General features: G+C 31.7%; 16 protein-coding genes and 7 non-coding genes across 34 annotated transcripts; 17 read left to right on the top strand and 6 right to left on the bottom strand.

The window, feature by feature from the left end:
* Nucleotides 1–899: 899 nt before the first annotated feature.
* On the top strand, nucleotides 900–6,452 carry LOC101253550 (Monodehydroascorbate reductase (NADH)-like protein). The gene is made up of 7 exons (NM_001308356.1): nucleotides 900–1,077; nucleotides 1,865–1,916; nucleotides 2,174–2,254; nucleotides 3,179–3,297; nucleotides 4,271–4,490; nucleotides 5,079–5,197; nucleotides 5,554–6,452. Exons 1-7 carry the CDS (start codon nucleotides 958–960, stop codon nucleotides 6,286–6,288), a joined length of 1,446 nt encoding a protein of 481 aa, NP_001295285.1. The 5' UTR covers nucleotides 900–957; the 3' UTR covers nucleotides 6,289–6,452.
* Nucleotides 6,453–7,290: 838 nt separating this feature from the next.
* On the top strand, nucleotides 7,291–7,362 carry TRNAP-UGG (transfer RNA proline (anticodon UGG)). The gene has a single exon. It is a non-coding gene; the product is annotated as a tRNA-Pro (tRNA).
* Nucleotides 7,363–7,902: 540 nt separating this feature from the next.
* LOC101253247 (large ribosomal subunit protein bL12c) lies at nucleotides 7,903–8,690 on the top strand. The gene has a single exon (XM_010317986.4). It carries the CDS (start codon nucleotides 8,002–8,004, stop codon nucleotides 8,572–8,574), a length of 573 nt encoding a protein of 190 aa, XP_010316288.1. The 5' UTR covers nucleotides 7,903–8,001; the 3' UTR covers nucleotides 8,575–8,690.
* Nucleotides 8,691–10,000: 1,310 nt separating this feature from the next.
* Nucleotides 10,001–10,072, top strand: TRNAP-UGG (transfer RNA proline (anticodon UGG)). Its single transcript has one exon. It is a non-coding gene; the product is annotated as a tRNA-Pro (tRNA).
* Nucleotides 10,073–12,008: 1,936 nt separating this feature from the next.
* Nucleotides 12,009–12,828, top strand: LOC101252943 (large ribosomal subunit protein bL12c). Its single transcript, XM_004232255.5, has one exon. It carries the CDS (start codon nucleotides 12,111–12,113, stop codon nucleotides 12,669–12,671), a length of 561 nt encoding a protein of 186 aa, XP_004232303.1. The 5' UTR covers nucleotides 12,009–12,110; the 3' UTR covers nucleotides 12,672–12,828.
* A 2,102-nt stretch (nucleotides 12,829–14,930) lies between these two features.
* On the top strand, nucleotides 14,931–18,044 carry LOC101252451 (PWWP domain-containing protein 6). 2 transcript variants are annotated; one of them, XM_004232253.5, is made up of 2 exons: nucleotides 14,931–15,080; nucleotides 15,291–18,044. In XM_004232253.5, the coding sequence occupies exon 2, from the start codon at nucleotides 15,345–15,347 to the stop codon at nucleotides 17,850–17,852; it is 2,508 nt and encodes an 835-aa protein (XP_004232301.1). In that variant the 5' UTR covers nucleotides 14,931–15,080; nucleotides 15,291–15,344; the 3' UTR covers nucleotides 17,853–18,044. The 2 variants fall into 2 exon arrangements, with proteins under 2 accessions (XP_004232301.1, XP_019067986.1); XM_019212441.3 differs by having other exon boundaries at nucleotides 14,939–15,080; nucleotides 15,358–18,044.
* Nucleotides 18,045–20,220: 2,176 nt separating this feature from the next.
* Nucleotides 20,221–20,889, bottom strand: LOC104645718 (uncharacterized). Its single transcript, XM_010317984.3, has one exon. The coding sequence runs from the start codon at nucleotides 20,887–20,889 to the stop codon at nucleotides 20,221–20,223; it is 669 nt and encodes a 222-aa protein (XP_010316286.2).
* Nucleotides 20,890–28,670: 7,781 nt separating this feature from the next.
* On the top strand, nucleotides 28,671–28,768 carry LOC112941031 (small nucleolar RNA snoR1). Its single transcript, XR_003245863.1, has one exon. It is a non-coding gene; the product is annotated as a small nucleolar RNA snoR1 (small nucleolar RNA).
* Nucleotides 28,769–28,833: 65 nt separating this feature from the next.
* Nucleotides 28,834–28,973, top strand: LOC112941035 (small nucleolar RNA snoR77). Its single transcript, XR_003245865.1, has one exon. It is a non-coding gene; the product is annotated as a small nucleolar RNA snoR77 (small nucleolar RNA).
* Nucleotides 28,974–29,840: 867 nt separating this feature from the next.
* Nucleotides 29,841–29,938, top strand: LOC112941030 (small nucleolar RNA snoR1). The gene has a single exon (XR_003245862.1). It is a non-coding gene; the product is annotated as a small nucleolar RNA snoR1 (small nucleolar RNA).
* Nucleotides 29,939–30,004: 66 nt separating this feature from the next.
* LOC112941034 (small nucleolar RNA snoR77) lies at nucleotides 30,005–30,144 on the top strand. Its single transcript, XR_003245864.1, has one exon. It is a non-coding gene; the product is annotated as a small nucleolar RNA snoR77 (small nucleolar RNA).
* Nucleotides 30,145–31,602: 1,458 nt separating this feature from the next.
* LOC101252135 (cinnamoyl-CoA reductase-like SNL6) lies at nucleotides 31,603–34,859 on the bottom strand. The gene is made up of 5 exons (XM_004232252.5): nucleotides 34,425–34,859; nucleotides 33,938–34,119; nucleotides 32,876–33,061; nucleotides 32,022–32,175; nucleotides 31,603–31,930 (listed from the first exon to the last, which is right to left on the bottom strand). Exons 1-5 carry the CDS (start codon nucleotides 34,687–34,689, stop codon nucleotides 31,635–31,637), a joined length of 1,083 nt encoding a protein of 360 aa, XP_004232300.1. The 5' UTR covers nucleotides 34,690–34,859; the 3' UTR covers nucleotides 31,603–31,634.
* Nucleotides 34,860–44,595: 9,736 nt separating this feature from the next.
* LOC101251837 (uncharacterized) lies at nucleotides 44,596–47,034 on the top strand. Of its 2 annotated transcripts, XM_004232251.5 has the most exons (8): nucleotides 44,596–44,731; nucleotides 44,859–44,922; nucleotides 45,710–45,757; nucleotides 45,828–45,874; nucleotides 46,201–46,267; nucleotides 46,349–46,392; nucleotides 46,500–46,557; nucleotides 46,642–47,034. In XM_004232251.5, the coding sequence occupies exons 2-8, from the start codon at nucleotides 44,878–44,880 to the stop codon at nucleotides 46,690–46,692; spliced, it is 360 nt and encodes a 119-aa protein (XP_004232299.1). In that variant the 5' UTR covers nucleotides 44,596–44,731; nucleotides 44,859–44,877; the 3' UTR covers nucleotides 46,693–47,034. The 2 variants fall into 2 exon arrangements, with proteins under 2 accessions (XP_004232299.1, XP_069150003.1); XM_069293902.1 differs by lacking the exon at nucleotides 44,596–44,731 and having other exon boundaries at nucleotides 44,739–44,922.
* A 547-nt stretch (nucleotides 47,035–47,581) lies between these two features.
* TRNAD-GUC (transfer RNA aspartic acid (anticodon GUC)) lies at nucleotides 47,582–47,653 on the top strand. The gene has a single exon. It is a non-coding gene; the product is annotated as a tRNA-Asp (tRNA).
* A 209-nt stretch (nucleotides 47,654–47,862) lies between these two features.
* Nucleotides 47,863–58,240, bottom strand: LOC101251534 (serine/threonine-protein kinase BLUS1). Of its 6 annotated transcripts, none has more exons than XR_011214934.1 (21): nucleotides 57,965–58,239; nucleotides 56,826–57,489; nucleotides 55,874–56,128; nucleotides 55,390–55,514; nucleotides 55,227–55,271; nucleotides 55,062–55,143; nucleotides 54,893–54,961; nucleotides 54,656–54,826; nucleotides 54,486–54,551; nucleotides 53,287–53,355; nucleotides 53,063–53,188; nucleotides 52,788–52,861; nucleotides 51,751–52,017; nucleotides 51,074–51,150; nucleotides 50,637–50,713; nucleotides 49,241–49,366; nucleotides 49,128–49,170; nucleotides 48,958–49,004; nucleotides 48,551–48,766; nucleotides 48,429–48,480; nucleotides 47,863–48,241 (listed from the first exon to the last, which is right to left on the bottom strand). XR_011214934.1 is itself a non-coding variant. In XM_004232250.4 (21 exons), exons 2-21 carry the CDS (start codon nucleotides 56,994–56,996, stop codon nucleotides 48,218–48,220), a joined length of 2,028 nt encoding a protein of 675 aa, XP_004232298.1. In that variant the 5' UTR covers nucleotides 56,997–57,489; nucleotides 57,965–58,240; the 3' UTR covers nucleotides 47,863–48,217. The 6 variants fall into 6 exon arrangements, 3 of the variants coding, with proteins under 3 accessions (XP_004232298.1, XP_069150004.1, XP_010316285.1); XR_011214936.1 differs by having other exon boundaries at nucleotides 48,551–48,774; XR_011214935.1 differs by having other exon boundaries at nucleotides 56,826–57,492; nucleotides 57,965–58,204.
* A 4,621-nt stretch (nucleotides 58,241–62,861) lies between these two features.
* On the top strand, nucleotides 62,862–71,640 carry LOC101251242 (probable phospholipid-transporting ATPase 8). Of its 2 annotated transcripts, none has more exons than XR_011215079.1 (11): nucleotides 62,862–63,837; nucleotides 64,540–65,900; nucleotides 66,938–67,048; nucleotides 67,179–67,455; nucleotides 67,568–67,656; nucleotides 67,739–67,847; nucleotides 67,935–68,144; nucleotides 68,271–68,396; nucleotides 69,636–69,734; nucleotides 69,881–70,250; nucleotides 70,864–71,640. XR_011215079.1 is itself a non-coding variant. In XM_004232249.5 (11 exons), the coding sequence occupies exons 1-11, from the start codon at nucleotides 63,448–63,450 to the stop codon at nucleotides 71,425–71,427; spliced, it is 3,528 nt and encodes a 1,175-aa protein (XP_004232297.1). In that variant the 5' UTR covers nucleotides 62,862–63,447; the 3' UTR covers nucleotides 71,428–71,640. The 2 variants fall into 2 exon arrangements, 1 of the variants encoding a protein (XP_004232297.1); XM_004232249.5 differs by having other exon boundaries at nucleotides 70,059–70,250.
* Nucleotides 71,641–74,474: 2,834 nt separating this feature from the next.
* LOC101250946 (uncharacterized) lies at nucleotides 74,475–75,541 on the top strand. Its single transcript, XM_004232248.5, has one exon. The coding sequence runs from the start codon at nucleotides 74,651–74,653 to the stop codon at nucleotides 75,470–75,472; it is 822 nt and encodes a 273-aa protein (XP_004232296.1). The 5' UTR covers nucleotides 74,475–74,650; the 3' UTR covers nucleotides 75,473–75,541.
* Nucleotides 75,542–82,219: 6,678 nt separating this feature from the next.
* On the top strand, nucleotides 82,220–85,947 carry ca2 (carbonic anhydrase). 3 transcript variants are annotated; one of them, XM_069293140.1, is made up of 9 exons: nucleotides 82,220–82,776; nucleotides 83,974–84,035; nucleotides 84,408–84,551; nucleotides 84,650–84,698; nucleotides 84,783–84,899; nucleotides 84,985–85,124; nucleotides 85,202–85,307; nucleotides 85,388–85,521; nucleotides 85,770–85,947. In XM_069293140.1, exons 1-9 carry the CDS (start codon nucleotides 82,594–82,596, stop codon nucleotides 85,771–85,773), a joined length of 939 nt encoding a protein of 312 aa, XP_069149241.1. In that variant the 5' UTR covers nucleotides 82,220–82,593; the 3' UTR covers nucleotides 85,774–85,947. The 3 variants fall into 3 exon arrangements, with proteins under 3 accessions (XP_069149241.1, NP_001234048.1, NP_001299833.1); NM_001312904.1 differs by having other exon boundaries at nucleotides 82,385–82,776; nucleotides 85,388–85,546; nucleotides 85,770–85,921; NM_001247119.2 differs by lacking the exon at nucleotides 85,770–85,947 and having other exon boundaries at nucleotides 82,326–82,776; nucleotides 85,388–85,742.
* Nucleotides 85,948–87,932: 1,985 nt separating this feature from the next.
* Nucleotides 87,933–92,016, top strand: LOC101250650 (protease Do-like 1, chloroplastic). The gene is made up of 8 exons (XM_004232247.5): nucleotides 87,933–88,498; nucleotides 88,682–88,804; nucleotides 89,112–89,283; nucleotides 90,008–90,045; nucleotides 90,458–90,656; nucleotides 90,839–90,991; nucleotides 91,192–91,326; nucleotides 91,783–92,016. The coding sequence occupies exons 1-8, from the start codon at nucleotides 88,104–88,106 to the stop codon at nucleotides 91,858–91,860; spliced, it is 1,293 nt and encodes a 430-aa protein (XP_004232295.1). The 5' UTR covers nucleotides 87,933–88,103; the 3' UTR covers nucleotides 91,861–92,016.
* A 600-nt stretch (nucleotides 92,017–92,616) lies between these two features.
* LOC101250357 (protein KINESIN LIGHT CHAIN-RELATED 2-like) lies at nucleotides 92,617–96,000 on the bottom strand. The gene is made up of 3 exons (XM_004232246.5): nucleotides 95,463–96,000; nucleotides 93,177–95,120; nucleotides 92,617–93,077 (listed from the first exon to the last, which is right to left on the bottom strand). The coding sequence occupies exons 2-3, from the start codon at nucleotides 95,102–95,104 to the stop codon at nucleotides 92,855–92,857; spliced, it is 2,151 nt and encodes a 716-aa protein (XP_004232294.1). The 5' UTR covers nucleotides 95,105–95,120; nucleotides 95,463–96,000; the 3' UTR covers nucleotides 92,617–92,854.
* An 11,126-nt stretch (nucleotides 96,001–107,126) lies between these two features.
* LOC101251649 (RNA exonuclease 4) lies at nucleotides 107,127–109,243 on the top strand. The gene is made up of 6 exons (XM_004233654.5): nucleotides 107,127–107,269; nucleotides 107,375–107,505; nucleotides 107,614–107,825; nucleotides 108,136–108,342; nucleotides 108,649–108,729; nucleotides 108,857–109,243. The coding sequence occupies exons 1-6, from the start codon at nucleotides 107,176–107,178 to the stop codon at nucleotides 109,101–109,103; spliced, it is 972 nt and encodes a 323-aa protein (XP_004233702.2). The 5' UTR covers nucleotides 107,127–107,175; the 3' UTR covers nucleotides 109,104–109,243.
* Nucleotides 109,244–111,004: 1,761 nt separating this feature from the next.
* LOC101250071 (CASP-like protein 4A3) lies at nucleotides 111,005–114,651 on the bottom strand. The gene is made up of 3 exons (XM_004232245.5): nucleotides 113,654–114,651; nucleotides 113,382–113,517; nucleotides 111,005–111,411 (listed from the first exon to the last, which is right to left on the bottom strand). Exons 1-3 carry the CDS (start codon nucleotides 114,442–114,444, stop codon nucleotides 111,217–111,219), a joined length of 1,122 nt encoding a protein of 373 aa, XP_004232293.1. The 5' UTR covers nucleotides 114,445–114,651; the 3' UTR covers nucleotides 111,005–111,216.
* Nucleotides 114,652–115,114: 463 nt separating this feature from the next.
* On the bottom strand, nucleotides 115,115–127,235 carry FTB (farnesyl protein transferase subunit B). 2 transcript variants are annotated; one of them, NM_001247040.2, is made up of 14 exons: nucleotides 127,011–127,191; nucleotides 126,821–126,907; nucleotides 125,534–125,639; nucleotides 124,374–124,409; nucleotides 123,652–123,734; nucleotides 123,517–123,570; nucleotides 122,980–123,031; nucleotides 122,288–122,352; nucleotides 120,916–120,972; nucleotides 120,693–120,765; nucleotides 117,435–117,521; nucleotides 117,168–117,348; nucleotides 116,475–116,608; nucleotides 115,176–115,726 (listed from the first exon to the last, which is right to left on the bottom strand). In NM_001247040.2, exons 1-14 carry the CDS (start codon nucleotides 127,121–127,123, stop codon nucleotides 115,487–115,489), a joined length of 1,368 nt encoding a protein of 455 aa, NP_001233969.2. In that variant the 5' UTR covers nucleotides 127,124–127,191; the 3' UTR covers nucleotides 115,176–115,486. The 2 variants fall into 2 exon arrangements, with proteins under 2 accessions (XP_010315875.1, NP_001233969.2); XM_010317573.4 differs by having other exon boundaries at nucleotides 115,115–115,726; nucleotides 123,517–123,734; nucleotides 127,011–127,235.
* Between the last annotated feature and the right edge of the window lie 488 nt (nucleotides 127,236–127,723).

Raw genomic sequence — 127,723 nt, forward strand, 5'->3', positions numbered from 1 at the left:
TCTTTCCAGAAACAGCCACGTCAGTCAACTTGATCATCAACCGTCTATCACACATCCCTATGCAAAAGATCATATCCTACTCCACGTGTATCAATAATATTGCTTTCTCTCCTTTCAGTGGGTCCCTCTGCCTACTACTATTTTTCAATAAAGAAGTAATTTCCCTTCTAATCCTTCAACAAATTCTTATTAATTGAATTTCATTTTGGTCCTTTGTGAACTTTGGGAAACATAATTTAATCTTGAAATCATGAAAATGCATATTTTGATCTACATAAATAATGGCTGTATATTATTTTGTCTTTACAATTCAAATATTAAGTAATAGTACATCCAATAATTAATAATCCGTTAAGTTTTGAGAAAATTATTAAAAATAATGTATTACTAGTAATTTTGTTTTTCATGCTATTCACATTTTTTAAAATATATTTTTTTATTTGACTAACTAAATTTAGATATCGCCTGATCTGCTACATGATATAATTAGTTGTTTCAGTCTCTTAATAAAAAACTGAAAGAAGTATTGAAAACAGTCTTAAATTTGACGAGAATTTAGAAATGTATTTCACTCATGTTACAGAATTAAAAATATATTTAGATTCAATTAATCATATAAATAAACACTTTTTAAAGGTATCAATAATTTAAAAAATTAAACTAACAATTCACGTTAAATTTATAATTTTTTTTTTTTAAAAAAAGTTTTTGAATATGTAGAAGCAAAAATAATAAACATGCAAAAGCAGGACTAAAAGAAAATATTTTCTAAATATAAAGGTTCAAAGTTCAAACTAGAAATGGAAGGATTTAAGGGCAAAATGGTAAAAGAAGTGGTTGATATTGCTACAGCCGCACGTTAATTGTATGATCCGTAATCAAATTTAATTTGAAAAGGGTAAGAATAAGATATTAAATTTGGGATTTTTGGTCCTTAGAATTTTGGGGAAAGTGGAAATGGGTAGGGCCTTTGTGTATGTAATATTGGGAGGAGGAGTTGCTGCTGGTTATGCAGCTCATGAATTTGTTAAACGAGGTGTCTCTCATGGCGAACTATGCATCATCTCTGAAGAACCTGTAAATATTACTTCTCTTGTATTACTTGATTCCTTACTTTTTTTTTCCTTCTTCGAGCTCAGTTTCAGCATTCTTTTGATGTTTTTATCTTCTTCTTGTTCTTTCTTTATCTGTGTGTTGCTGCTTATTTATTATAAAACGTTGTAAATGTTCAATTTTGTGAATTCTTATGCGTGTAATCCAATTTGAGTAGGTTTTTTCTTATCTGAGCTGAATTTGGGGTTTTGTGATGACTTTTCGAGTCTAGAATAAAGTTTAATTTATAATCACATTGAAACTGTAGCTTCTACATAGTTTTAGGAGGAACGTAGTGATACTTGAATTGGTAGGATGAATCCCAAAAATCTGTTCTGATTCCAATAACACTGTCACATGATAGAAATGCTAATAATCTGTAGATCTGATATTGAGTTTTTAGTGCATACCGCCTACTTGTGAAGTGCTGCTGGAATGGTTATTTCTTTTTCCTGTTCCTCCCTCTCCTCATTCATTTTCTAGGAGGCAAAAAGATGCATAAACTTATCAATTTATTTATCTCTGATCCAATTTAATGTCATTAGAAATAATAAAGATCATAGCTTCGAGTAATCTGCCTCTTTTATCTATCTTGATCTTTTACCTTCCTTGAGTTAAAACTAATGTCATTAACAAAGGAAGACCAAAATTCATCAGATGCTTCCTTATGGAGACAATCATTCAATGGATGGGTAACACATGATGGCTCTCTCTTGTTTGAGCTTCCTGAAGTTTCCTACCTCATCTTCTAAACTTCTGCTGTTCTTTTCAGGTTGCTCCTTATGAACGACCTGCATTAAGCAAGGGTTATTTACTACCAGAAGGTATCTCCCAGTCACCTCACCCCTGTTCAGATTTTTGTCTTAGACATCTTCCAAGTGGATGTTAATGCTTTCTTTAGATTTAAAGATAAGTTTTATTGTGCACTGTAACTTTGGGGAAATATCCTACAAGCATTAATGGTGGAATAATCCCTGGCTCTAGTTACAGTCACTTAACAAGAGTTATCTGGATGAATTGTTTCTTCTTTTCTCTCCTTTGTTCATTATTTTTTAACCTTTTGAGATTTTATTCTATGCAGATCCTGCACGTCTGCCTGCTTTTCATTGTTGTGTTGGTTCAAATGAGGAAAGGTTGACACCGAAGTGGTACAAGGAAAACGGTAAATTTTAAATATCTTTTGCTTCCATTGGCTTTAAATATTTTAGCAGGCGTCATTGTAATTGATCAATTTTTATTTATGGTTGTCATAGATATATTTAGAATTGTCCAAAGTGAGCATTGCAGTTACTGACTGCCTTGAACGTATAAATGTTATTGAATTACTTGCATAGAGGTTTCACACTATGTGTTATTCTATTGTAGTTGATGTTGCAGCATCATTTTGTTGTTGGCATTTGCTTAAGGAATTAAAAAATCCAGAAGTAATCACATATACTTGACGACATGCCCATACACCTCATTTAAAAAATGTCTGAAGGATTACAAATTAAGAGCTTAACTGGACTGTTCCAATTAGTTTAATTCATCACATATGGATGTCTTCAGGGTCAAGTTTGATGTTTGTCTCACCTTTTGTATGACTACCTATTGAGAGGATAGTTGTTTCATAAAAGAAGAAAAAGGATTAACCTTTTCATTCAGAAGGTCATCTTTGCTTGATGTACTAGAAACCTTGTTATATAGGAAGACCATGAACTATTTCCTGATATTTAATATCTTCTTACGTTTCATGTTTAGCCAACATTTTGAAAGATTAGAATCAGGGGAAAAGATTTTGAGACTGAGATCCATGCTTTTCTTGGGCTGTAATTAGCTGCAGCAATACTGGTTTTTAAATCACGTAAAATGAAGCTTCAATAGCCATAGTCATCATAAGGTTTTGGAATTGATCTCTTTTCATGGAATGCACTAGCTGGGAACGGCAACGAAAAAATGCTGCTGGTATATGGCATCAGTGATCAGAATATGTTATTATGTTGAGCTATTTCTTTTTTTTTTTGGTTACTTTTTAGTGCAAAAGAATGAGGTATTTAATATCTTTCCAAGGATATTGATTAGTCATTGATTGTTCTATTGCCTTTAGGCATTGAGCTGGTCCTTGGAACTCGTGTAAAATCAGCTGATGTGAGAAGGAAGACATTGTTGACCGCAACCGGTGAAACCATAACCTACAAGATTCTCATAGTGGCAACTGGTGCTCGGGTATCTAATTTATCTTCGGGCTCTTCTGCTGTAGCACCATATTTTGTTGCATTTTTTATGCATCAAGACATTAGAGTAGTGTCCTCTTCTGATGGAATGAATAAGCAGGGGCAAATGCAACTTCAAGTTACTGGGTTCGGATCCAGTACTTTTGATGTAGAACATAAAGTTATTTGCAACAAATTGTAGATGTGAACCCGTAACTTCAAAAATATAATGAGTTCAATGCTAAGAACCCTTGTGCGTTCTACCCTAAAGGTTCTTAGCAATGTAATTTTATAAGTGGGGTCTTGAGAGGGTAGAGTGTATGCAAATCTTACCCCTGCCTCTTTATCTTTACGAGGTAGGGGTAAAGTATGCGTATAACCTACCCTCCCCAGACCCCACTTGTGGGATTACAGTGGGTATGTTGCTTGGTTCTTGAGAACCTTATAGGTGCAGCCCTCCTGGATCTGTCTCCGTTAATAAGGTCTAGATACTTCCTTTAAGTGATTTCCCAGAGAAGTCAGTGGATACTGAAATACAATTCTGCTGTACCAGCTAGGAAAGAAAATGAAAATTCTGTTGTTTCACAATACCTTAGCTTCTTCACACTATTGTGCAGGTGATTTTTATAGTTTGTTTATATCTGTTTTATTTCTTGGTTCCTCTCCATAGGGACCGTGAAAATAATGTTAAGAATTAGTAGCATAAAAATTGCCCATACAATCATTTTGATATGTATCCTGCAGAAACTAGGTGTCAAGCTTGTTAGCATAGATGTTAGGATTCATGGACATTCAGATGAGTAGAGTTCATTTAGTTCAGTACTAGAATTTTGAAACAGAGTTAAATTAATTAGTGCGCTCTGAGGGTTCATGCCAAAAGCTTTATTTGGTGTGGACTAAGTTCAATCTCAAAGACCAAGCTCCCTAGTGAACAATGAAATTGAATTTTATGAAGTCTCTGACTTTTGGTTGGCATGTTTTGTTAGGCTTTGAAGCTTGAAGAGTTTGGAGTGAGTGGCTCAGATGCTGAGAGTGTATGTTATTTACGGGATTTGGCTGATGCAAACAGGCTGGTTAATGTGATGCAATCTAGCGGTGGTGGCAATGCTGTTGTAATTGGTGGTGGCTACATAGGAATGGAATGTGCTGCTTCTTTGGTGATCGGCAAAATAAATGTCACCATGGTCTTTCCAGAAGCACACTGTAGTAAGTATTCTTTTGTGAAGATGGAAAGCTTTCGTTTCTTTTTTTAACTCGAGTTTCTTTAGGTTGCTTGTAAATTATATTCTTTTGTGAAGTTGGAGAACTTTCTTTTCTGTTTCTTACTCGAGTTTCTTTAGATTGCTTGTAATATATCAGAAGTAAGAACTGTGTTTTCTCCTCTCTAGAGAATTATGTATTAGTATAACTTTAGTAGTTGCGTTTTATCCAGAAAATACAAACCACAATCTGAAATCTAGTACATGCCTTACTCTCCAAACCATGCTATTAGTACAGAAAACAGTGATCTCAGTAATCAACAAATGCTATAAAGATATGAAAATTGATCAGAATGTGGGACTTCTGCCCTCATATTTCCTCAAAATATGAAATCATCGATTGAAAGCTTATGTATGAGAAAAACTGATTTGTTTCTTAATTCTCAAAACCCAAAGTCCAAGAGTTACTTACAGATATAAACCATAAATGTGCAACCATTGCTGTTCTATCTTAAGTTCATCAGTAAACAAACTGTTGTTTTTTCTAATGATTTTATAAAGCATTTAATTTTCTTCCCTTTTCTTTTGTTGTTAGTGGCCCGCCTATTTACTCCTAAAATTGCAAGTTTCTACGAAGAATTTTACCGGTCAAAAGGAGTTAAGTTTGTGAAAGGCACGGTCTTGACATCATTTGATTTCGACTCCAATGATAAGGTAAAGCCTGTTGCTTGCTTCACTTTGGTGGTGTTTTCTTTGAAAGCTGTTCGCAGACGTGTTTGTTTGAACTGCTTTTTCATTTACCTCTTCTTGAACATTTCCAACCTCAATTTCACTAGGTACTTTGTTAATGCAAACTCAGTTTATTAGTTTCTGAAAACAGCTTCTATTTGTTATCCTTTTTTATTTGAATAAGAAAAGGTTAACTTTTACTGAAAGAGTGAATATTCTTGAACTCCGTTTAACAAGTCACTTTGTTAAGCTGGAACTAACATTAATCATCATTTCACAATTTTATATATCACTGAAGTTATAATGGACATGATGCTTGAATGCGGGGACCTTTTATGTAGATGACTGCGGTGAATTTGAGAGATGGAACCAAGCTACCTGCTGACATGGTCATCGTAGGCATTGGAATTCGACCAAATACCAGCCTCTTTGAAGGGCAACTTACTCTTGAGAAAGGAGGGATAAAAGTCAATGGCCAAATGCAGTCAAGCAACAGCTCAGTCTATGCTGTTGGGGATGTTGCAACTTTTCCTGTCAAAATTTTCGGTGAGACGCGGAGACTTGAACACGTTGATTCTGCAAGGAAGTCAGCAAGGCATGCAGTTGCTGCAATCATGGAACCAGAGAAAACAACAGAGTTTGACTACTTGCCATTCTTCTACTCCAGAGTCTTCACACTCTCTTGGCAGTTCTATGGTGACAGTACTGGTGATGTAGTCCATTTTGGGGATTTCTTGGGGAATAGCTTTGGTGCATATTGGGTGAACAAAGGTCACGTCGTTGGGTCTTTTCTAGAGGGTGGAACCAAAGAGGAGTATGAGGCTATTGCAAAGATCACAAGGCTCAAACCAGCAATTGAGGACTTGTCTGATCTCGAAACGCAGGGTTTAGGATTTGCATTGACATTGAGTGATAAACCAGAGCCATCGGAGGCTGTTGTTGTCAGCAGTAGTTCGGGTTCCACTTTTGTAACAGAGAAACCTTTACATGTTTGGCATGCAACAGCTGGAGTCATTTTGGCTGCTTCAATTGCTGCCTTTGCATACTGGTATGGTAGGAGGCGTAGAAGGTGGTAAATGTCTTGTTCCCCACGGAAGATTTTTACACGTCGATTCCTGCTGTGTTGTATGATTTTAGCTTAGAGAATTTGAAATACTTGGCCTGTAAATGGCTTCAATTTTACAAACATGTATTCTGTCTTTACAGTATATATCAATACACATTATCCTCAATCCCTCAGCATGCTCTCTTTATGTTCAAATTGCTTATGTTTTGACAGTAGATATTAATTGGAGGAACCTTAAAATGACAAGGAAGAAAATCAATGCTATTGGTGGATACTCTTGAAAAATTGGAGCTTAATATCTCAGATTATTAGTCTCAACCTATCAATTAAACGACTCCAAAATGGTACATTCAAGTTAGAAGAGAAACAGACGTGTCACCATTTTAATTTAGACATAATACATAAATGTGTCAATTAACTTGATTTTAACAGATATGTATGATTTTCAACTTTGGTTGCAATTTAGAGTTGTATCAGTTGAACAACTATACATATATGTCTAATATGATGTTCTACGTGACAATTCATGTTTTGTGTGTATTATATACACAAAACACATGTGTCTATTTGTTTAAGTTGTGAAATGCAGCCACCATGAATCTATGCCATCGATTTAGGGCTGAGCTAAAGGTAGCATGAACTAAAATGGTGAAGAAAGCAATTTACAGAAGGAAGAAAAATAGGGAGAATCTTATTCCACAGAATCATACAAAATTACACAGAAATTGATACAAGGCTATATATATATATATACACTGCTAACTCTAACCGAAGGCTCAAACATTCTTTCCTCGCTCATTGCTGTTACTATCTATCGAAGTAATTCTACATAAGTTAGTTACACTTTAAATAACTGCCACGTCACTAGGCTCAATATAAATTTATATAAGTTTGAGTGTCAATATATGCATACCTAAAGTTGAAGTGCGTACATGTCTACTACAAGTAAATTAAATGATATATTTATTATTATCCTATAATTAACTCATGAGAGCACATGAATTTCAAAGCAGGGCATTTGGTCTAGTGGTATGATTCTCGCTTTGGGTGCGAGAGGTCCCGAGTTCGATTCTCGGAATGCCCCGCTCTTTTTTATAGTAATTGCAGTTTTAAAATCAGTATTAGTAAGGTTTATATAATCTAAAATAGTATTATTATTAGCGTATAATTCGCTATACATATACAAGTGTATAATTCGCTGGCCTATTTCGCTGCAATTGTATAATTTGCTTTGCATATAGTTGAATCGAATTAAAATTATATATATTTTTCTCGCTTTATACAAATTGTATTTCACTGCAATTGTATAATTCGTTGGTCTCAGCAATTTTTGAAGTAAAATGTTTGTAAATTGTATAATTAAGTGTATAACACGAAGATATACATTTTTGCATGTGTATATATACAATTTTCTCTCGCTTTATACAAAACAGAAACAGAATTATACACTTCTGTGTATAAAGCGAGAATGGAGAGTGGCGAGCGAGATTCCTAGGAGAGAGACGCTGGCAAATTTTAAATAATTTTGCTATGGAGCACAATTAAATCAAACCTTAACTATTATATTTAATTTAGGTTATTAATTTGCTATTTTATACGATTTTTCAAAAAAAAAAAACAGGGAACTACATATTGACCTTATCAACACAATTTTTCAATCCCCTTATCCTAATTTTTGTATCTCCCTCTTTCACTCTCCCAATTTCTCTTTAGCTCAGCTACAATGGCTTCCACATTATCCACAATTACCCTTCGTTCTCCCTCTCCTATTTCTCCAGCAACCGCAAGCTCCACGCACGCTTCAATTTCCTTCCCCACCAAAACCCTAGAACTTCCCATTCGCACTCCCAAACTGTACCACCGCCGGGCAACTCTCGTCCGCCCTCTCGCCGCCGTCGAAGCACCGGAGAAGGTAGTCCAGCTCGGAGATGAAATCTCCAACTTAACCCTCGCTGATGCCCAGAAACTCGTCGAGTACCTTCAGGATAAGCTTGGAGTTTCAGCCGCATCCTTCGCTCCCGCTGCCGTCGTCGCTTCCCCTGGTGGCGCAGCCGCAGATGCTCCAGCTGTGGTTGAGGAGAAGACGGAATTTGATGTAGTCATCGATGAAGTGCCGAGTAATGCTAGAATTGCGACCATTAAGGCTGTTAGGGCTTTAACAAGTTTGGCATTGAAAGAGGCTAAGGAATTGATTGAAGGATTGCCTAAGAAATTTAAGGAGGGTGTTTCCAAGGATGAGGCTGAAGATGCTAAGAAACAACTTGAAGAAGCTGGTGCTAAAGTTTCTATTGCTTAAACAAATTTGTGGTAAATGTTCGTTCTTAGTTGTGTTTTCGCAAGAGAATTCAGTTGTTAGATATACTTGTACTCAATTTTCTCAAATCAAGTTTTTTCAGTCGTCTTTGCTTATGATTTGTGATTGTTCCAGTTTTAATTGTTAGTGTGTTTGTTGTTTGATGACTTGGTCTCACAATCAGGCAGGCGAGCAGACATAATCTTAGCTTGAGCCTACTGTCGCACACCTCTGTTGAGTGTTAATAATGTGAGTGATATAACTAATTGGGATCACTCTATGCTTGAATTATGATCCAAAAATTATTGGTTCTTATGTTGATCAATCTCAACAATATGCAACTCCACTGTATAATATGAGTTAGGTTATCTCATTTTGGTCATGAAAAATAAGCTGATAACTGAAATGCAATCAACTGTTGAACCATGTGACCTCTCTGTACTCTGCTATAGTGCAAAGATCACAGGGCTTAAACCAGCAATTGAGGGCTATGGATTTCGCATTGACATTGAGTAGTTAAGCACAGCCATCAGAGGCTGTTGTTGTCAGATTCCAGTCTTGTACATGCTTGGCTGCATCAATTGATGCTTTTGCATACTATATTGTTGAAGAAGCATTTCCCCTACAACATTTTACACATCAATTCTAGTTGTGTCGTATTATTTTAGCTTTTACTTAATTCGGAATACTTAGCCTGAAATGGCTTACAAATATGTGTTGTCTTTTAGGGGATATATCAGTATCCCCAGAATGCTCTCTCATGTCCATAATGCTTATGACACTGGTAGCTGTAATAGGAGAAAAAGGCAGCTTCAAAATGTCTGTGAAGAAAGTAGTGAATTCATGCATTTTTTGTTTCAACGTCAGGCAGGCATTTTGAATGCTAAATCTCATACTTGAAAAGGAAAATTCTAGTTTGAAGTGAATAGCACTTAAACCTGTGACCAATTGACCATTTCAATTTGGAACTTGGTATAAATACAATACTATCTGCAAGATAGTTCTTTTTCTCTAGTAAAGATGATAGTTTAAGGATGGGAATATATCTCATTTGCTCCAAGAAGATTTTGCAGCCCCCTTTCATTAGGAAATCATTAAGGTTTTACGATAAATATAAATAGTACTCCCTCCGTCCGGTATTATTTGTCATGATTTTTATTTTTAGAGTCAAACCACAAAAATTTTGACTAACAATTTAAGATGTATTTTGCGATCATATTAATATGCAAAAAATTATAATTTGTAGTATTTTTTAATATAGTTTTAAAATATCTAATTTTTTGGTTCAAACTATCGAATTGTGATCTTATTTACCTTTAAAAATTAGTCAAATTAATTTTCGATAAATACAATATGACAAACAATTTCGAATAAATAATTCTGAACGGAGAAAGTAGTCTAGAACTATGAGTACACGAATATCGAAGCAGGGCATTTGGTCTAGTGGTATGATTCTCGCTTTGGGTGCGAGAGGTCCCGAGTTCGATTCTCGGAATGCCCCGCTATTTTTTTTTATATTTTGGAACACCACTAAAAATATATATATCTAATTTGGTACTTAGGATCGAAAGAAAAATATATATTTAAATCTTCTTAATTTCATAGATATGTAAATTAGTGAGGTTAACGTTCTTCCAGCATCTCATTACATAAAGATGAGCCCCACCCACCCAATTAGAGGCTCCGAGGAATTAATAAATCAACAGAAAAAGCTCAAAAATATCTTAAATTATTTTTGAAATAGTTTATACTTACTTTTAAATTATATTTCGATTTAAAATTATCCTTCCCATCATACTATTGATCAAAAATATCCTTCTTGTTAACTGAAAATATTAAATGTCACATGTCATGCCACGTACATACCACAATTTCATTCATTCCACATAGACTAATATTCTTAATCCCACTTTTTTCCCTCATTTCTCAATTTCCATTTGAAACCAATTTCACGCCCCCATTTCCCCTCATTTCTCCATTTCCCTTAGAAACGATTTCATTCATTTCCCAAAAATTTCACTCATTTCTCCATTTCCCTTAGATGGATTAAAACTTATTTGAAATCATTTATGTTGGAGAGTCCTAACTAGAAAGTAAACTCTGTAATGGAAAAAGAAGTTAGTTTTCAGTATTTTCACACTGTAAATGGATAGATGATAACAGAATTTCAACTGAAAATAGAAGTAAAACCTAGAGATTTAATGTCTTACTTGACTCTAGGAAACTTGATTATTACTTCTCAGGAAAATTTTAAAAATATGAGAAATTTTGTGAGGAATTTTCATGAATTGCACTCTACATAGTTAGTTATAACTATTCTAGACAGTTACATCAATGTAAATGAATTATCCAGTAACATTATTCACTATAGTTTGAAAAACAAACACTTGCCATTACTCAATCCACTAAGCCATGAAATTGAACATGTAAACAGAAATAAGCTAAAACTAAGACAATGTTACTGCAATGAGTGGAAAATTAGGGAGATGGATTAAATCATTTATAAGGGAATTAGAGAAATGAGGGGGAAAGGGGTGGGTGAAATGGCGGCTTCAAATGGAAATTGAGTAATGAGGGGAAAAATTTGGGATCAGGAGTATTCGTCTATATGGAAATGAATGAAATTATTGTGCTTACGTGCATGTCGGTATTTATCAGTTTCAGTTAATAAGAAGGGTATTTTTGATTCAATAGTATAATCAAAAGGATAGTTTTGAATCGAAATATAGTTTAAGAATATATATGAGCTATTTCAAATAGTTTAAAGGTATTGTTAAGCCTTTTTCGTAAATCAAATAATATTCAACGGAGAGCCTTAGTGATTACTTTCTCCGTTTAAAAAAGAATGTCCATATTTCTTTTTTAGTTTGTTTAAAAAAGAATTACCCCTTTCCTTCTTTGACAATAATTTAACTTTAACTTTTCACATGTCATGTTTAAGAACACAAGATTAAAGGACACTTTGATACATTTACATAACTTTAATTTAGACACAAAATTAATAAAATCTTTTTTTTTTCTTAAATTCTATTCCATATCAAACTATATCATATTTTTAAAATGGAGGATGTAATATATATACTATTAATTTTTTTTAAAACAGGTAAATAAGAGAGAGAAAATCTCTCAAATTCACATTCTTGTGGAGTTTCCCAAGGTTGGATTTTTTAAAGAAATTATTACTACAGCGAAATAGTAATATTAGTGTTTATTATAAATATTAAATTATTTTAGTTTAGCTTAGTTTATATCTCTAAAAAGTAAAAACCTACGAAGAGCCTGTTTGAATTGGTGTTTAGTTTGACTTATTTTTTTTTAATCATTTTAGTTTAATTTAGCTCGTTAAAAATAAGTGAATCAGGCCCTCACTAAATTTCTTTTTTCTCCAATAAAATTTCAATAATAATGGATTAAAATAAAAAATAAAAAAATGAGACCCTATATATAACCTTATCAACACAATATTCATTCCTCTTATCCTATTTTTTCTTGCTCCCTCTTTCATTTCCTCTCCTCAATTTCTCTTTTGCTCTGCTACAATGGCTTCCACATTATCCACTATTGCCCTTTGTTCACCTTCTCACATTTCCCCCTCCACACACGCTTCAATTTCTTTCCCCACCAAAACCCTACAACTCCCCATTCGCACTTCCAAACTCCACCACCGCCGAGCCACTTTTGTCCGCCCTCTCGCCGCCGTCGAAGCACCGGAGAAGGTAGTCCAGCTCGGGGATGAAATCTCCACTTTAACCCTAGCTGACGCCCAGAAACTGGTTGAGTACCTTCAGGATAAGCTTGGTGTTTCAGCCGCATCCTTCGCTCCTGCTGCCGTTGTCGCTGCCCCTGGTGGCGCAGCCGCAGATGCTCCAGCTGTGGTTGAAGAGAAGACGGAATTTGACGTAGTCATCGATGAAGTGCCGAGTAATGCTAGAATTGCTACCATTAAGGCTGTTAGGGCTTTAACAAGTTTGGCATTGAAAGAGGCTAAGGAATTGATTGAAGGATTGCCTAAGAAATTTAAGGAGGGTGTTTCCAAGGATGAGGCTGAAGATGCTAAGAAACAGCTCGAAGAAGCTGGTGCTAAAGTCTCTATTGCTTAAATCAATTTGTGGTAAATGTTCATTCTTATTCCTTTTTTTTTTTTTGAACTGGGAAAAATTACTGAGTTTTTTTTTGTTTTTGTAAGAGCATTCAGCTATTAGATAGTTGTACCCAATTTTCTAAAATCAATATTTATGATTCTGCATAATTTTGTAATTGTTATTGTGTGTTTCAATTTCTTCTCATCCTCGTAAATTGTACTCGATGAAATAGTCAATGTGCGCGCAAGTTTGCTCAAAGTAACACTAGGCTCGTAACTTATATCACCGGTGTCTATTTCCTCAAGTTTGTATGAGTTGTAATAATAGTTGAAAAATCTCTTGTCCCAAAATTGACCTAAGCCATGCCTGTGCCATCTTACATGAAAATCTAGAGTGAAGCCTAGCAGATGAAACTTATAACTGGTACAATTTTATTTTTTTGGTTTTCATAAGTTTGACCCAATTCATTCATTTGTTTGAGCTATGTACTCGATAGACGATAGCACAGATTTTTAGAACACCTTCAACAGAGGGCAAATAGTCAATGTTGAATGAATTTGTTGGAGAATGCATCAGCCTCCATAAATGCTACTTCTTTGGCTATATAATCACAGTGGGCTTAAAATGTTGTCTGGTTTCTCTCCATCCACAGAGCATGAATGCATTTAGCATATAATATTCTGTTTAGTTAAGCACTTTGAGACTTACCTTTGGAGTTGTTGATTGCTCAATCTAAGTGCTGCAAACATGTGTTAGCAATGAAACTTGGTCTATTGATCCAAGTCAAAATTACAGAAGATAAAGATGTTCTCTATTTTTCGAGTGTGTTTGACAGAATTTATACATTGTATTCACATAGAATGATTGTATGTGAATACAATCTCCATTTAGACAACCTATCTGTAGTAGGAAGCCTGTTTTCAGAACTAAGTTAGTAACATGTTTGGCAACACAATTAGGATGTACTTTCTTGTATTTATGAGATCATCGAAAAAAAGGGACGAATTTCAGAAATATTTGGTCGTAAAAATTGTGAGTATATGATAAAAAAGTAATTTTTATTTTCAAAGTGAAAAATAATATTTGAATAATGAGGTTTTTAAGATTTTTGTGAGTTATACTTTTCTTCGGATGATTTTTAAATTCTTGAAATTTTTGGAATTCTACTTCTCAATTTCTTGCAAAATATTTGTACGGAATTTTCATTGTGTATATAGGGTTTAGTTTTTAAATGACTTTGTAGCTATAACTTGGTTATATTACCAGACTAGTTTAGTGTATTCTTCTTCTACTGTATTTTAAAAAATTCTTGAAATTTATAAATGTTGTATATTAAATTGTTTCAAATATTTGGTTTTTAGGAGAAAAAGTAGTCATTGATACTACTCTTCGAATAGAGCTATACAAGAAGGTTCAGAATTCAGCAACGAGATAATGGAAAACCAAAAAATGTGCTAAAAGACCAAGGCATAGGGTTAATACAAGAATATATATCATGAAGTAAAACAGATAAATACAACTAAGGAGAAGGTCGAAAGCTTTTTTTTTCGTGAATATTCTAAGCTTAGAAGACTAAAAGACTCGTAGATTTCTCAAGTTCTTTGATGCCTTCTAAAATATTTTTTTTATGTACATCACCAAAAGTCAAACTTCTTTTAACGTTAAAAGACTATTGATTAACACAAAAAAACTAACTAGTAGCAAGTGCCTATGTTTCGACACTTCACTTGAAGCTGATTGGGATAGGTCAGCATAAGACTCAAGATTAATGGTTGATCTTCGCAAAAGATGTCATAAGCATGTACAATTTTAAGGTGGGCTCTCCCGAAAAAGGTCCCATTAGTTCTCCAATCACAAATAAACATTAAATCGCCTCAACGAATGATCCTTCCCAATTCCACAAAGGCACAAATTATAACAAGTATTTTCTCAATCTTAATTTTATCACGTATCACCATTCCAATTCCACAAAGACACATTATAACAAGTATTTTTTTTTATTTTAATTTTACCACGTGTCACAATATAATTCGTCGTAAACACAATCCATTTTCCTATAGAACCCAAAAAATAAGAGCGGTAAATGATGGATGATTCAAATTTCAAGGAAGATCCCCAAAATTTACCGCCTACATCGTTGGAAACCTTTCATTTCTTACATTACATCTCGACCGTCCAACTCTTTGTTTTATTTCATTTCAGAGCGTTTTCAAGGCATCTTTAATCTCAACCGTCCAAGCTCTGTTTTGACTGATAGAAACGCAAAATAAGCCAACTGTACGAAAATATATTTTTGTCCAAAACTCAAAAGCCAAAACTCCTTGCGGTTTCTACAAGCTCATTTACTCTTCTCTCTCTCTCTCTCTCTCAACTAACAGAAGAGGCAAGGCGATTCCTCCAGAAGTTTGCAAGCTCTGGTCGATTCTGGTTTGTTCCTTTCCTCTGTTTATGTTTATTCATTTTATTTATCTGTTATAGTTTTTGTATGTGTGATTTTTAATGTCTAGAAATGGAACCCCAAACCCTATGTTCATAGAAAGGTTGAGAATTTGTGGTCTGTGTTTCTGATTATGTTTTTTTTTGGGGGGGGGGGATTTTTCTGAGCTGGGGTGTTGTGTTTTTTTTTTCTTGTTGCAGATTTGAACCGGTATAGAACTGAAGTGATTGTGTTTTGTAACGTTTTATTTGGGTATGTCGAGTGAAGAAAAAACAGAGAAGAGCGAAAACCTAGATGGGTTGTCAGCTGAAGCATTGGACTCTGAAACCCTAATGGCTGATTCTGTAACTGGGTTGTCTGATGAGGTGCCTAGGGTTTCTGATGATAATGGAAATGTGGATACTGGTGCTATTAGCGAGCCAGTTGTTGCTACAGAGGAGACCCTGGAAGTGGGGAGTGACGCTGGTGGTGATGTGGTGGAAGTTCATGGTTCACTGGATAATGTGAGTGGGGGAGAGCTTGCGAGTGAAGGGGCTGAAGCAGATCAAGGGTCTGGACATTTGGTTGAGGAAATGAACGGAGAGGAGAATGTAGCTGGTGGTTCGGATGATGAGATGATTGATGCTGTTGACGGAGAAACTGCTGAGGATAACTCTGGGGATGATACAACTAGTGTAAAACATGTTTATGCAGTTGGTGACTTTGTGTGGGGCAAGATTAAGAGTCATCCGTGGTGGCCAGGGCGTGTTTACGATGCTTCCACTGCCTCTGACTTTGCTATGAAGTATAATCAAACAGGTCGATTGCTAGTGGCATACTTTGGAGATGGGTCATTTTCTTGGTGCCCCCCTTCGCAATTGGTGCCTTTTGTTGACAACTTTGAAAAAATGTCAAAGCAGAGCACTTCCAAGAGTTTCTTATATGCTGTTGAAAAAACCTTGGATGAAATTGGTGTGCTTGTGGAGTTTCAAATGACCTGCCAATGTGTCTCTGAAGAGAGTCTTACTGGACTTAGTTGGCCATTGGCAGTGAATGCTGGAATCAAAAAGGGTGTTCAAGTGCCTGTGTCAGAAACTGTCAGTCTTTTACTTTCTCAGTTTGAACCTGCGGAAAGACTTAAAGGTCTAAAACGTAATGCACTAACCAATTCTCATTCCAATATACTTGAGTTTGCTGTCTTGAATAGTTGGCTATCTGCTTTTTATCGTGCTAAGTATGGACACCCTTTGGCTTCATATTGTGAACCCCTTCTAGTTGAAGGCCTCGAGGACAAGAAGGAAGATCAAGTCATTGATGCAAATGACTTCAGCATACCCATTGAGGTTCCCATTCAGGGTCCATCAGAAGAAATTCCTAATTCTGGATCTTCAAAGTTTCCTATGACTGCCTGCGACAAGATTTATCAGAAGAGGAAGCAGAAAAGTGTGGCTGAACTTATGGGAGAGAACGCCAAGCCCAAAGGTAAGAAGACAACTGAAGACGATTCTACACCTTCGTCTGTAGAAACATCCGAGAAGAAAAGGAAGAAGTCTGGTGAGAAAGCTAAAGGTCAAACTGGCAGCTCGATGAGTGTTGATGAAAAAATTGGTAAGAGGGTCAACAAGAAGTCTGGTGACAGTGACTTGGTGAAAACAAAGAAACTTAGTGTTTCAATTCCTGAGAGTGATGAAGTTGGCAACCAGCAAGACAATGCGGGCCCTTTATCAAGGGAAAGAAAGAAGAGCAAGTATTTGTCACCTCCTTATACAAGCCCCAAGTGGAATGCAGGAAAATCAAGCTTTAAGAGAGAACTGGCAATAGAATCACAGAAATTTTCTGATAATTCCAAGATTGGTGAGAGGATGACAAAGGCTGCACGTCTTCTTTTGTCTTCTCCTGATTCGAATGGGAAAGAGGCCTTCAAGGATGACGTTGACAAGAGTTCTGGGATCAATAAGCGAAGCTCTAGGACTTTTGATACCGTGGCTATCAATTCATCTGTGGATGAAGTTTTGTCCGAGGTTCAGTCTACTGCTCTAAACCCTCTTCTGTTGAGGAATGGATCTCTTGAGAAGGCCAGAGGTTTCATTTCCACTTTCAGAAACTCGCTATATTATGATGGATCAAACTACAAGCAGTATCACCAAATGGAAACAGGAAAGAAGAGAAAATCCGCGGGATCAGGAAATCTAATTTCCCAGAGTGATACTGAATCACCAGACTCCATTCCTTCAAAGAAGAGGAAGACAAATTATGCAAAATCAGAAGTTACCAAACTCAAAAAAGACTATGGTCCTTCTAGTCAGGGAAAAGAAGATGAGGATGATGGTAGAGAAGCTTCATCTGTGATTCTGTTGGTGGCATTTTTGACTGGTTTTTCTTTGCCACCAGAAGATGAAATCATTCGAATATATAACAAGTTTGGAGAGCTGAATGAAGAGGAAACAGAAGTGCTTCGTGATTCGAACTCTGTTCGAATTGTCTACAGGCATGGTGCAGATGCTGCACAGGCCTTTAAAGAATCGGTAAGGCAAAGTCCTTTTGGTGCTGCTAATGTGAACTTTACGCTCAGCTATTCCTCTAAATCTGAGAGTCCACTATCCTCGCTAAAAGCTCGTAAGGGGAAGTCACAGGTACAACTAATCAAGCAGAAGCTGAAAGGGATGGCATCAATATTGGATAAGTGCAAGGGTAAGATTACAAGCGCTGAGAAATCAGAGTTGGAGAATGAGATAAAAGGCTTGGTGGAGAAGGTAAGTGCAGTGACTTCAACAAACCCATAGGAGATCTCCTGAAGCTGGTTGCTTCAACTTGATGTGTTCTCCTTTTGTTGATAGTGTTAGTATATTGTCCAGCTTATGTTGATTAGGATACTGAATGCACTTGTATTAGGTTCGTGTATGAAGTAGGAGCATAGGATGCTAGCTCTGTACAATTGATTTGCTCAAGTTACTATAAAGTTGCAATTACTTTGATTAGTTTTTGTTAAGAGTTAGCTGAATCTGCAGCCATCCCCTGACCAACCAAAACTAAAAGGGAAGTAAAAATGCGTTTGTGTTTTGCATTTATGAATATTCTTGTCAATGTATCGTTGTCAAAAGATCCTGAACTGCACTTGTAGAGATGGTAGCTTGAATTGCTTGTTGAATGCAGGGATACAGTCGGTTTTCTGAGTCTATTATTTGCACATTCAGAGTTAATATCATACTGATATGAGCTTGTTTATGGATACAATAGCCTTGTGAAGTTTGTATTTGTCACGTGACTGCAGAAGTTTAGTGTCTATATCAAAGGCATTCTATATATTTCTTTTAATGAATTATCAAGAATGTACCTTCCGGGTGCCAATGAATGTCTGTGATAAGCCCAAAACAGTCGTGAAGTTCTGCTAACCATAATATCAAAGCACAGATAGTGAAGAAAGGTATTGTCCAGCATCAAGCATTAAGCAGTTACGAATACATCAATTACAATTAGAGGGAGTCAAGAGTTCATTCTTTGGCATAATAATGGCTCATAATCTTTGCCAAACATTGATTGGAGCTATAAGGCTGTGAACTAGCTATGTAACTCTAGATTTGGATATCAACCCAGTTAAAATTCTGACATTTTAGAAAAGAATATTTCAGGATTTGCAGAAAATGAATTGTAGTAGGTTTCAAAACATGTTTGAAGAATATTTATCCCTACTATTATTTCCGTTATTGAAGTTCCAGAACTATAATTGTTGTTGTAATGTACCATTTCGAATTAACTATGTTTTTTGGATTATTTATTTTTTTACAATTGTTTACAAGGGATCAAGGAAAGTTGAGTAGAACCAAAATGATTAGAACGCTTACTTATTCAATTTCATGGCATTTACTATTTTGGATTAATTATTGGATTGTCCTTACAATGACATTATATATCAAGAACAAACATGAAAATGCAAAGAAAAGAAGAATGATCTGGAAAATAAAATAAAAATAAAAACAAACTTTATCCTGATAAAAACACAATTTGATATTAGGATTCTCTTGTCTCTCCGTGTTTAAATAAAAAAACAATTTTAGCACTAATAATGTAAGAGGGCCACACGTCTGCTATGTTACTATGAGTCAAGATTTGTTATTATATTAATTGATTGGGTTGGTAGCTAGGTGCAATCCATTGCCAATAGATTTACAATTTTTAATTATACTGATTGCAAATTCTGTAGAGATTAATGTTGCTATATGATATCTATTCCACATTTTAATGTTGTCAATTACGAGTTTGGGCCTCTTTTGTGGAATTAGGTGAAAAAAAGGAGGCCCTTTTGCCACATCTTAGTGTGGTTCTTTTTCGAAGTTTTTTGTTGTTTCTCATTCTAGTTTTAATTTACGTTTCTCATTCCAGTAATTTCTAGAGATTGTTATCTAAATTTTATGTTTATTTCATGACGTCTAATCCGAAAATTATTTTAGCTTTGAGTATTTTAATTTAAAACTTAGTTTTTTAACGAACCAACAACGTAGGTCGTATCGTAGAAAGATTTCCTATATCATAAACATAATCATGTTGTGCAACTGTTCCAGCCCCCACCCTTGGGCCCAATCAATACATATCTAATTTTTTACATTAAGTTGATGCTAATAAGCAAACTGGGGAATCATTAAGCAAATATGGAGAAGAAACTACCCTTCATTTTAAAAATAGAAGTACTAGAAACTAGTATTTAAAAAACAAAACAAAGATAGGTCATCTTTAAAAAGGTAAAATTTATGTATATGATTTAAATAGATAGCTTTATTATACCTCTTTTTTTTTTCTAATATAATCAAAAGAAAACTTTAGATATAAAGAACAAGGTAACAAAATAGCACTGTGATAAAAAAAAAAAAAAAAGAACATACAATAAACTGTACAATTCACAAATACAAGATACAAATTGGTGATTTTTTAAAGTTCAGAACCCCCCAAAATATTCTATTTCTAATAATACTGATCCTGCTATATTGCTCTTTTTCCCTTTCACTGTTCATGATTCTTCCATTTATGAACAATGCTGTAGACATCGGAGATACGACAGGAGTCACAGGTTCGAGCTTTGAAAATAAAGATGTACTGAGCTTTTTCAATCGCGCAAATTTCAAACACAGGATGTTTGAAGAAATGAAAAAAAAAAAGTTACCCAGTATTACCTTGAGAAGGGATTCCAGTGTAAGAAACTCTGCCAAATCCCAAATGACCAACTTGTTCATACAAATCTAACCAAAATTGTTCTACATCAAACTTAGCACTAGTATTGTTTTTGTCTTCTTCCCCAATTACAATTCCCAATGATTTCTTCAAATTTCCTGTAACGATTTCTTCATCCCTAACTGATCTTGTTGAAACTCTTCCATCTATACTGTCCAATTCATACGTAACGCAGTCACGGTAACTGTAACTCTTCTCCATTTCCTCCTCCTTCTTCTTATTCTGAATCATCTTCTTCTTATTATTATTGTTCTTTTTCTTCTTTTTTTCCGATTTTTTACTTTTCCCCAAATATTTTCTCCCCATCGTCCACGGGATCCTGAAAAACGCCAGTGTTAAAATATCAATCACGGCGCAGGGGCAGCAACATAATGCAACGCAATCGGCTACAACTCCAGCTGTACATGACTTGCACGATTTCCCCGTACATTCAATCGGGTCGCCGTCGCCGTCGTCGACGACGGCAGTCATGTGGCGGTGGTTTTTCGCGGCGGTTATTGAGCAGTTTTTTGAAGGAGTACTGGTACTACTCATCACGTTTCCAGTACTCTTGTTACGTGCAACTGCTACCGGAGATGCAGGGTAAATATCTTCCATATTTCTTTTAATCTCTTTCATGAAAATTACAATACTATCAAATGATGATTACCAGTTACTTTTAAAAAAGAAATTAAAAAGTATAGATACATAAAAGTTTTGTAAAAATGTAGATATAATATATACACATATATTTTTTTATATATATATGCATATAAAAATAGTATTTGTAAAGAAAATAAAAAGAGTGAGGGGAGAATCAGTTTAATAGGGAATTTGGTATGCTGTGAGTTTGAGAGCGTCTTTGACTCTTTTAAAGGTACCAATAAATAGTGCTCCCTCGTTTCTAACTATTTTTAAATTTCAAGACCAATGGGAGAGCCAATATTTTTTAATTAGGAAGTTTGAAAAATAAATAAATATAAATGATTTAAAAATAAATCACAACATTTATTATATTTACATAAAAATATTTTTGATATTGCATTTTAATCATGTATTATAATATTTTATCTAAAATAGTTCGAATGACCCTCGAGTTTTACCTGGCTTTTTCTATATATAGTTTGGACATGATTTTAACAACAACAATAATATATCAAGTGAAATCTCATAAAGCACTATGAAAACTTTATCACTATTTCTTTGAGATACAGAAATTGTTTTTGAAATTTAATGATTTACAATAATGCTTATTTGAAGTTGAAATTTTATTTGAACGTATAGTTTGAATTTCTTTATTTATATTTTTCTTGTAAACATAAACTTTTCAAACTTTTACAAAATCTTATCAAATAAATAAATCATAGTTTACAAACACGATATTTATATTCTCTTAATAAATAAATATTTATGACAATTTTATTATAAATTTTTGAATTAAAAATTACCAGTCAAACAATAATAATAATTTCATTATTTCTTTAATATAATCGTGTATGCTTGATCAATATAAATAACTTTTTTTATATAACCATGTTATCAAAAAAAAATTATTAGTAATGAATTACTATGATATTATCATTATAATAGTTAAAAGATGACCTGCCGATGATGTAAAAGAGTGAATCTGACATGTCTATTACCTAAAACTTAACCTTTAAATATTCATAATTTAGGTTTGACGCAATAATTCCTTTCTTTTCTAACTACTATTTTACTGACCCTTTCCGTCATCACTAATATCCTCATACAAGTCAAATTCATATTTTAATTATAATCTTTTCGATTGCTTCCAAATATCTTTAACTTTTATCTGATATTTGTGATCAAAATAATTTTTTAATCATTACATTGGCACTTTTTTACTATCACCAAAATATATTACTTTCTCCGTTAAATAAAAATAGCTTAAATTTAAATTAAAACAAAATTTAAGAAAAGAAAGAAAACTTTTTAATTCAAAATATCTTTTAATCTTGTGGTCTTAAACATGACATGTGAAAAATTAAAGTTAAAGTGTTGCAAAAAAAAGAAGAAGATAATTCTTTTTGGAACAGATTAAAAAGAAAATAAAGTTATTCTATTTTAAATAAAAGGAGTATAAAAAAAGAAAATAAGGTTATTCTTTTTTAAACAAAAAAAGTATAAATTTTATATCAGATTAATTATCGAATAGAAAATCAAAGTACCAAAAGCAAACTATACTAATAAATATTTTTAGCCATATCATTTATATATTCTTGTGAGGCAGAGAGATGTATCTAGAATCGACAAGGTGAAAAAAAAACCCAAAAAAAGAAATACAGGGAAAAAATTTACTGCTCAGTTTGACTGCCTGAGAACTCAACCAATTCTCTATGAAACATGGTGAAAAATCATTTCACTATTACAATTTAACCACTTTGGGCAACCCCACCCCCCACCCCCACAAAAAGACTTCTTTCTAGTTTCTAGTTTCTAGAGTGCAATGAGTAGAAAACAAATGGAATATCTTAAAAGTAGTTAAAGATTTGGCCTTCAAAAGGGGCTACTTAGTTAATTCTGGTGTTAAATTTTATATTTAAAAGTTATATATTTAAAATAGAATATTTTTTAAAAATGTTATGTCTTTAATACTTCAGTAATGATGTTCATTTGAATGAATAAGTTTTGAGTTTAAATTCTAAATAGCACAATATATTTTTATTTAAATTTTGATATTCACATATCATTATTTTTGGATATTCTTAATTAAAAAATTAACTCTACTATTGATTCATGTATTTTTAACAAATCTTTATAGATATAATATTAAAAAATTTTAACAAAGCATTATCGTAGACACCCCTTCATATGGGGTGCGACCTTTTCGCTACAACCATTCAAAGGGATATATTCGAATTCGAGACATAATATATCGAAATATATTTAAAATTAAAACGTTGAGTGATGTATTTGGAACAAAGATGCAATATTGATGTACTTGAAATCGAGACACAATATACCGGAGTATTAAATGATGTATTCAAAATTAAAACGCGATATATGTATCTTTATTCCACCAAATTTAAGAGTACATGTAGTATATCATTGGTTTAAACATGATGAAGTGACAAACAAACTTGTAAACACCAAACAGATGTAAGCAGCTGATTTGAATAAGTTCATTTTTACAGTGTTGTTGGTGGGGATAAAGAAAAGTAGTCACAATAATGAAAAACAAAAGATAGCTTAGAAAGGGAATGTAAGAGAAGTGACAATATAGACAGAGACCCTTCAAGTAGAATCTAAGTTAGTGAAACTTGTTCTTCTTCCACTGGCATTGTCGTAAATTACATTCCCCTTTTATTTCATGTCTTTAATTTTTATCCAACATATATAATTTTTTTCTCTTCTTCCCTGCATTGAATTGTCAGTAGACAATACCATACTACTATAGTACTATCACTACTCCCATCACCTGTCACTTCCCTTATAATTTCTCAAATGTTATTAGCAATGATCGATGTTCAGCTAACATGTAAACTCGACTATTACTAGATACTTGTTGTTATTTTTCACAAACATAAGTTTTGAGTAAGGATGTGAATACTTGCGCGATAATAACCTAAATTACATATGTTTTAGATAAAAAGTCATTATTTGATACCGTATTTATTTATGAAAAAGAAGTTGATATAGGTAGATGGGGTGGGCTACGATAGATACAGTGAAATCAATCCTTATTCCACACTTCCTCTCACCGGCCTGAAACGTATATAAATCATAAATTCTTCAGAGCGAGCCGGCTTTAAACGTCTTTTCCCCTCCTGTTCAAGGCACCTTTGTATATGATTATTATGTACAATCATATACATATCGAACTTTTAAAATTTTATATTCTTTATAAGAGATATCCGTTTTTTCTTATGAATAATGTTAAATTTTATCTTCTTTATAAGAGATCTTCGTTTTTTCTTATAAATGATCTTATGTGCAATCAAATTATAAAAGGGAAAAAGATTCAATTTCCTCCATAAAGTATATACTAAGTACTTAATAGAATATATTACTACCGCTAAAATTTAATCAATATAAATATAGACTAGACTAAGTAGTTACTATTAGCTAATTATTCAAAGTCCTTCCAGAAAGATACGTGGGAGAAGGTCATGATGATAACAAAGCGTGTTTGTCTTTACTCGGGGACGTTTCGAGGGTAAAAACGATAAAATTCAGTAGCTTTAATTTATGAATATTAAATTTATTTTTTTATATGTAAGTTATAGCTAAATTCTTAAATTGAAAATTAATAAATATAAAACTAAAATTTTAAATTTATAGACTTCAAATCGCGTCATCTCCCGTGTTAGTACTGATATCTCTATTGTACGACTCCATCTCTATGTCCTAACCACAGTAATTTTATAATTTTAGATTGAGGAGTAACATTTTTTTTCTTTATTTCTTTCTATATCGTACGTAGGTTGGCATCGAGTAAATATGTTTCTTGAAATTTTGAAACAAGTTCTCAAGTTTAATTTATATATTTGTATAATAGGTGCCTTAATTAATTGAGATTTTCTTTTGAAATAACAAATATAATAGACATAATTAATAAGGTTCCATAGCTATGTTTTTTAATTGAACTTTATAGATATAGTTTTGTTTGTTATGGAGGTTGCAGTTTGTATATTTCGATTGTGAATATAAAAATATGATAAATATATATTTAAAAAATTTTCAGAACTCTATTTATATATTTCGCTTGCTCATTTTTTGTATACAAATAGATAAGCATGTATAAAGTTTTAAATTTATACAATTACAAGTCGAATTATACAAAATTTAAATTTATACACATCAGATCAAATAGCAAAAATTGAAAGAATCATAGTCACTAATTACAACTTTGTTAAACTATAGCTATAATATCTAAATATTTACCGTATCCGTAGTTTTTCTTAGTAGTTTGTATGAGTGATTAATTAGGTCAAGATCCTCACCTAATATCACTAAATTAAATAGTATGGTCACGAGGTGAGATCAGTGAATAGACATAATTAAAATACAAGAATTCTACTCCCAATGTGTAGTGTAGAGATTCCACATGTGATGTTTCCCAGATCCGACTACTACTTTAAAAAATTATATTCTTAATATTCAACATGGATCCTAAAGTTCATAAATTTCTTACTCAAGTCATATATATGTATATACAACAATATTTTCAGTATATACAATATATTCTCATCCAATATTCTCATCAAGTCATATATATTTATAGATAATTTTAAAAAGCAAAAATATATCATCAATAAACCATAATTAAGTGCTAAAATCTACTTGTATTCCATCATTATATTGACGTGATACAAATTGTATATGAAAAAAAAATTACTATTTATTTTGATGCAAAGGCATAAATACTAATGATTTTTTTTCTATCTATTCGAATTCCAAGTGATAGTATATAAAGTTACTTAAACTCAACATCTATGTTGAGAAGATATCTAGTAAAATTAATTAAGGTTCAAATAAATTGATTTGCTCAGACACCACATTAATTATATATACTTTAAATAGATATAAGCAATTAATTTTGCAAGTCCAATTAAGTATTTGAGTGTCAGTACAAACATATAAAACGAATATCGAAGAAATCAAAATTATTAAAGTTACTACGAACTTTAGATTAACTTTCACGTGAAATTGCTATTATTGACTGTTAAAAAGCTGTACACTCAACAAATGTAGTATTAAAAACAAATTATAAGGGTCAACTTATATTTCATATTTTTCAAAAGCTATTCTACTAAAGATAGAATTTTTTGTCGAAGCATATGAAAGATATTAATTAAAGAAAGAATACAGTTGTTTTTCCTCTTTCAATTGGTTTATTTATGTAGTAAAAAAAAGCAAATGGGGTTTTATAAAGGGCCAGGTGCTTTTCAAAATCAGAATTTTTTTTAAAAAAAAAATACACAAAAAAGGCTACAAGTCAAGAAGATAATAAGTTGATGGATTGCACGATATATAGTTGTTAACAAATATTTAATAGTTGCAAAATAATAATCTTTTATAAAGCAAAATTGTATGGTCATTTGTGGATATGTGATGGCCAACTTATATATAAAAATAAGGAAATTAAAATAGCTATCACGCCTTAAATATCTTAATTCTTTAGTGATTTAAAATCTATAACCTTAAAAGGTTGGAAGTGAAAAATACTTCTTATTCAAATAATTTCTTCTCGTCAATTTTATTACAAATCAAATTTTACCTAGTTGAAAAAAAAATGAAAGAATAAAATATTACAATCACATATTTACTCACCACACAATATTTTTGCGTACCAAATTAAATAATTTAATCTTAACAAATAAGATATGTATCATTCACTTTATCTATATATTATGGGTAAATAATATAATTTATGTGACACAATTTTAATAGAATGTTGACAAAGTTTAAATTTGAATCATGTGTTTAAAATAAGTGTTAGACATTTTGCACGAATAAATATATACTTATTTCAAGTTAATTCTTACAACTGGAAACTTACATTGGAATCATTTTCCTTCCACCAGCATCATATAATATTTTTCCATTTTGATGAAGAATCCAAACACATGAATACATTGATAAAACCATGGTCCATGCATATGAAAAATGGGAAAGAAGACAAATAAACAGGAATTTGAATTTTAGAAAACATAAAATATTGAGTTTATAGGTTAATATAATTTTAAATATAAATAAAAAATCTAAGTTAAAATTACTGAAATCATAGGTAAAATTATTGGGAATGCTGCTACAAATATCTGCAATGGTAGTTTATGGAACTTGGTTACAAATAGTATAATATATAGTGTATATATATATATGTCTCTATAGCATTGAAGTTTGAACAAATATTAAAGTTCCAGTTTATTAAATGTGTAGAATACAGCTAAGCATCTTTCTGATAGTTATAATATAGCAATATAATATCTGCTTATGTGCAGAGTTTGTTATAATAATATATTAGACCATTCCTCACCCCCAAGAACTTGGCTTCTTTCTCTTTTAACCAAAATGAGAAAATGAGCGATAGACTTTAGTGATTGAGTTTTTTTTTTTTTATTTGATTAACTGTTTTAAGTTTGAATTCATAGGAAAATGATTGGTAGGGAGAGCCTCCATTCAAATAAGGCTCTTTGCAATATGAATTTAAATTAATCAGACTTTAATATGAATATTTAATACTAAATAAGAAATATCGGTTTAAAAATTGATGGCCACCCAAATCGCCAAAATCTTATGGATTTGACACAACATAATTTTGTATTTGAATAATTCTTAGGTTGCACAACATAACTTTTTCTTAGTTGGGCGTGTCATATCGAGCGAATTTTAGGCTAGTTAATTTAAGTCAACATATTTGAACTCAATTCAAATTTAGTGTAATTCATTCATTTAACTTTTATTATTGAAATTCAATTAATTACGATCACTGAGTTTAAATTTGGCCTACTATACATAACTCTGTATTCATGTGAAAATGTATTGTATTGAAATAACTTTAAACCTACAATCAAAGAAGTTAACTCAAGTTTGAAGTAATTCGAAGTGAGTAATCATGCAAAATAAAATTAAATAAGTGAGTACCAATTAAATAATGGTTTGTCATGAGAGTCTTATAAAATGATCTACAGTGGGATATTTTCGTAAGAATAACCCTAATTTGGCATGGTATTTAATTTTTTCCATTCAATATTTTATATAATAAAAAATAATTAAAAAAGTAGCTTATCATTCAAAAAACAACATACGATAGAAATTTGTAGTTTTGTATCACAATATAACATAACTTATGTCTTAGAGGACAAAAACAAGTTTTGTCGTTGATTTCTATTGAACTTAGCTCCTATAAAATTTATAAATAAAGATATAAGCTCAACTTTAGAACGTTACGCACTTAGAATTCATATTTACGAATCATGTCTTACACGATATAATATAATTCCTAACAAACTTATGTCGATAGAAGCATTAATTTGAGTTCAGAATCCACAAAGTTATCTTTCTGTTGGATAACACAAACGTTGTGTAAACTTATATCTTTTGAATTAAATAATACTATACAACTTATATCTAACAAAAATACTTTATCCCAGATCTTATCACTAAACGAGCCACAAAATTAAAAGTTTAAACCCACCAATTTAAAGGAGCAATAAGTTTGGGCCCATAAGGAAAGAGTGAAATGAATTGGGCTTTTAGTGGCCTATTGGGCTGCAGGGCCCATCAGGAAAGTGAAAACCCTAATGCTGTATTGGTTCTTGTATAAGTACCCTCTCCATCTTCTTCTTCTTCTTCATGGGCAAATATTGCTGCATTTAGTTAGTCACTGCAACAACTAAGTTTCTAGTTTTTTTTTTTTTCATTTATATTTCGTGGGCTTTGATGATGGTGCTTTTTTATTTCTGACACCTCTTGTATGAGAAGAGTCTTCAAAAAGCTCTTCGCTGAGCAAATTAAGCAAACTATCTGAGCCTTTTTTTGTATCCCCAATTCCCTTTTCCCTCTTTTCTATTTTGTGTATGTATTGAGTGGAAATTCAGGCAGCCCCCTTTTCTTCCTGTAAAAGGATATGGAATGGGAGGTGTTAATCTGCTCGTAAATTAAAATTGCTGTTGCTCTTCAGATTTGCTGAGATTTTAACAATTCTCTGAAGCTGGTCTAGTAAGCTTTAGTACATTTTTTTAATTATTTAAAATCAATTTGACATTTTTTTATTTGATCAAATGTTTGATGTTTGATTTCGTAGAAAAATGGTCGATTGAAAGAGCCTCCTTTCAAATAGAATTTTCTCTGATATGAATTTAAATTAATCAGTCTTTAGTATGAATATCTAACACTAAATAAAAAATGTCGATCCAAAAATTAATGGCCACCCAAATCATCAAAATCTTATTGATTTGATACAATATATATTTTGTATTTGAACAATTCTTAGGTTGCACAACATAACTTTTTCTTAGTTGGGCGTGTCATATTCAAGCTGAGCTAATTTTAGGCTAGTTAATTTAAGTCAACATATTTGAACTCAATTCAAATTTAGTCTTATTCGTTCAGTTAACTTCTTTTATTGAAATTCAATTAAGTACGATCATGAGTTTAAATTTGGCCTACTATACATAATTGTATTCATGTGAAAATGTATTGTCTTGAAATAAATTTAATTTTTTCGTAAGAATAACCCTAATTTGGCATGGCATTTAATTTTTTCCATTCAATATTTTATATAATTAAAAAAGTAGCATCATTCAAAAAACAACATACAATACAATAGAAATTCGTATTTTTGTATCACGATATAACATAACATGTATAAATAATTGGAAAGTGAAATGTATTGGGCTTATAGTGGCCTATTGGGCTGCAGGGCCAATAAGGAAAGTGAAAACCCTAATGCTTACTGGTTCTTGTATAAGTACCCTCTCCATCTTCCTCTTCATTGTGGGCAAATATTGCTGCATTTAGCTCTTCGGCCAAATATTGCTGCATTTAGTTCTTCATTGCGACTATTAAGTTTCTAGTTTGTTATCTTTCATTTATATTTTGTGGGCTTTGATGATGGTGCTTTTTTATTTCTGACACCTCTTGTATGAGAAGAGCCTTCAAAAAGCTCTTCGCTGAGCAAATTAAGCAAACTATCTGAGCCTTTTTTTTCGTATCCCCAATTCCCTTTTCCTCTTTTCTATTTTGGGTATGTATTGAGTGGAAATTCAGGCAGCCCCCTTTTCTTCCTGTAAAAGGATATGGAATGGGAGGTGTTAATCTGCTCAGAAATTAAAATTGCTGTTGCTCTTCAGATTTGCTGAGATTTTAACTAATCTCTGAAGCTGGTCTAGTAAGCTTTAGTACATATTTTATCATCATTTTAAATCAATTTGACATTTTTATAGATTTGTGGTATAATCCAATAGACCACTTCAAATATTCTGTATATCCCAACCTTTTTGTTTATTCAAACACTTGTTTGGCACTAAAAAAATTACTTCTTGTGCGAACAAGATTGCTGATAGCCCAGCAGATATTGTCATTGTTGAAGTCTAAAAAATGGACCTAACAGCAGTGCATTATTGAATTTCACTATAAAAATAAATTTGTTTATATCCATCATTTGAATAATTGGAATCCTTTTTAATGATTTTTTACCGTTGATAAAGCTCATGCTGCACATGATAATTACTAAAGTTGAAAGGTTGCCAGCTTGTTGTAAGGCGTAATCGTTAGTACGCCTCTAGGGCTAAACGTGTTTAGTGTTTTCCGTATTTGTTTGAAGTAAGAATCACTTGTAATTAAATTGGTATAATTATCAGTCTAGTAATTATTTTATCTAGTAATAATAATGATCTGTTTGATTGACATTTGCCACAACCTATTTACTTATTTAAATTTCATATACTAGATAAACAAGAAATTTTTTAAATGACTTTAAATTAAATATTTAAGATCTATATATTTTTAAAAATATATTAGTTATTTACATATTTTCTTTACCTTATATTATAAAAAAATATTATTTTATATTTTTTTGAATAAATAAATTTGAATTGAAGTATGGAATTTTTAAGAATATTATGAAATGCATGTTTGGTAAAAAGATTAATATATAAATAAGATGTCATAAATTATTAAATGTTTGACAAAAGTATAATCTATCAAGTCTAATTAAAAAGTGATAGATTATATTTACTAAAACAAATGAATGCATAAATATAATTTATTTTATTTTTAAAAAAAAGAGAGAAAACATAAGTCTATACCTTAATAATAAATTTTATTTAAATTTAAAAATTAAAATATTACTAAAACTATGCTAATGAGAAAATAAGCATAGTATAAAGAAATAGATAAAGCAAACTAAATTGTATATATTCACGTAAATAAAAATGAGAACAAAAAGAAAATGATATATAATAATATGAAATAAAAATAAAATTTAATTTTTATAAGTAATAAGCAACCAACAATCTTTTGCTTGTGAATTGTAGCGTTTAATTATCCCTGTCAATACATGAATTACTTGCTGATGAAGTGATTTCTTTGTTCAATCAAATAGAACAGATAATATAATTACACAAAATCTAATTATGAAGGTGTCTTTTGAAAGAGGTCCTTAGTGTTCTCACGAAATTCAATAATTCATTATTGTTAAAGAATTTGAATTAACTTCTTCCAAAATAAAAGAAAGTAAACTTAATATATAACAGCGGCACTTTTATTTTTATAGTTTTGACGAACATAAAGAGAATAAATCATACTTGGACTCTTAAGATGTTATACACAGAAGAAGAGGGGAAGAAGATTCGGTATTCACTATTCAGTATGTAAAATAAATTTATTGATGAGAACTAGATCTCGTTATGACATCTATGTATTGTAGACATTAAGCAGCAAAGCTTTGCATTTGACAATTTGACAATGTTTGAGGAATTAGTCCTCCAGTTTGATCTCATCGACCTAATATCTATTCCCGTCTCTCTTGCTAATTTTTCAAGTTCCTCTTCACTCCTAACAACTTGATCAAAGCTAATGTATCTGTTGTAAGATGTGTTCTTCATATCTTCAAACACCAATACATGTTCTACCGCTAATCTATTAACGTCTACTGTCGCCAATGCTCCGTTTCTAAACATTTCTTCAGCCCCTGAAAATCACATACTAAGGTGTATAAGCTGAAAGTACGGAAATGTTACTAATTAATTATATTACCTAATAAAAAAAAAATTGGTAATCACCTTTAAGATAGGCAATGGTAGGGGTTGGATTTCTGCTGATAAATTCAGGACCAGTTACTAGACCAGGACATATAGTAGCTAGTTTGAATCCACTCTCCCTAGCGATGTTACACGCTACTCTTTCTGCCTTTAGCTTACCCAGAGCATACCATAGCTGCAAATTTTTGTTCAAGTATAACATTATTTAATATCCAGAAAAGTTTTAAACGTGTTATTGTTTTCCTTTAGTTAGTAAGAAAATATAATTCATTGAAATAACAGCACTAAGTTAGTGCTAATTATGTACATTAAAATAAAGGGGGGAAATCCCTTTTTATTCTTGCAACTTGCAAGAAGCTGATAAGGTCTATTATAAGCTTTTAATGGGTTGTTAATTTTCAGTCTAGTGGGGAACTAGTGGTTGCTTCGTAGTTATCTTAACATTTTTAAGTTCAATGGACTACTAACCCATGTAGAAATGATAATAATATATTTACTTGAAAAAGTATTAGAGCTATCTTTACAATGATTACTGATTGGCAAAGTTATAACTTGTTTTAATCATGAACTATACTTTTTCAATGGGCTGCTACAATTTTTTCTTTTTCAAATTAGTATTTTGTATTTGTAATCCATTGCCGCTATCTATAAGAGCTCACGTTGGGTCGGCTCACTAAATGTATGATATTCTACTACCACTCCCTAATCTAAAGTTTTTCTACTACTAAAATTTGAAACATTTGATTAAGGACAGATGAATATCAATCATCTTATTAGGACCATACCCTACATTTGTCTTATTTACTATTTTAAGCATGTGTGACAAGTCTTTTTGTGGTGGTAGGTAGAGAATGCCAAATAAAATAACTCAATACCTTCTTGTCTATGCAGAGGGACTCGTCACTCCAGCAATCATGATCAATTATTGTTGAAGAGTTAATATCTTGCCATACACAGGCTACAAGAGAGGATGTGAGCACGCAATTTCTGACCGAAGGTGTTATTGCACATGCCTGACTCACATTCTTAGTTACCAACACTTCTACTTCAACCATTGATTTCTACATAAAAGAATAACAATCAAATCAAAAATAAACGCAGGGACGATATAACTAAGTAGCAGAAAGGCAAGTGCTTAACAAATGACTAAAATATCAGACAATGGTTCATTTTGTCTTGGTAGCATAGCTAATTAAAATCGCTACCAAAAGCGCCAATAAAGTCAATAATTAATGAGACTTCTACACTATACTTAATAGGAAATTAGGAATGTTGGCCATATTTGACCAGACTACTGGTGTTGGAATGGGCCACATATGAAATGGCTGACATTTTTTCTAGAAGAAGTAGTGTACATCGAAATTGACATGGACATGGTGCGAGTGTGGGACATAAAGCTTTCAATATAGCCTATAATGACGCACTCAAGCTCCGTCAATCATAATAATCAGAATAATATATTAAAAAAATAAGAATCGATTTAAAATGATGAAAAATAATACTTTCCTCGAAAATTAAGTATTACTTTAGAATTACTTATACATCTAAGGTCAACATCTCTCTATTTTGTTTTGAATGACGGATCTACTCGGTACTCACTCCTTATTACTAATACTATAACCTATACATCTCATTATGTTTATATTGCGTTAAAATATTATTTCAAACTAATAAATTCATGTCATGTGTATAAATAGTTTAGTGCGGGTAAGTATTTACCTTTGGAGGGAATAGTAATTTTTCCTTCATTAGAGTTAATGGAAGAAAAAGATTTGCAATGTGCGCTGAAATTTAGCAGTGTGATTGAAATTGTGATCTCTTCTCTAACAAACTGTACCGAACTCTTCTACTCAATTTTGATTGTTACAATTAAAATAAAATCATAAGAAATGCGTTTCCCTGTTTTCTGGTGTCATAAACTGTGTGGGAAGACTTACTGAATATCCAGATAGGCCAGCAGGGTCCACGAAGGCAGCAGTGTGGAAGACACCACGACAACCACTGAATGCCTGCGATAGGCTTTCGATATCATTCAGCCTGGCCATTACTGCCTCTACAGTGTTCATCGACTGTCTCATTTCTCCAGAAATTTCCATCTCTCTTAGCTTTTCCAGATCCTCTGCACTTATAGCATATTAGGAATTAGTAGGCGAAGTCACCAATGGATGAACTTATTATATAGCATTCCAAAACACGAAATCAAACCACCATACGAATTGTAAAAACCAAAACTAAATCAGATCAAATCAGTAAGAAAATGGAAATTAAAACCGGAAATCATCCGGTTCCATTAAAAACCATACGAATTGTGACAAGCGTTGATGGCTGAAGCACACCAGAAATCAATTGCCAAATACGCACCATCTTTGCTTTTCTCCGGTAATTTAGAAGGACTAAAAATACTTATAAGAGAAGAAATGTCACCTTGTTTTTCCACGATGACTCGTACAGAGTAGCCACGGAGTAAGAGTTGATTGACGATGGCGATACCAAGGAAGGATACGCCACTGGTGACGCACACCTTCTTCTCTTCAAGCTCACGGTTGTGTCGATTTGTAGCAGGCAATTGCCCTGGGTTTTGGATTTCATCGCCGGCCTTTGTCCGGTGCACCGCCGCGTTAGATAGCAGCATCCGGCGAAACTCCTCGATCTCAATCCTCTTGCTCTCATCGGGGCACACAATTCCCATGGTTGTAATTTGTATCTTTAGCTTAGCTTAAGATATTAACCTCTTATATATATTCTCCTAGTTTTGGATAGACTATTAGAATTTTAAATTTATAGACTATGAACATTAATTTTATTAGATTATTATTAGATTTGAAATTGAATCATAAATTAACTTCTGAGTTCTTATATATATATATATATATATATATATATATATATATATATTTGTAGTTTTCACTATTTTATAATTTGATAAAAGTTTAAAATTTAATAATTTTAAATTAAAAATATATTAAATATTCATTATGAGCGGGTCTATTTTATTTTCTTTTTCTGGCTTTAGGCTGTATTGTCATGCATAAAGCACCTTTAACAATGTTTGACACAAAGGTTTGCTTTTAAGTCAGCCAATTTTATTATTACTAATTCAGATTTTATTATTATTTATTATTATTATTATTATTTTATTGTTATTTTATTATTATTATTTTTATTATTATTAATATTATCATTATAATTATAATTATAAAAATTTGTAATGATAAAGAAATATGTGAATGATAGGAAATATTATTACTTACGGATGTAAAATATAAATTAGTTTTGTTTTAATATTTTTAATTATAAAAATCTTAAATTAATCAACTTTTTATCATGTTAACAGTTTTAAGAGTATTTTAGATATTTTGATTAAAAAAAAGTGTTTACTAACACTTATTTGTCAAACACATTAACAATTTTTTTCAACTTAAATACTTTTATCCAAACACATAATTACTTATTTTAAAAATAAATTTCAACCTTTTTAAAAATACTTTTTAAATTTTCTTTTTTAAACTCATTCAAACGGGCTCTTAGTATAAATATCATGTAAATAAAAACGGAGAGAATAGTAATTCGTTTCTTATCTTGTCTCCACGCATATATTTACGACGTATTGATCCAAAGAAGCACAAAAATAAATAAGCTCTATGTGTCTCTATCTACCCAATCAACGTTTCTCTATTCTATTTTCTATCCTTTTCTCTTTTTGTCATTTGAACGAGGAATTTGAGTTCTTTGCCCCCCTAAAATAAATAACAAATATCAACTACTTTCACTATTTCATATTAATTGAACTTATGATGCATTGCACATTTATTATATAATTTAAATGACACTTTTCATTATATTTTGTAGAATTATTAATATAAATAACTTTGTAAGTGATATAATTCTTGAAAATATTAAATTTTATTTAAAGAAATGATAGATATGAATATATTTTAGACATTTATATTGATCCTTGAAGGGGAAATTACGCGGTTAAGCAAATTTATAATGTCCAATCACTCATCATAGCTATAGCTGGCTATAACTATCACTCTCAATTAACATTATACATTAATTATGTGGGCTGACTTCAAGTTTGTATAATTAGTCATATTTATATATATATAATTCGCCTTAATATACAAATATATATGTATAATATACAATTATTTAATCAATATACATATACAATTCACCTCTCTCCTACTCTCCTCCGTATATCGCTCACCTCGCTCCTCCCTCTCTTAATCTCACTCGTCTCTCTCCTCTCTCTCCAAATCTAGCTTGCTTTTTATGCATATGCATATATATAGTATACATTATCTAACCAATATACATATATAATTCACCTCTCTCCCACTCTCTGCCCTCTCTCGCTCGTTCCTCTCCCAATATCGCTCGCCTCTCTCTTCCCTCTCCAAATATGCTCGCCTCTCTCCACTCTCTCCCAATCTCGCTTTTCATATATATAAATACATATGTATAATTTACAATTATCTAACCAATATACATGTACACTTCAGCTCTCTCCTAACTTTTTCCCCCTCTCACGTCTCTCTCCCAGTCTCGCTCGCCTCTCTCGTCCCTATAACATGCTCGCCTCTCTCGTCCCTATAACAGACTAGAAAAGTTGTTTAAGGCAATAAATAGTGAGGGCTTTACATTGCTAGAATGACGTAGAAGTAATGCTTATGGGTGTATCTAGGGTATATATATATATATATATATATATATATATATATATATATATAAAATATTGAAATATACGTTTTATGTTTTCTTTATTTTTTAGTGTAAAATTTGGTGCGATAAATTAAATTGACTGCAAAAACTATAATATTTACACCAAATTTGATATAATATTTGAATTGAAGTTATCATGTCTTAGCATTATATTTTTGTGAGAACTTTCATATAATGTGTGGCAAAATTTTCATTTGTAAGGCAATTTTCCATAATATGTCCAAATTATTTTTGAAAAACATTTTATAAGAAGAAACAATTAAGTTTTCTAATTTATATACGTTTAATGACACCTCAACAACCAGGTGGTTGATGAATGCATTCATTCACAAATAGAACGGTAGATGTTCGTTCGCTCGGAGATCGATACCGAACGGAACAATATGCATTTTTCTTACCTTCTCTCCTATGGAATTATTGTTTTTAATAAATATATATAAAAAATAATTAAATATTTTATTAATAAAATTAATAATAAAAAATGGGCAAAAAGTTAAAAAAGGAAAAAAAAAAGAAAAGCACCAATTTTACAAATATAAAGGACTATAAAAAGTTTACATGAAAATTCGAAGATAACTTTAAATTTTAATTAACTCAAAGATAATTGAATACTTTGAGCTTTTCTCCTCTGTCCAAAAAGTAATAAGATTGGTGAACTAAAGCACAATTAAAAAAATAATTTATATATTTATATCAAATTAACAAATAAATATATATATTTATTTTTTATTTATATGACATTTTTATCACATGATTAATTGACTTAGGATGATTACCGGATAAGATTTTTCGTGTATAAACTAATAATGGTTTGAATAGTGCTTTTTTAATTATTATTTTTTAAATAGTTGGACTATATATTATTTTATAAAAATTAATGTATAAATTATGATATTATTCGTATTATATCGTTAATAGGCCAGTTAATTATTTTTGAAATATATATTTTAATCAATTTTAAAAAAAATCATAAATAATTAGTGTTCATTAAAGTACTTTGTATATTGATTAATTACTCTCTTCATTCGCTATTCTATAAAATCTGATTTTAAAAATTTAAATAGTCATTCAAATGCATTTTTAATTCTTGAAATCTAGCATATTTATTAATTTATTAAAAAGTTGACTGAAAATCTAAAAAAGTGATATATAAAAAGAGAATCGAGGGAGAAAGGACAATTTATTTATCCACTTTTTTTTTATTCGTCTATTTTGAAAAATTAAGAATTTTTTTTTTTTTGCCTATTATATCTTCAATTAATTATTTTTTTAAAAAATAAAACTTTTTGAAAATGTTAAATTTTGAAAAGATCAACTTCATAGACAATATGGATAAAATGAGAAATTTACTACTCCCTCCGTTCAGTATTATTTGTTATGATTTATATTTTTAAAATCAAACTATAAAAATTTTAATTAACATTTTAAGATGCATTTTTTCATTATATCAATATGCAAAAAATTGTGATTTATAGTACTTTTCATATAATTTTAAAATATCTAATTATTTTTATTTAAAATATCAAATTAATATAATTTAATTTATTTTTAAAAATTAATCAAATTGAATTTTGATAAATGCACGTACTAAGAAGTCACATCAATTGAGGGATAATAAATTGATCTCTCCATATTTTAGACTTGGATATATCTTTCTTTAAGAACTTATTTTTAATGTTGAATGAAACTCGCGTGTCATATCACCATGTGATATGTTAAATTAATATTTATTTTATTTATTTAATATATAAATCAATTGATAATATTTTAAAAATAATAAGAAATTAAAAACGAAACAGTGTAAAAGGAAGCTTTTGAATTGCTCACAATGTTTGATTGTTTTGTCTGTTTATAATTACCACTTGAATGGTGGGCGAACGTGATTGTTAGCTGACGGCAATGGGGGATTTCTTGTTGCTTCGTTATGTGTCATTTTCATGTTTTCTGTAAACGTGGCCTCAAATGCTCCTCATTTTTACTTTATTCAAAATGTGTACATACAAGAAGAGCTTAGGTCTTTATCATTTACAAATTAATATTTTTTGTGACCAAAAAAAAAAATATCTAAAAGGAAATATAAAGAAGATGTGATATCTCTTTGTCATTTCAATAAATAATTTCTTTATTAATTTAAATATTTATTTATGTTTTCCATTTAAATAACGTGTCTTTTCAATTTTTTTTAATTATTGTTATAGTTCACCTAATTTATAAATAATAATGATCTATAGAGATATTCAATGTCTTGTTATTATTGAAAAATATAATTTCATTTATGAGACATTTTTCACAACTATTAAATATTATTGTCCCTTAAAAATATATGATTTGATCTATCTTATTAGAAATCAATCACAAAATAAATAAACTATCTTTTGATACTTTTAAATTTTTTAATTAACAAAAAAATTATTTAATAAAAATAATGAAGAAAAAATTCTCATTATGTGTACATGTATGTGAAAAGTTATTTCATAGTTATAATAAATGTGATTTTTTATTAATATATATTTAACTTGTAATTATTTAAAACAAAAAAACTATCTATCTTATTCTTCTTCGAAATAAAGAGAGAGTTATTTTTTAGTAATGACTAAATTAATAATTAGATTAATGTTATAAAAAATTTCCACTCATCTACACGTGTGTATTTGCTTATCAATTTTTAATTAATATTTTTAAATTTTATTATTGTTGAAAGGTATATATTACTTGCTGTTACATTTTTCATTACTATTACATATTGTTATTCCTAAAAATAAATTATATACTATCATATTAGCAATCAATCATAAAATAAATAAATTTTTCACTTTAAGAAATCTAATATTTTATCACTTTATGATAATTTTTATATAATCAAGTAGATAAATAACAAATCAAATTTACTAATGACATTATGACTTCTTATAAATATACATTTTATTTTGTATCATGTGTTTCAATTCTTTTATTTTCTATTAAAAAGTATAATCTTTGATGTGATGTAATGTTATATTATTAACTTATTTTTTTAAAGATAATTTATATCTTTTTCTTCTTTATATGGAAATGTTCAGCGAAAATTAATGTTTGAAAATATCTTTCTATCTACTTTTGAATAGATTACATCAAGATCTTGATTTGTTTTGTATTATTTTAATACAATTTTTATTAAAAAATGGTCAACAAACGACATCAATTTTATATTTATATATATATATATATATATATATATATATATATTTCACATGAAGAGCGGATGAATACATTAATATATCATAAGAGTGTTTGAATTTAATATTGACTGAAAAATAGTTGACAGTTTTTTTATATAAACTTAGATAATTTTCTCTTATAAGCTAGCTATTGAGTTTGGAAAATTATGCGTATAAGTAAATTTATACTATTTAATTACTAATCATAGCTATAATTTGTTATAATTACTACTCACCACTAATATTATACATTAATTAGGTGTGTGTTAGAGTGAGTTTATATCCTACTAGATATTAGGTGATTTGAAAAATATAATTTTATTTATGATACATTTTTCACAACTATTAAATATTGTTGTCCCTTAAAAATATATGATTTGATCTATCTTATTAGAAATCAATCACAAAATAAATAAACTATCTTTTGATACTTTTAAATCTTTTAATTAACAAAAAAATTATCTAATAAAATAATGAAGAAAAAATTCTCATTATGTGTACATGCATATGAAAAGTTATTTCATAGTTATAATAAATGTGCATTTTTGATTAATATATATTTAACTTGTAATTATTTAAAAGAAAAAAACTATCTATCTTATTCTTCGAAATAAAGAGAGAGTTATCATTTAGTAATGACTAAAATAATAATTAGATTAATGTTGTAAAAATTTTCCACTCATCTACACGTGTGTATTTGCTTGTCAATTTTTAATTAATATTTTTAAATTTTGTCATGGTTGAAAGATATATACTACTTGCTATTAGATATTGTTATTCCTAAAAATAAATTGTATAGTCTCACATTGGCAATCAATCAAATAAATAAATAAATAAATCATTCTTTCTGTATTTTTAAAGTTTTGATTAATAAAAAAAATATTTTTATGAAAACAGTGAAGAATTTTTTTTTTTATTTAGGTGTACATATTTAATAAAAAAGTATTTTATAGTTATATTATAACAAATTGTGCATTTGTGATTATTATGTATTTAATTTGTAATAGTTAAATAAAAAATTATCTATCTTAATTTTTTGAGTCAATTCCTCAAATGGTCACCCAAGTTAAGGAAATTGCTTTAAAATATCATTTATGTTTCATTTAAGACCAAAATATCACCCAACTATTACTATTTTTCTCCAAATATACTTGAAAACTCAAAAACACCACTCTCTCCTAGTTGGCATGACATGTCATTAAAATCTTTTTTAATAATAGACTAATTTAATTCATTAAACTCATTTAGCTAAAATAATGATCATATTATTTTTAATTTTTTAAATTAATTTATCAAGAATAAGTTTTCATACTTAAAATCTTTTTTCATAATTAAACTTTTTTATTTTTTTATATTATGCATAATGCATTTTTAAAACATACTATAATCTCATCAATTTTAAATACTAATAAACACATACATTAAAAAAATATTAATATACAAATCACTCATGAACGCTAATTTAGTTCAATTAATTATAAATTATATAATAAATTAGTAATATTAAGATCGATTAATTATTAAAAAATAATTATTTGGGTGATTTGAAATTCATATATACTTATAATATATTTTTTTTTTAAAATATAGTAAGTGAATAATATTTATAGAAAATAAAATTTTAATCTTTATTTATCAATATATTAATCTCATATAATATGTCTACTATCGAATTAAATTAGAATATTCAATAAATTATTAGTTTATTTATTGATGTTTAATTGTATGAAAAGTTATAATATAATATAATATAGAATAAAAGAATAAAAATAAAAATAAAATTAAAAAAAGTTAAATAATATTTTTTTTTCTTACCATTTTTTTTTGTCAACCTCACAAATTTATCTAAATACTTTTATTAAAAGAATTGTTTATAATTTTCAAACAATTTTGGTTAGGAATTTTAAAACTATCATGTAATAATTGCACACAGATTTTCATTGAATTTTGTTTGGTGACAATATATAAAGTTACTAGACTTTTTAAATTACTTTTCTCGTAATCTTCATAAATTCTAATGTAATTGCATATTTATTTTGTAGAGACATAAGTTTGATGAATTAATTAGGTCAATTATTTTTTAAAAATAATTATTTAATGACATGACATATCAACTAGAATTTAAGAAAACTTTTAAGGTATTTAGTATTTCTAATGAATAAAAAATATAATATTATTCACTTTCTTTTTTTTTTATTTTCAAAAAAATAATATCGAAAGCATGAATTGCAAAACATACAATTTGTGTTATTTGACCTTTGATATTATTGATTTATTATATAACTTGTGATTGATTGATGTAAATTTGCGTTAATGAGTGATTTATATATAAATATTTTTTTTTGAATTTATGTGTTTATAAGTATTCAAAATTAATAAAATTATTGTACATTCTAAAAATATATTCTTCGTGACATAAAAAATAAAAAGTTTAATTTTGATAAAAAAAATTATAGTATATTCTAAAAATGTGTTCTTCATAACATAAAAAATAAAAAATTTAATTTTGATAAAAGATTTTAAGTATGGAAATTTATTCTGAATAGATTAAAAATAAAGTAACAATAATACGATCATTATTTTAGGTAAATCAGTTCAATGAATTAAATTAGTCTATTATTAAAAAAAATTAATGACATGTCATGCCAACTATGAGAGAGTGATGATTTTAAAGTGTCAAGTATATTTGAAGGAAAATGGTGAAAATTAAGCGATATTTTGATCCAAAATGAAACATAAATAATATTTCAAGACAATTCTCTTAACTTGAATGATCTAGAGAAGAGTTATCTTTTGAATAATTATTATTATAGATTAATTTTTGCAGTGGTGACTATAATAATAATTAGATTAGTGCTATCAAACTTTGTCGCTCCTCTACAAGTGTCAGGACAAACACTAATCCAACTTTTAGTATACTTTTCTAAAATTTTTCACGTTAAGAAATCTAATATTTTATCACTTTATGCTAATTTTTATATAATCAAGTAGATAAGTAGCAAATTAATTTACTAATGACATTATGACTTCTTATAAATATACATTTTTATTTTGTATTGTGTGTTTTAATTCTTTTACTTTATTGAAAAGTATAATCTTTGATGTGATGTAATGTTATATGATCAACTTATTATTTTTAAAGATAATTTTTATATTTTTCTTCTTTATATGAAATGTTAAGCGAAAATTAATATTTGAAAATATCTTTTCTATCTATTTTTGAATAGATTACATCAAGACCTTGACTTGATTGTATTATTTCTATGCAAGTTTTTATTAAAAAATGGGTTCAATGATGGTTGATTTTTTTTCTCAACCTAGTGCCACGTAGGCCAAAAAGGGGTAAAAAGTTACTTATAAAATAAGTTTACGGGGATAATAGGATCTTAGTATAACATAAGTGTGTCTTTGAGATTTCGAGCATAGGCTAAGGGGATACACTAATATATCATAAAAATGGTTAAAATTTTATATTGACTAAAAAATAATTAATAATTTTTTATATAAACTTAAAATATTCTCTCTTATAAGCTAGCTATTAAAATTGCTTTAAATTTTAATATCCGTATATATTAGAATCAGGTCTGTTCCTCTTTGGACTCTCGACCTACATTTTAATTGGGCCGTTTGGACATGATGTGTATGTGGAGGTGTGTGTGTTAGAGTGAGTTAATATCCTACGAGATATTAGGTGATTTGAATTTTGGACTTCCCTTGTCTTTTTCTATAACTATTTCTTTTGGTTTTTAAAGTGTTTTTCATTATTAAAACACATGAAAATAATTGAAAAAAACACACGTAAAATTCATTTTGATTTATATAATATTTATTTAAGTGTTATAAAATAATTTATTGTGCATGTTCACTATATCATGAATTATTTTTTTTTTACTTTTATCTCGATTATGAAGATAATCATAACCTCTATAACTTTTACCTTTGTAAATTATAATCACCTACGCTTTGCAATTATTATTCTTGTAACATTTCACTTCCATAACCTCCCCATTGCAGTCATGTTTATAACTAACATTTTGTATGATTTGTTGAATACTTAAAATAATAAGAAAAACTTTTATCTCTTATCTCTCTATTTCTATTGCTTTCATTTTCTCTGTTTATTGTCTTATTTTGTTTTGCTTTTACAACATTTAGGCTATTTTTAGAAATCGTACAACCATATCCCGTTGAAATAATAAAAGCATTAGACTGACGTCTTAAATTTTCTTTGCTTATCCCTTCGGGATAACTTTTTAATAAATGTTTCCCTTTTTTCTTCTTATACTTTATAAACTCCTAATATCATATTCTAAAGTAATTTTTGCTCGAATTGAAAATATTAGAATATAATCTAAAATTTTGTAAGCTATTGTTAATATTAGACGATAATATAATATTTTATTAGTAATGTTGAGTTATATATAAAGTATCAACAAATAGTACTTTATTATAACTATTTTTAATTAATAAATTGGGGGTGGGGAAGGGGAAATGGCCAATGGGAGAAAAGATTTGAATATTAGAACCAAATCTAACGTACAATTTCTCAAAAAGAGTTGTATTTCCACAATTTTTAAAAATTTGAACAAAATTTAAATGGTAGCCTAAAAAGAGACAATTGTGTAAAATTAGCCGTGTCCCTCCATCCCCTCACCCAACTTGGGCCTATGCATCCTAAATGGGTCAATTCTTTGGGCTTTCGGTACCCGGCCCATCAGTGTGACTCAGTAATTCTCCCTTCCCATCGCCATTGCTAGTCTTCAATAACACGCCAACCTCCATTGTTGCTTAAACCTCAACTTCTTCAAGGTATTTACATAAACCCTAATTCGGAAAATGAAAAAATTAAAGGAAAAAGAAGCTATTACCTAGAAACATTGGAAGTTTCTACTTTTAGGAACCTTTTTGTTAATACGAATTGTTTTTATTTTGTAAGGGGAAGAAGAAAGGAAGCTATGGAAATCCCAGTCCAGCAGAAGAAGATTTCACTCGATGTTAAGGCATATCTCAACATTTTACCCTTTCTTTCACATTGAAATATTTCTAATCTTTTTGTTATTAGCTCTGTTGCTTTTTGTGGAATACACGATTGTTTGAATTTTTCTGGTGTAATTTTAGTTGTATCGAAATGAATGTCAAGTCAAAATTTCTAAAGTAGGATTATATTATGGACATAGTTAATTGATTGATTGATGAGTATTTCTCCGCATTTGATGAAAAAGAATAGTAAAGCACAACCATGATTAAATTAAGAGGAAAAAAGAAACATTCTGCTATGGTCATCGAGTTGGTTTAGCAGCTGATCTCCCAAATGATTGAAAACCCCCTCCATGTTTTTTAGGTTGAGCTAATGCATATGTTTGCATAGTGCGGTTCAACTATCATGTGTGGTTTGCTCGCTATTACACTAAAGTAGGGTTTAACTTGTGCGCCACTTGAAGGGTAGTGACTGCAGGTTACCTTATCAACAAAAATAATAAGAAGAGGAAAAAGGAGAAAAAAGTAATGTAAAGGGATGTTGTGATGAGAAGTAACAAAGAAGGAAGACTTAGAGTGAGAAACCTTAGACTTCACAATAAAAGTCTTCTTTGCAAATTAGCTATGGTGAATGAATGATGGGAAAGAGACTTTGCGGAAGAATGTCATTGTTAATAAATATGGTAGAGACGGGTTTTGTGTGCCCGAATCTTTAAGCTCTCCTTATAGAATTGCACGATAGAGGTATATTGCAAAATATTTCTCGTTTTTCTACTCTCTTTTGAGCTAAATTTTCTTTTATGTATGCAGGGAATTAAAACAGATATAGTCATATGTGCCTATGATGACCATTTTATGGTAAGTGAGAAACACATGATTTGGCTTTTGCCACATATGAGCATTATTGAATCTTTATTGTTGTTTTAAGGCTATAGCTACTCAAATAGGAAGCATGGGTACGATATTGCAGGCCAGGTACGGATCGTTTTTGTGAAGCTGTTCTTGCTTATATATTGGTGTTTTCAGATTTCTTTTGATGAGCATGCATTTGGTTTGTGCAGAAAATAAACTTCTACACTGAAGCCTGTAGATGCTATTTATGTGATCTATGTTATATGAAATCAATGAATCTATCTTTAAGTTGCTATTAAGCTATATTTGCTTTTGAGTTTCACTTGTTCTGTCTAGTTCTCTGGGCATGACTCGAGAGATCTTATAGCTTGTAGTTGAGTTGTTTTCATAATTGAATCTCCTCACTCAGTTGGAAAGAGTTTTTTCATATAACAGATCTTTCTGTGCAGGAAGGAGGAAGGGGTGTCGATCCATCCAACCTTTAGTGTTTCTGTATTACTGGGCAAACGCGATGAGGTAATTGACAATATACTGCAGTAATTTCATGTCGTTTTGTGTATACTTATAAACTTGATAAAACTGCATTTTGCTCTGCAGCCCATGCTGGTTGCATGCGCTCGGCAGATTATTGAACACATAAGGTACTTGTGGGAACTGAAATTTATTAAGATTTCGACTCTCTGTGAGGGAAGATAGATGAATCAGATATTGATATTTCTCTACTAATGCAAACCATGTTTATATGCAGTAATGCCGGATCTTCTAGGTCTTTGGTTTTATCTCTTGGACTACGCGACCATTCTCTGGTTAGTAACATGGAGATATTTTACTCTCATTTGCACATAGAAGTGTTTCTTCCTTTTAATTCGTTGCATTATTTTTATACGCAGCCCACTTTGAAGGGTATCGTTTCGGCTGTCACTGAGAACTGCCTTTGGTGACCTAGGCTCTTGTCAATTTTGGATTGTTCATAGTTGTTATAGCCAGAAGAGAGAAACTTAATGATTGATTCAGTCCTGTGAAGTGTTTATTGCTTACTTTTCCTCAATGATGTTCTATTATTATCAGCAAGACTTCTCTAGACTGTAAAAAAAGTGTTTCTATTGGTGTCCTTATTGAGAGAGGGGCTTTATGACTCACTCTAGAAATGCATTTATTGTGATCATTCGAGTGTTTTGGTGCAAATGGAGATTGCGATTTGTTCTCTCTTTTTCAAACAATTGTAACGAGGATTATCTCCTTATCTTTTTATGGTTAAAAAGTTACTTTCATGTCAAAGAAAAGATGGAAGTTTTCAATCCTTTTGCGCCACAAGTATTCCCAATCACTGGTTAGATTATCCAGTTTCACGCATGAACTATACTCCCTCCGTTCAAAAAGAATGTCCCTATTTCCTTTTTAGTTTGTTTAAAAAAGAATGATCCCTTTCCTTTTTTGGCAATACTTTAAATTTAACTTTCCACGTGACATGTTTAAAACCACAAGATTAAAAAACATTTTGGTACATTTGACATAATTTTAATTTAGAACCACAAGATTAAAGTCTTTTTTCGTTTTTTAGATTTCGTTCTAAGTCAAATTAGGTCATACTTTTTTAATCGGAGGGAGTAGCAAATGGGTTATTTGGCCATGATTTAGATAGAATAATGAAGGGTAGACTCATTATGACAAGTTTAAGCATGAAGTATAAAATATGGGCAACACATTAAGAAATTTTTACCCGCAACTACAACCCTTATGTTTATATTCAGAATGTTGTTTCGACTTTCAAATAACCATGTTTCAATTAACAAGTCTATTATTTTTCTAAAGCATAACTCTGACAACAAGGTCGTTGTAGTATAGTGGTAAGTATTCCCGCCTGTCACGCGGGTGACCCGGGTTCGATCCCCGGCAACGGCGTCTTTTTCTTGAAATTTTTTAATAATCATGCCAAAAAGAATCTTTGATAATGGGAGTTATTTGACCTTCCTTTTTAACCCCACTTAAAAACTCCCCTAGCTAACACCCCCAAGCAAAGAGAAAAAAAAACAGCTATCTTTCTTACACATGAAAAATGAAAATCTGACATAAGTTACATAATCAACAACTCAAAATATCAACACTAGATATATCAAGTGGACCAAACTCCTCCTTAAGAGGTTTATTATTAGGTTTATTTCGGAACAAGGTTCTGGGTTTCGCAAGGGTGATTTACACAAGCTGCATTTTTTTTGCTCCTAGAATTTCAATTAATATTGAAGGACAACTTAAATACAATACCCAATTGGTATATTACAATAGATAATCAAGATTCTGACAATGAATAGCATCTCAAAATTTGGGTGCCTACTTAACATTCACACATATGGTACACAAAAAATACAACCACCCACTCGCCAAGTAACTTAACGATGTGCCCCAGCACAACCATGGGTAGTAACTTAACCAACCATGTAGTGTAGCCTTCATATCCTCTAGTTTTTATCAGCGATTCAATTTCTTTTCCAACTGCAAGCCAGAAATGACAGCTTTAGAAAAACATGTTATCAATGGTTTCTTGGAAATTTTATAATAACATTCCAAGAATAAAGCAGCACTGCATTTACATTTTCGGTTTTCAACTTTGTTCTAAAGAAATCATATCTTTAGAAGAAAATAAAGGAAAATACTTCCCCCACAATTGTACAGCACATACCTGAACATTTTTCATCTTTTGTCTCTGCAACTCTTCCACAAGACTTCCAATGCTGAAAATTGATGAGACTTCAGTTTACCATAACAAGCAACCAAGTTCAAATTTATCAACGAATATCATACCTTTGTTGCAATTGAATGACCATTGATTGCAGTTCTCTCTCTCTAACAGAAGTAGCAGGCATCTGCAGAGTGGAAGTGCTGATGTTAGGAGGATGCAGGAGCGTGCCATAATTCAGAGATACACCATGCATTTCTTGTACACACTGAGCATGGGATAGGGCACATCACCCCAACTCCAACCCCTTCCTTTACTAAAAAAGTTCTACCTTCTAATCCCTATAGACCTTCATGGAAAAAGAGTTAAAGACTTGATATAAACCCCACTCTCACATTATATTAATGGAACCCTACAAAACTCTATTTCCTAATCACTTGGTCGTATCTCTTTTAATAATTAAAAATACATTATTTTCAAAAAAATGTGGCACCATTTCTCGTATCTTATTACATAACAAACAAACAATTACCTGCGGGAGATCACTGGTCCCAGCTTCAGCTAAGTCTGTGGGGTTGACTGAAACAGATACAAATAACAAGCCAGTCAGGGGCAACACATAAATATAGTTAACAACTTAACATTCAACATCGAAAGCAGAAGTGGTCAAATGTGATGACCAAATGTAAATGGATAAGTTACCAGATCCTCGCTCTGCGAACTTGATCAGCTTCACTAATTCCTCCTAACAAGATGCAGAACAGATAAGCAACAGGTAACAGTGATGCACAAGATTTTGATGAATTAATAATTACCCTTTGCAAAGTATTCTGCTGTAGAATGCATTGCAATGTTGGAAGTAGTGAAGCAGCTGCTAGACCTAGATTAATTGCACTAGTAGAACCTCCCTGAACTGGGTTAAGGAAATAGCTTGTAGGTTCCTGAACAAGTGAAAAAAAAGGGCAATGGTTACGAAGCCATCACCTAAAGAGAGATTGCAAAGTTTGATACTTACCATGAGAACACTGTTAGAATAAGAATAAGAATTAGAATAGGAATAAGAATAGGAATTCTAGTTGGAAAAGGTTTCCAACGTAGTATCTATAAATAGGGTCTTCATGCAACAATTTAGATACGCAATTCAATAATATTTTCTCCAATATTTCTCACATGGTATCAGAGAAATTGTGAGAAAAAAGAAATCAAAAAAAAATAAAAATCTGGTAACCTAGTTGCTGTCCTGATAATTATTATTTTCCCTCATTGTTTTCATAAAATTGACACCACCACTAGCTGCGGAATTTCCCGACGAGCAAAGCCCAGTCATCCCCACCGGAAAACAGTGCTACACGCGCAGTCACGCGCCACCGGTAGGATTTTCACCGGCGAACTATATTTCTCACAAACACCAAACAGGGAAGTCAATGCTGAAAGTGAGACTAAAGAAACCCATGAAGAATGCAACTTTATTAAGGAAATAGAAAGGAGACAGCAGCTGAAAGAACTAAAAAGCAAATTTCCTTACAAATCATTTTATGCTCACATCACAAAGCAAACAGTGTTAACTCCTCTTAATTAAAGATCTTTAATAGAAAAGCTCAGAATCCAACAAAACCCAAAGAGCAAATTTCTCCCAAACCAACATGGAAGGATTTTTCTTTTCTTTTTTTTTAAAGAAAAAAAAGATTTAAATGGATAAATCATGAACAAATATTCGCTCTAAATGCACTATAAACTCAAGTATGTGGAAGGAAATATTGCCACTAAATGCTAAATTTTTTATCTTGGTGATCAACAAAGCGGCAAATATTCAGCTTCACTTATATTAAACGGGCTGCCGCTCAGGTAAAAATCACTTACCCAGGTATGCAGAAAGCTTGTAACAAGAAAACAAAGCATGGTCATAAAAAAAACAGTTTAAAAGTTATCCACAGTTTACCCCCTAACGCAACCTTTTCCACTCTTGTTCATATCTTTGAATAAACCAATGTCTGTATGGCACTAATGAATTTGTGTGTCTCTGTTTAATTTGCAAGTGATTTGGTGTTTTTTTTTCATGCTGCGAATGATTTGGTGTTAATTCACATGTATTAGAGACGGAATCTGGTCACTGAAGAAAAATCCAAATCTGGTCACTGAAGAAAAATCCCCTTCATAATGCATTATTATAGCTGACCTGACAATCAATGCAAGAAGGCACAGTATGTATACCTTGGGACTTAGATCTGCTGATGTGACTTGAAAACGTCCCTTGCGTTGGACAATAGCTCCTTCTGATGAATCTTCTCCTGCGACAAGCATATTATCCAGAGACTCAGAAGGAAAGGTAACAAAACTAAGTTATCTAGAAAATCAGAACTCATAATTATCTGGAAGAATTGGTGTTTTTTAAACATCACCCAGTCTAAATTCATTGTCAGAAAACCCTTCGGGATGGCCCAATGGTTTGAGCTTGGGACTTTCATGTTGGAGGTCTCAAGTTCGAAACCCCGGGTTTGCCTTCTGGGTCGAGCCTGGTGCGGGTTACCTCTCCTATGTGGTTTGCGAGTTATTGCATAGGAGCGAGGGTTTTCACCTGTGCGCACCCAAAGGGGCTGCGGATTTCTCTTGTCATCAAACAAAAAATTCATTGACAGAAACTGGATTACCTAAATCTTTTTTATGTCGATACTGCAGTGGGCCGCTATAGTTTCGCTCAGACTGGTACTTTGGATGTTGATATTCCCTACATATAGAACTAAACAATGTAACACAGCTTGAAACAACAGTTTGCTGCTTGAAATATGGAAAATGTAGACTGAACCATTGCCAATCATTGCATGTGATTTTAAGATGACAAGGACTTCAATAAAAAGTTCTACATGCAGCTAACATCAAAACTCTAACCATGTAGGTCGTAGATAATGTGCATTCTAGAAAAACTATCATCACTGATGTCAAGATTATAAGTAAAATTGGCAGGAACTTGAAGCACCTAAGTACTCTAACAATTCAGTCAGCATTACACAATTAGAACACTCAAAATATTCAGAACTCATAAAGCACAAGAATCCCACTACTTCCTGGTTAGTAATCTTCGCAGACGTTTTTTTTTAAAAAACTCAGCTGAATAACATTTACTTCAGGAACAAGCATCGACTAACTTGGGGTTGCACATTTTCACTACCCTTCCTTTCTTTCTGAGAGAATACCATGATCTACTGGCAAATTAGTAGTATTACCATCCTATAATAGCTATCTTCATCCATATTGCAACTATTTTTTGTTTTCAGAAAATCTTGACCAACTCTAGCAGTTCAATTGTGAACACAACAAAGAAATATACCTCTCTCCATCAGTAACAACTTTTTTGGGTGAAAGAGCGTTATCCTGTAGCAGTGAACCACTAAAAAACTTTTTATGCCCAGGAATAACAGAACGTGGCAAGGAGCTACTCTGTCGCAGATTCTCACCATCATCTTTTCCACCATCTTGGTCCTCAACTTTTGCTAGTGATAGCATATCATTCTGCTGATTAGACTCTGATTGCATAGTATCTTCCCAACTTGGACTACTAGCAGTTATGTCATCTTCACACATATCAAAACATCCCCTGCATTGGTACAACATTTTATATACACATAAATTTCAGAAGGAACAAAAACTAATAAGTCGGAAATATAATAATTCCACTTTTTCTTTACATAGGATTATTAATAATAACAATTCCACTATTTCTGGAACTTTTTTGCTTAACTGACTTTCCCTTGTCTTCGACAATGGGTCCTTCAACAAACTTATCCTCACTTTCTACTTTGTGAGCAGGTTACTACATTCATCTGTTAATCTGATGCAAGCATGCTTTCAAGGCCAATCACGGGAGGAGGAGCTAATTGAAAGAAATTCCGGCCAAAATGAAGGTTAGACCACATTATTTCACTCAATGAGAACCAAAACTTTTAAATCTTTCACATAGTAAAATCTGTAGACCTTGATCATAAAACCAACTGGCTAATTCTGTACCTTTAACTCAATTACTGGCTAATTTTATACACATTTAACTCAATTACTAGCATGACGACTATGCTAATTCTATACCTCGGATCATTATACCCACAGCACTTGAGCATCAAGAAAGGTTGTAATATTTCAACATCACATTCCTTAATGTACCAGACTCAGCAAGACATACCTATAATGCAAACAGGGTTGTGCTTCCAAGGAATACCACATTCCAAATGGCAAAATATAATTATATATGTAAACACACACACACACATCTGGTTAATGAAACCAACTGGCTATAATTTGAGTTGGTGATGATGGATTTACTATCAAATGCCAATAGAAGAAGCAGAACCAGGAGGAAGACAAAATTCTTACTTGAGTGCTTGAAGAGGCTTAATAGGAAATGCAGCAAGAGAACCATCCAAATCATGATTGCCATTCATCTCATCCTGAATGGAGATATCAACAATTATATATCCGATAATGAAGGACATATTTGAATAACTTGTAAAATATCCAAAGAGATAACAGACTGGAGGCAATTGAGTATGACAAGAGTTTCAGAAGACTTATAGCAGCATCAATCCATCGAGAAGGAATAGTATATAAAGAATAGTAATATAGAACTTCAACATGGTTAATATGAATACCTCGTGAGATAGGACACTCGACTGATTATGCCTTTCTACTACAGAACCAACGTCACCATTCCCCTCCCTTAGCTTCCCCCTGTTACTTGAATCTTCAGCATCTGGAATGTCGTCAAAATCTGGAAGCTACAGACACCATAAAGAAAGGATAAATAAATTTAATAGACACCAGACATTATTACCTAAAATTAATAGTTCTAAGTGAATGGACAATAAGTACATACAAGAGCAGCTTGGTTCTTCAGATCCTCCAGATTGAAATTCCAAGCACTGATACCACGAATATACTCTTGCTGCATCAGTGAATATTCAGAATTATATTGAGATTGACCTTGAATATATTTTTGTGTGTATATTCGCATAAGCTACACAAACATCTGATGCCAAGTTTGATTTCTCAAATACGATGGAATAAAACACATCAAGGTTCTTTCCCAAATAGAATCACTCACCTCAATCTGTAACGTAGTTGGTATCATCTCTAAGAATCATCTAAATCTGTTTCACTCTATTCGGGCCCATTTCATGCTAATAATAATTTTTTCATGATTAAAAGAGCTAGAAGTATATTTACAACAAAACACAAAAGCCATTTGTGTACTTTGACCTCCCAACTAAAACAGAAATAGCTATTTTATGTGATAAAGCTTGTGATGGAATTATATCAGATAGCAGTAATAAGTCTCCCCAAACTCATTGAAGTCTTCTCAGATTTGTACACACATTCTAGCATGTCTCTCAACTATACAATTTGTAAACAAGGTTACATCTCTTGGTGAGCTTTCAAATACGCACACCAGTGCTAACTATGGTTCTCCAAAATATTGGTGAATGTTTGAGAAAAAAGAGGAAAGAATACAGCCTCTCATCTTGCTTATTATCCAGATTTGCTGTATACTCGAATAATAGTAGATATTTTTGACACACTCTATGTATGTGTATAATAATAAATAATAACAATAATGGAGGAAGTATGATAATAACATATGTTGTAGGCAGAAATACTAGGTTACAGCATGTTTATGAAAGTTTTTGAAAATAAATTAAGAGCGAATTAAAAATGAAGTCAATGTAATAACACGTACAAAATGAAGTGTAGTTCAGGACCTTCCTCTTATCATTCTAAAGTTCTTGGTAGTTAGAATAAATAAGGCATTTTTTTTCTTGCTTATTCAAAAAAAAAAAAGGAGAGGAGGGGAGGGGAATTTTTCATTTTCATTTGATATACGAAGTAAGCTACTTAGGAGGATTGAAGCTTCACAAGTATAAATAAAAAATACAGACTCGCAACCAATGGCCAAAAACCCAGAGCAGCAAAATGCTTTAATTCCAGCAATGAAACACAAAAAGATGCTGTGGGCACATTTGTGAATCGTGAGATTTCTCTACCACATTCTGCAGTTTAGGCACATTCAGTTTTCACCTGTGATAAATGGTCCTTGTCCTCATACATTGCCTGGTTCTGTAAAAGATAATCTGCTTCTCTAGCCTGATAGAGCAGTTCAAATTGTACAAATCAGAATCACATGTAATTTCAGTATAATTGGGAAATGCTATCAGCCAGAAAAGCACAGTATAAGATGGGCACAAGACCTTAAGCATCCTAAAACGATCACCTAGAGGTGGAAGGCCATCAAGGATTGTACGTGCCAAATAATCATGTCCTCGTGCTTGTTTAAAGAAAGGGTGCTTCAAAAGCTTCTCAGAAGACGGACGCTTCTTTGGATCTTTTACTAAGCAAGCAGCAACCATTTCTTTAAAAGACTGCAAAAGCACCAAATATTCAGAACCAAACTGTAAGTGAATGAAAAGTTTGTCAAACACACAAACCTTAGAGAATCTCTTGTCCCGTTCATAGTCCAGGCCTGGAGGTGCATTCTGTAGGGTCATCAGCAGAACCTGAATTACAAGGAGAAAGAAAGGATCACAAAAGAACGAATTTTCAGAGAACTTGAAACCACTTCATTGATTGTTCGTACAGCAAAGAACATCTATTAACCTTCATGGGTGGGTACTTGGAGAATGGTGCATGACCATGAGCAAGTTCAAGGGCTGTTATTCCAAATGACCATATATCTGCTCTGTTGATTTGAAACAATTATTTGAAGGCATGAGACGTGACCTAGAACCAATAATAGAACAGATATGCAGATCAGGTACTTACTTAAAATCATATCCATGTAGTTGCTGCATCACTTCGGGAGCCATCCTATTCAAGAATTCAAAAGAAAAAAAAAAGAATCCTGATTACAAGTAAAAGAGTTGGTCCCTATTATGATGACACAAACAAATAAAAATTGCACCTCACCGCAGCCTAGGGAACTTACCAGCACGGAGTTCCAACAAAAGTATTTCTTGAACGCTGCCTATCACCAGTATCAAACATGCAAGCAGCAACTCCAAAATCTGCCAATTTAATAGCACCATTTGAATCAATCAAAATGTTCCCAGCCTGCAGAGAAGACATACCAAAATATAAGCCAAAGCTGAAACTGGCATCAGTATGCATGCTGGAGTCAGGAAAATGAGAGTGCTCAGATAAGATTAGCTAAAAAATATTCCCATTTGCTAATTACTTTGCCAATTTGGTTAATAGTGAGGGGAGAAAATGTTATCCATGGGGAGAAAAGAAGAGGAGGAAGAAGGGTAAAGAGAAAGAGAAACTTAACAAACATGATCAAGACAGCGGCTCAAAATCCTAGACTAAAAAAACATATGTACAAAAAATTAGCATCAGCTCTCTTCTTCAGCAAACATTTAGTAAAGAATGCTTAAACTGTTGTTCCACAAAAGCAGATAACACAGTGATACCTTTACATCTCTATGGATGTGTCCATGGTAATGAAGATATACAAGGGCTTTGAGGACCTCGCGCAATAATGTAGCAATTACAGGCTCTTCAAAACCATCAGGATAAGAAGATTTCATGATATGAAGGCAAGATCCTCCAGCCATGAATGGCATGACAACCCAAAGGCTGTGACCTGCAGTGAATGAGCAGTGTGCACGCAATACATTTGGATGATCAATCAAGATCATGGTCTGCACCTCTCTCCGGATTCCATCCTATTCAAATCACAAAAAAATATTCTGGAAGCTTCAGCAATTGAAAGGAGGCATACATTAGGCCCACAAGTGCTCCTTAAAAGATTTTCTTTTGAAGGGAGTATTAATTATGAATAAATGTGGCACATTCTGCCAGAATAATTACTGGATATGATGTACAGTCTGCACTGGTGAATGTCGTAATTTTGATTTTTATATTTAATTAGATTAAGCTGTTTAAAAGATGGACAAAATATAAGAAAGGTGTATGTAAAAACTAAAAGAGTCTATGGCCTAAAAGCAGACAGTAGATTATAGTAACACACTAATGTAGTCCTATCTTCATTGGAACTAGTAATGCAAACCTGAGAACATTGTGCTTCAAACTTAAATGCATGAACAAGATATTTACTCAAAAGAGTTGGGGCTTTATTAATAGTATAGACTAGTACAGGTCTGAATCTATAGTAGACAAGAGTCTGGAGACTTGCCTCCTTATGTAGATGGATCAAATAAGTATATAGTCATGCGACCTTCAAACAATACACCCAATTCCTTTTCAAGAGAAAAGACACTTCATAAAAAATAATCAGGTAACAAGAACATATCTAATAAAAAGGAGGTTCGCAACACCAACATTCTGACTTTAAACCATATTCAACACCAAGGCATTTTCCATCTAGCGTATCTCAAAGACATATATAGATAGCAGACTTACCAGATCATTGTTGCACTTCTCCAAATCTAGAACCTTGATTGCAACAATTTCATTAAGAGGAATGCACAGAGCCCGATACACAGTTGCACTGACACCATCTCCAACTTCCTCATATAGTGTATAATCTTTTGCGTTGACAGGGAACTTTTTCTCCGATAGCTGTTCCATCATTGCTAGTTATATTGCAATATAAAAACCATCAAGCACTTTAGAGAAAAGAATGTGAGGCTTCTTCCAATTATATAACATTTTGCTTGTGATCCACGAGATATTTTATAGCTCCAGCTACCTCATGAGATGAACTTCCCCTACCAATAACTTCAACAGGAATAAATTCCTAAAATGCACTAGATATAATTGGTCGACTTTTATCTCTCAGATTGACAAGTTTTATAACCCAACAACCTTGATCGTAATGACTTGCCTTGACCACCTTCAAACACAATATTACCGTCAACGGTTCTGAAAAAACTTGAAAATGTCCGTGAAAATAAGACAGATGAACGCTGGCCAATATATTCAGTGAGACTGCTCACAGAGATAATCTAATATTCGACCTGAGTACAATCCCGAAATGCAGTGGAGTACCAAAATAGTCGAAGACTAGATGCAATCTACCACTAGAAGCTGATGCCTGAGTACACTCCAGAACTGACAAAGCAATCTGCTGGGCCAAATGAATGAAGATAATGAAATGAAGAAACAAGAAAACTGAAATAAGATGAGACACACAAGAGTGTGTGTCTGTCATTGGTCAATAAAATTTGTAAAATAGCAATAAAACAGAAAGAAAAGTTGAAATATGCCAACTAGTAAAAGAAAAAAAAAGAGAAATTAATGTGATACGAATTAGTTCAGCTAACAAAGCAAATAAGTCAACATCTAATATCATGTATCGCAAAACAAGTAGAGTCCGAATGACTTCAAGTCCAATGCAGCTGAATTCAATAAATCGTCTCATAAATCTAACACATAGGTATCACATCATGGAATTAACACAAAACGAATCCAATAAACAAGCAAAGGAAACATATATTGCACTATCGCCAATAAATTTGATCTTTTGCAAACTATAACAGCTATAAATCTGTTATCCGGAGAATTGCAACAACCAATTTCAATCAGAAATGAGTACAGACCTAGGGTTCCGATGGGAGGTGATATGCAAAAGATGAATTTCGAGGACTGAATCTGACTAGACCTTGACCGGAAAATCGAAATCCAACAACACGTATGGAAGATAAATTTGGGGATGAAACGGTTGGACTACTCCGCCATTGATGATTAGGAATCGGAAGATATTATAGTTGTTACGTTGCAGTTAGTCGTCCCCGGCTACTCTGATCGAATCTTCGCCGTTTATTGAAGAGAGAGAAGGGAAATTCATTTATATTTATATATAATAGAGTTATAGTATGTATATTTTTTTTTCTTTTTTCTTTTCTGGGAGAAACAAGTTTGACTGCTGCACAACTGTACATTACTGGACTTTAGTTTTACCTTGGATGAAAAAAGGAACATACCTTTAGGAATTAAAATTAAAAAGAAAAAAAAAGATATTTTGATAATAATGTTGAAACGGCACTCGGATTTACTACAAATTTTTGCCTTCTTTTTTTTCTCCTCCATCTTCTTTGGTCATCGATTATACAACATGTTGACATAATCTTTAACCATAACTAGGGCATATAAAATCGAATTAAATCGTAAATTGAATTAAATCAAAAAAAATTGACTAATGAATTGATTTGATTTAGTTTGATGTTAGAAAAAAACTCGATTATATTTGGGTTGGTTTGATTTCGACTAAAAAAAACAATTCGAGACCAAACCAACTCGACGTTATATATATATAAATTTAAATTTTATTTTATACCTAAAAATACTTATTTTGATATAATTTTTAGGAAAAATACTCAAATATGTCATCAAACTTTCAGAATAAGCTCATTTATGCCATCAATTAAAAGTTTGGTTCATTTATGTCATTACCGCTAAAAAAGGCTCATTCATGCCATTATTTTTTTAACTAGCCTTTTTTTAACGGTGGTTTTCAAAACCATCTTTGACACGTGGCCAATTATAATTCCGCCAGATCATCAAATTTTTTTAAATCTGATTCTGGATTAAAAAAAATTAGAATTATATTTTTTTTAAAATGATGAGGTGGTCGAATTATAATTGGTCACATGTCAAAAATGATTTTGCAAAACCACCGTTAAAAAATAATGGCATGAATGAGTCTTTTCTTTAAAGGTAATGACATAAATAAGTCAACTTTTTAATTGATGGCACATTTGAATCTTTTCTGAAAATTCAATTGCATATTTGAGTCTTTAATATCGCTTATACTTTATCATAATTTTATCTTTTAATATATTTATTTTATGTTTATAAGTTAGAATTCTTAATGATCTAATAAATATTTAGTCCATACATGTTGGTAATCATAATAAAGTTTAAATAAAGATCAAACTAATACAAATGCAAAAAGAAAGTCAATTCAACACTAAGAATGACAATAATAATGACTATTTGTTTTTTAGTTTTACATAGACAATTAAAATATATGATTTAATTTTACTTTTTTAAAATATCTAGTCATGTAACTATTACTTACTAAACTTATTTTAGCACGATTTCGTACTTTAAATGAATTTAAATTATGATTAATTTCATTATGACTTATTAATTTGTAATATTTTTTTACGCGAGCAATTTTATTATTATTTTTTTGTTGGATATTTTAGTGTCATTAATCATATCATGTTTTTTGTTATTTTATTCAGAAATAACATAGATAGTTGCATTTTGGTAGGACTAAAGAAATATTTGAAGTACGAGTAAATTATATGTTTGTATGAAAACTTTATTAAAAAAACTGTAATTGAAAAACTTGAGTTTTATTGATTTTATTTGATTTATAAATTCAAAAATCCAACACAAATAATTTTGTTTAATATTTTAAAATACGAACAAACTCGATCGCGTATACCCCAAACCATAACTCTAATTTTATAAGTGATGATATAAAAAGTATATTAATATGTTGACATAACCATAACCATAACTCTAATTTTATAAGTGATGATTAAAAAAATAGATATATGCAGATTTTAATTCAAATTTATAAAGATTAAAAAATATATTAAATTGAAGGGAAAAGTAATTTTCTGTGTATTTATAATAAAAAAAAATATAGTAAATACAATATTTGTTTTGTTATTTTCTTTTCTCGTGTCATTAATATGTGCATTATCTATTATAAATGCAGTATTTGATTTTTTTTTTCTTTTTGACGTCATTAATATGTATATTATCTATTGTAAATGCAATATTTAACTCTTAATTTTCTTTTTGACGTCATAAATATGTATATTATCTACTGTAAATGCAATATTTAACTCTTAATTTTCTTTTACACGTAACTAGTAGTCCAGTACTATATGTATTATCTTGGACATATTATTAGAAAAGTTTTACTACATTTTATGTGATTTTTTTCTTCTTATTTTTTGTTTTTAGCAAATTAATAAAAATCATAAATATTCATTTTGCAAGTAACAAATCCAGCAAAACTTCCTCTACTGCAATATTAGAAGTTGCATCACTTGTTTCATCCTCAACAAAACGTTTCAATATTTAAACCTTTTTTAAATAATAAAATAAAATTGAGATTGAGAAACAAGGACATCAATAATTATATTATTTTTGTGGTACATTGGAGCAATAAATCAATTTCTTAGTATTAACCATGGTTTACATATTTTGGATTAAGTTAAAATTAATATTTTTAAATCAAAAAATAATTTTTATAGTATTTAGGGATAATGCCCAAGTACTCCCCCGAAATCCCAGAGACACACTTATACTATAGGTCCTATTACCCCTGAACTTATTTTATTAATAATTTTTAACACCTTTTCGGCCTACGTGGCACTATCTTGTGGGCCCAACGATAATTGACTTTTTTTTTCAAACTAGTGCCACGTAGGCAAAAAAGGGGTAGAAAATTACTTATAAAATAAGTTTAGGGGTAATAGGACATTAGTATAGTATAAGTGTGTCTCTAGAATTTCGGACATAGGTTGAGGGGGTCCTTGGATATTTTCCCTAGTATTTAAGTGAAACTTAAAAAGTGTTTATAAACACATATTTCAAAGTAAAAAATAAAAAAAATAAGATAAAGTTATAAATTATAATATACTAACTTTTATCTTATAAGTCATAAATTATATGTCTATCCAAGCATGCTCGAAATTAAATTATGTATCACTAAGTGTGGCTTTTCAAATTAGTAAATTTATTACTTGTTTGTAGCTTTTGTTTGTCGGAAAACACATTTATTATGTCTTAAGATATTGTTGATTTTCAACAAATATTGACAATTTTCAATGATAACCTTAATATATTCTCCCACTTCCAATCATCGGTAGCCCCTTCGTTTTGTTGATTATAGACCTCGTTTGATAGTCCATTATTCCCTTGTAAGACAATGTACATTTTTTAGATTTAATGTATGTTTTTTTTATTTGGTGTTTAATAATAATATTGAAGCTTGATTAAATTTAAATTTGTGCGAAAAATTTCACGTTAAGAGTTAAATTACTTTATAACAAAAGTGACTTTATCTCCAGAATGATTTGAAGAACTTGAGGCATGCAATTAATGATAATCCTAATATTTGCTTTGATAGAGCTTTAGAAATATTAAACAATTGAACAAATAAAAGAATTAAAAAAACACTAAATATAACCGATGGAAATGGATAAGAGAATATGTTTTCGTTTGAAATTGAATATACTTATTGTTAATAGTTGGAAAAAAAAGTCCTATTATTATTTAATAGAAAAAATATGCCATTTTCCCAATAAAATATTATTTAATAGAAAAAATATGCCATTTTCCCAATAAAATATCAGTATTTTTTTCTTTTTAAAATTTTATACTTCGATTTAAAAAAATTCTTATTAAAGAATTCAAGTCCTATTTTTTTTTAAAAAAAATCTGGATAAGAGAATATGTTTTCATTTGAAATTGAAAATACTTATTGTTAATAGTTGAAAAAAATAGTCCTATTATTATTTAATAGAAAACATATGTCATATTCCCAGTAAAATATCAGTTATTTTTTATATATCTAATTAAAAAAATTCTTATTAAAGAATTCAAGTCCTATTTTTTTAACTCGCTTTAATAATAAGTAGGAAATAATTTATTTCCGTGAACACTTTAACAATTAATATAGAATGACTCTTTGTAACTTTTTCATAGCAAATTCACAATTAATTTTTATTTAGATAATGAGAGAAATAATTATAATAAAATAGATCATTATTTTTAAATTTAAAATTAATTATAATAAAATAGACTATTCTTTTTTATCTTTTCAATTTGAATAGAATAAGTAACAAAACGGAACATTTTCACACCAAACTAGTAGGGACAAAAACATTTTAAGATCAAATTATTTACCAAGGATAATTTTGCTTAGTTTTACATAAATTAAGGTTATTTTTATCATTTTCCGTGAAAATAATCTCAATTTTACTAAAACTAGTATAACTGATATCAATATTCATATTTCACTTTTTCTCAGTTTAAAAAAAAAAAATCTAGTTTGACTTAACGAAAATTAAGAAGTCTATTTAATTTTATAACTTTAAATTAAAATTAAATTAATATTATATTATTATTTAATCTTAAGATATTAAACATGTCAAATAGATATTTATAGAAAATTATTTTTTAAAACAAACAAAATTTTTAAAAATAAAATATAGTTTTTAAGACAGTCCCCACCAAACAGCCACCACATCACCTCAATCAGTGTACATTTTCATCGAACGACGGCGCTTGTCCAAACGGTTACAATAAATAACGTCGTCCTCTACAAAAATACATCATAGTCGTCGTTAATCTTGACCCAAATTTACATCATCCGCCACGTGTACGGTTAGGATGAATTACGTCATTTAGCCAGTCCACGTAAGTCAAAGTTCCGATAAAAGCATCGCTATATTTAGTACATCGACTGTTCATTCTGTATTTACTTGTGGAAACAGCAAAACATAAAATTGACACATATTGTTGGCCAACTAGAAAGTCCTTATTCTACTCCTAATCTTAACCAAAGCAACTTTCTTGAAGAAATTTATGGAAACAAGATTGTCTGTAATCCATTGTGTGGATGTTTCTAAGTTTCTTGTTCTTCTTGCAAGTAAATGTAAGAAAAAGTTGGAGTTCAGACCATATTTGTCATTTCACCGACAGTGCAATTGTGGAAGTAAGGGATCTTTAGTAGTACTAGTACTAAAGAACAAAGATAAGAATTTCCAGGAAAACTAATTGTTAGGGTTTACTTTTCTTGAAACCCCATTATCAGTTTTGGTATTTTGGTGGATTTTTATGGCAATTTTAAGTTCAAAACATGAGAAAAGAAGGATCTTGATGTTAATAACTCTTCCATTCTTGTTTTCTTGTTCTCTTGTTTTGTCTCAGTGGCAAGCTGTAAGCACTACTGGTTCAAATTCTTGTTTTTTGCTTTAGACCCTTGTGGTTCGGCCTTTCTTGGACCCCTGAACAGTGGGAGCTTAGTGTATCAGTTTTTTTGAGAGAGAAAATGGCAGGTGGTAAGATGAAAATATGTTTTAGTAAGATATATAGCTTTTCGTGCATGAAGTGTTCGTTTAAAGAGGAACATGGTCAAATTGGGAAGAGGGGTTTTTCAAGGATTGTGTATTGTAATGATCCTGATAATCCAGAACAGGTGCAGCTAAATTATAGAGGGAATTATGTTTCTACTACAAAGTACACAGCAATTAATTTCATACCCAAATCATTGTTTGAACAATTTAGAAGGGTTGCAAATATATACTTTCTTGTAGTTGCTTGTGTTTCATTTAGTCCTCTAGCTCCCTATACAGCCAGCAGCATTTTAGCGCCTTTGCTTGTTGTGATTGGGGCAACAATGGCCAAAGAAGGAATCGAAGATTGGAGGCGTAAAAGGCAGGTATATGCTTATTACTAACATATTCTGATGCTTGAGAAGCTTTTGTGCTAGCTACTGGTTAATCCTGTTTCATAGATTTTTATGCTCTGTTTTCCTTGGCTGCAATCAAAGCTCCCCATTCACCAATCACAATCAATCTAGCCAGGGTGAAACTTAATCACTAAAATGGTTTTGCTCTTTTTATGAATGGTTAAATGAGCTTAGGATTTAACTTGGCCAGTGTGGTTTAGCAACTAAGGACAATGACTCTGGGGCAGTGTTGATTTCATAATGAGGCTAAAAGTAGTGAAGCAATTTCAAAAAAAGAACCTATTGGAATAAATAAATAAATAAATGCAGTATCTTTCTTGACCCGCGGGTTCATCGCCTTAATGAACATGTTCTATAATTGAGCTTCCTAAAATGACTAGGAAATACAAAAAAAATTCTCAAGCACAAGCATTGATTACTTGATACAATTTTTTAAAAATGAAATTTATTACGTAAAAACATTTTGTGTCCCTGTTGGTTGAACACAAGTGTTTCAACTTTTTTATTAACCTGGTGAAAAAAATTCTTAGTCAATGTTGGCATGCCTTTGGTTCTGGCAGTTTGACAAAAAAAATGTTGGCATGCTTTTGGTTTGTCGTAAGCAAGTTCAGTTATATATTCAGTTGTCCTTCTTTGTAAAATTTTAGTTCTTTTATATGCAATCTTTTCCAGGATATTGAGGCCAATAACCGGAAAGTAAACGTATACACTGAAAATCATACTTTCCAAGAGACTAGATGGAGAAGTTTACGAGTTGGTGATCTTATTAAGGTGTACAAGGATCAATATTTTCCCACTGATTTGCTTTTGCTTTCATCAAGCTACGAGGATGGGATATGTTATGTTGAAACCTCCAATCTTGATGGAGAGACTAACCTTAAGGTGAAGCATGCATTAAATATCACATCCTCCCTTCAAGACGATGGTTCTTTTCAAAATTTTAAAGCTCTTGTTAAGTGTGAAGATCCAAATGAAGATCTTTATACTTTCATTGGAACTCTGTATTATGATAACCAGCAAAACCCTCTTTCAGTGCAGCAGATACTTCTGCGAGGTTCCAAGCTACGGAATACTGATTATGTTTATGGTGTGGTCATTTTTACTGGTCACGACACAAAAGTCATGCAGAATTCTACAGATCCTCCTTCTAAGAGGAGTGGAATCGAGAAAAGGATGGATAAAATAATATATATTCTTTTTGGTACCTTGATTACGATAGCTTTTATTGGATCTATCTTTTTCGGGATTGAAACTAAAAATGACATTTCTGGTGGGAAACTAAGGAGGTGGTATCTTCGACCAGACAAAACAAGTGTGTTTTATGATCCTAAAAGAGCTTCGCTGGCTGCATTTTTCCATTTCCTGACAGCCCTTATGTTGTATGGGTACTTGATTCCTATTTCGCTATATGTGTCTATTGAAATTGTGAAGGTTTTACAGAGCATATTCATCAATCAAGATAGGGAGATGTACTATGAGGAAACAGATAAGCCAGCTCATGCAAGAACATCTAATCTTAATGAGGAACTTGGGCAGGTTGACACTATACTCTCTGACAAAACAGGCACCTTAACATGCAACTCCATGGAGTTTGTTAAATGTTCAGTCGCAGGTGTTGCGTATGGACGTGTTGTGACTGAGGTAGAGAGGGCCCTGGCAAAGCAAAAAAGAGATGGAGCACAGGAAGTAGGTGATACTTCCAATGACGTGAAGGAATCAACTAACCCCGCTGTTAACTCGGAGAAATCTATTAAAGGATTCAACTTCAAAGATGAGCGTATAATGAATGGTCAATGGGTCCATGAGCCTCATCGAGACATGATACAGAAGTTTTTTAGAGTACTGGCCATTTGTCATACTGTTATTCCTGACGTAAACAAAAAAACAGGTGAGATCTCCTATGAAGCAGAGTCACCAGATGAAGCTGCCTTTGTCATTGCAGCAAGGGAACTTGGGTTCCAGTTCTTTGAAAGAACACAAAACAGAATTACACTGCATGAATTGGATCATCAGAGTGGCAAGATGGTTGACCGGTAAATCTTTGATTTGGTTTTTCCTGTATTTGAATCTTGAATATTCAGACGTTCTGTTCAAAGATCTGAAAGTGGTTTGCTCATCCATTAGCCAAGAATACATCCACATTTCCCTATTTTGTCTTTTTGTGATGTGTTTTATCTACTCTTTTTTATTTCAACTCTTTTAGTTGTGTGGTGTAGAAGAATCCCTGACAGGGCTTATTTCTGTTGGTTGATATTTTCTCAGGGATTAAATACTAGTTTTGTGGCCTGCCAAGTGCCAACCAACAATAGTAGCTTTGTCCTTCAGATTTGTTGAAAACATAATACAAATAAATAAGGTTTCAGAAACAGGCGACAAAGTCCATTTGAGAAATGCTTTTAACTTTTTTTTTTAAAAAAATGAAATTTCTCTTCAATCTTGTTTATTTGAAAAGATCTTTATATGGAAGTTGAAAAAGTTTTTCAACATCTTTTGAAACCAAGCATCAGAAGTGTCTTCTTTAGATGAAAGATCACATGTAATCAGAGTAGAAAGGAAGGGTCCTTGGTCCTGAGGGAAAAAAAATCAGACCTGTATCTAAAGGGACATGTTCAAGACCTAATGTAAATAAATGAAAAGTTTGACCTTTCAAACCTCTTGTGCTTCCTTCAAAGAAAAGAAACAGCTTATGTTTTTAAATGAGGTGATCACACAGTTTAACAAGAATTATTGTATAAATTCCAAACTGGGATGCTATCCTCTTCATCACTCTCAGCCCCTAACATTCTCAACTCAGATGCTTTTGCTTCAACAGAAAAGCAAGATTCATTGTTTCTATAAACCTGTTATGTTTAATCTGCTTCAACATTGAGATAAAATGAGATATGAATAATAAGCTGCAACTTATACAACTCTACGTTACTTCAGTTTAAAAAAATAAAATGCTGCAATGAACTTAAAAATTATATCGAGGCCTCGTCACTTCTTTACGTATCAATTGGTTATGGAATTATTTTTACCCTTTTCCTTTATTAGTTTCATTGCTTTCTGCATAACGTGATCTTCATTTCAGATCATATCAGCTCCTTCATGTCTTAGAGTTCAGTAGTTCGCGGAAGCGAATGTCTGTAATTGTAAAAAATGCTGAGAACCAGTTGTTGCTCCTCAGCAAAGGTGCAGACAGGTCTGTATCTCCGTGCACTGCCCTTGCATGTGTCTAGTTTTTCTTATCAAGTGATCAATATGATTCAAATCCTCTGATTCTGTTTAATTTAGACTGATATCTTTTTGCTCGTAATATTTCCTTTTGTTAGTGTGATGTTCGAACAACTTTCAAAAGATGGGCGTGTCTTTGAGGGTATAACAAGGGAACATCTTAAACAATATGCTGAAGCAGGATTGCGAACTCTTGTCGTAGCTTACCGTGAGCTTGATGAGAAAGAGTTCCAATCATGGGAACAAGAGTTTTTGAATGCCCAAGCTTCTGTAACAGCAGATAGAGATGCTTTGGTGGATGTTGCTGCTCAGAAGATTGAACGGGACTTAATTCTCCTTGGTGTCACTGCTGTTGAGGACAAACTTCAAAAAGGGGTGAGCTTTAATCTTATGTTGCACATTGGTTGCAATTCAGAGTAGCTTGCAATCTCCTTTTTTTGCTTTGCGTTGTTTATGACTTGCTCCAATTCCAAACTGATTGCTGCAGGTCCCTGAATGCATTGATAAGCTTGCAAAAGCTGGAATTAAGATTTGGGTCTTAACTGGTGATAAGATGGAAACGGCTATCAATATTGGGTAGGGTTTACTAGTAAAATCATGCAACTTCTATAATCAAACGGTGAATGGAGTTCTCATCATCTTTCTGAATGTCCTGTAGGTATGCTTGTAGTTTATTAAGACCAGATATGAGGCAAATCATAATTACTTTAGATTCTCAAGACATATTGGACTTGGAAAACCGAGGAAACAAGGAGACTATAGCAAAGGTACAGGATTTTTGATTTGTTTTGCCTACAAAAACACAAATGTTTTTTTTTTAATTTTATGTTTTTCACCAAGTTCAACTGTCGTAGGCTTCACATGATAGCATTACAAAGCAAATACGGGAGGGAATGTCACAAGTAAGCTCAAGCAGAGGAACTACTGCATCATTTGGTTTGATCATTGATGGCAAATCATTGTCATTTGCTCTTGACAAAAAACTAGAAAAATCGTTCTTGGAGCTTGCAATAAATTGTGCATCTGTTATTTGCTGCCGCTCCACTCCTAAACAAAAAGCTCTTGTGGGTGCTCTCCCTTACAGTTTTATATTTAGAGAAATTTTTTCTTGAGCTGTGTACAAAGTTTGTTCAATATTTTGTTTTGTTGGCCATTTGAATAATCTGACAGAAATATTTGAAGATATGCAGGTTACCAGACTGGTGAAAGTTGAAACACACCGAACTACATTAGCAATTGGGGATGGGGCAAATGATGTAAGCATGCTACAAGAGGCTGATGTTGGGGTTGGCATCAGTGGTGTTGAAGGAATGCAGGTTAAATATTTTTGTCTAGTTCTTCCTCTTTTGTATTATCCTTTTTCCTTCCTCCATTTCTCAGCATTTGGACCCTTCCCTTCCCTTTTCTTCGTTGTCCCACTTCACTTTACCTTTTCCTCGTTAGGGGTGGATATCTTTCCTCAAGTGGGGGTTTGGGTGAGAAATTAGGTAGTACCTTTGGCTGTCCTGTTTTTTCTGTACATATTACCATATCTATTCTCCCTCGATTGCGAGCACGTGTAATTTTGATATCTTTTATAAGGTCAGTTGGAGGCCTAAAAAGCTACTGAAAATGAGGATATAACTACATCATGCAACTGTAATATATTTTTCAGGGAAAAAACATGCAGTGTAAGACCCACCGGCACATGACTGTTTGATTATATAATGTAGTTTTTTTGGCACTCTACTCTTTCTATTGTATTATTTTTTCTGCATGAATTAACTTTCTGAGCAGAAACAAACTCTCTGTCTAATGAACTTGATGATAATTGTGTCTTCTACTTGGTGTGTTGCATGTCCACAAATTTCAAGTTCTTAATGTAAGAATTCTGCTAGCCCAGTAGCTGCTTATGATTGGTCTGCATTATGGATAGTCCGACTTTACAAATTGTAGCAAGCTTGAATTTAGTACGTTTTTATTCATCATTAATCATTGTTCTGGAGGATTAGGAATTTATAATCAAGGAGTCGAGACTTAATGAAGAACAGAAGTAACGTGCAGTACTTTAGTATATATTAGCTCTTTTGTGTGAGACACTTTTCCTCTGGAGCGCCTTATAACTGTTTCGTGTTCAGATTTGATGAATGGTTTCTCAGTTAACTTCTCTATATTTTTAGATTAACATTTTATTTTCTAACTTCCCATGTAAAACTTTTTATGCTTCTATATAGATGTGAATTGCATTAGCATGACAAACTGTCATTGCCCAAAGATGTATTGGCGTCGTTTCTCATTTCAACATTCTGCCATTGATATGGATTTTTGATTTAGCAGGAGCTGTAACATTGTTTTCCTCTTTCATTTGCTGCTGTTTTTTTGGGCATAAATATTATCTACGAAGTCGGTCAATGCTTAGAGTCATAAGCTTTTTCCAGAAGACATTCTGTTTTCTTGTCTCTCTTGATAGACAGTGATTTCTAATTGTGTAGTAGGCAATATGAGCACATATGCTTCTGCCTAACAATGCCAATGTTTTAGAGGAGTTAAACTGATGATTCTGCAAATCTTATTAGGCTGTCATGTCAAGTGATTATGCAATAGCTCAATTCCGTTTTCTTGAGCGCTTGTTATTGGTCCATGGCCACTGGTGCTACAGGAGAATATCGATGATGGTAAGTATTCAATATCTCTTCTTGGTGAAATAAAAATAAAATTGGATATGACCAGAAACCACATCAGGCATTTCGTTCATCTTGAATTGTACCCTTTTTTTAAACCTTATTTGTAAAAACTGAATTGATGTAATTAACATTTGCAGGATTGAGTTGAATATTTTTATTTAAACAGGCGTGCAAACATAATTATTTTAGCAGGCTTACAGTTTTCTTAAACCATTAAGAAGTATGACACATTATAAAGTGAATAGCCAGTTTCATGTTTGGTTTTGAATTAGAGACATTTATGATCTTCTTAATATCACCTCGGCATGGTTGCAGCTATGCTACTTCTTTTACAAGAACATCGCCTTCGGGTTGACCCTTTTCTGGTTCGAGGGCTTTGCTTCTTTCTCTGGCCGACCTGCTTATAATGACTGGTATATGTCATTATATAATGTGTTCTTCACATCGCTTCCTGTGATTGCTCTCGGTGTCTTTGATCAGGATGTTTCTGCCCGCCTATGTCTCGAGGTCTGTCTCCTATTTTATACTTCCTTTTAAGCACTGCAAACAAATCATATTTATTTTAATAAAAACTATTTCATATTTACCAACTTACAGCTAGGCAAAAGCATGATATGGAAGTTAAATAAAGGAGTGGTAACATTTACATGGTTGTGAATGCATAAATCACCTTCATATAAGTATGCACTTAGGATTAGGCAAAAACACGACCACAAACATGGTTATGAAAAGGCATTACATCGTTTCCACGTTTTATGTATTTTTTTGATCTCTTTCTCAAGTGGATACAACTATACAAGTGAGCAAGAGGGCTTCAACCTTGAAAATCTTTTTTCTTAATAATTACTTTGCGGCAGAAGTTCTGATAGAAGTGAAGATTCTCAAAGGGATTACAGGGATAGAAGGTTCTGTTAGACGAGGCACGTGAAATGAATTATGTGGTGTTTTGATGCATAAGATTATATTCATGTGAAGATGTAGTTGAATGATTTAGTTATAAGATTCAAACGAATAGCTTAGTATCTATAAAGGCCCGTTCATCTGAATTTTTTGCTTGAGTTACTGATACATGCAAGTCGAGAAGGGTTCCTTTATATCTCACATAGAATCTCTTTTGCAGTTTCCTAAGCTCTATGAAGAGGGAACGAAGAACATTCTTTTCAGTTGGCGTCGCATTTTAGGCTGGATGTTAAACGGAGTTCTCTGTTCTATGATCATCTTCTTTGGCATTACCAATTCACTCGTGCATCAAGTATTCCGAAAAGATGGTCAACCAGTTGACTACGGAGTCCTCGGGGTGATGATGTACACGTGTGTGGTGTGGACAGTCAATTGTCAAATGGCAATCTCTATCAACTACTTCACTTGGATTCAGCACTTCTTCATTTGGGGCAGCATTGCCATTTGGTACGTGTTTTTAGTTGTTTATGGCTCTCTTTCGCCTATAATATCTACAACCGCGTACAAAATTCTTGTGGAAGCTTGTGCTCCGAGTCCTTTCTTTTGGCTTGTCACACTCCTGGTTGTCGTTGCCACTTTGTTACCATACGTTACGTACAGGGCATTTCAAACACAGTTCCATCCTATGTACCATGATCAGATTCAAAGGAAACAATTCGAAAGTTTAAACAGTGACTTTTCTGAGGAGTCCAGTGACAGAGGCAAACAAAAGATAGATCTTTAATATTTAGTTTGTAGTTTATAATTGACTGTTTAATTTGTAAAGTTAATCAAGTTGTGTAAAGTAGATATATAACAATACTGAGTGAATAGGGCTAGGAAAGTAGAAACTAACATTTTGAGGTGGAATTTATTATCATTGTAACATTCTAAAAACATCCCTTTTGGTAAAGGATTTGATTTAACTATCATGGTACAATAGATTTTCTTTCTAAAAGAGATTATTCAATATGATCTTCCTAAGTTTGCATTAACGAAAAATGGTTAAAATTACCCTTGAATTATTTGAAATCGAGCAGTATACCTTTCACTTGGAAGGAGACTGCAATAGCTCCTGTTATCCAATTACTGAACATCTATCATCTGGTGCTTTAAGACATGTTGATACTCTATTCGTTTCAAAATAGTTGTCATGTCTCAATTTTAGAAAGTTAATTTGATTAAAAATTTTGAATATTAAATTAGATTACTTTGATATTCAAAATTAAATTTAGATATTAAAAAATTATATAAAATAATATTATAAATAAATTTTCCTTCATATCTTGATCAAAATTTCCATTCTATACTTGTATAGATAGATAATGCTTTATGAATTTGGTGTACTCATTTAATTGATGTTGAAATATATTATAGCTATGTTTGTCTTATTTCCTTTTCATGACTTGTCGTTTCATTAGTTTGTTATTTTTTTCTCTGCCCCAAATTAATTGTATCTTTATATTATACTATTTTCAGTACTTGTTTATATGTTTGACACACTGAAAAATGTGTTAAAACTATGTGCATCGTTAATTTACTTAAATTCAAATCCAATTACAATACTGACATATTGCCGACTTGACTCAAGTGCTATGCCGGCCCCTCTTTGAAACAAACTGAAATACAATGATTAGCCTCTCACGAATGTTTAATATGATTCGTTTAAATTTATCTTTTGAAAATTTACTTGGTCAATACATTAGGAATAAGTTCAACCGATTAATAATTGCATTTCAGAAACGTAATTTATAGAATATATTTTGTCACTGATATATAATTTTAGTCGCGATGCAATCGACACACATCAGATAATGCATTATGGTATGTTATCAAATGACAAATATAGAGCTGGGATTTTTATATTTTTTTGTAACAAAAGGACATTAGTAATACGAATAATGAATAAAACACAAGGGAAATAGGCCAAGGAGATGACGTTTAAGCGGCAAAAAAAGGAGTTAAGCATTAGCTAAATTAGCACATTCGGATGTAGTAATTATTTAATATAGGATATAGTAATCATTTTAGCTTATTAAAAGTGGCTATGCAAATAAAAAAAAACTAATAAGTTTAACCAACAACTCACAACACAGTCAAATATTTGATTATTATGGGAAGTTTATGCTTTTATTGATTTGAAAAAGAAAAGCTCGCAAGTCGCAATCAATATTTTAGGAAAAAGGTCTGAAAAGTATTTTAATTTTGATAAAAATTGTTATTTATCTCTGTAATATTTTAAAAGTATATATATCTTCACATGGACACAATACTATATTTATAATGATGCAATATTTTTGATGTTCACATGGACTTATATATGTCTTTAAAATATACTATTAAATAATATAAATTTCACGTGACAGGTTTAATGCCACAAGATAAATTTTATTTATTTGACATAATTTTAATTTAGGATCATAAGATAATTTTTTTTTATTATTTTCAAAAACTCTATGCAAGTTAAAATAGACTTAATATAATTTGATCGAGTGAAATAAATAAAAATATCTTGATGTACGCGTGTAAAGTGGATTATCATCAATGGAAAAAGTTGCACCTTCTCAACTAAAAAGTAGATGCGCCTGAAAAGGAACGGACATCGCGTTTTGTTAATTAGTGAAAAATTGACACATTCGAGTTACTTACTTATGGAAGCTTCCAAAATTAAAATAAAAATCAAAAGTTATGAAAAAGGTTGTTCAAAAGATATATGGTGGTAGATTTATAGGGGACAAAAAAAAATTAATTTTTCTTTATGTATTAGAACATTTATTAATTCAACTAGTTAGAACTTATTCTTAATATATTCTCTTGAAAATTTGCTCCAACTTTCCTTTTTTTTTTTTAAAAAAAAAAAAGGAAACTTGTATGGTTAAGTAGATTTATCCAAAAATACTCCTCTATTTCTTCTTGAGTGAATTTTCTTATCCAAAAAAAAAAGTAACTCAATGAATTTTTTTACTGTTTAAGTTAATTAATTATATGTAACAGTTTATTTATGAAAAGGAACCTAAAATTAGAAAAAAGAGTAAATATCCTGCTTCAGTCAGTAATTACAGAAATTAATTGTTTGTCTTTCTTATATCAGATTAAATTAATTTTACTGGTTTATAAAATCAAAATGCAGGAAAATCTTGAATGACGTGTTATAGTTTTAGAAGCAATTTTTTTAAAAAATAATTTGTGTTTGATTAATTTATTTGAAAAGTGTTTTTTCATAAGCATATTGAGTTTGACTAATTTTTTAAAAAATTTAAGAGTTAAATTATAAAAAATGAAAATTATTAATGTACTTCTATTATTGTTAATATCCTTTTTCTAATACTACAAAATAATAAGTAAAATTATATATAATATATAAGCATAAAATAATTTATAATATTTAATAGAAAATGAAAAAATTTAACCAAACTTATAAAATATGTTAATCAATTAATAAGAAATATATTAGTAAATATGTAATTATGCATATACCAAAAGAATATTTTAATCTAAAAAAAATATTCTTTTTTGTTTCTACCTTTTATTTTCTTCGTAACAACAGAAAAATTAAAATTATTTTTATTTCCATTTAAAAATAAGTATTTTTAGCCTTTTAACAATAATATCAAATAGATTCTTACTCGAAAAGATAGTATAAAAAAATATATTTTTGTTTATAAAATTTATAGTATTCCATAATTTATTGCTAATTTACATTTATGTTTTTGAAGAAAAAATATTTTAGTAAACGCAACACATGTTTTACATTTATGTCAAATTTTTAAAAAATAAAAATTAAATATTTCTAGAAGAGAAAAAAAAAACCCTCTCGCTACAACTTGCACAAATACTATAAAAGCGCAGCTGGAAACTGAAACAGTCCGTCTTCCCTGTCATAAATAATTCTCTCTCCATTAATAGGATCATAACCTACAGAGACACTAAACGTGCACCAGAGCGTTTATGAAATTACAACTACTCACATGCAGGAAGACGAATTTTTTTCTCCGAGCTTTAGTAGCTACTCTTCAAATAGAGTGGCCGAGATTGCCGGAAAAATCTCCGATGAAATTAAGCGTGATTCTCAGGTGGTAGAAGAGAACGTTGACGGTGCCGATGGAGATGAAGATTTTGAATTCTCTTTGGTTTGTGAAAATCCAGAGGATTCGGTCGGCGTATTCCCCTTCGACCGTCCTATTTACCCCGTTTTCAACCGCGATCTGATACCAAACGATGTTTCTTATGGCGTAGATCGAGAAGGTGTTAACGGTGAATCGTCGGAAAACGTCAATAGTTCAGTTCAAGTTTCGTTAAAGGATTTATTCTTAGAAGAACGGGAACCGCTGTCGTCGTCATCTTCCGAGGTCGATGAGTTGGAGAGTGTACCTCCGGGAACGTATTGTGTATGGAAGCCGAATATAACCGAGCCTTCACCAAGCAGATGTAAGAAGAGTAATTCAACGGGATCGGCGTTTAAGCGGTGGAATATCCGAGATTTGATGCGCCGGAGCAACAGTGACGGTAAGGACAGTTTTTTATTTCTGACGCCGGAAAAAGGATTGAGAAATGAAACATCCAAAGCAAAGGACTCAGCGGAAGCGTCTAAAATTGCCGGAAAATTGAAGGCAAAGGGCAACAGTAGCAGCGGTAACAAAACATCTTCGATGACGGACGTTTATTTACGGAACCAAGCGGCAAAGGAAATGGATAAGAATAGGCGCAAATCATATTTACCATACCGGCGAGATCTGGTAGGTTTTTTCGCTAGTGCCAGCAATATTGGTAGAACTTTTCCTCCTTTTTAACAACCTTCCATTTTTTAATCAAGTGTTTGTAAATATCTAAATGAAAGAACATGTGCGATGATTCCTGAATGATTTAGTTGTTATGCTCCCATTTGTTTAAAGGATGATCATCCACCTCGATAATAATTTTCGATGAATTTTTCATATTATCTATGAATTAAATTTGATAATTTTTAGTTGATATATTCACAAATAAATTCGAAAAAAAGAAGAAGAAATCTTCCTAACTTAGGACCAAAAGTGCACTATGCTTCGCTCCGTTCCTACCAATATGCAATCATATTGTTTGTATTTTGTTGTCTATCCTATTTTACGAAAGGCTTTTAATTAAAAGTATATTTTAGTAAGTTAATTTTATTTTGGAATTTTAAATTTAATTACTGTACTATTTTAGATATCGGAAGGAATAATAAATGTAGTAACCACAACTAGAAAAATTGTTTTGGTAATAAATAGGCACATAGATTGTTGTTGGTTGCATTTAAGTTGCTTGCTGAGAGTTGGGGACTCGAGGAGAGATCGTGGGGGACTTTATTGTATAATCACGAATAGTCAAAAACCGCGCCAAAAAAGAACCAACTCTATTCATTATCATTATTTAATAATCGTGACTCATCTTCTAAACTTAATTACCAATTCCAAAACCTGGATCAGCTTGTTTCATTTGGTATGAGGTACTCTTAATGTATGATAATTTCAGCTATAAAATAGAGAATTATTTTATATTGTGTTCGATTAAAGGTATTAAATGACATTAAAATTATTTATTCAACTATTAAAATAAGTTATTTCTTAGGCAATATACGTGAACGTGGGCTATAACATCACGAAATCCTTTATCATTCCGGGTTCCTTGACCTACCCCATCTAATAGGGAGGAAAAAGTAATTTTGCCTGGATAGTTTACTTCCACTTGTTGTTTGCTTCACTCATCCCTCCACAACTTAATTATCTAAATAATTATGCACGTTCTAGTTTACCAAATAGTTTGCTACAACACCAACATAAATTAAACTATATTTAAAAAAAGACAATCATATATAATTGAATCTAGAGGTTAAATGGTGGAATTGAGCTGAATATGGAGAGGAGAGAAGGATCAAATGGACCTAGTTTATTAATTACTCCCATAAAAAATTTATTGATCCGTTCAAAAGTTATTTAAATTTAAATAAGTCAAAAAGGATATTATAACTCAATTCATCTTATTCTTACTAAATCTTAATTTTTTCCTTTATTATGATGGCCCCCTAAACATAAATGAACTGCTTTAAAAAAACATCCCATGTAAGAATTACAAGATGATAAGATAATGATGTATAGAAAATGAATTGTAGCAAGTAAAAAGAGGAGAGAAATAAAAGGTGGGATAGTAGTAGTAGTGTTAAAGTAATACTCATATATTGACAAGTAGTGAAGGAAAGTAAGTCCTTCACGTGCATTCATTAATTAGTCAAAAGATCCATGATATCTGCCATATCCTTTGGGTTGTGCAATCTACTTAGACAATCTCCAGCCTAAAATTATCTTTTTCTACTTTCATTGGGCTTTAAGTAACTGAAAACTGATTGTTTTGCATACTAAATTATGGTTGTAAATGTAAGACTTAAGCCATATTCAATTAATATTTATATCAATCTAATATAAGTGAGTTGTTGAGGAGTGCGAATATGTGATATATTCCTCAAAAAAAATATTTAATGATATAAAATCAAAGGGTAAATTTCAATATTTTCCTTTGCAATCAATGTAATAATCTTATAAATAAGTGAGTTGTTGAGGAGTGCGAATATGTGATATATTCCTAAAAAAAATGTTTAATGATATAAAATCAAAGGGTAAATTTCAATATTTTCCTTTGCAATCAATGTAATAATCTTATAAAAAATGTAAGTGCAACTTTCTCATATAGCAAACATAAAATTTATATTTGTATGCTATAGCAAAGTTTGTATAATCGCTCCATAGCAAACATATATATGTATAATTCACTATGCATATGCAATTGAAGTGAATTGTATAAAACGAGAAAGAAAAAGAGACTTGGGCAGAAAATTATATAAAACAAAGTGTACAAAACAAATTGTATAATTATAAGTAGGATGATTATATACAACTTGAATTTGTATAAAAATAAGAAAGAGAGAAAGGCAAAAGAGACTTAGCAGGAAATATACAATTGAATAGAATTGTATAAAATGAGAAAGAGAGAAATTATATACAATTTGAATTTGTATAAAACGAAAAAGAGAGAAAGGCAAAAGAGACTTGGGCAGGGAGTACTTTTATTGTATAATTATAAGTGTATAGAACAAAAATATATATATATTTGCATGTGTATATATATAATTTTCTCTCGCTTTATATAATTAGAGACACAATTTATACAATTCAATTGTATAAAGCGAGAGAGGGAGAGTGGTGAACGAGAATATGAGGGAGAGAAGGACTGACAAATGAGTTTGCTATGAAACACAAATAAATCAAACAATAGCTACTATATTTATTTTATATCATTTGTTTGTCATTCTATACAATTATCTCAAAATGTAAAACACTTAAAACATCCATTTTAAAAAAGGGAAATTCGGGAATAATAATAATTAATTAAGAATATACTCTTGAACTTTGAAAAATCCCCTTATTTTAACTACAGAGTCTCAAACACTTAATTTATATTGCACTGAAGAGAGTAGTTAATTAATTAATTACGCATCTTCCACATTTATACCACATTTATCACTAAACAATAATTAATCAATATGTATTGTCATGTTAATAAATGATTTAACTATGATAAATAAGTTATTATAGGTTGATGTAAAACCTGGAAGCGATAAAGTCTTAGCAATGGCTAAAGGTAATAAGTTCAATGCCTTTAAATGATCTAATTTACAGAATAGCCAACTTATGTAAAGGTATTATGTACTCCTATTAAATATAAATACACACAGTGTTATATATATATATATATATATATATATATATATATATATAAAATTTGTGTATATGTTTTGCATATTTTTATGGCAACTTTCACATATAGCAAATAAAAAATTTATATATGTATGCTGTAACAAAGTTTGCATAATTGCGCTCCATAGCAAACATGGAAACTGTATAATTCGCTATACATATACAGTTGAAGCAAATTGTATAAAACGAAGTGTATAAAACAAGAAAGAGAAAGACACTTGGCAGAGAACTGTATAAAAACGAAGTGTATAAAATGAATTGTATTATTATAAGTGTAAAGAACAATTATATACAATTTGAATTTGTATAAAATGAGAAAGAGAGAAAGACAAAAGAGACTTGATCAGGAATATACAATTGAATCGAATTATATAAAACGAGAAAGAGAGAAATTAGATACAATTTGAAAATTGTATAAAACGAGAAAGAGAGAAAGACAAAAGAAACTGGGCAGGGGAGTATTTTTATTGTATAATTATAAGTGTATAGGATGAAAATATATGTACTTGCATGTGTATATACAATTTTCTCATGCTTTATACAAATAGAAATGAAATTTATACATTTTGCTTCTGTTTGTATAAGTGAGAAGGCGAGAGTGGCGAGCGAGATCTGGAAGAGGGGAAAGAGGAGAACAAAAATATATGTATTTATACAATTCTCTGCTTTATACAATTAGAAACAATTTTTATATACTTGTGTTTGTATAAAAAAGTGAGGAAGCGAGCGAGAGATTGGAGAAGAGTGGCGAGCGAGATATTTGAGAGAGAGGTGCTTGACAATTTTTTGCAAACGTTCACTATAGAGCATAACTAAATCAAACCCTAGCTACTCTATTTATTTTAAATTATTAATTTACTATTATATACAATTTTCCCTACTTTTATTCACAAACATAATTAAATTGGGCTGCGGGCCAAAAAATATGATAGAAGCCTTTGAATATTATTGACGAGCCATATATATGTGCAACCTGAGATAGGCTCGACTAGGGCCGGCAAAAGGGCCCCAATATTTATTACATATTTTATAGGAAAAAATGGCACAACATGACAATCAATATAAATAAAATTTATATGATTTGAGTTATTATTTACCCGTGAAGAGTTAATATTATGATTGATTTTTAATAAAAAATTTAGAGAAAAAGATAGAAATTCTTACCTTGAAAAAGGGAGAAAAAAGGGAAAGAGAGAATTGAAAAATATAAGAAAGAACACACATAAAAAAAATTGTTGACAAATTACAAGGAGAGAGAAAAAAGAAATAATAAAAGTAGACATGATAGCTATTAAGAAATTGAGTGAGAAAATCAGAAAAAAATTTATTTTCAAATAAAAAGTTGTAGCTATTTAATGCCAAATAAATAATAAAAAAAATCTTTTTTTGCTAAAAAATTTAAAGTGGTCTATTTATAAACTCTTTATTTTATAAATGAAAAGAGCACTCGATTTTCACTTTTATTCAAAAAATTAATAATCAAAGTAATAAGATATTATTCAGATAAATAACCTGCAATTTATAAAAACATGTAATATATAAAAATGAATAGTTTAATGATGACTTTTATAATAAAAGAAATTGAAGTCTCTTGTAGTCTAGTCGATTTTTTCTGATAACAAGTGGATTAAGCTATTTTTTCAGTTTACAACATACTTGAATACAGATATTAACAAAACCATTTATTCACGATCTATATAAATACAGATATAAGAAAGCGACTTAATGTAGAACATTTTACATAATTCATTCCATTTGGAATATATTGCAACATTATGACAACACTCTTTAAGCTTCCCATTCTTTTCCATTTCGATTTATAAAGGCCAGATTGCTTAACTATATACAATAATTAAAATTTGAAATATATATATATATATAAAACTTAAACTCGTAACTATATATTCCTTTTTTGGCGAAAAAAAAGTAAAAGAAGGGGTGGGGGTCCCTGGCATAGGGTTTGATGTGTCATTTGACAATATGATGTATGTACAATTATGTGCCTAATATGTCGAAACCATGACTCAATTTGCCATTCTCAAATTGCCTAAAGAGGCTTAATGATCATTTCTTAAGGACATAAAAGGGGCCAAAAATCCATTAAGTGAGATGCCCTTCCCCAATTTTGTGGTTTCCTCCAATATCATGGCACTCAGAAAATAGTCTTGCTCTGCTAGGCTTTCATCTTGGTAGATGTCTAATTATGGAGTATATATTTTTCAATTTCTTCCCTCATCAATCAAACAGAGGCGCGTGGAGGTCATTTGGAAAAGTTTGGGCCATGGGGAGGATAAGGATTAGCTTCTTTTTCATTTTCAAGTTAGCCGGTAAGAGTACTATGAGATTAGGTCAAATATATTGCTCTGCTTTTGTTATATTACGAGAGTTTGATTAAGTCCGACTCTATCATATGACTAATAGAGATGGTTTCTTCTTATTTACATAAATCTTAGTTATTTGTACCGATATTAATGAAAAATAACAAGTATCTTATGTAATAGTTAAAATGCACCCAAATTAGCCTGAACACTACTATTATTAAGATGAGTTCTAAACGTGCATTGAGGACTATGTCATCATAATGCAAAGGTGAGATATATCATATATCGTATAGTAAATAAATTAACAGTCAATTTGTAATATATGACTAATCTAACAAAGTTGATGTTTTATACGCTAGATATGAATTAATAACTTAATTTTTTTTTTGAGTGTGAATAATTTTACGACAAATATTATTTTTTAATTCAAAAACTCATCTATATTCTCCACGTAAGGAGAATTAGGCCATACTGTAGCAGAAACATATGGTCCATAGTCATAATAACTATAAAGTTCCACCAGCAAATTGATCATTGAATGAGATAAAAATTGAAAGAATGTGAAGCAAATGTTGAAGTACAACCACAGGTAGCATTAGATTGAAGATAGGACCTTATCTTTTCTCATCCACTACCTTTTCCTTTTTTATCTTTCATTTACCATCCTCCATTCATTTTTTTTTCTTCCGTACGTAGATTTTTTGTTTGAGTTTGAGGTGGTCATAAATTTTTGTTTTTAATATTGACACATGTCACTTCACCACTTTTAATCGTGACACGTGGCGAGCATTGATCGGATAAGGGATATTTGGTAATTTGTTCAAAGAAATTAATGTTAATCTCAGTTGAAGGAATTCAAAAAAATTTGCTTTGGATATTGTATTCACAAATAGATCTTCCATGCATACACGTATTTAGAGATTCAATCCATCTAATATAATTGTGTAACGTTTATTCCAAATTAATCCTTGAATATATTGGAAGCGATATAATGAAAAAGAATCTACATACTAGAGAGGTCGATCGAGAAAGATGCAAGTCTGGTATATCAGTTATCGTACCCATAGCAAAACTTTAGGTACGTAGCACAGTGCGAAGCGGATAATTGCTTTGCTACGAGAATATTCTGCAAATGAGATTATGTCTCTAAATCTGATGAATTTGGTACCAAATTGAGATTATGGCCATAATTGTTACTCTGCCGAGGCGAACGGTCATTGCATATGCATGTCCAAATTATGATAATGACCCTACGACAACCAAATAAAAGAATGAGTGCAAATGTAGGTGGGAATATAATTTGTACTGCCTTACGAAAAGTATAACATTGTCCATTCACCAGTGGAATCAGAATTTTTAAGTCAAAAAAAGCTTAATAACATTTACTGTATATATACATTGAAAAAAATTCTCAATCTCTATAAAATTTAATTTTTCAACAAAAGACAGAACCCGACTCCTAGCTCTGCCCCGGCCCCATTATCCTATTTCTTTCCTCCACATCCCTTTAATTTATTTTTTTCTAAAGAAAAGAAAAGGGAAAAGAAATTAGTTTCTTGAAATGTAAGGTTCTTGGCTTCTTAGCCATATGATATTAAGGCAAAAGTAAGATACAACATTGAATCTCCAACGTACAAACCTCATCTACAATGGATTGAAGCTCTCATTTGCTTAGCCATCACTTTCAACATTGTCTATTGGATTGGTTATATGTAAGAGTTCAAAAGCAGCAATAATCAAGAACACATCACTAGCTATACTATTACTAGTTAGTAACAAAGTAGTATAAAGGGCAAGCAAAAGCTAAAGGAAGCTCATTGAGAAATGTCAACTGCTTCCATTAACAATTGCCTTACTCTCTCCCCTGCTCAAGCTTCCCTTAAGAAACCTACTCGTCCCGTTGCCTTCGCAAGGCTTGGCAACTCTTCTTCTTCTTCTTCTATTCCAAGTCTCATCAGAAACGAGCCCGTCTTTGCTGCCCCTACTCCCATCATCAACCCCATTGTGGTACGAATTTTTAACTTACATCACTGTATTTTAATCTGTTATAACAAGTTATTTATATTTGACGTTACTTAATTTATTTTTTAAGCAAGACATTTTTTTTGTCTTATCGTATTTTTTGTAACGACTTGTGTCCATGCATGCTAGTTCACGTGAAAATTCAATATTGGCATAGTTCTAAACTTTAGTTTCTAACCACCTTTATTATTGGTATTGTTATTTTTGGCCATGAATCTCCTGAAGTTAGGTGAATTGATCATGTCGCTCTAAATTGTACACGTCTATTGCGTGTACTCAATGACATATAATATATTATTGCAATCCTAAAATAAGTGTTATTTTAATTTATTTTGAACTCATTAAAATAAATATGATATTTTACTGAGTTACTTATATTTATTACTTTGATTTTTTTGAGTACTAATTTGTATTTTGAAACTTTTAAGATGACGAGAGGGTGGAAATAACAAATTAAATTTGAAAATGAACCAAAATAGAGGTGGCAATTAGGTAGAGGTTCTCGCAAAATGAATATTAAATATGTAGGGCCGTATTGTGAATTATGTGGATAATGTTTTTGCTTTCTATTTTTTTTTAAAAAAAATAATTATTACTTACAATAATCCAACGGGTATCCTCGTATGTGCCCATCCTACAAGTGATAAAATGATAAGTACCAGTCTACCATCAAGTTTGTAGGATAGAAACTATTTAGTATACATTGTTTTTGTCTTAATTTCTAGTTTTGGTATCCATCTAAATCGATACTCCATTATGTTAATTATTTCATTTCTTTCTTTTGACATCTACATCACTTTTTAATGTGGTTACCACTTGCTATAATCATACTTCACTTAGCATTTTATTTGAACTTAGTGAAAGTGAAATTTTTCCTAATAATTGGTCTAAAAATTGAAGAAGATTAAAGCCAAGAAATTGAGTTCTTCCTTCTTTCTTCCAACTTTGAAAGTACCGATAGATACTATCATATAAAAAGAAGAGGTGGTCTGACTAACTCAATGAAGTGAATTTTTCAAAAACATGCTCAGAAAAATGAGAAAAATGGAGTTTTTGAAAAGAAAAATTAACAGATATTTAAAGATAAATTTTTGAAATTTGGTTCAAAATTTATGGTCAAATATTAACTTATATTTATATATATACCTCTTCTAAAATGCTAATGAGAATTAGAATTTGCAGAGAGAAGAAATGGCAAAAGAATCCTACGATCAAGCCATTGCTGCACTCGAGAAACTCCTCAGGTTTGTACTCTCTCTACGACTCTACCTTCTAAATCACACTACTTTTTTCTCGATCAAGTGGGGCCCAAAAAATATACATACACCCACACATACGTAGACAAAAAAAATGTTAAAATTTGCGAATATGCAGAGAAAACATAATATAATCATGCAATGTTTACTCGTAAAATTCAATTTCCCGGCAATGAACATGTTACTTGGTTTCGAGTTCTCCAGATCTGCATTAATTTTACCATTCTATCATCATTTTTTTACCCCATATCTGCATTAATTTATCATGGTAATGGTGCTCAAACCACAAATCTTTTTTTTTTCTACCTGAAATATTGCTTCAATAATAATAATGGTCTAAATTATTTTCTGCAATTACAGCGAGAAAGCAGAACTTGGACCAGTTGCTGCAGCAAGAGTTGACCAGATCACTGCTGAATTGAAATCAGCAGACGGCGGCAAGGCATTCGACCCTGTTGAGCACATGAAAGCTGGCTTTATTCATTTCAAGACTGAGAAATATGAGTAAGCAAATTCATTCAAATTAAAATTTCTGCATATTTGATGTTGTAACATTATTAGTGTCTGATAATTTTTCCTGTTTTCTATTTATGTACCAACAGCACAAACCCAGCCTTATATGGTGAGCTAGCAAAGGGCCAGAGCCCTAAGGTACAAATTCCTTGTTAATTTGTTGTCTAATTTTATGATTTGTACGGTTTCTGATGAGTTCTATTGTCCTAAATGTGTAAACAGTTCATGGTTTTCGCGTGCTCTGACTCACGAGTCTGCCCATCCCATGTCCTCAACTTCCAACCTGGTGAGGCATTCATGGTTCGTAACATCGCCAACATGGTCCCTGCTTATGACAAGGTCAGTTACAAATCGATCAACTAGTCGATTATTTCGCTCTGGAATTGTGTTTTTTAAAAATAAAGATGGAATTGAATTTTTACAGGTCAGGTACTCTGGAGTAGGAGCAGCCATTGAATACGCCGTTCTTCATCTTAAGGTGGAGAACATCGTTGTCATTGGCCACAGTGCTTGTGGAGGTATCAAAGGTCTCATGTCACTACCTGAAGATGGTAGTGAATCAACGTACGTCACTCTATAAATCTATTCATTCAAAACACTTATCCTTAACAGATGATTGATTAATAATCTAATATACGCAGTGCCTTTATTGAGGATTGGGTAAAAATTTGTTTACCTGCCAAGGCAAAGGTTCTGGCCGATCACGGAGGGAAAGAATTTGCACATCAATGCACAGCTTGTGAGAAGGTAAAATTCAAATTTAACTTTTTGATTATCAATTAATTACATATATAGCAGTATTTTATAATTGATGAAAAATGTTGCAGGAAGCTGTGAACGTTTCACTTGGAAATCTGCTTACGTATCCATTCGTGAGAGAAGGATTGGTGAAGAAAACATTGGCATTGAAGGGAGGTTACTATGATTTCGTGAAGGGTGGATTTGAGCTGTGGGGACTTGAGTTCGGTCTTTCTCCTCCTCTTTCCGTATGAACTTAATTCAATTACCATTTGGCCCTCACAATTTCCTTCCTTTTTTTTTTTTTCGCCTGACAGTACTTTTGCTTCGCAAAATCAACTGTGTGTATGTTGTTTGTATGTATTATGTATGTATGAATCAAATATGGAAGAGCACTCGTTGTTATATTTCTGAAATAAATAAAATGGAGACTACTTTTTGTATAAATACGTTTGTGGTGGGCTTTGGTAGGTAAAAGATGTGGCCAGTATACTGCACTGGAAGCTCATGTAGAGACAGAGAGATCGTCAAGCAACAAGAGGATTCCCAGATTTAATCTGTTATTCTTGCTCATGTAGACCAAAAATTGGCCATAATAATCTACAAACACTCTTTTCGGCTACAATTATACTAGTTTAACTTTCCATGATGCTTCTCTCATTTGTTAGTGTCAGACAACAATCCATTACAAAGCGGAAAATTTGTCTTAGTTTGCAAATCCTTTCAAGAGATTTAGGGTTCCACTCTAAAATGGGAAAGTTCGAATAAGTTGAAGCTAATGGATTGGGAATACCAAATGGAGTAATAATCTATATAAGAAAAAAAAAAGAAGCAAATCACCATGGAATATTAAAGACAGTTCTCATATGAAGTCGTAGAGCCTATATGGATTTTGAATGGGCTTATAAGCATTTGAAAGTTTATTTTGACATAACGATACTTAAAAATAAGTCAATTCAAACGGATTTTTGTCGCTAGGTATTCAAAATGATTCATGACTAAACTTTTGAGTTGTTTACGACAACCTTCAGTTGTATGAACTGCTGAAAAAGTACAGATGATCAAAATGTCAAATGGGCGATGACATTTGCTCTAGTGTTTTGTCGCTTTGTAAATTTAACGTCATGTAATAATATATCATAAAAATTGACTATCCATATATTTAAAATAAAAATTGAAAAATGCTATGTAAAAAGTAGTTGGATTTGGAAATTTCTAGGAAAAAATGACAGTCAAATCAGCTCTGTTTTTTAACTGTCGACCGGCCGTACCTTTTTTAAGATAGATTTTACACCCATTCGTTACTTGGCTCCACTTAAAGCTAAAAACAAAGAAGATTAGAAATGCATTTTGGGCATCTAAATTTATAAAATAGGTCCAATTAGCTAGTAATTTTAGTTTACTTATTATCATTATTTTCTATAAGTTTTATAAATTTTTAAAATAATGTGTCTCGCGTATCACATTAGTATATCATGTGTAAAATGTATCTCGCGCATTAGATTAGTGTATCTCACGCATCAGATTAGTGTATTTCGCGCATCAAATTAGTGTATCATGTATAAAATGTACATTAAATTAATGTATCATGTGTAAAATATAATGTATCTTACTTAATAATTAATGAGTCTCGCACATTAGATTAATATATCAGCGCTCATATTATTGTATCCGTTTTGAAAAATTTTCGTAATCATAAACTTTTAACAAATAAATTATAATTTTACTTCAAAAATATGTGATTTTTGTTATTTGCACTTAATTTTATTCATTATTCTTCATGTTATAATTTCCATTGGGTCACGACGACAAGACAAAATGGGCTTAGACGCTCTAGTAGTCCATTTTTAGGTCTGGTATTCAAAACATAAGCAACATTTGCAACTGTATTTCAAATATAGTCAAAATTTAAAAAGAGTAGCAAAACCGATTTTTGCTTAAGATAATACACACCATGTGCATATTTATTTACTGATTTACCGTAAAAGTCGCGTACATTTCGTCCTTAAATGTATGACTACGCTGGATTAGAGACGTGGCTGTTCGGATTAAATAAAATAAAATTTTAATTTGGCGTTATACCTTGTTAAAATAAAAAATCAAAAATTCAAATCGAATTGAAAAAACTAATGCACACTCTTGTACTAGATATGTTGTTAATGTTCACCACACAAACATTATTTAAACTAGAAAATAACATCAGACAATTATTATTATTCACTATGTGTATAAAATGATTTTGCGAACTCAAATGAATTTTTAATTTAATCATAATGACGTTAATGAGTTTTTTCTCAAATGAAAGTAATATATATATGAACAAATTTTTTAATAAATAAGCATTTTTTCAAAGTTTTTATGAGATATTTAAATTATTTTCTGACATGTAGAGTGTTGAATATCTTAAACTTCTCCATGCATTTAACTTTCTATATTTTAAGTTCTGTTAATAAATTTTTTTAACTCGAACACCACTGGCAGAATGTATTTTAAACTGTAAAATGTCAAAAATTAGAATGTGCTCATGATGTCTAGATTGTGCCATTGTGGACAGACCAGTGTAGAACGTTCCATGGGCCTGACTCTGTTGCAACGGGTTAAATCAAAATCATAATATGGCGCTGCGATTCACTTATCAAAGAGTGGGGGCCATTAAGGTGCAGCGTTACTCCAGTGGTGTAGCATACACATGAGTAATAGTCACGTTGAGAACGTAGATCACACAATATTAGAAAGAGCACCCGAACCGGAAGAACCAAGTCAATCGGGTCTTCCTCTTTGCTCTCACCAGTTGTCTTCTTAACAATGGCTGCATCTTCACACTCCCTAGCTTCTTCTGCTTGCTTCTCCACAACTCCGGCACGGAAATTTTCCGGCTCAGATCGATTTCAACTTGCTAAGTCTTTACTCTGCCGGAAAATACCTGGTTTCTCCGGCAGTGTGGTCTGCGCTCGGCGTATTTGCTCTAACTATGCCTCTTCCGGTGACCAGTCCAACTACGGGAAGAAGCTTATGGATAGTATTTTTGTGGCATGCACTTCCGTTGCCTTGTCTTTCTCTCTCTATATAGCAGACGTTGACCCTGCCTCGGCTTTTGTAGTCACTTCACCCAGGAAATTGCAGACTGATGAACTTGCTACTGTTCGTCTCTTCCAAGAGAATACACCTTCCGTTGTGTATATTACTAATCTTGCTTCCAGGTGATCTATCAATGAGGATGGTCCTTTTTTTTTTTTCCTTATATGTTAGTAATTCACGTGCATTTGAGTTTGTAGATATAGTGCTAGATGAAAGTCTGCTAGATGTATTTCCTGTTATTGTAATTGCCGTCCACCTTTGTTTTTCCGGTTTGGTTAATTTGGATTCCGTTTGTGATATAATAGGCAGGATATGTTCACACTGGATGTATTTGAGGTGCCTCAAGGGTCTGGGTCAGGCTTCGTCTGGGATAAAAATGGAAATATTGTTACTAATTATCATGTGATTCGAGGTGCTTCTGATCTCAGGTGAGTTAATTGGCAACTGGAAACACATTTTTCTGATTTAAACAAGTTTCTATTTATTAGTATCTGCCTAAATGATTTCAGTTTCAAGTTCCTTGCCACAGTCCTCATATTATTTCTATATGCTATCTGACTGCTCTTATACTAGCATGATTCTACAACTTCGATTGTCTTAGCTAATCGTGGAGTATTAGGAAACCTGCAATTTTTTTCATGATATGAATTTGTTTGGATTGAACAGTCTGTTAGTTGCTTAATTATGGTTTTACGCTCTAATTGCTAGTACTAATATAGTCTTAGTCTTGCTCAGAGTGACTCTTGCTGATCAAACTACTTATGATGCAAAAGTTGTTGGATTTGACCAAGATAAAGATGTTGCTGTGTTGCATATTGATGCACCAAAAGACAAGTTGCGACCTATACCAATTGGCGTATCGGCAGACTTGCTCGTTGGTCAAAAAGTATTTGCTATTGGAAATCCAGTATGTGACGAAATACAAACCTGCTAGAGAATTCTGTTCATGTAATAATAGTACTTTTATCTGCTCTGTTGTCCCTTCTCTAAACCTAGTTTGAGCCATTCTATATTCAGCTTTCGCTTTAGAGGAAAACTATCGTCTTGCAGGCGTTCATGAGCATTACAACAATTAGAAAGTATTAATTTGCATATAGAATGCTAGTGCATTTTGTTATCAATAAAATTTGTGCAAGTAAGGAAAAAAACCAACTGACAGCGAGTAAGGAAAAAAAACAACTGATAGCAAGTACAACTTAGTTCAGTCTTCTGGTTCAACTGCTTGCTTGTAAGCGCACCTTCTTCTCCAGCTAAAGAATCAGTATCTGAAAGTTGGCTGTTACTTCTGAACATTCATCGCCTGCTAATATTTTTAACTGCTTCTTTTCCCATTAGTTTAAAGCATAACAATTCCCCCCCTGTAGTGCTCCAACTTCTGCCAAAATGTGTCACTGACTTGCACTTAAATCAAATTACTTTTTAAGGGCCCTAAAACAATTGTTGACTTACACATTGAAAATCTCTTGTTGCAATGAGTATATGTTTCTTGTGTTTAGGTACCCCACCACTTCACACCTCTTTTTCCTCTTTATTCATATAAATTTACTATAAAACATGAATATTTTACTTCTCTTTTATGTTTCATATGTTAAACACATGATGAATGATTTATAATGTAAATATCTTTGCAGTTTGGACTTGATCATACACTCACCACTGGTGTAATCAGGTATTTAGACATTTCATTTATGGTGTGCAGGTTCCTAATGTTCAGATATTCCAGTGAAATGGTGTTAACTATGTTTCTGTGAAGATAGGAGATGAAATAAATGAATCTAGCCACTCAAAGTCGTGGTAAAAATGACGTTAACTTCTTCCATTGTTTAAAACGGAGATGAAGTAGAGAATTTTGTTTAATCTTTTCCGTGTATTCAACTGTAAGACTAGCCTTGTGATGTTGACGTGGTTGTCACTGTTGAGTGCCTTGCACCCATAAATTCCAAGAAGCAAACATAAATACTAACCATATGTCATGGTAAATGGATACATATGCATAAGCAAGCTGTGTTGGATATGGATTAACTTAATGCTATGGATCATGCATATTCTTTAACATCACTGATCAATTTATATGTTTCTAGTGGGCTTAGGAGAGAAATCAATTCTGCGGCTACTGGCCGCCCAATCCAAGATGTTATTCAGACAGATGCAGCAATCAATCCTGGTAACAGTGGAGGGCCACTTCTAGATAGTTCTGGAAATCTTATTGGAATAAATACTGCTATATATTCTCCTTCCGGTGCATCATCAGGTGTTGGATTTTCAATTCCAGTTGATACTGTAAGTTGTTATTTGTCTTTCAGAATTTTATTATTTGCAATGCTGATTGAAACTTTTAGGTTAAACATACTTCCCCATATAAAGCAAACTGATTTATTACACCCTGTGGTTCAGAAAGTTGCCCTTGCTTCTACTACGATGTGGTAGTCTCTCCCTGATGATTTTGATTTTTACCTATTCAGGTCAGTGGCATTGTTGATCAGTTAGTGCAGTTTGGGAAAGTCACAAGGCCAATTTTGGGCATAAAGTTTGCACCTGATCAGTCCGTTGAGCAACTGGGAGTCACTGGAGTACTTGTCCTGGATGCTCCTCCAAATGGTCCTGCAGGCAAAGCAGTATGTTATTTCCTGTATCTTTTCTCTTGACATTCCTTACCAGTTTCTCCTTCCTTTTATACACTATAATTATCAGCAGTTTCCACCAGTTATATCACCCTACCGATTTTCTTTCATGTGATTGTTTGTACAAGCCAGTATAAATTTGTGACCGACATGATGAGAAACCGAATATGAGATGTTAAATCTTGTAAATGCAGGGTCTTCTACCTACTAAACGTGATTCCTACGGAAGACTTATTTTAGGTGATATAATCACATCTATAAATGGAAAGAAGGTCTCTAATGGCACCGACTTGTACAGAATTCTTGACCAATGCAAAGTTGGAGAAAAGGTAATTCTCATACATCTATTACAAAAATTTTCATCTATATTGTTGGCTTAGAATTCATATGGAGTACAGAGAATTTCTCAAGCATACACCAACTCGCAACGCTTTTAGATAAACATCATATTTGGAATTGCACCTTTGCTTGCATGAAACTTTATTAGTTGATCTTCCTTTTTATTTCTGCAACTTTATTTAAGTGGTCTTTAAGAATATGAATAGTTAGGTATTTGACCTTGATATTGACAGTAGTAATGTTTCTCTTATCAATCTTGCTAAATATTTTGTTTTCCCCAAGTTTGTATACTTGCACATACTTTTTCATTAACATTTCCATTAGCTTTTCTCCTTCCAGTAATTATGAGATAATTGGAAAGTATTCAGTATGAAAAGGTAGTGAAACTTGGAACTACATTTGTGGAAATTGTAGAAAGCTAAGCTTACGGCTGATGTTATGAACAGGTAATTGTGGAAGTGCTGCGTGGGGATCAGAAAGAGAAGATCCCTGTACTTCTGGAACCAAAGCCTGAAGAATCGTAGTTCCTCAAATGGATAGAGTATGTGTTGATATGCATTTCTTGGCGAACAAGCCCATATTATTAGTGCATCAATTGTTGAATGGTTGTGTATATACAAAACAACGCTTAAAACTAGGGTGCAAGCAATATAGTTGGGAGTCTAACACTGCTGCCTAAATATTTCTACTATATTAGATATCCTCAAATTGTATAATGTTAGGTAAGATGGGTGTCCACTTAACGGGATGACAGAACTACATCAATCTGGTGAAATTCCCAATCCTAAATCAGATGAAAAGGACGAACTAGAAAATTATTTGGCTAAAGTGTAAGCATGAACTGATTTGCCTTGCAAGTTCCTTAAAACTTAAAGAGCTAGATGTGACAACAAAAGGATAGCAAAAGTCCAGCATATTCTATTTACATTCAAGATACAAAAAGACCAAATTGATAAAGAAACATTATCAACTCTGACAATGAAATCTGAAAATTTTAGTCCAACACTAATATATTTACATTCAAGACATGGCAAGAACAAATTGATAGAGAAACTTTATCTATTTTGACAATCAAAATTGAAAACTCAAGTCTACCATTATTCTATTAGCCTTCAAGTTGCACCAAGAACCATCCAGGGTATCAGTGGAATGGACAGTAGTCCTCCACCCTTAGTCGGAGGTCCTAAACCCTAAATGCAGATTAGTTGGGATCAGGGCGCTGAACGCATTGATACAGAAAGAACAAATTGATAAAGAAATGACAACAAAGAAATCGAGAATTTAAGTGTAACGATTATATTAACATTCAAGATACACAAAGAACGAATTGATAGAGAGACTTTATTCTGACAATGAAAATAAAAACTTTACATTCATTTCTAGTACAAACCGTATACCACAAGCAGGAAGAATCTCAATTCCTCATTGCCCAAATAAGACAATTTTATTTTCCTAGTTTGTCTTATCCAAATGTACAAAAAGTTGATGCCCCAACATGACAACAAAGACCTTATTCTTTCATCTTTCTAGTATATCAATCTCTTGATCCTGGAGGAAAATATGAGACATGTTACCAAGAAGTGTTTCCAGGGATCTTGATTTCCTGCTCCTCACTCTCCCTGATTCTCTTAACAACTCAGTTAATCTCCTCTTCTCATCATCCACGTCAGGATTTGCTGTCCCCAGTTTCTCCTCTCTCATTCCGACGACGAATTCTAAGATTTCAATTGCATCATCCGTCCTGCAAACAATTACATTGTTATGATGAAAAAAAGAAAAAAAAAAACAGAAACCAAACATAACATGATATAGTAATATGACAATCGAAGACATCAATTACCTGCCCATAGCATCATAAGTTCCAGCAAGATTGCTATAGATTCCTAATGTATCTGCATGATATGGTCCACATTCAGTCTCTAAAATTATCCTTGCTTCTTCAAATAGGTCCCCAGCCTCATTAATTGCATAAAGTTGTACACATGCAAGTCCCATTTGGTTTAAAGTAATACCAAAAATTGCAGACTTCTTCTCTCCAATTTCTCTGAATTTCGATACTGCAGTTTTCAGGGAATCGTACGAGTCCATATAATCCCCCAGAATATAGTACAAGACCCCAATCTGGGCTTCAATTCCTGCAATAGTGCTCTGTTGTCCTGGTGCATTTCCATACACTTTTATGGCCTTCTGAAGCAACTTGAGCGCCTGATCAGGTTCGTTCATCGACTCATAGATCACAGATACATCGACAAGACCACTTGCAATCTCTTCTGGATGGCTTCCAGGGACGGCCTTAGTATAAATCCGAAGTGCATTTTCACAGTATGATTTGGACTCCCTGAATTTTCCTATCTTGTTATACAAATCAGCCAGACGTACATAGACCGATGCAACTGAAGGATGGTTCTCTCCTTTGGTAGACTTGAACTTAGTAAGAGCTTTTTGGTAAGCACATATAGCCTCATCATACCGTGCCATAGATAAATATGCATCACCAATGTTGCAGTCAATGGACGCTACATCAGCTTCCTGGCCATTAGCTGCCATGGCCATGCCTGCTAAAACATAATGCTCAAGAGCAGCCTCGTAGTCACCCTTCGAATCGTAGATAAGCCCCAAGAGTCTTCTGTCAGCAGCTTCTTCAGGAGAGGCTGATGAATTGTTCTCCTTATGAATGTCAAGTGCCATCTGACAAAGCTTCTCAGCCTCATCAAATTGCATAGCTTGAACATGTGCTTCAGCCACATACCTACAAGTTTCGCCAAATCTCGTGTCTTTCTCTCCAAGAACTTGCCTTTGGATTTCCAGGCCAGCAGTATAGCACAGTATCGAATTCTCCAACTGTCCGAGCATTGCATATGTATCACCTAACTGCATGCACCCTGCAAATTTTGCGAGTGCATGATTTTGTCCCACATCCAAGTCAGGAATTTCAATTGATCGCTCCAACAGCGGAATTGCCTCGTTGTACTTCCCTAATCGACAATGTAACGCTGCTACAACGTGCAAACACATAACAAACTCTAAACTGCTGTTACCCTTTGAAGAACTCTCAAACGATTTCATGGCTCGAAGGGCTAGTTCAAGAGCCTTTTGAACATTTTCCCCGGTTGTTGAAATCATATCCCTGGCTTGTTTAAGTAAATAGGGTCCTAAATATCCTGCCTTAGATGAATCCTCATTTGCATTCGGATTCTTCTCATTCTTCATGGACATAGTTGCATTGAGCTTTTTCAAATTCCCAAATCTCTTCGGAGAAGGCTTTTCATTAAAAGACTTGCTCCTTGATCTTGGTGGCTTGTTAGCTATTGGAGAATCAGTTCGCGAAGGAGAATATTTCTTTCCCTTTGCAGACCAAACAGATTTGGGACTTGCTGGATATGTTTTAATTTTTCCCAACTTCTCATCATTGTGTACTTTATCATGCTCAGAAAGCCCCTTTTTACTATCCAATTCACCAAAATCTCCCCCTGCAAGGTACCTTAACTCAGAGTCAATTCTCGATTCCTCACCATACGATAGAAAGCTCCTTCTCGAAGGAGAATAGTCGGAGCTCTGCATTTCATACACATTATTGTATAGTTGTTCAATTGAAGTATCAACACCCCCATTTATATCCAGATCAATCGACTCTGTTTCGCGACTATGTGTACTCAACGGACTCCTCGGAGACCCCTGATCGAAAATTTCTCTATGAGGTAGAAAATGGCCATTAGGTTCTTTCTGATTTCCATCAACAATTGATCCATCCATGGCAAATTCCGGCATTGAGTCTCTGTTTCTTCTACAGACAGAAGGGAAAATTAATTAATATTTTCTTCCTCCAGAGTAACAGAGCAATAAATTAAAAGATTAAACCGCACACGAAGCATTAAATAATATTTCAAAGTGCAATATTTAAATAGGGAATTAAATTTATAACTCTGCATTTACTTGTTAATTACTCCTTTCCCCTGTTTCAAACGTAAGAATGTTCAAAAGGATTTCCAGATCATATCCACATTCCTTCAATATACTCTTCATAAATTAATTACATTTTGATAAACAAACATAAAAATTTCGATGTCTACAACATTGTTTTGGACAATGAAGCATGAAGAATAAAGAATTAATAAAAATCGCGTACCTCGAATTCCCTTAATCTTTGTGAGGAAAATGCAGAGAAAAACTTGAGAAACAAAGAATAGCAATGTTACTGTTATATATGGAATTAACGTGTTTATGAGTATATAATATAAAATTTATTGGTCGATGATGATGGTGGTTACAGAACAAGTAGGTACAGAAGAATTTAAGAAATTTTGATAATGAGAATTAAGATAGAATGTTGAGATTGAAAAAAAGTGGGGTTACAGAGAGGTTGGAACGTAGAAGCAAGAAGATGACTTATCATCTGCCAAAACTTTTCCCCTTCAACCGCCCAATTCCCTTTTCTTATTTACACCCTTTTCTTCTCTCTCTTCTTATGTATCCTTCTTATTTTTGGAGATTTTTAAAAAATATTTTCCAACTTATGCTTCGCTGTGACTTTGTCATACATGGCACCATTAACGGTTTCTCAACGCCATCGATTTCATGCGCACACTCTTATACGCGCAATAGATATTGCGCAAAAATATTTATACAATCAGTTAGGTTTTAACTTTTGATGTCAGTGATTTCATATTCGAATAAAAAAGATTTTGCATATATATTAAAATATAAATTATTATTTTATTTATCAATTTATGTGAATATTTTTCATTTTTAGAAAATTATTGTATATTTATATATTATGTTAAATAATAAATCAGTATATTTATGAGGTATATTAAAAAGTTAATTTACTTGACTCATAAAATTTAAAGATTTATCGTATAAATTGGTACTGGCATTTTATTATCCTGCGTATAAAAGGAGAATTATTGCCCACAAGTTAATCAAATGTGTTTACACAGCCTGTCACGTGTCACCTTCAATGGTAACGTATTACGTGGCATCAGATAAGTGGTCCCGTTAACTCTACGATGGAAATAGGGACCAGTATCAATTTTTTTCTGATATGGCGGCCTCTTAATTCTAAAGCCCATTTGTTCTGTTTATTTTTCGTTTTTGAAGAATTTATGAATTTATTTCAAACAAAACAAACTTTTCAATGACAAACGTGTTTTGGGAGAAGAAAGAAAAATAACAACTGTTTTAAAGGAATTTATTAAAAATTCGCAAAGCCAATAATATTAGTTAATAATTTTTAGAAACAGTTTTTGTTATTTCCGTCTCTTCTTTCTTCTCTTATCTATTTCTTTTTTTTAAAAAAAAATAAATTGTTGGGCAGATTTTATAGTAAGGATTGATTTTTACCAGTGTGTGGACAATGATATGACCAACGTTACAATATTGTGTAAAGACAATTCGATTGAATATCGATTTTTAAATTTTCTTATCTTTATATTTTTTATTTTTGTAAAAAAAAAAAGAAATTGTTATAAAATCAAGCTTATAAGAATATAATCAGAAGAAGATAAAAGAAGTAGATAGAAGAAAATAAATTTTCTTCATATTCAAGTGTATACAATGGTGAATTATATATTTATTTATAGTATTGAGAATCATAATCAAAGATCACCTTGGAATTATACATAGTTATCATCAAGATTCATATCACCTTAAAATCTTATCACATTGGAAACACTAATACATGAATCCAATTAATTGTTGGATAACTCTAATAAATCATCCACATAACACAATAAATTTATAACAGAAACTACTATTTTCCCTGAAAATCTAAAATTCAATGAATAAATATTTTTTCTTTTGTTTTTTTTAACTTTCACAGATAACACAAATATAATTTTTTTTTGCATTATTTTATTTTAATTATGGATCACATGCCATATCTTGTAGTGTCAACTTACACATGAATGCATCAAAATGTACCTAGGAAGTTGATCTGTACCTTGATTTATTCTTCTATAAACAAACTTTTAAATAATTAACTTGATTTTATAATGTATCTTTTTCTCTAAAAAGAGCTGGCAATTCCCATTTTTTAATTATTATTTTTTATCTTCCAAGCAACTAATACACAAAAATTAAGATAAATTATTAAATTAGTATGAACATCGAAAGTAGATAAATTCAATTCTATGTAGTCAACCAATCAGAAGAATTAGTGTAACCATAAGAATGGCTAGACAGTCATGTACCGACCAAAAGGGTCTTCAATAATAACTATAAAATGTTGACAATGTCAAAATATTGCAAGTTCAATGAATCAGAAATTTTTATTATTGTTTTTCTATTTAAATTCATGCTATTTTCTTAGGGTTAAATAAACAAAAATCTTAAATATATGGTCACGGAGTATATTATATCTTTATACAAAGGGACCATCTTTTTTCTTTTTAAGTCTTATATACCTGAAATTGAGGAAATGATTGAAAACTATAGCAATTTTCTTTGTAGTTTTCAGAATTAATTAACATCATAGATTATACAGAAATGACAAAAGTAGTTCAGTGGAATATCATTAGTCACACGGACACATTTTGAAAAATAATATATTTGGTCCTCACAAACTATCGTCGTCATTGGACAAATTTAATCATTAATCATTAAACTAAAAACTATTGGTTATAATATATAAAGATATTCTTTTTATGTCTCTATTTTTTTTTTTTGGTATAATCAGACCATATTTTGAAGGTATAACCTCTTGCTGGGTGGGTGGTGAAGCTTATGGACCTACACTTACTATTCCAAATACAAAGCACACAAATAAATTAACATATACCCTTGAATATTAATTTAAGTTGAATAATTGTATGTGACAAAACACATCTTGAAAAAAATACATAAAAGATAGTACTATAGTCTATATGAATGTAACCATAAACTTTGGTCGAATATCTCATTTTAAGACCGTTGTTTAATAAATTATCAATCTGTTTATTTTCTCGTAAAATTTTCTAAAATACGATCTAGGTAGCATATTGAAAAAATTATGACAAAGTACATCACAGTCTCACATTGTATAGGCATAAAAATATATGCAAATCAATAGTCAAAAAATTTGTGAATTTATATATAAAATTAAGAAATATATAAATAAAAATTTGACAAATATTTAATTTTAAATAATAAGTTTTAAATTTTTCTTTTTTACTATTTTCTTAAATATTATGTTAGAGATATAATAAGTCATTTAAGTCTAATAATAATGAAAAACTTTTAGCATTCAAGTTTTTCGGCGTTGGATGTAAGTAAGCTAGGTTACTAGTAGCTAGCAGCGATATAGGGCCAAATACAACCCATGTAAAACGCATATTTTCTAGATCTAAAATTTGGCCTATTCTTCTCATGTCCTATGCTCGTTTATGATTATTAATCAATAAGTTAGTGATCCGTTTAAGTTTATTTATTCACTAGTAAAATTATTTGTCTTTTGCGTGAAAATTTAATATTATAAAATATATAAAATTTATTAACTATTAAAATTAAAACACTATATTATCCTATATAAAAGATTATAATGTAAAGAAAAATGAAAATTATTATATCTTATTATTTATCCTTAATAACATAAGCATAAAGTAATAATTGTAAAAATACATATCAGGATTTATAACATAAGCAATGGTGTCACTAAATCATTCAACCTAAGTAACTGCAAAGAAGAAGAAGAAGAGGAAGAAGAGGCTCAGAATTTTTTCGTTATTTTAAAATGAAAGGAAATCCATCTATTTATAGACAACAAATAGTATTGTGAACAAATATTTATTGGGTCTTACCGAAAGTTGCAACCCTTCAAAAGGTTACAACCATTCATAAAAGTCGCAGCTCTCCATAAAAGTTATAATTTTTCATAAAAATCACAACTCTTTATTAAAGTCGCAATTTTTTTTATATAAAAGTCACATTTTTTTTATGAAAGGAAAATGCTATTTTTTAAAATAAATAAATTAAAAGTGAATTTTAATTTGTGATGATGCTACGTAGACGGGCCAAATGTTCTCTTTTATATATATATATATATATATAAAGTTGATTTTTCTTAATTTATCCAAATGAACTTATTATTTAGTTCTTAATTTATTTTTATTAGTAATTATAGTCATTTTTCAATGAATTACTATTAAATCTAAAAAAAAATTATCTTAAGACTGTAATTTGAAATTTTATAGAGAAAATTGTTGAAGTCCATCAGATCACATATTTATTAAAATTATAATCCCACTTTGATAGTTATATATTAGAATTATATTATTATAAATTTGTGTCCACCTCTTAAATTAATTATCTGTGAGAAATAATTTTATGAGCAACTAGGGCATGTTTTGACATTTTTTAATGGCCAAGTTAATGGGCCCAGAAATTGATTGTAAATGATGGAAGAATGATCTTCGCCTAATTAAGTGGAATATATATATATATTCTAAAAAAGATTATTATATATGAAATGAGACAATTCTGAAAGGACAAATCGATGTCCTTTGTGAACTTGCTTTTGTTGGTGCCCCGGCCCTGTATCTTTTTCAATTATTATTAAATATGAGTAATAAATATATATATAATTATAAATCATTTTATTAAAAAAAAATTAAAAAAAGGAAATAGTATGCCACTGAAAGCTTAACTTACATAGCTTTTTGAGAAAAAATCATATCCATTTGTGAGAAGCCAATTTTAGGCTCAAAACTGGGCTTGTGACCCATCGTCTTAATTGGGCCTTCATACATAACTTACCAAGAAGGGGGCCAGGGATGTAAAAGAAGCCCGGAATATTTTCAAAAAGGAAAAAACTCAAATATGTCATCGAATTTTTAGAAAAAAATTTATTTGTATCATCCGTTAAAAATTTGATTCATTTATGTCATTATTGTCAAAGAAAAGACTTATCCATGCCCTTTTTTGAAACTTGGGTTTTGCCAAACCATTTGTACACACCAAACGAGGTTTAACACTTTTCTATTGGTGTTTTTGAATCAAATATACACTTTTCTATGAGTTAAATTTTTAACGGATGATATAAATAAGTCTTTTCTAATAGTTCGATGGTAGATTTGAGCTTTTTCCCTTTTTAAAATAGCAATATTTGACATTTATTAAAAATGTCATTATTTTAGTTTGTTAAGAAATTAGTTATGTATTTATTATTATTTTGAAAAGAATACAAATAATTAATAATAGAATAATGGAACAAAAAAATTTAAGAAAATTAATTTTATAAAATACAATTAATTAATAACATAATGGAGAGATGAGTATTGATGACATAAAAATATTCAATTAAAAATAATAATAATAATCATATAAAATAAATATTGTAAAGTCAAAACGATCATAATTTAAAAGTATTAAATCATGTTAAAATAAGTTTAATAAGTATTAGTTACATTACTAAGTATATGAGAAAAAATAAAATTAGATTATGTATTTTAATTACCTAAGCCAATGTAAAACTAAATAACAAATATTCAATATTATTGTCATTTTTAAAATTGAATTGATTTTTTTTGTATTAATTTTTAATTTTGATTTTGATCTAACTATTATTATAATTATCAATATCTATGAACTATAATATTTATTGGACCATTTCGAATTTTAAGTTTTAAACTTGAAGTAATATATTAAAAGATAAAACTATGAAATAATATAAGAAATATTTTAAAATTATATCAAAGTAAAAACTTTTATGTATAAAATAAATTTTAAAATAAAATATATAATGTTGGATTGGTTTGGTCTGGGGTTATTTTTTTTTTAGTTAAAATCAAACCAACCCAAATATAGATACGATTTTTTTCTAATATCAAACCAAGTTAAATCACAAGTCAATTTTTTTTTTAAATTAACTTAATTTACGATTTAATTCAATTTTCGATCAGATTTTGCGGCACCACAACTTCTGAAAGCTTAGTCAAACTTTGGCTTCTTTTTTTACCATACTATTTATGTGGTGCCATTATATTCTCCTTTTTGAATTTCTTAAAATATTTCTGAAAAAAGTTCAACCAGTTGGTTGGATAAAAAGACAAACGAATAATTAATGTATCAATGGCACTGAAAATTGAAATAGCAAGGCCGATGCTATATTAGCTCCATGTTCATGCCCACGTTATTTTCAATCTGCATTCCATGCATGCATGAATTAACGTCGTTTACTTAGGTATAATTACGTTTTTCCCAGTTATAATAATCGATTAATTGATCAATCGAGCTCTATATATATATATGTATATACTTATAAGTTTGATGAACTCATAACTTTCTATATTATAACAAATCGTTTGAATCTGTTTAAATATTAAATTATTAATACAGAACTCATTTTATTGCAAAAAAAAATAAATCAACTACTAGTAAGTATTAATTATGTTTGGTTCGACGATGTCATGTAATTGAGACGAAGGAAATAAATTTATATATATATATATATATATATATATATGTATATATATTCTACGATTCACAAATATCATAATCATAATTAAGTTAACTAATTTTAGAACTCTCCAAATTTGATAATAATTACAGTATATTCCATACAAAATTTAATAGTTATTAATATTATTAATTTCATCTTATATTTTTGTATTTAAATATTAAATTGTATGATATTTAAGGTGAGAGTCAACTAAACAATTTTCTGCACTAGTAAACTATGTTTTTGAAATATTATACTATGTTGAGTAACAAAACAAAAGGTAAAAGATTATCACACTACAATAAAAATGACCATTAGCGACATTTAATTTTTAATTGCTGCTAAAATTCTTTATATATGTTCCTAAAGCCTTTAGCGATATTGGTTCTAATAACACTTAACTAATGCTGGTAAAGACGTTAACACACTTTATAGTGTCAATATTTAATACCGCTAAAAATTGGTTTTGTTGTAGTGAAAGTTGAAAAAAATCATAAAATGAAAGAACATAAAATAAAATAAAAATTAAAAATGTAAAGACAAAAGGTTGTTAGAATTAGACGTGAATAATCAAAATTATTCCAAAGGAGAAAATGTGGCTATTGTGTTTGAAAGGAAAAATATACTCTGGTTTATAAAAATATTCTTTTATCTTTTTCTTTTTGTGAAATAAAAGAAAATGCAAATGTTTTTTAAGATTATTTTATTTATCTCATTAAATATAAACGTACCCTTTTACAATTTTAATATTTTAGATATAAATATATAAGATGAAATAATGATATTAATAAATATCAAATTTTGTATGAGATATATTCTAATTCCAATCAAAATTTGGATAATACTTTTTTAAAATTAGTTGACTTAACTATGATTACAGTATTTGTTAATATAATATAATCTTGACCTTTACACTTTTAAGTAAAACACATGCCTCTCATCTAGACATACACTTAACGAAATAGAGAAAAAGGGTAATGAAACGAAGCCGGATCCACAACTATCATATATTTACAACCTGGAAATAAGGCTTGAGGATCATACCGTTTAAGGGACTATCCATCAATATCCAAAATTAAATTCCCTATCTACATCCACATATACATGTAGTACACTTTAATTGTTATTTTTTCTCTTTGACCTTTTTTTTTTTTTTTAATATATAAGGTCTAAAGAATCTTATACGTTCAAACTTTGTGATAAACACTCATCTTTTGCTGTTGGAGCTTTGGCTCATTTCATGAGAAAAAAGAGTTGAGAAAGTTTCATTCCTACTCTGTGGCTTTTAGTTTCTTGTACTTTTTGACTGTCAAAAAATTAAAGATTAAAAAGGCTCCTTCGAATATTCATATTCTTTATTCACCTTACCTTTTGCTGCTTTCTTATTAACCCAATTAGATGATCTACGTTTTGCTGTATTTAATTTGTTTTGCATGCATGGCACACATATGGATATATAGTTAAGGCTTAAGTCATCGGCGGTCCCTTAAAGTTGTCTACATAATTTACTTACACACCTTAACTAAGACTAGTACCAATTAAATAACTTTACCTATATAAAAACCGTTCTTATTAGATATTTTTTGATAATCATAAAAAAATGTGAAGAGTATGTGATACACTTGTGGTGACGTGGCAAAATGAATAATTAAAAAATAACATTTGATATTGGACCCTGAAAATTATAAAAAAACACACATTTAATATCTAATTTTTTAAAAAATAAAAATAAAAATAAAAATGTCAACCTATTCTACCCCACCTTACCTCACCCCAACCCAACCCCCTTTCATCTTCATCTTCATCTTTTTCCCCAAAACACATTCTTTCTCAAATTACAAAATCTTATTCTTTTCCAATAACTTCAAGATTATTTTTTTAAAAAAAAATATATATATATATATATATATATATATATTTATTTATTTATTTATTTCATACTAAGAGTAAAGATGAAAGAAAATTTTGTTGGTGGTTATTCAACTCTACATCGATGACATTGATAGCTCCAAAATTATTTCTTTCAAATTTTTTGATATCATTTTTGATAAATTTAATGAACACATATGAATTTGAGTAAAAATCTTTGTTCGAAAATTGTGATAAATAAATATCGGCTAACTTTTTTTATACATAAAAAATCATTTATCTTCTTTCATCTTCTTCATATTTGTTCCTTATTTTTATGAGATTTGAAATATATCATACAAAGACTTTCTTTCAAATTAGAATCTTCATAGTTGATTTCATTTATCTTCATATTTGGAAGATATAAATTTTTTGTATATAAAAAAAAAGAAAAAAATAATGTTGGAGCTAAAATAAAGAAAGTTTTGTAAACTAAATTATGAAGAAGATGATAGGTAGGGAGTGGAGTGCTTTCCTTTTTGGAAAAAAAGTGTAAATAAAAGAAGAAAAATATTTTTTAAGTTAATTATAATGCCAAGTGTCAATAAAAGAATAAAAAAATATTAAAAAAATAAAAAAGACACTGTTTTAAGTCTTTTCACGCGCTTCAGGAAAGTGCAATACACATTTTTTGCCATATCAGCATTTTGTGTCCAATAAGTACATGTTTTGAACAATTTAGGTGTTCAATAGGTACAAATCTTAGTTGAGGTGTCTAAGTGATTATGCGGACAACTTTGAGGGTCGGTCGATGACTTAAGCCTATAGTTAATATACAGTCGTCGTTCTAATTGTTTTCCTACTTTCTTTTTTACTTTATTTCAAAAAAATATCTTTTTCCTTTTTTAAAAACTTTTTAGTTTTAACTTTTCACATGTTTAAAACCACAAAATTAAAAAACAATTATTACATTTTAATATATTTTTTGTTGGTGTAATATACCACAAATACAATAAATTGCCATTGAAATAAAATAAACAAAAATAAATAAACAAATTTTTAGGTTGAGACACAGATATCTAGATCTCTTTAGAGAGATACAAGCCTACTGCGGCATAATTTACACCGATCCAATAAAATATCTCTTTGACTTGTTCCCTCCATGACACAACAACCCAACAACGTCCTACAACTCCGAATTAGTTGAAGAGTGCAAGACTCCACAAAAGAACACCTTCAACATATAATTACTCATTTATCAACTCTCTCTTCTACACACTAAACTATTATTCCACCCTTCTCATCTTTCTTGGGATACTTCGCTAAGGAAGAAACACCACTATTTATGGGTGAATAAGTCTTCTCCATATAATAGAAGGAGGGATGGTAATATGCGTAGATAAATGTGATAAACGTTAGATATATTTATCACCTTTCCAGGTTCCCCATCGATCGCACCCTAGGAGAGTGCAAATGGCAAGTTAATTAATGGACATATGAGTTATAAAATATTAACGACCATTTTTACTATAATTTATCCACTAATATATGCCCTTAATATTTGACCTTTTCATTTCAAGAAAAAAAAATTCTCGATATACGTTTAAAATCACAAAATTAATAGATATTAGTGTGACGATTGATTTGTTCATTAAATGTAAAATTAGATTTATGAGAATGGATGAATGAAATGGTCCAAAATTAGTGAACCTTGGAATAAATTGAAATATTCTTTGAATGGGACTCAATCATATTGGTATCACAAAATACGAATGTGTTTGGGGAAAAAAGAAAGGGAGTTTTGGTCAAAGATAGTATCTTTGAAGAACAAATATCCATGTCCAAGACTCAATGCAACACTTTTTAAAATATTCTAAACAGATTTTTGGATGCACTACCAAGTTGCAGTAAAATTGCTGATCATTATATTTCTATGCGGTGATTAATTAGGAAAAAAGTTAGTATGGTATGGAATGTGACTATTTATGTATTATTTTTTGCGTAATTTATATTATTGTTGGGTATGTTTCAAAAATTGATGGAAAATAAAGGGAAAGAGAGAAACTTAAAAAGTTGAGCTTGAAGAGTTGAGAAATTGAAAAATTCTGTTTTGCTTTAATAAAAAAGCATTTGTCCCTCATCGGTGGTGAAAAGAAAAATAGGAGAGTTTAAATAGAGAAACACTCCTATTAATTGTTAAAGGGTTGGAAAGAGGGACCCCTTTTTTGGACAAAGTTTGTTTTAATTATTTAATTATTTATTTAATTAATTAATTTCATTAAATGTTTTCAATTAATTAGTTGATAACCGAAACGTTTTCAGTTATTTAGTTGAAATTAATCGAATCAACTTTTTAGTTGATTAACCCGACTTGACTCGGATCCGCACGCGACTTGTTTGATTTAAAAAACTTTTCCGTTTTATTTAAATTTCCCGACGTTTTTGGAAATGACTATAAATGCCATTCACTCTTCAAAATTTTCTTACGATTTTTTCTGATCCCTTCTTCTTCTTCTACACAATAATTACTTCGTGTATTTTACTGTTGTTGAGTGATTCGCTGACACCAGAATTTTCGATATCTATACTCTGGTGATTGAGATTATTTTATCCTAGAAGGTCATATTCCAAATCAAACCTCGAATACTAGAGGGAAATTCAGTAGACTTGATATTTTTCTGTTTAAATTTTTCAGATTCTGTTACATTACAAAATTTATTTTTTCTTAATTAATTTTGTTCATCTCAAGTACTGATTTAATAAACTTTGATTACTTCGTATTTTTGCAAAATTTCATTTGAATCAGTAATTTTATTTTTTTAACACAAATTGACAATATATATAAAATAAGTTATTCATGTTTTTTCAATCAAAACAAGAAATATATATTCTAGTAGACCAAGAGTGGACCGGACCGAAACATTTGGTTTAACACAAATGTTTTATTTTGACTTTTCTCTTTGTGACATAGTATGAATCATACAAATCGACTTAAAAATCTTAATAGCTAAATTGATTGATTATTTGAACTTCCACTTTGTCCCCGCGTTGTAATTCCTTTTCTTACCCCTACTTTTTTTAACATAATTTGCTGAACACCAATAGATGGAATACTTTCAAAAGGATTTCATGTTTCAAAGACTTGTATAAATAGGAGGAGACCTTCAGACTTGTTGCTCAGATATCTTTTCTCTCAACTACACAACACTCTTGCATCATCTACCACTAATTTAACTGCTATAATGGATTATAGAAATGAGTCTTCCGATACTCTCAGGTAATCTATTCATTTCATTTACGCAAATATTTCATTTTTTTACGTCAACATTTAGATTCGGGTCTAATGTTTGATCAAACACAGAAATAGTCATCAAACATTAACTTTTGAACCATATATATTATCTAACAAAAAATTGAAAATTGTAAGAATTTTTTTTAAGAGAATTGCGAGAGAAATTTAAAAAAAAAATGAATTATTTACTAGCTAAACAATTTATTGATGGGAGTACGTACGTAGTACAGGAACAAGTGTGCAGCGTGCTATAGGCAGTTCAACAAAAAGGAACATCTTGTGGAACACATGAGGACATCTTATCATTCAGTTCATGAGCCCATGTGTGGTGTTTGCAAAAAACACTGCCGCTCTTTTGAATCTTTAAGGGAGCATCTAATTGGTATGCTAGCTACACTTACCCAAAAAAAGCATCCTTTTTTTTCGAGTTTAAGTTATATATATCGTCACGTTCAATTTTTTTTATTTGGTCACTAATGTACCGCAGGGCCACTTCCAAAGGCAGAATGTGAAAGAATTTTCAAGGAACGAGGATGTGATATTTGTTTGTCAATCCTTGGCAATCGAACTTCTCTACGGGCTCATAGAGAATCATGCCTCTCACGTCCTAATAATAACGTAAGCAATCAATTCATCCAAAAAAAAAATTAAAATTATTAGAGTAGAATAGGAAAAATCTATGCAAGTACTGATACCATGTTAGATTGTGTGACTGTCTTATTGCAGGGTTTATTGTATCGCATGGCTAATTTGGGGATTCAAGATGAACTAAGAATTGATAACAGCAGAGGAAGAGTGGTTGCTCTTGCTTGTAAAATGGTTGGTGGTGGAAGTGATGGATCTTTAGATCTTTGTGCTAGGGTTTGTCTCATTGATGAACATGAAAGAATCCTCTTTCATTCATATATCAAACCAAACATTCCTGTCACTAACTACAGGTGATCCATTTCAATTAATAATGTAAAAAAAAATCTTAACACAATTAATAAATTTCAACTAATTTGTTATAACATTTTTATTTAGTTACTACGTTATTAAACGGAGTAACAATATACTTATTGTTCTAAAGTTAATTTACTACATAAAATTTAAACTCAAATATTAAAGCACGTTCTCTTATTTTTGGTCTTTTTGCGGCCCATTCCATGACAAGAACAACAAGGATGTGTCATGATAGTGTATAATTTTTCTTATATTGACGATGTATATTAACTTAAACTCTGACGAGATAAATATATATGTTTATAGGTATGAAATGACGGGTATAAGACCAGAATATTTGAGGGATGCAATGCCTTTAAAAAATGTGTCAAGAAAAATTCAAGAATTTCTTTGCAATGGGGAACCTATTTGGCAAATCCGTTCTAAAGGTGGAAGGTCTAGGATTCTTGTTGGCCATGGTTTGGATCATGATCTTAAATGTTTGGAGATGGATTATCCAGCAATAAAGATGAGGTAAATTAATAATTATTTCATCAATTATATAATTTAAAAATACTTTACTGCTATATAGAAAAAACATGAAATTAACTCCTACTCATTACTATTTTATATATTACAATCAAATGTCTTTGGTAATCTAGTTTACAAAGTACATACACAGTAGCGTATATTTTATACTAAAATATACATATACTTATTCATTTGATATACATACCGTATACATTAACATATATAGCCAAAGTATATAAATAGTGTATATTTCGACCATATTTACGTGAGTTAATTCCCTTCTAACATTTTATTTTATTTTTTGTAAAGGGATACTGCAAAATACCCACCACTTATGAAAACAAGCAAGCTCAGTAACTCCCTCAAGTACTTGACCAGAGCTTACCTCGGGTAATTTATACATTAAATAGTGCATATATAAAACTTTATCCTTAATAATATTATTAATGTAATTTGTTGTTTTTATAAAAAAATAAAATAAATATGAATGGACAATAATAAGGGAAATTGTGTGTAGGTATGATATTCAAAGTGGAGTACAAGATCCGTATGAAGACTGTGTGGCCACAATGAAACTCTACATGAGAATGAAATTATCACAATTTCACAAAAAAGAGAATTATCCTCTTGCTACTGATCCACAAAATAAAAATAACTTTGCATCTTGGAGGCAAAATGAGCTTGAGAGGATGACTCCTGACCAACTATTGGATATTTCAAGGTCTGATTATTATTGTTGGTGTTTGGACTCACAAGATTATTAATATATAGAAGATCATGATAACGACGACGCATGGTCTTATATAAAATAATAATACTCAATGTGTTATGGATTCTTATTAGTAGATATCGATGATTCAAATAGTATTCATGAAAAAAAAATTTAGTATCTTTGAGTGCATACTTGCTATTGTAAGATTGATATAATATAGTTACATTTGAAATAAAATGAATTTAATTAGTTGCAAATTTTTTTATCAAGAACAGATGAATGCCTGACCAAGTCACTTATTCATTTCAAATATAGCTATTTGATGATAGGAATTTGAAATGACATCAAATGTTTATAGCTATTTTCTTAACCGCAAAAACTTTAAACTATTACAAATTTACAAATATACGAAATTATTTTTGAACGAATATTTGTATGTATTCAACAAGTATTGAATTTATTTCTGACGGAGTTTTTTCTTTTTTTGTGTGTGTGAGATGTTTAGTGAGGTTTTTATGGCAAACATTTGCTCTTATAAAAATTGTTGACAATAGTTTTTATCTTTTCAAGTTTGTGAGTTTGATGTTTGGTTGTTGAAATTACAAGGCCAACAGTGGCGACCTAACAATTTTTTTTTAAAAAGAAAATTAACATTGAGCTTGCTTACCTAATACCTCAAACTTAAAAAGATAAAATTTGTATATTACGCGGGCATAATAAATTTTGTTTTTACTATGTCTAAAGTTAATCCTAAAATGGTTAAGGTGATAAAGATTGTACACTTCGACTGTAGCTCAAATAGGATTTTCAGAATCGACTGTATGTGCACTTTCCCATGTTATATTACCATTAATTATATTTTGGGTAAAATTGTATTAGAATTAATTAGTAGCCTTAAAAGTGGATATTGTCAAAATCACAATGGATTTGGCGCCTCCTGATATGATCCATTTTCGGGTTCAACAAGGATCTGAACCACACTTTTTTGCTATTGGCCCAAGTCCACACACACCCCTTTTTCCTTTTCATGTTATTATTCGGTTCAATTTTTGTTGTGATTTATGGAGTCTTTAGAGGATGATTTAAAGATTATTTTGAGCAGACTAAAATTTATGAGAAAACATTAGCACCACAACCTACAATTTTATAAGCTATTATAAATATTAGACCAGAATTTGATATGATATTAAAATACTTTTCAATTTTCAAATTAAAATAAGGAGTTACCTGTTCATACTGACTCATCACTCTATGTCATTAGATATATGTTAACGCAAGAAGGGCCGATCTGAATCTAGTGGTCGGTCCAGATAGATAAATTTTCCAGTGACCATATTTGCACGACATTTCAGAATAGGGGCAACATCTAACAGTGACTTGTGACAAAACGGACGGTTGCGTAAATCAGCCTTACAGTTTTTTATTCATTATGCCGAATTGTGAAGTAGCTTCACACGCCAAGAGGAGATTATTGCTCAGATGATAAGCACCCTCTATTAAGTGTGACAGAGTTAAGGTTTTCAATTGAAGGGTTTAAAATCTAAAATAAAATAGATAATAATCGAAAAGGATTCGACATCTACTATATATATCTAAAACGTTAACCATATATAAATTATCAGATTTTTCAAAGGGAGTTCAGATATATCCCTCATTGTAAGGTTGCTCTACCACTGCCTCTAACTCCAACCTTGATGTCGTGGATTTGAGTCAAGGAAGAAAAAGTAAAAAAAGTAGAAATTCTTAGAAAGGGATATTTTTAACCCAATAGGTGGATGAGAGATATATTTTAACCTTTTCGAATAGTTTAAGATATTTTTGGCCTTTTCTCGAAAAAAAAATACCTTGACACCATTCTCAACTGGGCATGGGTCTACGAATTCCCAAGGCCTTCGAAAAACCAGATGAAACGTATGGCTTATCAATTCAACAAGCGGATAACTTGTCCAGGAGTTCATCGAATCTGGTAATTCTCATAATTAGATATCTCACTAACAAGACACATATATAATATCATCCTAAAGCTTTGTTCAAGGAGCATTACAACATAATTAACTCAAGAAACCTTAGTTTCACCTGAACAACCTGCAACTGATTTTTCACATCATACAATTATGTCAAACTTTAAAGGATGAGAAACAAATAGACTCAAACATGGACCGTTACTACGTTGATCTGGAATTGCATAGTACATAGCCAGATATGAGTGAGCTGAAGGCCAAAGCCGCAAATGAAAGGAAGGACAATGCTACAGAGGCGCTTGCCATATCAGGAAATTTGTCCTTGCCCCAATTGGACTGCCAATCATCAATGCGAGTGGCAGCAGAAGATGATGCTGATATCAGAAGATATGTTACCACCTGTCATTTAGAAAAAATACTAATCTTTTAACAGAAATTACGAGTATCAATACAAGCTCTCCACACGTTTAGGCATGAAATCAGTAGTCGCCTACAGTTTCTGGTCTAGTCACCAAGAAAATGAAGCTCCATATGGACCATGTAACCAGCTTGGCTAAACAAGTATAAAGTGTGCTCTGGTTCTTTATTCAACCTTGGAAAAAATTATATTACCTGTAGATATGACCTAAAATTGTTTATTTAGTTTCATTAAAAACTTAGTCATGTCCCCTAAAATGTGTATATTTCATATCAGCTTTAAAGCAACAGCTAATTATCAATCAACAGAAAAATTGTCTCTGCTGCTAAGTATGAGATTATACAAAATTAATTACAACCCGATAAGTTTATGTAGTTGGGTCTCAAAAGGACCCTTGCTGGTATATCCTTGGGATCTCTCTCCTGGAACCACTTGGTGAGGGGACTTTGCTGGATGGAGACAGTAAGGTTGTACATAAATGCAATAACTTTCACGAAGGAAAAGGAACTTCACACAGAGAATTGCGAACAGACTGATATCTGCTAGCTACAACTAAACTATGCTTTCTTCAAAGCCCATTTCATGACTGATTCACAAACATCTGAGTCCATCTTAATATATAAAAAATAATCTATGTAACACTTTATATAAAACTGTGATAGTCTATTGCTTCTTTTTGAAGATCAAAATAATTATATCTGCATGCATTGCTTTTGTGAATACAAAGGTGCTGGAAAGTTTATCAAACCATAATTCATAAGCAAGTAACCTTCTTAACTGTAAAATATTGGTTCTTCGAATTAAATTAGCTAAACCTGAAGTATACATCAAGTACCAATAAATAAACTAGCTATTTGTAAGCAAATTGGACAAAACGTAATGGAAATATAGAAAATTGCCAAAGGACCTCACCAGGAAAACCAACAAAAGAAACAACATTTCACTTGAATTCGTATCTCAGTAAGTTAAAACCTTTTAAGAACTATTTAGCACCCAAGAGAACTATCAAATCCACAAAGGTGTATCCAACGGGAAAAGGTGTTCTGAAGGTTTACAAACTATCATCTGCCATATCCTCTTTGCAATCTCTATTGCACTTGATTTTTTTACTTTCTATCTTCCATACAGATTCAGCTAGCCATTAGGAGAGTTCTAGTCATTTTAGCCTTTTGGAATTTAGAGGATACACAAAACAAAGCCTATTGGGAAATGCTTATATGTACAAGATAGCCATGGAAGGAACCTAATCACAGGAATCAGTCTGCTAGGGCAGAGTATGCAAACGAGCTTAGTAACACTTAATTCAGGAAAGACAGGTATTAATGTAATCATATATCTATTTGTTTGATTTTTAGTAAGGGCTCAATATTGGGTTAATGGAGAAACATATCCTCAAGATAAATGTAAAAAAAGGAACTTGTGCTTATGGAAGGCATATATAGCTGAGGGTAAGTAATATTTTGGGCTCAAAAGGAGCATGCCACAAAAAAGGTAATTCTACAGTTGGGATGGTCCTGATAGTATTTTCCAGCCAATGAAAGCAATTAATAGGCACCTAGATGATCATAAAGGAAAAATTCCTCCAACCTTGAAGGAATATTTTGGAGTGAATTCTATGACAAATAAACATTTTTATGGGGTATATGATTCCTCTCCATCCCCTTTTCTGTTCATTTTACTTGAGAGCTAGATAGCTACAACAGTCTTCACCAGGCTAGTACAAAATCATCACCACCATCAAACGATTTTTTCCTCTCAATCAAAGGGCTTAATATCATACTTAATAAGCCAGATTTCACTACCCCCAAAAGAGAAGAAGTCAGAAGTTCTAAAAGTTTAAAACAATTATGGAACCTAACCATGAAATATGCATGTATAAAGATAATAAATCTTATATTTATTATTTTGCTATAAACAACATGTATTAGTGTAATTGGATGAACCAACTTGCCTGATCTAGGGCAAAATCAAACATGTAGCGCAAATGATGTTGCACGATGTTCTTGCCGGTGGCAGATTGGTAGGCTAAATCGAATGCCTGAGCTGCTGAATACACAAATCCAATGACATTCACTGACATACAGTACCTGCAACGTTATTCACCTACCAATATTATCATTCATAACTATACCTGCCTAACACATTTATTCATTGCTCTGAAAGAGTGAAACTTAATGCGCTGCAGAATTAATTCAGTCAATGTAAAGAGAACAAGTGACAAACCTGAACTCCTTGTAACGTTCAAAAGAATCCAGAGCCCAACCCTTATTCCTATCAGCTGCCATAACAGAAAATGAAACCAAACAAGACAAAAACCCAAAAATCCTAAAACCTAAACCCGCTTTCTTTACCATTGCATCCCTCCTCACTTTTCTTAAAATCGACAACTGTGGCTTTCCTCTCTGCCGACGGTTGCCGCTGTCTTCACCTTCCTTAATACTAGCTGTACCATCTCCGACAAACAGATCCGCTTTCACCAAAGCCAGTGGCTCCTCCTTGATAAACTTCTTCACCACCGCTTCCGGTATTGGAGGTTTTTCCGGCGGACTCCCCGTCGGAGCTGCAGAAGGCTTAGTATCCTCCATATTTAAGGACTCATGAGGAAGAGAAATTTGATCAGAGGAAATTGACGACCTCGGCGGAGATTCCACCGGCGGTGAAGATACTTTAGTAGCTGTAGAATCTCTATTAACAGTAGCAGTAGTAGAATCAATCTTACTAACTTTATGTTCTCCACACTTACTAAAATCATCTGAATCGGAGGAAATTGATGACCTCGGCTGAGATTGCGCCTTAGTAGAATCGCCATTGACGGTAGAGGGATTAGTAGCTTTATCTGTTTGGAACTTAGTGGAATGATCAGAATCGGAGCCGCTATGAAAACGAGCTGGGGAGGAGAAAGTAATAGCTTTCTCAGGTTCAGAATCAGTAGAATCTGATTCAGAGAGGGAGAGATGCTGCTGTTCATTCTCCATAGCCGTTTGCAGAGTCTGCTTGGTATGATTCAATTCCATGAAGAAGAAACAGAACACTGCTGCTACAAAAATGGGATTGGGTGTATGAAAATGGAGTGAAACGGAAAATAGAATAATGAATGGAAGTTGAAAGATGAGGTCTCTGCGATAATGATAGTTTTGGCGGTTTCCACTTTCGTCTTCCACGTCTGAATTTGTGAAAGCTCTATATTTAGGACTACTACTAAATACGAGTACAGTATTCCAAAAAAAATGAAAACTGTGATCTAAAAATTTAAATAAATTATAACGTTTTTGTGGTTTTAAGTAAATAAATATTTTAAAAATTAAATTGTTATTAAATATAAAATTATATAAAAAAAAATTTAACGAAACAAAAAGAAAGATGAGTCATATGCCATTTATCCTAATTTTCCAGACAAAATTATAGGAGTACCTTTTTTTTTTTTTCAAAACGAAATTATACTGAGAAATCAAGAAAATAGAGAAAAAGGTATTTAGAAACGGTACAAAGGTATACCCAAAGCATCCTTCATTAATTAGTACTAAAAGATTATGAGTTGACATATTAACTTGTCACTATGATTCCTCGAGGTATTGAACAATTATTATGCAATACCTCCCGGTGTAATTATAGAACCTTAGTAGATTATCAAAGAAAAGTTGCAGCCTGATAACAAATATACAAATTAGTGATAATTGAATGATATTTTGATCTTAAATGAAAAATAAATAATATTTTAAAGCAATATCCTAAACTTAGGTGACCGTTTGGGAAATTGAATGAAATTTCTGATCACTAATAACCGGTATCCAGATTTGTAAATCTTAGCCACTATTACATGCATATCTCGCAATTTCACATTGATGTTTACAGACCTCACTAAACAGAGACGAATTTAGTGCTAGTTCAGCAAGTTCAGAAAGTACCCGTTATTCTCTCAACTTGTATCACGTATACAAATGCAAGGATATTGTACATAAACGATCACAACTCTTTTGAACCCAATGACACTTTTAACTTCTGGATTGCAACTAAGTTTCTGAAAAAGTTGGTGCTAATGAAAGTGGTGAAACAGTCTCACAAGCCTGAGAAGTATTCGCGAGCTTCATAATACCGATCCAACACTACGTTGAAGAGTGGGTGAACCTGTTCCAACAGACATTTGGAATAAGGACCAAATACATCCCTGGGTAATGGTGGAGAATCAGCTTCGTCGGTCCAGCTATACTGAGCAATTGAAAGACCACTTAAACAGTAACAGGTATGGTAGTAGTCTCTACCCTTCCCAGGTTTGTCTCTGAAACCACCAACTTCAATCTACATCCACAACATGATATATTAGAATCTTGAAAAAGATATAAAAGCAATAGAAACAGGAATAACAAACTGCCAAAAGAAACTAAACACTAATATCTTGGTGAGTCGCAGCATCTGATATAGAATATTTAAAACCCACTTAACTTTCTTTTTCCCTTGGAAGAATGAATAAATAGTTACCAATTATACACAAGAAAATTGAACTCTGATTATGAAAAGAATGCAAAATAAAGCTGTTGAATCCAACACCAATTAAGAGGATGATTAGTACACGACTTCATGTTGCCAACAAATTCAAAAAAGAACATTATATCAAATACACATGCCTTTTAAAGGCTCTTGAATTTATATGTTAATGGAGAAATAATGATGCCCAGCAGATGAATGATATTCAAGATGTTCTAACAAGAACGGTGTGGTTTTAGTGATGCTCCAAAATCAGACAACAATTCCATCTTCAGACGAGATTAGGAGAGAAACCCGATATAATTTACTTATTTCTTTAAACTATGTAGGGCCTAGAAGCTCAAATAAACCAGTTTCTCATATGCATTTTCAGTGATGTTACAAATTTTATAAACAAAATCTTAGCTTCTTATACGATTATAATTTTCTTGAGATTTTTTCTTCATCCCTTATTTTCCAGCTTGTGCTGCTGTGCATATGCATTACAATCCTACACCAAAGCAAGGGACATGCAAGAGTGAACAGGGATCTTCAGAATATATTTTCTCGAAAATTTAAGCACCTGAGAGCAAAGAAGAACATATTGCTGCAGATACATGCTGTCAAAGAGAGGCCTCATAGCTATGGGTCGGTTGATAAACTCATATCCAGTATCTGCTATTTTTGGGCTATGAGAAGCATTTTCTTGACAAGCACCTAAGAAAAATGAAATGATGTGATTAGAAAGTAATTGTGATAAGACCTAAAAGAAAGAAAGATCTAGACAACACAAAGAATCTGGATAGAAATATTAGGAGCTGTCAGAGTTTCAAACTTCCAATGAAATGCTCTACTAAACAATCTCGGTACACCGTCAAATGGACAAATGGATCAGAGTAAGGGACATACAACCCATTTTGATAATCCAACTTTTACACATACATTGTTTGAAGAATCCAACATATGGTAACTAGTTAAGGTGAAGTTCAGCTGATAGCACTATAGGTTACTAACTACCTGACCATCTGGAGATATCAAGTTCATATACAATCCAAGTGCCACTTCTGTGACAAGAGAAGTGGTTTAAGATGGAATATATTCTTTTCATCCTTCATTTATTAAATTCCACCCACTGGATTCCGTTATAACATGATATGCTCTATTTAATTCAGATCCAAGGACAAAGTTGAATAGCACTGCAACAAACAGACCAGTGAATCACACAGTGGTACTTTCTTTTTGGCCTTTTGAACTATTGTTCCTCAAATTGACATACCTGCTTGTCCAAGAGGGAAAGTATCCTGAACATGAGAGGATATCCCTTCCAAATGCTCTTCTTCATCAGATAACTCTGACTCTGAAGAATCATCAGCACTTTCTGTACTGAGGTCATTTGACAGCCCTAGTTGTTCATGGACTATCAAATTTAGTCTTTGTATAAGAAACACTACCGCGCCCTGATCAATCAAAGTCATCTTTAGCTCAGTAATAATTAAACTGGAAATGGAAGAGTTCAGGACATAAAGGTAAAACTGGTAGTCACCTGCCAAAAGGAATAGCAGCCATCGACTAATTTATTTGTCCTGCCTTGAAATCCACCTTCGACCCCTTGTCTAAATACCACCCAATCCTAAAGATTCATAATCATAATACATCATCTCCATCAATACCGTCAGATGATCCAGATTTAAGTAACATCAATTCAACAACTCGATAGAACTCAACTTGGGAAGAGTTATTAAAAAAGCAACAGAATGAAACTGCTAAGAGAAGTAAAGAGACTAAGAGGAAGTCATGTAGAGGTACTACTATACGAAAGATACTTGGAAGGAAAAGGAACTAATACGTTCATTAATAATCTACCCCCAACAATCCCAGGAATGCAGCAACAGAACCTGGTGCAGCTCTACAAAATGAACCAGCATCAAAACCAAAATTAAAGGCCAGAAGGCCATTCCTGAGTTCCTAGATATCCTCCTAACCATATAAAAAGGTGGTGTATTAGCAAAAATAATGCATGCATTAATTATATGTATTAGTAGTACCTTGTTTAGTGCATTTTTTCATGCTATGTATGACTAATTATACACACTATTCTATTGTGTATTGAAGAGTGTATTACTAATAGCATGGATTTCTTGGTATTAGTGATGCAAAGGATTTAATACGTGCATTAATATGGTTATCTTTTCCACCATAATTGTGAAGGCTACTTTTGTAAATATATATTTTATATAATACACACTATTTTTAATATACCAAACCAAACAATGCATAACTAATACAAGTATAACTAATGCTTTCATTACTAACACAATCTATTAGGTATTATTTTTATATGCTCTAACAAACGACCCGTAAGTGTTAAGATTTTGTTCTAATTTTCATAGCTTATCTGAAATTTATTTTTTTTAGGGGAAAAGGACAGATATACCCTCGAACTATTGTAAATGGTATGCAAATACCATCCATCATACTTTTGGGACATTGGTGCCCCTGTCGTCCAAAAAATAGAGCATATATACCCTTTATACTAACGGACACACACGTGTTATAATCTTATCCACCGATACAATATTTATCGACGAATAAGATTGGACCACGTGTCTGAGTGAAGGGCATATATGTTCTAGTTTATGGAAGACAGGGGCACCAATGTCCCAAAAGTATGACGGAGGATATTTGCATACCATTTACGATAGTTCGGGGGTATATTTTAATATTTTTCCCTTTTTTTCTAAAAGAAGAGACAAAACAGTACTTCAAATGTTTTTACTTTTCATGAAAGGAAAATATTTTTTTTTCATATTTGGTTTATTTTTTCGTTAAAGAAAAAGTTAGGAGATTATATATTGAAAATCCCTATTCTCATAAGTCATCACAAAACAACAATAGAATCCACAATGTACTCGTTTTAGAGACTTTTCTTTATGGAGAGATTGTATTTTATTTTTATGACAAGGGAAACCTGCAGCCGCTACCCTTTGGGTGCACACGGGGTTAAAATCCCGCTTCTATGCAATATCTCGCAAACCACATGGGAGAGGTAACCCGCACTAGGCAAGCCTGGTGCGACGAGCTCGGCCCGGAAGGTAAACCCCTTGCTTTCGCTGGCAAGGGGTTTCGAGCTTGAGACCTCTAACATGAAACTCCCAAGCTCAAACCACTGGGCCACCTCGAAGGATTATGGGGAGATTTTTTCTAAACAATTTTAATGTTTTAAATTAGTTTTTAATATGTAGGTCAATTGACCAAATTCTATATAATAATATTTTAATTTTTAGTATAAGTTTTTGTCATCTAATTTATCAACATCTTGATTTGCAATTGTAAACTTCGACATGACGCCTTAATCACTTTCGAACCCAACACCAAGCTCCCTGCGCATAGCGTGGTCCAAGGAAGGGTCGGACCACAAGGTAATAAAAAGCATTCAAAAGTTTAATACTCCAACAAGGTAATAAAAAGCATTCAAAAATAATACTCCAACATCCCCAATAAGGACAACCACCAAAATGTTGCATGTTATTTCCCAGTTGTTTATCATCTAATACACTTTTTCCCATATGCTAACTTTTCTAGTGCATCAAAGTTATTTCCAATTTATTCACTTTTGATTCCTAAATATCCAACAAAAAGTTGTATCTGTAAAAATAAAATAGCCTACCATCATAAAACCAATGATTTTATTTATTTTTTTGGATTATGGCTTATCACCTTAAGTACTAGAATAATCTCCTGTACTCGGTAATCACAGCACTAAAATGTTTTTCCAGTTCTTCAATTGCCAGCTGAGATTCAGCTCATCTCTACGTTCTGAGTTAATACCTCAGATGGTCACTCAACTATGCACTCTTCTCTCAGAAAGTCACTCAACTTTCAATTTTCACTCAAAAGTCACTCAACTATGCACTTCTTTCTCAGAAAGTCACTCAACTTTGAATTTTAATTCAAAAGTCACTCAACTATCCACTCTTTCCTCAAAAAGTCACTCAACAATCCACTCTTTCCTCAAAAAGTCACTCAATCTATTAAATTGTTTTTTAATTAAAATTTATTGATATTAATTATTTATATAACAAACCAAAATTTTTAAAAAATAAATTAAATCATTTAGTGATCCACCCACCTAACCCGACCCATTAAAAATATAATATGACCCATTTTATTTTGTCTTTAATCCTAAATTAATCCCTCTCTTTAAACCTTGAATTAGGATTAAAGACAAAATAAAATAGATCATATCATATTTTTTAATGGGTCGAGTTAGGTGGGTGGATCTTTAAATGGTATTTTTATTTTTTAAAAATTTTGGTTTGTTATATAAATAATTAATATCAATAAATTTTAATTAAAAAACAATTTAATAGATTAAGTGACTTTTTGAGGAAAGAGTGGATAGTTGAGTGACTTTTGAATTAAAATTCAAAGTTGAGTGACTTTCTGGAAAGAAGTGCATAGTTGAGTGACTTTTGAGTGAAAATTGAAAGTTGAGTAACTTTCTGAGAGAAGAGTCTACGTTCTTTTTGTTCTCCTTTACATTTTATGATAAGCAACAAAAAAGCAATGTGGAACATTTGTGAAGACAAACTAAAATGCAACTATTATAACAATCTTGTTTCAGTTTCATTTAATCAGTCATGAAGGCCAGTAACAAAAAAGAAATGATAATATCCCATTTCATGACAGTGAGAGGAATGCCATAGTCCTGTCACTCTGATGCTAAAAAAAGAGAGTGTACACACACATGATTATCTTAGCAACACTCATCAGTCCCCAACAGAGTCCTAAAGCAACTTACAATTAAACCTGGCAAGTCCAATCGATTCACTTCGTTGATCAGAATCATTGCAGCCAACCCACAGAAAGTATACCTAGAAAATGAGTTAAATGTAAAGGGCTTCAGTAACATCATAAGCTGAGAAGTGATAGTTCTACTACGGCAACTAACATTGAAAGAGAACTATAAGAAAAAGAGCGAAACAAGATTAGAAAGATGAGAATATCTCCAACGTGAGACTTACCCACCATGAGCTTCAGAACCTGGTTCGCCAGCAATTCCACCTTCATAAGTCTGACAACTGAAGCAAAAACGGAGAACAGCTTAGGAAAGGCTTATCCATGAAAATACATTCTTAATATTTCAAACAAAAAATGAGGGACATTAAGGAAAAGAAAGATCTGCCACCTGCTTCTTATCTTGTATTTCTGACACTAAATAGAATAAATTCTTATTTATCCTAGCTAAATAATTCTTATGATGAGACTAGGATTAAATCAAGAACTTCAGAGAACAAGAATAAGAACAAACTAGAATAAAAGAATAGTTCCTTCATCAATTTTTATTCAAGGACTTTCAACTTTCTCAGATGGCAAGAATTAGGAAACATCACTTATCTCTCATATTTTAATCCCTGACAAATGGAGGCTGTCATCAACTCAGAGCCATGAATATTCAAACATAACATCGTTCTGAAATGATACTTGGAAAATTGTTCTCTTACCAATGGGATCGAATCTCAAAGAAACCCTTCAATGCAACTTAAGTACCAGCTTCGGTCATGCATTTAGTATGTATAATTAACTAGTCAACATGCACTGACTAGTTGGTGACAGTAATATGAATACTCCAAATCCATTACTTTGTGTCATCCCAATACTCAATATTTTGCCTTTAAGATATATTAGTTCTTAAAATCTCACACCTGCTCTGCCATAAACATATAACTTACCACACAAAAGGACCTCTGGCAAACACAACCTAATGTAAGTTTAACAACAACTAATTCTTTTCTTTTCCTTAATCTCAACTAATTGATGTAATGGCTTTTGGGTGATTGTAGGTCTTTAAACAGTTTTTCTTCATGTAATTTAGAATCTACCTCGTTGCCTTTATAGCAACTTCAATTATTCCAGTATTGTACCTAGTCTGGTATATTCGAAGGTTAATGTAAACATAATTAAACCATTTCGACAAATCTTCACTCATGATCCTCTATGCGTGCTATCTTGTTGCGTCTTTTGTTGGAGGTGAGCATTTCCAATCTGATTTTCAAGCTTGTATGACCAAATATCCATATTAACATCTATAATTCATGACAGTTAACTAGTGAACATGTTGGGTTTTATAGAAAACAATCACTCACGTATTATCGCTAGTCTCACAACCATTTGTAATATAACTTGCTTTCTTTTCTGATAGTTATCTTTTTATCAGATTACACTCCTCTAAAACTCCCAAATTTCTGCCATGCTCTTTTAATTTCGTGTAATTTCTCTTGGAAGACAACTACACTAGTAAATCAAAAAGAGATATTACAGCTTGAGTATGAATACGGTATACATAAAGAGAGAGTTGAATAAGCTGTAGCAGATGAGTGCGCATCTCAAACCAACCTTAGGATGTAATTTCCAACACCATGAATCAGCTCGTCATCCACAATGTTTAATATATTTGCAACCTAAGAAACTAATGTATCAATTAACATGAAAGCACATTATTCCAAAGACAATTAAGAAGAAAAACGTCAAACTTGAGAATGTAACATGCAAGAAATGTGTATGTAATAAAGTATAAAATATCTATACGATTTGCAAGAGAGGCGTGTATCAGAAGGCTTTGATTGCCTCGTGAATGAAATTCGGGAAATGTTCGAATCTAATTTATTTTCAAAAAACTAAAGAGACGGTTAAGTTTCACATATTTTTAATTTTTTTTATGACAAGGGAAACCCGCAACCACTACCCTTTGGGTGCGCACAGGGTAAAACCCCCGCTCTTATGCAATAGCTCGCAAACCACATAAGAGAGGTAAGCTGCACTAGGCAAGCCCGGTGCAACAAGCTCAAACAAGAAGGCAAAACCCCTTACTTTCGCTGGCAAGGTTTCGAACTTGAGACCTCCAACATGGAAGTCCCAAGCCCAAGCCACTAGGCCACCCCGAAGGATAAGTTTCACATACGTAGCTTGCATGATTCATCAATAAGAAAATTATATTTGCTTAAAGCTTATCTCAGAGTCTTCCATCCAAGTGCAGCAAAATAATGAAAATATGACCAGAACTCAGATCACAAGGAGATCACACTTACAGAAATGGCAGTATAACAGGCACGAACATCTACTTCTCCACCATCGTGCATCCTGCAGATAATATTTGAAGTTTGAACTTAGCAAAGATGGGAAGTGGCAAGTCATTTTTGAGGAAACTTGAATATTGAAAGAAAATGCTAGAAACAAGTGATCTCTCAGATGCTGTTCGTTAAATACACTTGGATCTACAAACTCAAGAATACACACACAAATATTTATACATTTACAGATCAGGGTAAAAGTGTCAACTACAGTGCTAGTTCACCCAAAAGTCTAGTTCTCCTCAGAAGGAAAACATAACAAAATTAGCAGGTAGGATTAATCAGGAGAATCAGTAGTAATGGAAAACATTAGCACATACAACATAGAGATGGCAAATTTAAAATGGATAAACAAGTTACAAATAGAAAGAAAAGCACCTAGATTTTTTTTAGAAACTGATAGTAGATAAATACAGCAGACTAGGAATGAGATACAAGGGAAGACATGAATTGGGGAGCTGATCAAATAATGTAAACAAGTAGAAAGCATCCTACCTGAATCCACCACTTGCGTCTTTCATTCGCAGCAAAAATGTGTACAACTTTTCTCTGAGGCATATTACTAGATCAATGTCAACAGGAATGAACAATAGATAAGACACCAACAAAAACATACTATAGCTTGTGCACCTATTAATTGATGACAGAGCTTCAGGTTTGCCCAAAGTTATTAGTGAATTGACTGCAGCATAAGTAGTTGCAAGATGAGGCATCTGAAAAAAGCAATACAATACAAGTATTACTTCAAAGAACCTTAATGATAAGAAGCACAAGAACTGTATAAAATTAACAGGTTGACCAGAATAAACGAAGCTTGGAACTGTTAAATTTGTGATTCTAAAAGAAACAGAAAAAGAGTTTCAAGCTAACTTATAAAAGAACAAGAACCAGGCCAATAGTCTTTTTTTTTTTAATGACAAGGGTAAAACCCCGCTCCTATGCAATAGCTCGCAAACTACATAGGAGAGGTAACTCGCACCATGCGAGCTCGACCCAGAAGGCAAACCCCTTGCTTTCGCTGGCAAGGCGTTTCCGTTTCGAACTGGATACCTCCAACGTGGAAGTCCCAAGCTCAAACCACTGACCATGCCAATAGTTAAATGCATATCAATACAGATGACTATTTCCCTCTAATAGAATTATCTTTTAATTATAAGTCCTCCAACAGAATTATAGAGTTAACAAATTTACAATATTCAAATCAACCATCATCACAAAATAAAGCAGCATACTGCATATTAAAAACAATTGAAGACATCAGATAATCAAACTCAATGTGAAAATAAGCATGAAGAATCTGACACAAATCTGATTTAACGGCACTAAGACTGGAGTGGGAGAATTTGACTTGCCTGACCAGGTCCACCTCCATAGCCACCATCTTTATCCTGTGAGGAAGGTAACAGTAAACAACACATGAAACTAAATCTTACCGCATTTTATTGAACGAGAAGTCCAAAAACAAATTAGCTAGAATCGCAGGCAAGAAAAAAAAAAGGACAGTTACACCAGTATTCTGGAAAGGTGGATGATTAAACATATCATAAATACAATAAATTATCTTTTAAGCAAATATGGTAATAACAATAATTTGGGATGACATTCTACTCACCATGTATATCACATTTCTATAACTAGGCTCGAATATCACTACGGAATCTTTTCTCCATGCATCATTATTAGTCACTCCTAAACACAATCAATCATGCGCACTGGTCTATAACTCTTTATGATTACAATGTCTAAGCAATAGTACAGAGATGAATACAAGTAGTCCCAATTTTAGTTCATAAGAACCACAATAAAGTCCTTGGTGGAAAGCCTCTTGAAGTTTGTTATAAAGTCTACCATATCTTTGAGAAGTCTACAGAGACTTGAGTTTTGTACAGTAGCTGAAGCCTATTAAAGTTGTCATCCCTAAGCAAGACGTAACTGGGCACTTAGAATATAGCATGTACTTTAGTAGTAGCCTTTTCTGCTTAGAACACTTGTCTTAAAATATCTGTTTGGCCATAGATATTCAATCAAATTTTGAAAATCTGTCTTCAAAAAAATATCAAGTTCCAAAAGCTGGTCCAGACCAGTTTTGGGAGAAATTCACTTTTACTCACAAAAGTTTCAAATTTTCCAAGTAATATGCATGTATAAGCACAACTTCAAGTTCCAAAAATCACAATTTCAAAAACTCAAATTTTCAGGTTTTAACTTCAAAATCTGGGAGGTAAAACAATTTCTCTAAGTTTAATGCTTCAAACTCACTTTTATCACCACAAGAAACTCCTGCTCAATATGTAAAAAAAAGCCTGCTGTTATATATATCATGCTCTTGTAGCACAGTATGGTCCTAAAACAAACAAAAAAGGTGATTCATTACACATAAGTTTTCCTCAGTGAAAGTGATCCTATTAGCTTGCTCTGAACCCACCCTAAAAACAAATACACTAAATCCCTACACAATTCTTTTTAAAGAAAGACATAGATACATAACCAGCAGAATACAAAATGAACAAACCTGGCAACGGGTCAGAAAGTCAATTGCATCATTTTCCAGTTTGCCACCAATAGATTCTCCCAACAAAGCGATTGAATGAAGTGTCCAGTAGCAAAGCCATGGTCGACTAGAAAGAAAAACTTAAGTAAGGCATAGAAATAGTTGATGTTAACAAAATAGCCTTTGGTTCCATTGGACTAGAATAGACGCCAAGATCCCATCTTGATGAACACATTTTCCAAACTTTTATATTATGTTGGTGAGGTATGGGAAAGGGAACCAAAGGGCATGACTTAATGAAGTTTGAATGGACATTGGGAATGGGAGACCACAGAATTCTTCCCCTCAAGTTTTATTGTTGAACCCATTATATTTATAAAATTTATGCTTTCATATATACTATTTATTGTAATTCCATGAAAAATTTACACACAGATTTATGCCCAACATTGAATTTTATTGGGTTCAGATGAACCTGATACACCAAAGTTCCAAACCCCATGGTAGATAGCACATGTGCTAGTGAGAGATAGCATGTTTCAATCCATTAGTCGAGGTATGAGCAAGTTGGTTGGACAACATTGTGATCCCCCACGAGAAAATGGAAAAGAAGAAAACCTTAGTGTGTCCTACACTGACAAGATTAGTCATTATGAAACTTATACCAATCCAAATATGTTGTATGTAACTAATCATTGGAGAGAGCTTTATTTTTATTTTTTGTAACTATGGAGTGCTCAACTCGATTATTTCCACGTGGTACGTCCTACCTCCCACTAGCATAGATAGTGGGTAACTCTGTCCCTCAATACATGGACAGTATAAGAACTTGGGAAGAACTCACCTAACCTTTTGCCTTTGAATTTGAGACCTCGTGATTCTCGACCTAGTTCATTAACCACTAGACTGCACTCTTGGGTGGATGCTTGGAGAGAGTTTATTTGAAGGTCAATATTCATCCACGTTAGCTTGTTTAGTTCTTTCCTCTCGTTACCATAGAATCTCAACTCTCTCATTACGATTGAATCTTGCAAACAATGTTCTTTTCTTCCTAAAAAGTCACTCAATCAATCAATAGACTAGCTCCCAAATAAGTTGAGATCAGCTATATAAAGTTATATTAACTAAGACATTACTTCATTCAAGTCAATTCCATTCCAATACTAAATAATTTTCCTTTTAAAGCACATTGAATTCATAATACGAAATTTTAATTTTGTTTTCCAATTAGCCACCAGTTAAAATTGGAATCTTCAACATCACAAGTGAACTAGTGGTGAGAAACGATCAAAGATAGAGGGAACTTACCTGGCATCCAAAACGGAAAACGACGGACCAAGTTTTCTGAGACCTTGGCTTAGATAACCGAAGTGTTTGTCACGTTCGATCTCTATGCTTTATAACAGAAAGAAAGAAAGAAAGAAAGAAATCAACACAAAAATAAGTTGATGAATAAAGGAATAAGAACCCTAGAAATTGAAAAAGGTTGAGAGCTAACAGGTCGGACGGAGAGTTGGGGGAAATGCTGTAGAAATAATCGTATATCTCTCGGACTCGACGCTCCACCACCCATTGATCTTCCAGCGTCTTCGTCACTTTCCTCGACTCCATTTTTTCACTACAACCGGTTACTACTCTTGACTGTAAATTTCGTCAGCGACAAATCAACGCTCGTTTACTCTTTCTGCGACATCTGGAGAATTAGTACTAGGTTTAAAATGCTACTCTAATTATATAGCTAGTGGATTACTTGTTTAATTATTTAACAAATTTATCATTTTTAGTCTTTCAACTTTACACGTGTAGTGTCTTAGCTATATTTTGAAAAAATTAATTTTTGTCTTTGTTCATTTTTTAATGCAAAACCTTATATTTATATTAGCGGAATTGTTCATTAAATTATATTTTCGTCCATTTTTTAAGTTGTTTTTCCAATTAGCTATTTTTCTTCAAATTACTCTTTAGTAACAATTTCAACGATTCAAAATGAAAATAATGAGAAAAGATGATATAATTATTAATTTTATTCAGTGGGATTAAATAAAACATATAACTATTGTTAATGAATTTGTTAAAATTTTATTTTTCATGCAAAAGAAAATAAAATTTGTGATCGTATTACTCCAATTTCTTTACATAAAATAGAATAATGAAAATGATCTATTTAAATATATATTTTATTTTTTTTTTTTTTGCAAATCTACCATTTTA

This window comes from Solanum lycopersicum, chromosome 2 (genome assembly GCF_036512215.1).
Source record: "Solanum lycopersicum chromosome 2, SLM_r2.1".
NCBI classification, from domain to species: Eukaryota; Viridiplantae; Streptophyta; class Magnoliopsida; order Solanales; family Solanaceae; genus Solanum; species Solanum lycopersicum.

Coding starts and splice junctions, on each gene's coding strand:
- LOC101253550 (NM_001308356.1), top strand. CDS start 958: ATGGGTAGGGCCTTTGTGTATGTAATATTGGGAGGAGGAGTTGCTGCT. Junction 3,298..4,270: donor TAGTGGCAACTGGTGCTCGG/GTATCTAATTTA, acceptor ATGTTTTGTTAG/GCTTTGAAGCTTGAAGAGTT. Junction 4,491..5,078: donor CTTTCCAGAAGCACACTGTA/GTAAGTATTCTT, acceptor TTTTGTTGTTAG/TGGCCCGCCTATTTACTCCT.
- LOC101253247 (XM_010317986.4), top strand. CDS start 8,002: ATGGCTTCCACATTATCCACAATTACCCTTCGTTCTCCCTCTCCTATT.
- LOC101252943 (XM_004232255.5), top strand. CDS start 12,111: ATGGCTTCCACATTATCCACTATTGCCCTTTGTTCACCTTCTCACATT.
- LOC101252451 (XM_004232253.5), top strand. CDS start 15,345: ATGTCGAGTGAAGAAAAAACAGAGAAGAGCGAAAACCTAGATGGGTTG.
- LOC104645718 (XM_010317984.3), bottom strand. CDS start 20,889: ATGGAAGATATTTACCCTGCATCTCCGGTAGCAGTTGCACGTAACAAG.
- LOC101252135 (XM_004232252.5), bottom strand. CDS start 34,689: ATGGGAATTGTGTGCCCCGATGAGAGCAAGAGGATTGAGATCGAGGAG. Junction 34,120..34,424: donor AGTCATCGTGGAAAAACAAG/GTGACATTTCTT, acceptor CTATAAGTGCAG/AGGATCTGGAAAAGCTAAGA. Junction 32,176..32,875: donor CCCTCTGCATAGACAAGAAG/GTATTGAGTTAT, acceptor AAAAATTTGCAG/CTATGGTATGCTCTGGGTAA.
- LOC101251837 (XM_004232251.5), top strand. CDS start 44,878: ATGGAAATCCCAGTCCAGCAGAAGAAGATTTCACTCGATGTTAAG. Junction 45,875..46,200: donor GGTACGATATTGCAGGCCAG/GTACGGATCGTT, acceptor CTTTCTGTGCAG/GAAGGAGGAAGGGGTGTCGA. Junction 46,558..46,641: donor GACTACGCGACCATTCTCTG/GTTAGTAACATG, acceptor TTTTATACGCAG/CCCACTTTGAAGGGTATCGT.
- LOC101251534 (XM_004232250.4), bottom strand. CDS start 56,996: ATGATGGAACAGCTATCGGAGAAAAAGTTCCCTGTCAACGCAAAAGAT. Junction 55,144..55,226: donor CTACATGGATATGATTTTAA/GTAAGTACCTGA, acceptor TCAAATCAACAG/AGCAGATATATGGTCATTTG. Junction 48,613..48,957: donor GGACCAGTGATCTCCCGCAG/GTAATTGTTTGT, acceptor TCCACTCTGCAG/ATGCCTGCTACTTCTGTTAG.
- LOC101251242 (XM_004232249.5), top strand. CDS start 63,448: ATGGCAGGTGGTAAGATGAAAATATGTTTTAGTAAGATATATAGCTTT. Junction 65,901..66,937: donor AGTGGCAAGATGGTTGACCG/GTAAATCTTTGA, acceptor TCTTCATTTCAG/ATCATATCAGCTCCTTCATG. Junction 67,049..67,178: donor CTCAGCAAAGGTGCAGACAG/GTCTGTATCTCC, acceptor TCCTTTTGTTAG/TGTGATGTTCGAACAACTTT.
- LOC101250946 (XM_004232248.5), top strand. CDS start 74,651: ATGCAGGAAGACGAATTTTTTTCTCCGAGCTTTAGTAGCTACTCTTCA.
- ca2 (NM_001312904.1), top strand. CDS start 82,594: ATGTCAACTGCTTCCATTAACAATTGCCTTACTCTCTCCCCTGCTCAA. Junction 84,036..84,407: donor GCACTCGAGAAACTCCTCAG/GTTTGTACTCTC, acceptor CTGCAATTACAG/CGAGAAAGCAGAACTTGGAC. Junction 84,900..84,984: donor TGGTCCCTGCTTATGACAAG/GTCAGTTACAAA, acceptor GAATTTTTACAG/GTCAGGTACTCTGGAGTAGG.
- LOC101250650 (XM_004232247.5), top strand. CDS start 88,104: ATGGCTGCATCTTCACACTCCCTAGCTTCTTCTGCTTGCTTCTCCACA. Junction 90,657..90,838: donor TTTCAATTCCAGTTGATACT/GTAAGTTGTTAT, acceptor TTACCTATTCAG/GTCAGTGGCATTGTTGATCA. Junction 91,327..91,782: donor AATGCAAAGTTGGAGAAAAG/GTAATTCTCATA, acceptor TGTTATGAACAG/GTAATTGTGGAAGTGCTGCG.
- LOC101250357 (XM_004232246.5), bottom strand. CDS start 95,104: ATGCCGGAATTTGCCATGGATGGATCAATTGTTGATGGAAATCAGAAA. Junction 93,078..93,176: donor ACTTATGATGCTATGGGCAG/GTAATTGATGTC, acceptor AATTGTTTGCAG/GACGGATGATGCAATTGAAA.
- LOC101251649 (XM_004233654.5), top strand. CDS start 107,176: ATGAGGACATCTTATCATTCAGTTCATGAGCCCATGTGTGGTGTTTGC. Junction 108,343..108,648: donor TATCCAGCAATAAAGATGAG/GTAAATTAATAA, acceptor TTTTTTGTAAAG/GGATACTGCAAAATACCCAC. Junction 108,730..108,856: donor TTGACCAGAGCTTACCTCGG/GTAATTTATACA, acceptor AATTGTGTGTAG/GTATGATATTCAAAGTGGAG.
- LOC101250071 (XM_004232245.5), bottom strand. CDS start 114,444: ATGGAATTGAATCATACCAAGCAGACTCTGCAAACGGCTATGGAGAAT. Junction 113,518..113,653: donor GAACGTTACAAGGAGTTCAG/GTTTGTCACTTG, acceptor ATAACGTTGCAG/GTACTGTATGTCAGTGAATG. Junction 111,412..113,381: donor TTGATTTTGCCCTAGATCAG/GCAAGTTGGTTC, acceptor TCTAAATGACAG/GTGGTAACATATCTTCTGAT.
- FTB (XM_010317573.4), bottom strand. CDS start 127,123: ATGGAGTCGAGGAAAGTGACGAAGACGCTGGAAGATCAATGGGTGGTG. Junction 120,973..122,287: donor GTTGGAAATTACATCCTAAG/GTTGGTTTGAGA, acceptor TTTTTGCTTCAG/TTGTCAGACTTATGAAGGTG. Junction 115,727..116,474: donor ATGTTCTTCTTTGCTCTCAG/GTGCTTAAATTT, acceptor TTGTGGATGTAG/ATTGAAGTTGGTGGTTTCAG.